The 144,179-nt window shown below is 41.8% G+C and overlaps 1 protein-coding gene, 1 long non-coding RNA gene and 1 other non-coding gene across 4 annotated transcripts; 1 reads left to right on the forward strand and 2 right to left on the reverse strand.

Annotated features, from left to right (window-relative positions):
- Nucleotides 1-8,650: 8,650 nt before the first annotated feature.
- On the reverse strand, nt 8,651-20,281 carry CFAP418 (cilia and flagella associated protein 418). Its single transcript, XM_048286930.1, has 6 exons — nt 20,143-20,281; nt 18,140-18,239; nt 15,679-15,749; nt 15,097-15,162; nt 14,202-14,297; nt 8,651-12,241 (listed from the first exon to the last, which is right to left on the reverse strand). The coding sequence occupies exons 1-6, from the start codon at nt 20,241-20,243 to the stop codon at nt 12,082-12,084; spliced, it is 594 nt and encodes a 197-aa protein (XP_048142887.1). The 5' UTR covers nt 20,244-20,281; the 3' UTR covers nt 8,651-12,081.
- Nucleotides 20,282-20,316: 35 nt separating this feature from the next.
- Nucleotides 20,317-100,478, forward strand: LOC125317292. 2 transcript variants are annotated; one of them, XR_007200006.1, is made up of 5 exons: nt 20,317-20,553; nt 65,422-65,504; nt 71,105-71,304; nt 79,352-79,597; nt 100,255-100,478. It is a non-coding gene; the product is annotated as an uncharacterized LOC125317292 (long non-coding RNA). The 2 variants fall into 2 exon arrangements; XR_007200005.1 differs by lacking the exons at nt 20,317-20,553; nt 65,422-65,504; nt 71,105-71,304 and having other exon boundaries at nt 75,899-79,597.
- On the reverse strand, nt 20,403-20,484 carry TRNAS-AGA. Its single transcript has one exon. It is a non-coding gene; the product is annotated as a tRNA-Ser (tRNA).
- Nucleotides 100,479-144,179: the final 43,701 nt, after the last annotated feature.

The raw sequence follows: 144,179 nt of genomic DNA on the forward strand, positions 1-144,179 counted from the left end.
GCCAGCAAGGCTGAGGGTTCTCTGTAAAGCCAAACTGCAGCCGTGTGGGGACATCCCTGTGTGCAGGAGCACGTCTGTTGACAGGGGACAGTGGGAAGGGCAGTGCCCTGGGTGCCTTGTGTGTGCTGGGGGTTGGTCACCCAGGTTTGCAGCTGGACAGCAATGCTCTGGGAATAACAGCAGACCTGAGCACCTGGGTTTGGCAGAGGTGATGTGGTGAGAGGCTGCGACTTTTATTTTTGAAGCACCTGGCATGGGGAAAGTAAGTGGTGGGATGGGATTCCACTTTGCAGCTACATCCCCGAGGGCCCTTCCATAGCACCTCTGCTCCGTGCTGCAGGGCAGCCAGTCAGGTCACTCCCAAGGCATCGTTGTCTGAGGGAGAGGTGAGTTCATCCCCAGGCTTTAGCTATATGCTCATTTAGCTGACTAGAGAAGACAGTAGTTTTTTTATCTTTTAAAATTTGTCATTTGCCCAGACACTTTCCAGTGCTTACCCAAGAGGAATTCAAACCTGTTGCCAAACTGCTTTACTCAGCTGTTTTCTGTGACGTGTATGAAGGTGGAGAAAGCACACACCAAAAACCACTGGAACAAGCAATGGTGGAGGCAGCTATGAATGACACTTGGTTAAAATGCAAGTGCACAGTGTTTTGCAAAAGCTTCAATTAGTTTAATTGTTTCTGTTGAATTAATGCAATCCTACATTTAGATAAACTCCCGAGATATGACTCTAGTTTTCTTAGGAGAGTATCAAACTCTGTCTGACTGACCTTATTTCTGGCTAACTCTAGACAGAGATGAAAGGGATGATGCAAAATCATCTCAGCTGATTTGATGTAACCACCACAGTCTAAACCAAGCAAAGGCACTATCACTTGTCCCCCAGCACATGTTAAACCAGTCTTAGTGAGAAGCTGTCCTAGAGCCAGCTTGCCTTGCCTAGTTATAGCATGTTTTAGTGCTCAGACACATGATCAGTTTAGGAGAGCATACCACCCAAACATCTTCACGTTGCCTTTAATCAGTAGCAAAGGAAGATTTTTCTGGTGTGCAGTTTGACTCAGATCTTATTCTACTGCAATTTTGGGAACTAGTTTTGAGAGAAGTCCCCAGAAGCAAGCACTGGTGAGGGCTGAGGGAATACGTGTGTGCCAACCCCGCTCATCCCATCAAGATGATGTAAGTGCGAAAATCACCAGAACAAAACCATGGAGCTGCATTAATGTCAGCAGCAGGGGAAAACTGGCAGTGCAGTAAAGGAAAAAGAGTGAGCCAACACTTGGGAGCCTCAAAATCCTCATCTAGTGGGCAAGACTTTTGACTGTCACCCCTCTCTTAACTTGAGAATATACCACCCACAGGGAGGAGTCTTCCCTTCACTGAAGGCTAATACTAGCCTGGTGGGCTTCCCCTGCAGAAAACCTATCTAGTGTGTTATCATGGAGATGGGAGGGTTAAGGCTGTCCTGTGTGCCATATATAAGGCAGCTCTGCAAGGGCAGAGTGTGTTACAGGCCCTATGCAGGCAGTAGCATCTTAAAATCCATTCTCAGGTTGTGAAGCACACAGAGAGGTTTGTTCCTTTGAGGTATCTCTCAAACTGAAACAAAACCAGTGGATTTAGTTCAAACAAATGGCATTTGTGAATGTGCTGTTGCCTAAATTCAGATTCAAGATCCCCAAGGAAAATCTGGAATAATCCAGTTGAAGGGCTCCGTATTTAAAGCGGAACCTCCCGTTGGTGTGTGGCCTTGCCTGTGCTCTCCCAGGACAGAAGCAATGCCTTCAGCAGGATGAGCCAGCTGTGGCAGGCATTGCCCGTGGCAGGCATGGCCTGATCCCAGCTGAAGATCAGGCTCTACGTGACTTGGGAGCACAGCACGTTTTTTTCCATGGCATGGCAGCAACTGCTGTATTTTGAAGGGCGAGTTGAAAGGATCGCTGTCAACAAGCAGCACTGCGTGGGGAGCATTCCCCTGCATGATGCAGAGGGATTTAGGTACATAACTCCTGATGCAGCTGCACAATAGACACAATAAACTGGTTTTGCATCAGTCCCTAATACTTTATCCATCTGCCTTCCCTGGAAAGCAATGCCTGGCTCTGTGGAGAGCCACTGCAACATGTGGGGTGAGCAGGGGCAGACTGGAGCTGTGCCCTCCAAGCACTGGGTGCAGATGTGGTGAAGAGTGGATGCTGAACCCCTTCTTGAATCCCTTCCTCCACAGCCATGGCTGCCCTGAGAGCCAGTTTGACCCTTTCAAGAAAACTGCTGCACTCCTCAGTGGGAATTTCCATATTTAAATGATGATCTTGCAATTTCTCTAATCCTTCTGTCAAGGCCTCAGCAGTGACAAGGGGTGTGCTTGATCCCTGCCCAGCCGCCCAGTCGTTTCATCCTTTAATTCAGGTTAATGCTCCAAGGAAGTACTGTACTTATCCCCATTACACAACCACAGTCTGGAGGCATTTCAGGGCTGGCATACATTATTTTAGCATCAACTCCTCTTAAAACTATTAAATTCCTGATGCTGTTGTTTGCATCACGATTTATTTTATGAATCAAAGGAAGATAATTTCTCAAGGCTGTAAGATGTAAAAATCTGTGTCATAAGGCTGTGGCTGTAGCTTATTCTCTTACCTTTATCTTTTTTTGCTTTCCTTGATAAGAGGTGTGACCTTAATTTTTTTTTTTTTTAATGACTAGCAGTTTATGGAGAGATTTTAAAAAGTAAGCAATGCATGTGAGTACTCATTGTCTGAACTCCCCAAACTTCTAAAAAAGTGCAGCCTGCCTGCTCCGTCTCATCTTCCCCTGCTCTCTAGCTGCTGACAAGCCTTCCTCAAGCACAGTGCACTTGTGGCTTGACAGACTCTTTCTTCTTTCATGGTAGAGCCTCAAATCCCTACTAGTGGTGTGGGATTTAGGAGAGGAGCAGGTGTGGAAGGGCCTTCATCTCACAGGCAGCATTCTCCATCTTCTTCCCCTTTCAAACTCACTGCTACTCTTCCTGCCAGCAACCACTGAGGAGCTCCCGCTGGGAGCCCCTTTCTTTGCATTTAAGGTGCCTGGAAGAAAAATGGAGCCCTGTAGTTGGCAGGGTGAGTTGGTGCCATAAATTAAAACTTCCTAGAGTATAATTAGCAGAGCAAGGGGAGCTCCTCAGGTATGCCTTTCCAGTGAGCAGGCTCCTCAGTGCTCACTCACACCTACCTGGATGGCAGCAACTTACGTGACGATGTTTGTACACAAATAAATATATTAATGGTCTATAGTTTACACACAAGTGCTGAATCAGAATATGCTACAGTGGAAAGATTTTACTGAAAACATCTTTGCATTTCAAGAAAAATTTGCCTCTGTATTTTGAAAAGCACAACAGCTGTGGCTGTCTCACTTGTGGCCGTACTCTCAGACCTTTCCTTCAATCTGCAAACCCACACTTTTTATTTTTTCCCCAGCAATACAGTTTCCAGCATACAAAATTTATGGCTGCTGACAACAGAACTGCTTTTCTTAGTTACCCTTCTTGGGCCTCTTAGATGAGGCCTGTGACCTTCTGGAGCCCAAGGCTATATCAGGACCCACAACTCTAGACTGCACGATCCAGAGAAGAGCTCAGTCTCCATCAAAAGTTTAGGAGGATGGCTGTCAAACACGGCAGTTGAATTGGCTAGATTCATTGAGAAACTAAATTTACTTCCTCAAAGTTTGCATTGCAAGCGTGCCCTGAGCTTTTCCCAGGCCATGCAGACAGAGATAAGGATTTTTCTGAAGGATGAATAAGCATAGTTCCAAGTCTGTAAAGAAAACAACAGCCAACAGGAACCAAAAAAAAGTGTGGGAAGCAATGTTTTATTTCAAAATGTTTGAAGTGTGAATGTGTTCAGTTAAAGTAAGACTGTCAAAACTACCACCAAGTGCCTAAATCCCACTGTGATGTTAGCGTATCGCAATTCTCCCGCGTTCTCCCACGTTCTCCCATGTATTTCTGGTTTTGGCTAAGACACAGCCCAACCCATCAGTCTGCAGGGAGAGAAGGGTGTTCCTTCCGTTCCTCCTGGGACTCACTGGGCAGCTGGCATGGAAACACGTGGTGTCACTTTCTTTGATATATACTATAGCCTGCTCCCCTGCAGATTGGAGGGGGATTTCTGGTGGCAACCTGCACCTGGGTTTAGCCTTAGCTTCCTGTAGGGGTAGTCCTGTCTCAAGGCAGAAGGTGATGCCTTCCAGCCCTATGTTACTGTCATTCATTTGAGCATGGCTGTAGAAAAAGGAAAATATTTAATTTCAGACAAGTTAATGAACTCTCATTTTCAGCGCTTAGTCCTTTAAATAGCAGGACAGGAAATATGAGTAACTTGCAACATCTGACAGAAAAGGAAAGTAGCTGCTTCATTCTTTTATGGCCTGTTACCCTGTTGAACAATGACATGAGAATGTGTTGGGACAAACCTGATGAGGTGCTCTCTGCCACGAGGTGCCCATTAGGCTGTTTGTTTTTCCCATATTTAAAGGTGTCATTTGCCTTATGATGGATCCTGAAAATACCCAAGGTAACCACATGCCCAGCACTGGCTGAGAACTCGGAGTAGAAAATTGTTATTGCAAGGTCAGCCAAATGATTTGACATCTGGAAATGATCCAGTTTACAAACATATACTTTATAAAGAAGTAATGTTCTCCAGGAAGAATTTGCAATATACCACGGGGAAAAACTCTTCTGCAAAACTGTAACAATTAAAGATTTTAGCTTACTCTAGCAATCCTGGTGTGGAGCACCTGGCTGGATAGTCTGGTGCTAAGAGTGCTGACAGCTGTGTCACCGTGTCCTCCTGTGCTCAGGAGACTGGTGATGTTGTGGTACCCAAGTTCAGCAAGCAGAACAGATGGACCCCAATATCTTCTTGACTTGAATTATTTTAGCAATTCATATCCAGAGTGTTATCTTTGCAACGACCCAGGACAGATTGCTTTATCGTTGTTCAGGACATGGGCAGACTCTTTTATACCACTCTCCTTTTTCACAGTTTGTTTCTAGCCTTCCTCACTGGGACTGAACTAAATATAAATCTAGCATGGAGGAAGGGGAAAGGGAAAGATGTTTCAGACATATGTGTGAAGATGCAGCTAAAAGACTGCTTTAAACTGCTTCCAGGTCTCAATCTTAGGCAAAATAATTTCTCAGTATACTTTGGGGAAGACATGAGAAATGAGACTCATCATTCATAGAAAAATCAGTGTGGAGGATCCTAGGATTTTGTGTCACTTCAGCCACTGAGGAGCACATATTGATGGAATGGTGCTTTGCCATGCTGTAGGCTCAGGGCAGATGGATTTCCCAAAATATACACACACATAAATCAAAAGGAAAATTGACATCATACGTTAACAAGCAACTGATTACACTGCAAATAATGTTTCGAAGCCACGTATCCGCCACTTGTAAACAAAACATCTCCCTGATCCAAAGCACTTAAGACAATGCAGCAACAGCTTTTATCTCCGAAGAGGTGGAACCAGAGCTGTGCCAGCACTGATATAAAATCTGTAATCTAAAAATGAAACCAGATACTGCAGTGCATACTCAGATTCAGGAAAGGCTTATATTGCTTTATGGCTAGTAAGACTAATAATATCTCTTACTGTGACAAAGTTTTTATTTTTAAAGACACACATCCTCCTACTTCAGCACGCAGATTAATCTTCCTGCAAGTGACAGTAACTCAGACTGAATGAGACTGTAATACATGAAGCACTATTTTGGATAAGTGGCCCCCAGGTATAATCTTTTCCTAAACCCCTCTGCATGTTTAAGATTGTACTCTGATTACATTGATGAGAATGGGCTCCCCAGGAAGGGCCAGGCAGTTATCACAGGCTGCTGTAGCAATTTATACACTTTTTCTTATCAGCATCCTGAGCAGCCCGCTCTGCCTAGATAAGGAGTTTGATGCTAAATTCAACCTTCCTGTCTCTGGTAGCTGCTTCCCCCTTCCTGTGAATGCTGTTTACATCAGGGCGGTCAGGACACGGAATTCTGAGCACACTCAGCTTGCTGCCTATCCCAAAGCTCCTAGCTGAAACACGTATGCTCACTATGACATCTACTGCAATGTCTTAGAGTAAGGCCATATGGCTTGCCTTTAAATAGAGACTGAAAAATTCTATGGATACTTTATAAATACCTTATCACCATTCAAGAGTGAACGTTTTTTTCCCCTCTGCAGGCAATCACATTTTCTAAGCAGAGGAATTTAAGGTACTAAGGAGCTAAAATATTATGTGCTGGTTTGACCGCTGTGAAAATGTCTTTCCTCCTCTCTGCCTCTCAGTTCTTTAGCAAAAAGTTCTGAAGCTGCAAGGGTTTCAGTTTCACTAAACTCTCTTGAACAACTTCAGAATCTTTTTGCTTCTATCTGAGTAGCAGTTATAAACAACTGTCTAAGAGGGTTTTACAAGCCCTGAATATCTTAGCTCTTATATCTAAATATAATATCTATGTTAGGTGTTACCTCTAAAACCTGTCAACAGGAGACAGGTTTCAAAATACTGCAGGAAATGCTGAAGCAGGGAATGGGCTGGATGGATTCACCCCCATCTTCTGGGCCAGCCTGTGGAACTGCAATCATAAAGATCCCTAGAAAGGACACCTCTCGTGAAGTTTTGTCCTTGCTTTTGGCAAATAGTGGACATTTGAACTTCTCCCTGCAGCATGCTATTTTTATTTCTTTCACTTAGTGTGTCTTTAGTTTAGAAGCAAACAAAAACCAATGGCTTAGTTCTTACCTGAAAAAATGTTTTAACAAAACTTTTCTATATGAAACCTTTCACAGTGTGCTACTCAGCCTTGCTTGTTCCTTTCTGCTCAATTAAACTTTTAATTCAATTGTTTCTCCTATTAGAAGAAATCAAATAAGCAAAGAATGAATTGTTACAGAGATCACTCACCTATGGTGTAACTAGGCTAAATTTAGATGATACTCCCTATTTTACCAGTAAAATAAGCAAACTTTAGTTTAATGGTTTAGATATGTTTGTGCTTCTAGTTAAAAGCACCTTGTCACTTCTGCAGAAACAGACACAACCTAACTGGTTATTGGAAATAATATTTACTTCTATCCACTTTAAATCTGCTTTGTACACTCAAACTTTCTGGATTCCCAAAGAACCAGAAGTGAGTTCAGAGAGTGAGACTGCACTAACCTCAGCCGTGGCTCATGGATGATGGACTGCAGGATGTAGGTCTTTGGATGATTCCCATGCTGTATCTCAGACTGCTCTGCAGCATTTCTGGTCTATGTTACTTTCCTACATAGACAGGAACAACTGGGTTTTTTTTGCATTTCTAAATTTTGGACTTTTACTATTTCCTTTTAAAGAGCTGTCACCTTGGGTGATGTGCTATATAAATATTGTATTGAACATTAGAAGATCCTAACATACGGAACCTCTACTTCCCAAAATTATTTAGCATTTTCAGGGAAAAATTAATTTGGGGAGGGTGAAAAAAATCATGAGGCAATTCAGGTTTTCTACTGATGTTATTAGAGGATAAACATACACAAATATACCTAGATATGTACACACAGAGTTTTTTATGCTTCTTTAGATGACAGTTAAAAAGTTAATCTACTTCAGTATTGGGCAAGGATCACTTGAAGACTGTTTGGATAAATTCACAGAAAAATCAAATCCAATTGCTACAGATCTGGCTACCACACTGATAATGACACTAGTAGGAGACAAATGCAAGAAGCCTCAGTCCGTTGAATGTAAACCATTATTACAGAAAAAAATAGAAGTATGAGCTTCTATTAGTGAAGCAGAAGCCTGAACTGCAACACTCAGCGGTGCTGCTCTGCCCTCTGCAGACTGGACTGTATAATCACATACTAACCCTGATCACGCACTTCTAAAGCACATCTAACTCCACAGAAAAAAGAAGTTATCAAACTGAATGAAACACACAGAAACACCACTGTGACACTTCAAGTCCTAAATAAGTCAGGAGTACTCCTGAGGCAGCACGTGGTTTCTGAGTACCTTCACCGTGTCCACACTGGCAATTAAGTTAGGGAAATAATTATTGCCTGAATAGCACCAATGCCTGGAATCCAAATTCACAATGAGGTACAGGAAGTATTTATGTTTGTTACTCTAATGTAAGCCACACAGCATTTCTTGATGGTGGAGAAACAAGTTCCAACTCCCATATACAGAGCAACTCCTCCCTGGTACTAGGAATGGTTTTCTACAGCAAGACCCAGGGCACGTGGACCACAGCAAATGTGTGACTGACACACCAGGCTACCAGCACCCCACTCTGCAAGTTGTTATATGCCACCCTGCACACCCTGCCTCCACCTTTTATCCTCGCTAAACATCCAAGAAATGTGGCAAATGCATCCACCTTTATGAGCTCTCTATAATTTCATGTGCTCTCGTCATGTTAGCTGGTAAAGAATGTTAAAGCTTATTAATTCTCCTCTATTTGCTGCATCCCCACTGATGTGAGAAAACACACACAACAGTACTTATTGCTTCTCATGAGCTGGACAATGCTTTTGTATGAAGGACATGTCATAACCCTCCTGACTTCTCTTGGATAGGAATAATACAATAGAATTCACACAACACACAATTCAGATTTGTTCCAACTTTTCATTTTATTAAGTGCTGACATTTGAAAAACTTTCTCAAAGCACACATGCCAAACCCTAGGCATCAGATGTGGCCCTCACAAATGAGCAGCACCTGACGTTCCTTTACTCCACCTGCCACCTGTCTGTGGTTATCGGGTGTCGCACCACAGACAGAACGTCGGCTCTTCTGAAAAAAGAGCCTGGCAGGAAGAAAAATTTGCGTATGCAGCTCCCAACATAGCACTTCTTGTATTGTGTGACTACCACGTGTGCTGGTTACATGACCCAAAGACTCACATGTCAGGAAACAAGAGAAGTGGCAGTCTTTCAGCAAGTGGCAGTATTTGCAGAATAACTTCAGCACAAAACTAAAATAAGTGTTTGGGGAAAAAAGGTCTTTATTTGATATTGCAAAGTTTGCAGTAAGTGATGTTATTATGCTTCTGTAAGTTAAATTTAATGGCGGGTCAAGATTCTTAATAATGACTCTTCTGAGCTATATTCACCCTCCATAGTTTGCAGGTAAAACAAGTGAAAGTTAGAGCAGCACATTAAAATTTGATGGAATCTCATTTTGCCATCCTTCATTGCTTTTATTTTTTTTGAGGGACCTGCTGCAGACTAATGGAACAGGCTAGAAAATTTCCAAGTGTATCAGTAAGCAAAATAAAAGTCTCAAATTTTCACCCTGCCCATTTCACAAATGGAAATTGTATAATTAATCCAAAGCAAAAAATTGGAGGAAAACAAGGGTCACATTTATACTTAGCAACACTGTTCTCCAGTGACTTCCATTTGACAACAGCTGAATTGCATTCTTAAACAGAATTCTTTACATATTCTTAAACAGAATTCTCTACATAATCCCTGCTATCTCAGATAACTGACACAGAAATATCACTTAGGGTCTGGGCTACATCGTGAAAACCTTGTACAATCGGACAGTACCTTCATCAAACGAACATTCAAGCCCTAGTTTTACCTTTCTTTACATTCTTTTCATCCAAGGACTTTGGAGTGGTTTGTAACATGTAACTGAAGAAAGCAAAAGAAAGGAAATCAGATCTTAATGCTGCTCCTCCTTCCAACAAAATAATTGTATCTAATGACATAGCAATTATTCTCAAATCTAGAAATATGCTAAATTCTGAAAACCCATACAAGAAGCACTATTTCTATACCTGTCTGCAACTTCTCTTGGACAAAAAGCTGTCATATCCCACCACTCTAACCAAGGCCAGAAGCAAGTTAACTACACTTGAATAAACCTGATTATTTCAGGGGAATGTTCAGCATACAGGAGAGACACGCTCCTTTTCCAAGTCGCATAAGACTTGGTCTCATGAACTGAGATGGGAATTAGGATTTTCCCCATTTCCTGCTCACAAGTTGCAAGCCCAGCTTGTTTCTATGCTGTGGCACAAGTTCCAGTACAACTCTAGCCAAAAGACACCCTGTGGAACTACTTGGTCATGAGTTCCAAATAGCCTTGGAACAGACGAGCCAAGGCAACTCAGCGTTTTTGAAATGCATTCTTTAAGAATGGAAAGCAGATTTCTTCTTCCCCAGAGCTTGTTGCCTTCCGTTGGGTTCTTCTCTTAGGCACTCTTCTCTTAAACACTGATGCTCTCTAGGCACGAAAGTCGCTTGGGCCCATCTGAAGAAAACCAGGGAACACTCACTGTGTACAGCCCAGACCAGGGCTACATCTTCACAAAGGACAGAAAGGCAAGCAGAGCTCTTCCAGGAGCTGACGGAGCATTAGCCAACTGGTCTCTGGTCCTGAACCTGCAGTTTTGGACTCCAGCAGTTGAAACTTCAGCCTGAAATACTAAATTCACTGAAAACAATACATGACCCTAAATATGTCTGTACCATCATGCCAAGCAGTACCTCTCCAAAGCCAACTCACCTCTGACTCTACAGCAAGGCTGCATGGGGCACTGGAAGGTGAAGTCTGGAGCACTGAAGAAGCACTGCCAGGCTTTCCAGGCACACTGCTGGGCCTCTGCAGGTTCTAAAACAAGCACTCATGGGAGAACAAGGTAAGCAGGGTGCAGAGTACGTGATGCCTCTGGTCACTACTGAGATCTGCTCTTTCAGAGGGCGACAGACACAGGAATCACCTCTACAAGACAGACCATGCAATTGTTTTGGAAAAGCTCAGAAAGAGAATAAATGGACAGATTAGAACCATGAGCAAAACTTCAGAGAAAGGGAAATGGCTCTGTACAGCTAGAATTGCCCAAAGTAAGTAATTCTGAATTTATCTGTACAGACACACGTGCTGCACAGCAAAAATACTGACAGATGTCCCATTTTGAGACACTTTTCAGTGTAGTAAATGACAGGACTGGTTATTCTTTACTCCCTCTCCCCCTGCATAAAACTCAAATCTATCTTCTGTGTTATTTATACATAAAGAAAAGAAAAAGCTCATAAACTATAGCAACATTGACTGTAAGCAAGACAATTCAAGGAACAGTGTTACTGAGGGAAGGGAGTGTGTTGAAACAGGACAGTTACACTTTCTGAATACACAGTATTTTAAAGAGAAGCTGAAGTGAAAGCTAAGTGAAACTGAAAAAAAATCTTAATTTGAACATCATTGAGGATATATATTTTCTCACTCTTAAAAGCCTGAGCCTTTTTCCCTTGAAAATATCAATAAAAGAGTAACATACCCTTCAGAATCTCTTTAAAATTGCATATTTAATAATTGCACAATAACTTGCTCATCTCTTGTGCAGTGAGGGCTGAAGAGAAGTTCAAGAACCTCACTGTGGTAGAAGTCCTTAGTCAGCAGCAAGTGCTCTGAAGAAAGCAGTAGGAACTGGAAGAAAATTTTCAGCACCTGCAGTTTTTGGGTACTGGTGGGTAAAAGGAAGTAAAGTTTTGGGGTGTCCTGAAACCTTTAAGATGAGAGCTGATTCCATAGTAATTTTTTAAGAGATGAACAACCACTTGCTCTCATTAACAGCTATGAGCAAAGCAGAAAAGCAGGATTCACTTCTGTGCAGGAATTCATACACTTCTGTGTCATGGTTGTTTCTCAGTCCACCAGTTTGAGTCCAAGATTCTGCAGACACGGGAAATAAGGCTCTCTGCTAGATGTGAGGAACCGTCTCAAGGTGCTTTGCCCACGCCCAAGTCTGTTACTTCCTCTTCTTTTCTTTAACACTACTGTATGAGCTTTCACCTCATTTAGCTTCCAGAAAGCCTCCAAGTTGGTTGTTTCTCCTAATAATTCAAATCCCCACACAGCTTGCCAGACAGTTAAATTAAATTAAAAAAAAAAAAGAGTTTTCAGGTTGAAATCTCGGTGTTACAATCTATTTCTAGATCTAAATATTGCAATTTTTCCATCTGTTCTCGGAAAACTGGGTAGGAAACAAATTGATTTTAAGACCCATTTCCACACAAGAAGACTTCATTCTCCATGTTTACCACAAACCCACCGAAGCTGCTGCTCTGTTTGGAGGTCAGTTAATTCATCAATGGATCTCCAGCTGCACTGACAAGCATATGCACGTGCTCCTTTCTTCTTTATCATCTTTGCTCTTAGTTTACTGAGCTCAGGCATGTTATTCCTGCCAAAGAAGTGAATTCAGCTTAGGATCATGCTTTTTTTTTTTTCCCCCCTAAGAAAAAATATTCATGAGGCCATTTCAAATCAGAAGACATCTTAAGGACAATTCAGAGTGCCACTGTCATGGATGAATTTAGGGATATATTTGAATTCTGTTTTGAATGCAATCCTTTCCTGAGAGCAGTCTCAGTGCTGTGCTCCCAGATTGACTGCAGATTGATGTTTTTGTAAACAACGTTATCTGTTGGGTTTAGAGACTTCCAGTCAGCCTCCAGAAAAAGAGTTGGGAAGAAAACCAGGCAGAGTTAATTCCTGTGTTAAAAAATGATCCAAAAATGTATTTATCTTATCAAACTTACTGTAAAATTGCTATGCATAATGGGTAAAATTACAGAGTTAAACTTTTCATTAGGAACTGCTACTCAGGATGATTGTTAAAGGGACTGAAATGAAATGGCCATAAGACTGTACATCAAACCAGAAATAATTCCTGTGCAGCTAATAACCACAACAAATGAAAAATCAGCATGGCTATGACAAAACCAAGTTGTTTCAAAAAAACCAAGTGAAAATGTAGCATTTTAGCTAACTTTGCTCTCATGACCTCTTGCCGGCCATCAATTACTGGACACTGAATTGCAAAAAAACATTAACAAGCCCAGCTAAATAAAGAAAACCCAAAACAAGTGTCAAAGGAAGAACTTTTAGAAAAAGAGATCAGGCACCTATTGATGGAAGGAAAATGTTTAATCTTAAAGTTTGCTTTCTAAAACTCAGGTTTGTCAAAATAAACAGCTAAGTATCTTGCTAAAGATTACGTATTTTAATCAATTTTACAAATATGTGATACTAATGCTGCTCATGTGGGTGGGGTTTTTTTTCAGTTTCATTTATTAATTTCAAGATCTGAGAAGCAAAATAATTTTGACTTAGGGTAAACAAAAGAATCCCACTTTTATTTTTTTTTATCCACCTTTCCCACTACCAAACTCATCTTAGGAGACCAGTGCAGCATGGTATTTTTAAAGCTGCTTTAAATAATACGAAAAATAATGGTATTCAGAAAGAGATAGAAATTTTGAGACAGGAAGTAAAATACAGGAATAACCGAAGATGTAATACAGGAAAAATAATGGAAAAGGAGCTGATGTCTCCATTATTGTTCTGCTCTGGCTGTCACACTCCTCACTGTCCAAGCACTATCTCTGAACACATCCACCTCTTCCATCAGTTAACGGGCACACACAGAGACTGTACTAAAATAAGAGAAATCCAAATTTGATGTCTGTATTAGGAACATGCCTACTAAACTACATTTCACTAAGTCTTGGCATTAACTTTAGAAAAACTGGGAATAAGAACTCCTTAATTTTAAGTCTTCAAAAACTATTTAAAGAATTAAAGACATCACAATATAAGCAGAAAAGAAAAATCCCACCTCTCCATTTAACCAAACCTTTCTTTCAAGAAAGAAATCTGTTAAGAAATGAAGCTATTTGATTTTCACTGAACATGACAGCATACTTGATAGAGGAAAAAAGAACATCTGACTTGAAACCATCACAGTCTGTATAACTGAAAGTGAGGTGCAAAGCACATGCTGAACAGTCTGCATTCATGTTGTCGACATTGTAGACACCCTGCACTGGTTGGCAGAGGCCAACCCATCGCATGGATTACCTGCTTATTTTAGCAACAAGCTGGCCTTTTGATCCATGAAACTTGAATTATTTTTAAAGCAGAGGGAGAGTCATGGGAGAAGAGACAGAAATGGATGGAAACAAATTTTGGGAGATGTTGCTTCCCCTCCCCACAGAGTTTCCCACCTGATCCCAAACAGGTAGCATGCATGCTTCTTTTTAGGTGACACAGCAGTGCTAAGGGCTTTTCATCTTTCCTGTTCATATCAAGCCCCAAAGCACAGAAACACAACACTAATACCAAACCCACCTCAGACCCACCTGAAAAAAAGATAATCACAGGACTGATCCCAGATGTAGTCATTGAAAAGTGACACTCGGAAGTCACAAGCAGTACAACGTAGCTGATCACACGTTCTGGACAAAGAAGAACAATCAATCAGAGAAGCTGACTGATACAATGTACACGGATCATACCTGGTGTGCAGTACAGCACACTCAGAAATACCAGAAGCAATGTCACCATATTTAATGCTTTTACATCTCTGTCATGTTCAGAATTATGGTATGTGATTTAATTATATGTTCATGTATTATTTTTACAGGTTCCTATCCTCACTGAACACATGAAATAAACTGATATTCACTTGATATATTCTCTTTAGTCTTCCTCACTGGTACAGGACATGGGTAGCATCCAAATATGTGTTTAGTACATTATTACTTACTACAAAAAATGCCACATGGAAATGCAGTAATGTTCTATAGAATGTTGTGGATAAATCTTCAAAGTACCTCTTCTGCTAAATTCACCTGCAATTGCAAAGCACTCTGACCATTTTCAGTTCAGGTTCTGGGATGAACCAGCCCACTGATTTAAGTCACATACTTGGCAACACATAGAAAAATGAAGAGAGGCAGGGAAAAATAACAATGCAGCAGCAATTTCCTTAACTACTTGTTACTGATTTTTGGTTTCATGTCTCATTTGCAAGCATCTTTGAATACCTCAAACAAACAAAAGGTCAAGTGGTCAACAACAGAGGACTGGAAGGGACCAGTTGATTTCAACTGCAGTTACAGGGAGCCACTTCTTTAGATGACTATAAGGCTGTTCTGCCCTGTTCAAATGCAGAATTTTGTACCACCACAGAAACACAGCTGTGAATAAAAATAATGATAAAGCAAGTAGCACATATTTTTTCAGGTTTCCTACCTTTTTGAAATATTTGTTCCTATCCCAGATGGTGAAAGGCTTCCACCCAGGTACACTGGACAGCATCTATATGGATTCATTAAAAAATATTAAATTATAGCAAAACAGGTTGGAGAAAGCAGTACAACATTTCTCCTAGTTTAACCACATGGTATTTCTAAAAAAAATATTTATTAAATATAGGCAAAACATCCAAATGCTTTTAAACTACAGAATATTAAAATTTCCATTACCAAAGTGTTCAAAGAAAAACTCTTATGAAAATCACTCTCTATGCCAAATACACAAAGGTCTATATATTGCAGCATTTGATAAATGTATATGTCCATAAGGCAAAGGAAGATGTTGTTCAATAGCTTAAATAATTAATAAATTTATAATAAATTATTTTGATCAAATGAAAACACATTAACAATTCTTTGAAATTACCTGTTTATCTTTGTTGTTCTTTACAAAGACTGTTTCTCTTCTCAGCGTCTTTCTTAAGAAATGTCAACACAGATTAAACAGCAGCACTATTATTAGACTGATAAGAAGTTATAATCAAGCAATGTCCAACAGGCCCGAATATTTTTCACCTACCTTTTCCTATATGCCGGTACAACAACTTTATTTCTTTCAGGTGTGAGACTTGCAGAATTAGACTTCAAATTCTGTTTAAAAACAATCCAAGAATAAAATGCAGCATTACAGCAAAGTCACAATGTTCTGTTTTACTTAATAACCAGGAGCCAGAAAATCTGAGTCACAGAAGACGGGGACTAAGACTCTAGGATATTTCTTGTTCAAGTTTATGAGGCTCTGAAGTAACAGGTCAGTGAGGAACAAGGCTTCTCTTCCCATACTGAATTTCCAGCTCTGGCTGAAGGAATTCCACACCACATGATCGCTTAGACTTTACAATCAAGACTTAGTATTTCATGCCCTCCTTTTAATAATTCTGCTTTTAAAACCAGTTATAATTTGGAATCTCTCCCTCGATGTCTTTTAGCTTTTGTTTCATTAAAACCCATCAAGAACTTAGATTATTCAAAAAGATAGTCTTTGAAAAGTTTCTTATTTGCTGTACACAGAAGAGTTTATTTGAATTCTAGAATATTAGAACTCTAGATCCTAAGTGGGAAGTTCTAGGGATATAAAATGATAAAATTATACAAATTTACTGACATAATTCTCTCTCCCTCAGATGTATACAAGTATTTTTGTTGGTTCAGATTTAGCCACTCTGTAAAAAACGAAAGACAAACAAAACAAAAACCATGTCACTCATGAAAATAAGAGAATCTGCAGGAGGTTACGAAGTATAAGTAACACCATTTACTACTGCTGATACCCAAATGAATATCTATTTTCAATGCCTTCTATCATTGTAACTGTCTTGAGAATGTAAATTTGTGGCTTCATCTCCATCTCCTGCTGTGAAATGAGGAGTCATTTGCAGAGGATACAAAACGGGGAGCAGTGGTTGGTGTGTCAGATGACTGCACTGCCATTAAGAGGGACCTCAAATGACTTACAGAAATGGGCTGAAAGCAATCTCTTCAAGTTCAGCTAAGGTGAAATGCAAACTCCTGCCCCAGGGGAGGAATAATCCTTATGCACAGAACACCACGTGGGCTGACCAGCCGGAAAGCGACTTTGCAGAGAAGGCTGTGGGAAATTTGGTCGATAACAAGTGGACCATGAGCCAGCAGTGTGCCCTTGCGGCACAGAAGGCCAACAGTATCCTGGGCTACATTAGGAGGGATGTTGCCATCACGTCCAGGGAGGTGACCCCTCCTCTCTACTCAGCACTGATGAGACAGAATCACAGAATCATTTCAGCTGGAAGGGACCTTCCCCAGCTCAAAGCAGGGTCAGTTTCAGCAGCTTGCCAGGGACTGTGTCCGGCTGCATTTTGAAAACCTCCAGAGACTGAGACTCCACAACCTCTCTGTGAAGTCTGTCCCTGTGTTTGACCACCGTTGCAGTTTAGAAAAAGTGTTTTCTTGTGTACAGATGGAATTTTGTGTGTTTCAGTGTATGCCCATTGTCTCTTGCCCTGTCACTGGGCACTACGGAGGAGAGTCTGGTCCCTTCTTTACTACAGCTATAGTTATTTACACACATTGATAAGATCCCCCTGGAGCCTTCTCTTCTCCAGACTGAACAGTCCCAGCTCTCTCAGCTGCTCCTCATATGACAGGCATTCCAGTCTCTTAACCATCTCCATGGGCCTTTGCTGGAGGTTCTCCAGTAGCTCCACCTCTCTCTTGTATTTGAGAGACCAGAACGGGACACGGTAGTCCAGATACAACCTCACAGACATGTTTGGAGCACTATGTCCAGTACAAAAGAGGCATGGACATAATGGAGTGGGCCCAGGAAAGGACCATGAAGGTCATTAAGGATTTAGACCATCTGACATCCAGGTATAAGCTAAGACAGTTGGAATGGTTTAGCCCAGAGAAAACAATGGTCAGGAGAACCTTACGAAGGTATGTCAGGGAAGAATAAAGAAGACGTAGCCAGACTCTTCTCAGTGGGGATCACTGACAGGAGAGGCAATGGATGCAAACTGAAGTACCACAATTTCCACTTAAACATATGAAAAATCTATATGACTTGTGAGGGTAGTCAAACACTGCAACAGGCTGCTTAGAGAGGCTGCAGTCTACATCCCCAGGGATAATCGAAAGCCATTTGGACATCGTCCTGGGTAACCGGCTCTAGGCAGTCCTGCTTAAGCAGGTGGTTGGACCAGATCGTCTCTAGAGGTCCCTTTTCCAACTGTGACCATTCTGTGATTCTGAGCATTGACGCTATGCTCTATTTTGAACTAGCATTTTGTTTAATTGCCTGTTACTGTGTAGGTAAGAACATCTCTTTGTATTTCTCCTGTTCCTCAATACAGGATTACTGCATTTTCCTTTCTGCTTTATTTTCCAAGTTTATTCTACAGCTTGTTTTCATTCATGTTTTGCTTTAGAAGTTTTAGCTTATGGTGCTTTTACTTCCATTGTTGAACCTGACTTGTTCTGAATTTCTCCAAACCCCTACTCACCAGAGGTGTTTTGGTAAAGCTGCTGTCATTACAGATTTCATCAATAATGTCATCTAGATCTTCTTTGCTGCTGCCAGCACTCATTAACACTTTAGCTGATCTGAAAAATAAATAAACCAGCCTTCATCTTTGTAGCAAGACGACAGCAATTCTAAGAACTGTGAATTAAAAAATATAAACAGTTACAGCCTTTTTGCTCTAATATTTTTGTAGTATCTCAGGTACACCATTCAAATAATGACTGAACAGATGTAAACTGCAGGATAACACCTTGCAGGATAACCTTGAGTTGTCGCATCATAGGTCTTATTTTTGCTTGCTTCTTTTATTTCCAACCACTTCCAACCCTGAATAAAATTGTGACAGTATAACCCATGCTACACTTACTGGGCAATTAACTGGACAACCCTGATTTTTCACATTTAGCTTCAGCAGCAGGAGCACAAAAAGGTCAGAGGAAGGTCTCTACTCAAGTTATACAACTGCAGGGGTTCTGAAGAGAATTCCTGCTGAACTGGATGCATTTAGAAAGATCACCTGCACTTTGCTTTCACTCAAGTAACACTCAAATCTTCTGTTTGCTAGCTCTTTGTCAAAGAAAGAGAGGCCTGTAGTACTGCTGTGTTAACCAATCACGAACAAATCTACTCCTGAGAAAGAAGAAAACTGTGATTTTTTTTTTCAAGATTGTCGTTAGATCGACTAAAATTAAGTGCTCATCTAACCATTATGCAAACAATGTGGAAGTCCAGTAATGTGGCCAAAGGTAGTGGTCTTGCTGGTCTTGCATTAGTCATTGGATTCTTCAAGATCCTTTCCTTGGACTCTGAACTGTGTGTAAGTGCTCAGCAGCCCACCTGTGGAGACATCTAGCCAAGCCTCTCTGGTCCACAGACCTTCCAAAGGGAGTCCAAGATGTCTGTGAGGGCTGGGATGTAAACCTGATAGTCAGGATGGAAACCCAAGGGCTGGCAAAGATGCCTGTCAGGGCCAGGCTGGAAACCTGAGGGCAAGCAAAGACACCAGTGAGGGCCAGGATGGAAACCTGATGTCTGGGACTGAAGCCTGAAGGCAGGAACAGATGTCAGAAACTGAACACTTGGCAGTACTGTCAGCAATGACCCTGTCGGGACCAAACTTGCTGGTATTCTTATCATTGTTTTGAAAATTGTGGAATTTGAGGCAGATACCTCAAAGTGTAGTGTGTAAGTTAAGTGCTTACTGTAGCAGATATGGTTAATAAAGCATGAACAGAAAAATTATGAACAGAAAAAACAGACCCGAAGGAACAGCATGAAGCTGTGTCAGGGGAGGTTTAGGTTGGATAGCAGGAAAAGGTTTTTCACCCAGAGGGTCACTGGGCACTGGAACAGCTCCCCAGGGAAGTGGTCACAGCACCAAGCCAGACAGAGCTCAAGAAGCATTTGGACAATGCTCTGAAGCACATGGAGTGACTCTTGGGGTGTCCTGGGCAGGGCACAGAGTTGGACTTGATGATCCTTGTGGGTCCCTTCCAACTGAGAATATTCTGTGATGTGTATGAAATGACTGAAGTATCAGGAGAATAAAAGCTTTGATAATGCTATTGCTAAAGTTCTTCCTGCTCTAAACCGCAAGATTTATAGATATTTGAGGTGAGTTAGATACAGAGAGCTCTCATGAGGTCAGTTACAGAGCAAAGTAATCCCACAACCCTAACTCAGAGGCAAATTAGTGCAGCTTTTAACGCCATATTTAATCCGAGGCTGCGGTACACGCAGGAGACAAAGACTCTCTGAAGTAACTAAACTCGCTGGCACACGATTTGGATCTTTAAACAACAAGGGCTGCAGGTGACACTCGCCGACCGTCAGCCCGGTTCCGGCTCCCGAACCCGCGTATTTTGGGTTCCTGAGACGTGTGGCCACACGGGCCAGGCGGGGACGGGCTGCGCGCCACCCAGGCGGCGCCTCGCTCGGCGGGGAGCGTTGTGAGGGCGCCGGGACCGCGGCGGGACCGCTAACCTGCGCTCCTCAGCCGCCGTGGGCTCCTCCTCGCCGCCGCCGCGCCGGTGGCACAGCCGCCTCTCCACCTCGTCCAGCAGCCGCTCCAGCTCATCCGCCATCTTGCCGCCCAGCGGTTGCCGAGGCAGCCCCGCGGCGCGGGCGGGGGCGGCTGCGGGGTCCTGCGGGGCTCGGCCGCGGCCTCGCCGCGCGGCTGCCGGGATTCGACGGAGAGCGACGCGGGGGGAGAAAAGGAAAATACAACGCCACCACACCGCGGCCGTAGTCGGCAGGATTCGAACCTGCGCGGGGAGACCCCAATGGATTTCTAGTCCATCGCCTTAACCACTCGGCCACGACTACGCATGGTGCAAAGGTCCTTCCCACCTTCCCATGAGCGGTTACGGAGAAGGAGCAGGGTTTGGCACTTAGGTACGTCTCCTCACGGGGCGCAGTGAAAGGTTTAAAATAGAGAGTAGGTTTAATGCATGTCATACAGTTCACTGCGCTGTGTATTGGTCTGTTTATAGCAAAACCAAACGGTTAGGCTTTGCTAAGTCCCACGGGAGAAGCCAGTGGTGTTTGGTTTTTGGTTTTTTTTTTTTTTTTTTATTTTCGTAGATTAGGAACAGTCGTGGATAGAGCGGCCTCAGTCCCCTTAAAACCAGGAACACTCCCCAGCTGACATCCCCCATAGCGCCCGGGAAGTCGGGGCAGGCATTTTTGAGGAAAGTCCCATAAAGGTGGCTCTCGCCTATCGCCCTGTTAATAAATCCAGACAAACGTCGGAGGTGTCAGTCACCAGCTTTCCAATGCCAGCTCCACCTCCCCTCTCGTCAGAGACACGCGGGAGGTCAGGTGTCCCGACGCGGGCGCACCGCTCGTAGTGTCAGTGAATGCTGTATATTATTATATTTATTTAGAAATGCAAGGAAGCAGTTTAAAGAGAGAGATCTTGTTAAGCTAAACAGAGCATTGCCATTTCCTTAGGTCAGCTGACACAGAAAGCACAGTGCTTGTACCCTCCCGTTGCCAAGATGGCTCAAAATTTGTCAGCCTGTGATGAAGTGGGGTCTGCAGTACGTAAGCGCTCCAAGCAAAGCCTCCTGGTAACAAGGCATTTTACAATTCTCTGGGTATTTCAATTAATGAGTTGCAAGCCCCGTCTGAATTCCCTCATACTTAAGCTTTTATTTCATCATTCCATTTTCCTCCCCACGTATCTCAGGTCTCTGTTAATACCCCAGCCCAATCCATGGCAGTGCTGCTGGAGGAGACGTGTTGGGTAGAAGAGTTGTGAGTCTTTGCTGGGTTGATGTGATGGAAGAAACTAAATAGTGTTGATGCTGCTCCAGCTCTTTTAAGTGGTCCCTTGGCCAGGACTCTGTGTCATGTAGGTAAATTCAATCCAGAAGAAGTGGATTTTTGGGTGGAATTTTTACATTCATCTCTTGCAGCTGTGGAGAGTTTAAACTAATCACAGTTCTCCCCAGTATGCTATCATCTCTGTAATTTGAAAAAGGATCAGGAGCCCACAGGCTTGGAAAATCTTGAAGAAACTCTTGTCTTGAAATACATCATCACATGTGGAAAAGACCACTTGCTGCATCATCTTAAAGGAGCTTAAGAATGCCGAAATCCAGTATCATTCTGGCATTCTTTCAAATGGCCTTAGAAATCTGAGTACATTCTCTTTTGACTGTAAAACAGCTTCTTTCCCTTTCCATCAATCCTGTGGCTGTCAGTGTGTCTGTTGCAAGGTGCCAAAAATGTATGGAGTGTCTATGGGATAACGGTGCCAAAGTCAGGGGTGCCTCGAGGCCTTCTCCCATGAACTCGCTGCAGCATTTGCTCAGTTGGAAAGCATTTGAAACCAAAAAAGAAGAAGAAAATGAAAAAGAAAAAAAGGAACAGACCTTTAAAAATTGTTAAACTGAAAAGATTGGCTTTGTGCAGATTGCTGCCTGCTGTTTGGATCCTTGTTGTTCAAAACTTCTGAAAGGCCTGATGCAATCAAAGAGACAGAGACTTACTGGGTCAAATTGATTCCAGACTAGTCTCTGGAATCACACTGAGGTGAATCTGACATACTGGGCCTTCAGCTAAGCTGTGGCCAGGAGAAAGGAGTTGAGGTCATGCCCTAAATTTTGTCCTCTCTTAGGAAATCAGTGAAGTGGCTTGTTCAAATCATGTCTCCCACTGACTGCTTGGGGCTTATATTGGTGCAAATGGAAAGGTTACTGGTTGCAGAGGGCTGGAAAAGACAGAGTGACCACTTTGATGATGATGGCGGCTTTTTTTTTTTTTTATATACGATCTCTTAGGAAGAGAGGACAGAAAGCTGAAAGTCCTGGGTGGAAGCCATAATGTTCTCTAGACCTCAAGCTACTGAAAGCTTTCTCAGTGGTGCTGATAAAACTGGATTTTGCCACAACAGTGATGAAGACAAAAAAAACTTCCTAGGACAGGATGTTAATTTCTCTCTTCTGTTTTCTCTGGGAACCAAAGTGAGCCTAAATTGAGGTTGCCCAGAACTCTTCTCAGCCTTCTTCTCTGAACAATGAAGTCTCCAGGGATCGGGTAATGATAGAGGTCAGCAGAGCCAGGTAATACCAGTCATTTCCGAATGCCACCCATTGCCAGACAAAGAGGGAAATGATTGCAGGGAGGCCCTCTTCTTTTTGATATAGTGATAGCATGTTGCAGGCCTGTCTGCCTTCCAATCTCTTGCCCCAGAAGTTGGGGTGGAGGTAATGCAGTGATTGCCTCTCCCCAAGGTGTTCTGCTGCCTCCAGCATATGTAGAAAAGTTCAACTCCTTGCTCCCAGTCACAGGATATTACTCTAATCTTGTTCCTTGTCACAATCCAGTATAACGTCATTTTAAGTGACACCACTTATTTCCTATTAGTAGTACAGTGCATCAACATGAGAAAATTCAGGGCTGAATCTAAATTTTTGGATATAATTTAAACCATTAGCAAGCATTCATGTGCATGAAATTATTCTACTAAAGATACCAGATTGGGAGACAACTTCTTGAAAGACCTCTTGGCAGCAAGACTAACAGTGTGTGCAAGATTCCTCATATAACACTGGTTTGTGGTGTTGAGAGACAGCCTTGGATCAAAGGACAGTTTAAGCTGGAGGCTGCCCCAGTCTTGGGCTTCACTGTCAATCTTTCCATCAAAGGTGCCAGCTCAGAGGGTGGATTTTTCACTTCAGTTTGCTGGCACAGCTGCCTTACCCATGAGGGGCATGAGGAGTGGAACAACTTCCAGTTACTTCCAACCTTCCTCTGAATTAATAATTTCAAGGTTAGAGTATGTGAGCACCCACCAATTTTTGCCTGGGGCTACACAGTTGTCTTGCAAGGGAAACTGTTCCTGAGAAGAACATGTAAGTGACCAGAATGACAAGCCCTCAGCCCTTGCTGTGAGGGGTACACATACTTTTGGATATTTGTAAACATACATGCTCATTTTCAAATAAGTGTGACATTGTGGTGCTTACTAAGGGAAGCAGATTTTTCAGGACTGTATACAAAACAAAAAAATACTTGTCTGGGGGCCTTTTAATGAACATGGCATAATCCTCAAGGCTTCTTATAACCATGACATTTTGATCTCCGTGGGGGCATAACAAACATTGGAAAGTCGTTTCTGGAAAAAAACTGTCAGCTTGTGAGGCTGTGTAACAAGGAGGTCACACTTCCAAATCAATGATAATTATGTGTAACTTCGAATAAAAATGGTGTTGCCAAGCACTGTGCAGCTTTACTGCACCTGCATTCTCTGGCACCAAGGGTGTCAGTCCCTGTAAAGTGGAGCAGAGGGAGCCACGTGGTGATAAAGCAGGTCAGTGCAGAGAACATATCACAAGGTAAAAATGTTTCCATTTAATAGACAGAAATAATAAGTAGTAGTAAATATAAGATAATTGGCCTGCCAGGAAGGACCCTAGGCTGTGAGAACATGAGTAGGGAGGAGAAAGCATCAAGCAGAGAGGACTGGGGACTACTGTGGAAAAAGTCCTTCCTGCTTGCTACCCATTGCACAGCTGTGGTGAGAGACAAACACCATATAAAACCAGCCTAGATGAGGGAGCTGAAACCAAAGCAGAGACAGTGTTCCATCACCCTTGCCAAGGCTGGAAAATATTTTTCAGGGGTGATTCTCCAGAGGAGTTGTGAGCTAGGAAAAACTATCCCGTAAGCCACAGGGGCATGGCGTGAGTGTGCATGTTGGGGGTGAGATGCTGTTTGTGGGAACTCCACACTAATATCCTGCTCCTCAGTGGGGCTGATTCAGATTTTTCTTCCTGAGGACCCAGATACTGCATCTCAGAGGGGACAGATGTGGTAGCTGACAGGGCTGGTGTTGTCACACATGAGGTTCCAGATACACTCATTTGTTTCACTGCATAGCAGTGTGCTTTGTTTCACTGCATTGCTTCTTTTTCTCAGTACAAGAATACTGGTCAGTGAAAATATATGTTAGGCAGAATCACACTTGTGTAACATTAGTACTATTTGCCTGTGTGATTTTGTACAGTTAAAAGACTTAAAAGAATGGCAAGAAGAACAAAATCTTTTACAGATGAAAGCTTCTTCATAAAGCCTCTCTCTAGAAGCTCGAATGCTAAAAAGAGAGCTTCATGTCTGTGAGTAATGAGGTTTTCATTTGGACTTGAAATAAACAGGGGTTTTTTCCAGTGCAGTTTTCAAAAGGGAGAATGTTTAAGGGCAAAGTGAAAATTAAAAGCTGGGACCTCAGTGATTTCAGCAGGGTCAGGATTTCATACAGAAGGTGAAAATCCAGTCCATCTCATTGCAAATATCTGTTCCTTGCTGGAGGACATGAACTGGTAGCTCTCCTTCCAGCTCCAAGCTGCATCTCCCAGCAGAGGGCATTGCAGAATGACATTATTGTTTTTCAGAAATCTGGCAGAAAGTAAACTGAACTTCAAGGGGTTGTTTGGCTGGTCTAAAATTTATTTTCATGACCTCCACTGGAAGAGTAGATCATCAGTCGTTTAAAACCAAAAGATGCTGCTAGCAAACTGTAGCTGGAAGATAAAAGGAATTTTCCCTTGTGCTCTAAAAATCCCCAATGCCTGAAACAGAAAGCAAATGCCAGAGAGCATTTGTTCTTCAGTTTCTCTACCACACCATTTATTTTCATGTTTTAGATGACACTGTAGGCTGAACTGCAAAGACTTGTTTCAGGCTCAGATCCTCTTGACATTCTGTAAAAAATAATAAACTGTTTCCTATAAAAAATAAATGCAGAATTAAAATGATAATGATAATGATGTGAGCAACAAGAAGAAGAGAGAACCTTTAACATTTGCAGTAGATGTGGATAAGAAGCGTAACATAAAATAGTGGAGATAAAAAAGGAGATTTTTCAAAAGACTGGGGCACGCTGTGAATCAAAACAAGAAGCTACAGGGTACCCTGAGCAGTTCATAGCCTTCAATGCAGGCTTCTCTCTTCCCTGCCATCTCCCCTGAGCCCTGCAGCCCCCCACACATTACCCATCAGGAACACATTCAGGGGACAGACAGGGCTGTACCTATCATGCAGACAGGTCTTCTGACCCTGTCCCCACATTCTGGCTGGTTCTGTCTCGTAACAGTTGCGCCAATCCACCTTCTGGAGGCAGTGTACATGGATTTCATGTACATGATCAGATGACTCATAATACAGGCCTTCTGTTAAATCTTTGTCTGCGGGCAGTGTTCAGTCCATCTTATTGTGTGGTCACCCAACAAACTGAGTGGGTACATACCTTGGTAGAGGAGAATGAGGGATTAAGGGCAGGAGAGGCTGAGAAGTGTGTGTAGCAACAGTACGTTCTCTTGTTTAGCATTTGTTCTTTGGCAGATCACAAGAGGATTCAGTGTGATTGAAAGTAGTCATTATAGTTTTACAGGTGGAGAAACGGAGTCACTCAGGGGTTTGTAGCCTGCCCAGACTCATTAGATAAAATCAGGATAGAAGTACTAAGAGCAGTCCCATCTCTTGTGTTGATAATCAGCTGTGATGATCAGTGTGATGATCTCAGCTTTATTGTACACTCACTGACCTGCACCATGTCTGTGTACTACAGTGAGAAATGCTTCCAAGTTAACAAGTGCAGGTGGGCAAGAGTTAAAGAGCAAATTCTGCCACCTTGATTCTTGATAATGTTCTCACTCAGGTTAGTTTACAGTGTTAAAACCAAAGGGACTTGAACAGAGCAAAGGTCCTGAATTTGAATTTCAATGAATGATATTAAGGGGGTGGTTGGGGTATTTTATGCATACCCTAAAAATGCCTAATAGGCATTCAGCTCTGGAGGACTTGAAAGGACTGTAACCTTCCCTACAGTTAAACAACACATTTCTCCATAAAACTAACTTGAGAGAAATTCCCTGCATTCCCACACTGAACACTTAGCAGTCTTTTCAAACTTATGATATAGCAGTAAATATAGCTTATAACCATAAAATTAAGGTTATGTGGACTTGTAACTTTTTATTTTATGCTAGCTCTGTGGGCCACTAGCAATTTCTACAGAGGTTACTGTCCTGAAGTCTGCAATGAATTACATGACTAAGAAGAAACACAACTCAGAAGAGTAAGAAGAAACAGAAAACAACCCTCATTCTTTAAACAGACACATTAGGTGTTTAAGGGGAGAAGGGCCAACAATAGGAACTTCTCATGCTTTAAAATGTCAATTTCTTTTAGGATAGTTCTTTGTGCTGTATAGGGAACTTGCTAGCATACATAGCTGTCATTGCACTCATGGGTGCACTCATGCATTCTCTTGGCTAGAGAATAACTCGAGAAAAGGTGATAGATCTCAAAAATAACAAGTGGTGTTTTCTTGGAGTGCTACCAATGAGATTCTAACAACCTGTGCCAAGTGAAGTTCTGATGATCAAAATGTAGATGATTTTTACTGTGGCGTACTAAAAAAATTTGTTTCCATCTAGCTGCATCCTTGTAATTTATGTTACAGATTGATTGTGAAGTTACAGAACTCCTGGTTTCTACAGGAAATGGGCTCTGCTTTTTTTATGTGTGTACTAGTTTGAAAACACACCAGTGGGAGGCACCAAGTCAGAATAACAATTTAATGGGGAAGTTAAAGAAAAGGAAAGAAAAAAACTAGAAGAAAACACTGGTTCAAACTGACAGAGTCAAGATACAACCTGAGTCCCTGTTAGGCAGGGTGGTGGTGGCTGCAGTCCTCTGAAGCGGTGATCCTGTAGAAAAAAAAGGTCTTCCTCAGAAGGTCCAGTGATGGCTGTGTAACTCCTGTCCTCTGGAAATCCAGTGGAAAGGCATTGTCTCTGGTGTTCAGCCTCAGCTTATATCCACGATGGGATGCTTGGTTCCTCCCTCTGGGTGGAGCATCTCACAATGGGGTAATGAGTCATGAGGCAAAGTGTTGATTAGGCTCATTAACAGAAGATAGTCCAGAGGGAGTTATCTCTGAGTCATGTGGCAGGACAATGATGGGCCATTAACAGAAAGATAGTCTGGGGGGAGGAGGCAAGGAAACACTGCCCCACCTGATTTCAACAGCTCATGAGGATGGTAATAGAATACACCGCAACCCAGGACAATGTGGTTTTACAGTGCCTAGAAAACCTTTGGCTTTCCAATAATGTAACTGTAAACTAAAATCTGATGAAGATAGATAGCTGTTTTTTTCCAGTAGTGACTGCAGACTGACTGTAGAGTCAAGGTACCTCAGCTTTTGAGTTCCTGAACAGAAACTCTTTAAAGTCTACTGCTTCAAAGAAAATAGGTCATCAGAATTTTGTGGAAATTAGCCTTCTCTAGGGTAGATTTGTTACCTCCCACTATTTCTGTTGTCTTGAAGATTTTGAAAGCCAAGAGCCACCTAATGAACAGCCTTGTTTTTCATGAAAGCTCAGTTTACTGTAAATCTGTGATTACAAGCATCTGGACAGCATGGAAATTGGATTCATCTTTAGTGGCTCAGGCCCCTAGCTAAAAGAAATACAGCCACAGCAGGAGGGGGCTAAGGAAAGGAGCAATTAATTTAGTTTTCCAATAGTATTGCAACAACATGGGCATCATAATTTAAAAGCCTTTGGAACAGTCTTCTTAATTTCCTCCTATCCCACTCCTTCAACTTCTTGTCTTGGTCTGGCTTTTGTTCACTTCATGCAGCCTGCCAGACCAACCTGAGCCTGCCTCAGCCCAACCGGTTGGTCCCTGACGTAATCCCGAATGGTGACCTGTGAGGCCGACCTCAAGATTTGCCAGGCGGGAAAGGACCCACTTGGTTTTAAAGTGCTGGCTCTGTTTTGTGAAGAGCTGGCAAAGTATGTTTTTCTTTTTACTTTTATAGCTTGTTCCAAAGTCCATGGAGGATACACAGCTGGCTGGCAATACCACAGCTAATTCCATGGCTGCAGAGTCTTAAAAAGCCTCTGGTGGTGATGCTCAAAAGCAAGGCCCAGGAGCAGTGTGCAGTATGTAATATGCATGCTGCCTACAGACCTTGTTGCTCTCCACAAATGCACAGCATTAGTGAGGTGTTTCATTAATCTGCAATGGAAGTAAAGCAGACGTTTCTCGAGATAGCAAGTTCTAAGTGCTCCTGATCTATGTCAATTCTGCTTTTACCCCCCTGCTTCTTGCTCTCTGTGTCTAATGCTACCAAAAATGAATGACAATTCCAAACCTGTTTTACAGTTTGGAAATTGCTTGTGTCTGGGAGAGAGAAAACTGTTCTTTTGAAACTCTTTAAATGAATATTCAGGTTCCAAATGAACTAATATTTTTCTCTTGTTTGGTTGTTTATTGATAATGGTTCTATTTTCTCTAGAGTGTCTATGTTTATGGCCTTCCTTTTTCCTTCTGGACATCTGTGGCTTTGCAAGTAGTCTGAAAAAGTCTGCAGGACAAAAAGAACACAAATTTACTGAAATTTCATCTAAATCATAACCCAGAAAAGCAGCAGGAAGAGAAATAAATAGTAATAACCCTTTTGGAACTAATCTCATCACTCTCTTCTAATTAAGGGTAATTGAAAACATAATACATGTCTCTGTAGTAGTAATCCCAAGGACAATTGTATGAAACATGGCAACTAGACAGGTCTCCCAAACACTTGCTGGTAGCTAGGATGAGGTAGTATGTATTTTCCTGTTGTTGAGTAAAGTCACCCACCCAGTCTTTACACAATGGCTGCCTGTGAACACTGACATGAATTTTCTTACTGTGAGCATTACATAGCTCATCACCTTCAGTCAGCTAAATGTCAGCGTGTCTTAATAACATAAACAAATCAGGATGTCTGCAGCAAAGGCTCACACTCTAGTTAGATTTATGTCTCCACATGTGAAAGATCTACTTCATGTTCTTAGAGGAACAGGACAGTCCCAGCTCTCAGGACAACATCTCTAAAACCTCAAAGGAATGCATCAAAGCATTGTTTCTTTCACAGGTTGTGCTTGTATCTTCTCTTTTGACCCCCCATTCCCAAAACCTAGAGATTAGTGCTCTTACTGAAGGTGTGAACAATCCATGCTCAGTTCCTGCCCCTGCTCAAAAAAAAAAAAAATCCAGAACTAACTATTTTCCCCACCCATTTTGGGTAAAGGATTTTTCTCTCTTTTTTGGAGAGGTGTTCTCAGTTCCTTTTGTGGTGCAGAAAAGAAACCAAGACTCAGTGGCTATCATTTAATGCTTTTTAGTTGTTACATGAATGACATTGCCTTTGGTGTGCTCTTGGGGACTTCTCCAGTGTGTCTCCAGAGTGTCTAGAGTGAATTTTTTTTCTTTCACATTGAAGAATTAATGGATAGGAAAACATCTCTCCGTAGGCCTCAGAACAGAGACTGAGTCCCGGTCAGAGCATGAGCCCCACATTTTCCAGGTGAGTCTCCCAGCAGGATACACATCCGTGTTTGCGTGATTTTCACCTGAGAGCCTGGAGTGGTGTCTTGTGGTTAGAGCAGGGAGCTTGAACCTCTCAGGTAGAGAAGCAAACTGCTCAAGTGCTCTATCCAGTAGGCTTCTGCATAAGACACTGATGATAGAATCGCTGCACTACAGCTTTTCAAACACTATCATGATCTGTAGTTCGTTTCTGAAATGGCTTCAGGACTTACTCTGGAGCTTGTGACCTCAAGCAGAAGTGTATTCTGCAGCACAAGGAAAGGAGCTTCAGCTGTGGGGTGAAAGGAGGCTGCTAACACCCTGTTGCTGCCCATGTTTCATGTTAGCTAGCTCTAGATACATGTCCCCTTGGTGCTGAGGGTATTGGGCCCCATTCCTGGGATTTCTGACTCAAACTGCACATGTGGGAAGCCTAGCACATGTGGGGAAGGGCTGGTTCCTATTTCACCACCAATAATTCAGGCACTGCGGCTTTTTCAGTCCTTCTTGTATTGTCAGAACCACGCAGTTGCCTGGTGTTGTGAATCTTGGTTGCTTGACACTAGAGTCCAGCTATGCAGCTGTTCATGTCTGTCTCAGGGGGTTGGGATTAATTAATCTCTTTTCTTTCTACCATTTATCTGGGAAATGTACCTGAGAGGAGATCCAGCTCCATAATATTTTTATTTGTAGGTAGTCCATAAGTGAGGTAAAGAATGGCGTTAGATTATTACCTCAATCAAGTATTTTTAGCTGCAGCTCCTCTGTGTGGATCACATCATGGGCAGTGGTCTTTCATTTGGTGCTTTGGCAAAAGGATGAGGGGCAGAGAAGAGGGAGGAACAGGGAAGGAATGAGAGTGGTGGAGGCCAACAAATACCTTGATGAGGGGGAACATTTTCACAGAGTAGTGGAGGAGGAGGGCAGGCTTGAGTGGTGCTTGCTGACTTCACCAAAGGCTATATTTATCCAAAAACCAAAGAGGGGGGGTAGGAGGGGAGTTTCCTCTAATAGGAAACCTGAGATGACTTGCTTTTTGTTGGAAACCAATGTGTGAGCAGTTGTCTATGCCTACCACCCAAGCACGAAGCTCCTGTATGATTATGAAGACAGGTTGTTAATCTACATTTACGTTTGGTTCTATTATTTACTTTTACAAATGTCCATGCTACATCCATCATGGAAAAACCAAGACTAGCCAATGAAAGCTGAGCTGCAAAAGCAAAGTTTCCCTATAAATATAAAATGGAGTTTTATAAAATCATGTATTTTATAATCATTATGAATTGTGACTGGTTTCCAGACCAAAAAAAAGTTATAATATCCACAAAACTGCACCTGCAGCAAGGCTGTATAGTGCTGATGAAAAATGTGAATCATGGATTATTACAGTTTTGGGTTTTTTTTTTTTGTTTTGGTTTTTTTTTTTTTTGTGTGTGTGTGTGTGTGTGTTTATTTTGTTTTTTAAGTCATGGGTTTTCCATTATTTATTACAATTCCTTTAGGACAGCACTGGAGTCTTGAGTGCTAAATGTGTTCATATGCTCTGGGGTACCTGCATGCAATTTAAATGGAAAAGAAGATAAGTGTTTGAGAAGATTGAGCTCTACAGCCACTGGAAATTGAAAGGAGATAAATTTTTACAGCTAGATGTCACAGTTAAATCTTAATCACAATCATACTGGTGTAAATCCAGTGTAACTCCACAGGGAACTTGTCCTGACCACACTGCTGCTGAATTAAACACAGCTTGTGCCTAGCATGTTGCAAGCCACCCTTTGGTGGATGTAAGCAGGTCCAGACAAGTTCACAGACAGTGTCCCAATTGTCTTTTATAGTACTATTTTCTGGTGCCCTGCTGGAGTTCCTGGTAACCAGAAAGCTTAATAAAAAGCTATAGTATAGTTCTAGAAAATGTAGATCTAAGAGAAAAATGTCACTAATGAAAATACTGAAGAAACATGATACTAAGATTAATAAATGTCATTAGTCAGGTTGTCAGCTCTGTCTAAGTAGTGTTGTAATGACCATTGGAAAAAAATTAATAGAATATTTCTGAAGACATTGCAGGAACTAGTAAATAGAACATTTAAGAGGTTATGTTTTCTCCTTTGTGTGCATACAGTCAGGGAAGAATATACCACATAGGAAAATTAGTTTGCCTAACACATTTCACATCATGGCTATCCCTGGCATACTTTCCATAGTTAGTTTAAAATTGTGTTCTGTGGACTTACAGGACTTTCTTTGATTTTATGCCAATATTTGCTTAAGCAAATTGAAGAGCTTGTACTATATTAGGGTAGAAAGAGCAATAAATTGCAAAAATACAGTGAATGTTAAAGCTACATTTTTAAGCAGAAATCTGAAGAAATTGCTCTTATGGCTGATAACTTTAACAGATTTTAAGGAAAACACATGATCACATAACACAGTAAGTGAAAGCTTGTGATAGAGGATACAGGTTCAAGTATTTGCCACACCTGAAGAGATTTCAAAGTATTTTTTACCTGGTTCCCTGAATCACAGTTCATTAGTGTTCAAAACAAAAGCTTTGATTCCTAGAAAAAGCTTACCAAATATTGTGTTCAAATATGAGAACTTAGATGCTAAAATCTCCCTTTAAAAAAGTGCCTGCATCTCCAGAGTTGACTTCAGGATAGAATTTGGTCCATTATAGTTCTTTTAGCCTATTTTCTTGTTAACAAATTTGTGTTGCTTTTGTTTATTTCTACATGCGTGGAGAAAGCCATTGCAGAAGCTCTGTTTTTAGAGCCATGAGGCACACAATACAGAGCAGAACTAAATCCTGACCTCTAGTTTTGCTGCACTGCAAATATGGGTTTAGATGAAAGTTTTACAGTTTCTGGGAATCTCTTGAAATGCAAAAAAGGAGATGCATGATCAATTATTATGGACAGGATATACTACTTTATAAAGTATAACAATCAAAATAATTTGAAATCGATTTAGTGGCATGTATTCTGTCTCTGATTTATACTTCCAGAAATATACTGTGTATTTATACTAGTTAATCTGAAGATATGTATGCTACTTAGATCACATTGAAGTCAGGTGAATATTGTAGAAAAATATTTAGAAATGCTAATTTAAACAAAAGAAGGAGCTCAGTGAGGTACAGAACTAATGAAGTCTCATATTCCATTGCCTTCTTACTTTTAGGTGGAACCTTGGATATTTGACTGAAGCTGTTGTCTCAATTAGATGGAATTCTCAGATCTTTTAATGATTTCCCTTAATATGGGGATACCCAATTACATTTATTGAAAGGCTATTAATGGAAAATAGGCCTCATCACAGATACTTATTATATAGTTGTACAAAATTTTGTAAGAAAATACGTGTTGGGAACAGACAACAGTAGGAAAAGAGGACATAATGAAATCTCTTCAATTTTGCTCCTCTCAATAAACTTTCCAGTGACGTGAGAATTAGGTAATATTGTCACCAGGTGGGGTAAAACCAAATACAGCCCTTGAAGAGTAAATAGCATATAACAAATAGCAAAAGAAAGAACTGAAGTGAATCATTTGAGAACATCTAAACAGCTGAAATATGTTCACTGACACTGTTATTTGAACAATTGTGAATAACGACCAGATGAATTGAAGTCAAAGTTTCTCCATAATAATTCAGAAAGAGAACAAAAGGCTTAAACTACTAAATAAAACATTTGCTATGAAAATCCTGTCCAGCTCTAGTTCATATATTGTAAAAGGATGTTAGCTTAAGATATGCTTTATTACCAAACTCAGATAAGAATACAGGGAAATGCTGCCTGAGGACTGCATTGAAGGGGCTGTGGACTAAGAGATCTAAGAGTGGTCAATAGGTGAAATGAAGGTATTTTTACAACTTTACGACTCTAATAAGCAAAGGATGTAACCACTGGAACTTGGGGGAGGAGGCAGACAGAAAAATCAACATAAGACAGAGTGCAAAAAGATAAAACATCTTTTGGCAAGCTTATTTTGACTTTTTAAACTGGAACAATGGACTACTATAGACAGTCCCTCCTTTCCACCACTATGAAATGACTTCCACCCCATTTTCCATTGGTAGCCCTCTGTGTCAGAAGACACAGATCAGCTCTGGGTTTTAACTGGCCCTGGCACATTATGAGATCCCACCTGATTCAGGTCTGTGAGTTTCCTCAGAGCAAACCCCTGCTTCTGCAGAGTGCTGTGCTATTCCTCCTGTCACAGACATATGCATGTGGCTTTACTGTGATTACTTCCTCAAGGTTATGTTGACCTTAACTAGTGAGTCAAGTGGATAATATCCTTGTGGGAGGGGAGGACTAAGTGAGGCTGGATAACATAAGTCCTCTCTCAGGTTCCCTGTGAGACCACAAAGAAGAATGCTCTCCCACGCACAAAAATAAGAATGTGCATTTGGAGGGAGTGTTCATTTCTGATGGAAGACTTGCAGGGCATTAGAGTCACTGTAGCTTGCATCCAAGCCCAAGTCAATGAATTACAGTGCATTCTCTGCTAAGCAGGACTTCATGCCTTCCAGTTATTTCACATGCAGCAATTGTACAAACTACAGGATGTAACTGGGAAGGGATTGTAGGATTGTGCTGAAAGTTGCAGTCCTTTGAAAAGGAAGCTTTATTAATTTTTAGTCATATAGATGTCATACACCTTTGCAAATCTTAGACAAGTTCTGTGGAGCAGTCTGTGGACAGTGCTAGGAGTCCCATATGCTTAGGTAGGTTGCTAATCTTACTTAAGGAAAGACAGTTGTTCACATGTAACAGCTGGCAGAAATCACTATCAGCAATGAGACAGGTACATCTTTATTGGATGGGAGCCCTGAGAAGAAGAAGGAGAAGGGTCTCCACTAAACAAGAATCTTTGAGGATTTATTTTATAAATTCCTCCCCAGTTCTCCTCTACTTTCTTGTTTAATTCAGGGGTTCCTGGGTTCCCTTTAATGCTGGATGGTGACTTCAACACACAGGGTTTAATGCAGAGCAGGATAGTTAGTGGAGAAGATTTTTTTGCTCAAAGGGAGATTTGTATCTTTATTTTCACTTGATTTTTGTGGATAACTTGAGCATTAGCTTCTCCAGTTCCTCTTCATACTGTCCAGATTATCCATGCTTACTTATTGTACTTTTGCAGCTACTGGTTACTTTCAGCCACTGAAGGCTGAAAAAGACACAGATGAGCACAGATGCACAGAATGATGTATTCTGTTTGCTTTCAGATTCCAGATTACATCTTCTCTCTGACCCAGCATCTACGGCTCTTACAGAAATTGACTTCAGGGTACTGAGGACCAGGCAAATTTGAGGAGGCAACAGGTTGGTTAAATGAAAGAAAAAGCCTGCAAAACATGCTAAACCTCAAAACAGTCCTCCCAAAAATCCAAAGCAAAGCACAAATTCAGTAACACTGGAACTGCACTGTGACCTTTCACAGGTGGGAGTTGAGGAATTAAGGAAACCTTAGAAAACTGAGGTCATGTCTGCTCAGCCTAGACATTAAAGATCCCATGGTGCTTTACATACTAGGGGAGCATTTACCCTCATGTCCTGACCAAAACATAACCTTTTCCCCAGAGCAAAGGAGCATCCACACTCTGATTAGAGTCTCTTCTTCATCCTGGAAGTGTCTGCATTTTGATGATGCAGTTTGTGCCTTTGTGTAAACACACACACACAAGTGTATACAGCAGGACTTGGGTATTGAAGGGGGCTTTGCACACAGAAGCAAATTACCCATGTTTGTACAGAGTGTGAAAGGCTTATGGCCGAACCTTGGGAAAGCATGTTCCCTTGGAAAGGAAAGTATTTTGGGATCCTTTAAAAGATCATTTTCATTATTAATTATTAGTTTAGAGGGATGGCCAGCAGTGCAAGCAACAACATGTAACAGCTGTTGGGCTTGATTGGGCAAACATTCTTCTTTTACACGTGGGGACAGTCTTTTTGACCTCATCAGAACTGTTAGGAGTATTGGTATTTACCAATATTAAATTCAATTTGGGAAAATCACTTAGGTGAGAAAAATAAATTGCAAGTATACAGTTAAACGTGCAAGATTATTTGCAGAGCATAGCTTTGATTTATAATTAGTGTTTGCCAAGTTCTGTGCTAATGGGTCAGAATTTGTCTCTCCTATTTCTTAATTTGAAAAAAATCCCAATGAAATTTTATTTCATCTTTTAAAGCACTTTGACTCTAGGGATCAAAATAACTCGGACTTCTGCGCTAAGTTATACCAGAGAATAATTCTTGTTGTACTGTAGCATAGACTTTGAATAGTTGCTGTTTCAATACAAAAATAAAAACCATTCGCTTAATGTGTAATTAATAGTTTGGCATTTCCCTAAGGCTTTGCCCAGGACCCTTTCTGTTTCTGTTTTGTATTACTGAACTCCCCTGCTAAATATTTCCAGATCATATAGATTTAGATAAGACATGTTCCAGAACTTATAACATTTTTTATTTTGACTTTTACAGTCTTTATTAGTGTAATGAAAATAATACTTTGACAAGTCCCCAAATAAATGGTAATATTCACCCCTGGATAGCTGAGTGAAACGTTCAGTGCCATGGGTTATTTGACTGTGTTTACATTGCAGACATAAAAAATATGATAAAAATTTTAGTGCAGATCCGTTAAAAGCTTGTGACCCTCTCCTTTCACCAAGGTGTTGATCCTGTAGTTTGAGGAACACTGGAGGACATTGGCTGACATGAGAAATGCCACAGAGCTCTCCTGGGAGTACAAGGAGACTACAGGATTGGGACCTAACCTTGTAAGTGCTTTGTGGCATTCACTGGGACCGCTCTTACCTGCTTCTATGCATAATACAAAGGTGTATGAAGAATAATTTGGTGAAAAATACATGACTCAGAAATGGAATAGCTGTGAAAATATCAGAAATTGACAGATGTCAAAAACCCAATTATGATAAATTGATATGAACTTCTGCACTCCTAGAGATAAAGAATTTTACCTGTGTTCACCAATATGTATGAAGTTATTGAAGCCACTTTTATAGTTAGTATGGTATGAGTGAGAACTACTTCTGACAAGCATAAAAAACCCCATTTATGTGTAACAGATTGTGTGCTTAAGGCGTGTAAAACCTTAAAGGTGACATTTGTCTTCTTTGTAAAACTTTTAACACACTTTTGACACTATTCAAAAATTAAGGAGCCCTTGGAATCTAGGCTGGATTTTAGGATGTGTGTGCATACAAAAAGAAGAGCTTTGTAGAGCTTTTTGGCCAAAATGAGTGCTTTTTCTCCTTTACATGGCAACTTATGGTTCCCTAGCTGTATCTTCATACCACAGTTCTTTTCTTGGTGGATGTGAGTCAGGTGGACTTTACCTCCACACCATTTTGTGACCCACACAGATTTTCAAGTTGATTTTTAGAAAGAGAAACATCAGTTCAAAACCAAGAGCTGATGGGTCTCTGTTAGAGAATATTAAAAATGATGTTTCAACATCTCCCAAAACAAGTATTCCTCTTGCTAAATTAAAAGTTTAAACATAAAAAATAGTTTTTCCATTTTTTAATCCCAGCCATAAAATGTTTCCAAACATGAGTAAAACTCCTAAGTTTATGCCTCTTACCAAGTTCAGTTGTTCAATACATTTATTGCTTGTCTAAAAATTGTCTGAGTGGCACCAAGTTTGCTACATGAGCAAGGCTGAGAGGCATAAGGGTGTTTTCCTGACAGAAACACTTGAAATATCTTAAGTAACTTAAAATTCTTTTTCTCCTCTTGGTCCTTCCAGAATAGACCATTCCATTCAAATTTTCATTTCCTTGGAGCATGCTCACTTTTTCATTAACACATCCACAGAGTTGGCTGTGATTTTTTAATGCGAAGCTTCATAATCAGAAGAAATTCCTTCTTGCCAATCTTTTCCCAATATATGCTTTCATGTGTCCAAAAAGGTATTTATCTGACTGCACAAACACATGGAGAAATTTGAGATTAATTTGATATTAATTCTGTGTACACTTTATTGTTTTTTCAACATAGGGAAGAGTGATCAGTTTTTTGTTTCGTGTCATTGCATAGATATTGTCTGACACCCTCTGGGCATCTATGACTGGAAATGCCATGTTTTTACTCTTTCCTATATGAGTGTGAAATGTCATGTGCTGGTCCACACATTACCTCAACCGTTTGAAAATAGATTATTTTTATAACAGCTCTACAGAGCTCTGTCTCTTTGCAAAAGCCATGAACCTTTCTAATTAATTGGACCTGAATGTAATGAATCTGAAAAGAAATTATCTAACTCTCAACTCTACTGTTCACCAGTGTGTATGCAGAACACACAAAATTTATTATCTCTTTCTTTTTCACCACAGCTACCGTTATGTGATGAATCAGTGGTGACACATGAAAAATGTTTCTTCATGATTAAGGAGCTAAGTGTTAGTAGTATTTATGTGTATGAAAAAAATAGCAATATTTTAAATTGCTGAATGTCCCCTTTGAAATGAAAAGAAGATTAAATCTCTCTGATTTAGTGCGATTAAAATAATAAATGTAAAATGAAAGTATGATTAAAAACCTAATGCATGGCCCACTGGTAGAGTTAATACATAACCAAGTCTCCTCCCAAACACAGTTTCAACATTCTTATTGGCATGTTGAAAACCACTATTGGCATCATTGTGCAAATTATGCTTTCCTTGTTTATTCTGGTATCTGAGTTCCTCTAGGGATTATAATGGGAATTTGGGACTCTGCTGTGGCTAAGTGCAACAGGAATAGGGGACTGGCAAGGGGGTAGAAAAGTAAAAGAAGGGCAGAGTAAGAGCAGTAAGACAGAGCTGGGAGGGAAAAAATGGCAGATATTGAATCCCTATTGAGCAAGTAAGGGAATTTCTTTCCAAGCAATCAAGCTACCATTCTATGTTGTTTTCCAAAACTCTTATTCTAACTGCTGTTACCTCTACCTTGTTGAAATGCATATATCTCATTACTTCAGTGAGAACATGATAAGCACTAAATAGAGATGGAAATCCCACTTTTTGCATGTTTTGAAGGCTGTGTATTCAATTTACACTGGTCATGGGCACAAAGTTGTAGCACAATCTTTTTATCTTAAAAAAAGGAGAAAAACTCTCAAAACATCAATGCAATTCTTTATCTCTGAGATAGTTTTGAATTTTCAAGACCCTTGTCCCAGTTTCTAGGTCCTGCATAGTTTTGTGTCCTGGTTGGAAATACTTGTATCTGAACTGTGAGATGCTGCAGGTTCTGCTTCCCTAAGGTTTTATGACTTCAGGGTAAGCAGCATTTAAGTGTGTGGGCAACCTACCCCAGCTGTGCTGATGACAAGCAGGTTCTGCCTGCTTAGGTTTATCTATGTAGAAACCTCCAGATGCAGCATGCTGCTGATGCAAGGAGGACTTGGAAATTGTTCATAACTTGCCAGAGTTACACTGAAAGAAGGTCTTGATTGTTCATTTTGGTGAGGAGCAGGAAGACCGCAGATGGCCAAAAAAAAGTCTTCTTATCTGTAAAACAAGTAAGTCATTCAGTCAAGTTCTGTGAGTAGGACAAAGGGAAAGGCAAGATGGAACAAGCCCACACTTCCTTGGATCTGATAACAGCACAACCTGAGGTAACTGCTGTTAAAGGCTAACAGAGGAAATATGACCTAGGGTTTGTCCAACTGCAGGTTTCCTTGGGGTCTAGACTTCTGTTTTCAACAGCCTTTTCACCAGTCTTGTCCTAAGCCCACTGACTCTTCCTCTGAAGAATAGCTGAGAATAGGGGAGCATAGAGCCATGTTAGAAGTCAAGAAATCAGAATCCTTTCTGTTTAGAATCATAGAACCATTTAGGTTGGAAAAGACCTCTAAGATCATTGAGTCCAACCATTAATCCACCACTGCCATGTTCACCATTAAACCATGTCCCCAAGTGTTTCTGCCTTTTGCATTTATTCATGTTGCAGGTGTGTTCAAGGGAATGGCAACACTTTGTTGCCACTACACTACACTGCGGATGAGTTGGAAAGGGTCTTTTCAAAGAGGGGACCCATGCGATGTTCAAACAACAGCCAACTGGACATGCTCTATAGGAATATTTCAGCAGAGAGATTAAAACACACCTGGAGGCAGCTATAACTTAAGAACATGTGTAGAATAATACAGATGAGCTAGTGGTCATCATGTTTACCTTTCTTATAGGCACTCCAGGCTTGCTTAAGGTATGCTGGCACTGCTAGGGCTTTTGAGAAGCCATCACATGTGGAAGTGGGCTTGAGGAAGAACACATCACAATAAAATCTGAAAACAATCGAACAACCAGATGTATGGTTTACCCTGACATCCTAAAAGTTGACTGAAATCTCTGAGTGAAAAAATAAAGTGAAGTCTGAGCATGGAAAATACCAGCAATCTGTCAGAGAATCATGTGAAAACCTTGAGGGGGAAAAAATAGAACCTTTGCTGAATGCTTAACTACTGTTTACCAAGCAAAAATACAATGGCTTCTCTGCTGATCACAATTATGCTGTTATAAATCTACTGATTTCTTCTGCTACCTTGGATTTACAACATTGTAACCAGCCTTACAATCTTGTCGGGTCTGCTGCTGCCAAAGAATTGTATTTTATCACTCAGGCACACCCAGGAGATTTCTCTTTATGTTGACGCAGCAAGTGGTCTATCTTCCGAAAGAAAAGCATGGAGATTCTGCATGTCCAGTTCCTGTTTCTTTTAGTGATTATTCTGTATTTAGTCAGGGTTAGGAACAAAAATTTAGTTCTAACTGGCTAATCTGATTGTGATCTGATTTGCAACCTTCTATTTTGATTTTGAAGTTTTGATTTGACTGAGAAACCCATTGGATTCAATGTGCGGCTGATCTGTATCAAAGCTCAGTCACAAAGCTGTAGGAGTGGAAGGGGTCACAAAATGTCCCACCACCCATATTACACCAGGATTCCATGATATGACTGGTTTGTTCTTAACGATCTGCACTGTCTTCCCCAATAGATTTGAGCTTTGGTCCACTGCTCACTCTGACCTCCTAGACTGAAGTTCTCTCCCTCCTTTCCTACATTTCTCTGAAATCTTCTTTACTGTAAATTAATTTTTCATCCTTTTCTCCATGGCCACAGAGAACAGTTCATCGTATCTGTCTCCAACAGCCTTTTTTGTACTGGAAAACTGTTATCATGTGCCCCTTCAATCTCCTCTTTTCTAGATTAAATGGACGCAGTTCCTTCAGCTTTTTCCTCATAGGTCATGTTTCCTAAACCTCTTAACATTCTTAGTTGTTTCTTTTGTTCTTTTTCTTTCCATGTAAAAGAGAAGACAGTGATTCTGGGAAAATTATTTCCCCAGCATCTGGCCATAGTGGGTCCCTGCTGTGAGACAGTTTCTTACTTGCTGGAGAGTGTGTTATCCACCTTTGATAATGCTAGCCTGAAGGTCCCAGGCTAACATTATCTTGTTAGCTATTGTCAGTCTCTGTAGTCACTGTGTGGTGTGGAAAATGAAAGTAGGATGGTGAGGAAGTATTACTGAGTAGGGGTAATGTGTGCTAATTTGAACTAAGAATTGATGTTTGCATTGCTAGAGGGAAAGTTTTCTCTGCAGTGGAGAAGAAATGTATTTTTTACCTCTGACTTTTTTTCCCTTGCCCCTCATGACAATGGTATTTCTGGAGGGAGAACTGGTCAGGCTTGTCTCAAGAGTCCAGACTGCCTCTTTTCTAGCCTAAACATACAGGAGTTTTATGTTCTACTGATTTTTGTACCTGAAGCTTGAACTACTCTTTCTTCTGTTGCTCATTTTAATGAAATGCACCAGAAAAATGCAAAGATGATGAAAAGCCTCTCAGAGTCCAGGATCAGCCCTGGGATCCCTTAGCCCATGACTAGTCAAAATAATGTGTGATGTTATACTAGAATTTTCACATTTCCTTTTTTTGGGGGTGGAAGACTGAAAAATGTCGTCAAATATCTCCAAATCCATTTTCATGTTTATTAAGCATCATCATCACTTATTGCCCTTAATTTGACACATAAAATTTGCCATCATTTCTGAGGCTGGCACTGCTGAGGAGCTATTCAGTCTCGTCTGCAGTATTTCTGTGACAAACACGCAGCAATTACTCTGATGAGTAATATTTGCCTCAGTATTAAATGCTGATGGGAATACATATCCCAATGTATTCATCCTACAAATTTAGAGTTGCCTCTAAATTAGCCCAACTAACTTCTGCTGAAGTTAAACTCTGCTTACACTGGCCATGACAAAGAACTTCACCTCTGCTAGAGGACAGGGTTAAGCCTACTTCCAGCTGAAATGGCTTATGAAATGTTTTCACAAACGTGTGTGGATAGCACCAGACTGTTTCAGAAGCACATTTACAAACTGCACTCTCCTTCAGGAGCTGGAGATCCTGTTCAGAGAAAGCTGAAAGAGCCACCTGTGCCGTAGTTTACACTGTCAAAGCACAAAGCAAGCACTAGCCAGCAGGGTGCAGCTACAAACCAGCCAAAGTTTGTTTCATGCTGTGTTAGCTGGGAATAAGGAAAGCAGAAGCACTGCCCTGCTGTGAGCCCCAGTGGTACGATTTGCCAAGAGAAGGCTGTGGGACTGTCCAGGAGGAGCTGTGAAGGGACCAGTAAAGAAATACAGACATTTTTGCAAAAGGTAGTCCAGTAATAGATGTCCTTGACCTTGATGGCATGATGCATCTCATTGCCTTCCATATACTAATGCAGGAGGGAATTCACTCAAGGTTCTGCAGATATTACAGAAAGCTACCCAAGAGAAGACCTTATGAGTCCTTCTTCAATCCAGTACCTTTTAGACACATCTGCAGACTGACTGCCTGGGTCTCCATATTGATCCTGAATTGTTGTTTCTCCCTTTTATAGCCCAGAAGAAAGTCACAGGATTTCAAGATTTTTATTCCTTCATGACTAATTTGTATCTTCTGTTTTCTGTGTTTGAATGATAAATGAGGTCATGCCCATGTGATATTATTGGCAACAGGGTTTCCTAAAGACTGCAAAGATGCTTCTAACCTTCTGCCATTATGAGATTATTTTTGCCAACTTCCTAGACATTCAGAGGATATTTACTTTCCCATTTTATATTTTTGCAGAGTGGAGATACGCATCATCAGACAGTAGTCAAACATGTCTAATTAAATAACCCCATCCATATTCACATACAAGAGTGGCCAATTCGGGAGCTGCTAGCAGTTGTGCCACAAGCTGAAAGCCCATGCCATTAATTTCAATACATGAAAGTGCAGCTTGCTAAAAAATACTTTTCTTTCCTTCACTGGTAGAATTAGAACTTTCCTGGTGCCTAGTTTGGCAACAGAAAGGATGGCTTTATGAATGAATGTGTAAAGTAAAAGAAATAGTTGCTGATGATCAGAAGGCAATTCAGCTTTCTGCCATGAAGAACAACTTCCAGAATCAAGAAAAATGTGAAGTCTGTGTTCTGTGTTCTTTACTGTTCAGCAGTGCAGGATGCTATGGTCGATCAGTTGTTAGCACAGACCTTCAACAAATCACGTAACTCTTTCAACCTTTCTACTTTTCTGTGCAAATGAAAAAAGTAACTGTAAATCTTGCTGACAATTACTTGTATATCTATTGGCAGGCAGTCAACTTTGGCCTGAACAACATGGGAACAATATGTGCTGCACAGCCAATGCCCATTAATTGTCTCTTTAGTTTCTCCTGCAACTTGTAGAACACATTTCTCCCAGGTGATCTGCTTCTTTAAACATTAGTACAAGCTTGTCTGGCACAGAATGCCAGTAATTTATGAGTCAGATTCTGCTTTTCAGTAATATTTACAGTGTGCTCTGTTGTAGAGCACATTAGATACTCTAACTACAGATGAAAATATAGGAAAAGTGATTTTTTTTTTTGGTTACCTTCAAGATACAATTAAAATTATTCTAATTTTTCTATTGACTGTTTCATCAGCTGACACAGACCCAAAGCCTGTTTTTTCACTCAGTCTACATATGTATGCTCATTAGTGAATGGCACAAGGATACAGTAAAAGGAGCTTCCAAATACTTTCCTCTCTGTGCACAGGACTGATCTCTGGATTGCCATGTCATCTTGACTCCTTGATGTACTGCTGTACTGATTAATCACTGTTGTTTTTGTTACTGTAACTTCTCCAAGACTTCTCCCTGGTTTCTGAGAAGGGTGCTGTGACAGTAGGCAATAATAACTGCTTGGCTGTGATGGAGACTTTTCTAGTGGGAACTGCTGACCTTTGACTTCCTACTTCTGAACTAGTCTGTCAGTGCTGAATGCTTTATAACACTTATTTAATGAGCAATCTCTTCTCACCTCTTCCAAAGACTTAATAGCAGAAGCTGTAGTGAGATCTCCTATCATCATCTCTTTTTGTTCGAGGCATTACTGAACATGCACCAATGTTTTATGTAATGTTGTTACAGTTAAATCCAAGTAGCACACAAAAGCAAATGAGGAGGAACAACTACTGCCTTGAGTTCTACCTCTTTAACACTTTTCATTCAATTTTATTGTACAATTTAGTCACTGGAAATCCACTGAGGATTGGAATATGTTAGACTATTCTAGTTAAATTTTAAATGAAGGTTCAAGCTATAGTTTAGGCATACTAAACAATATATACCTTACAATTTTAAGGATCACCTGCTGTCTCAGGCTTACGGGTCTGGAGTTTGGAACCAGACATGCTTTCTGGCAATTTTCTAGTCTTAATGTCTGGATAATGCTGCGCCAGTTACTGTATTTGGCCTATAGCTACTTCAAGTGACTAAAAGTTTTCTTCTTACCTTCAAACTTGGGTCCAGCTCAAGTCTGTTTGAAGACCTGTGAACACTGGAAAGGATGGATGACTTGCTGTTGTGGTATGTAACCTATTCAGCTGTAACAGGAGACCCCTGGCAGCTTTTGTGGGATCAGTTAGTGCTCACACTGTCTGGGAGAGTGAAGCAGGCTCCTGCTGGTAACCTAGCATTAGGCTTACTCCTCTGTGTGTGTGTGGTGGATTTATCTCCCACTAGACTGTGCCCCTTTTTCACTAGACCTGAGAGATGGTGTAATAGGAAATCCAGCACTACAGTGTGTTGGAGAGCCTGCTGACCCACACTGCCCTGTCTGTCCCCTCAGTGCTGGACAAACCAGGAGGGCTTTTCAGGTGCACAAGGAGCTGTGAAGACCTCAGAAATGTTAGCTAGTGTGCTGGAGATGTGTCTGCAGCAGCCAGCCTGCCTAAAGGCGCTGCATGGGAGTGGTGCTTGGGGCTGTATACAGCTTCAGGCTGGCTCTGCAGGGAAGTTCTGCCTGAAGCATGGCTCTGGGCCTGGGCAGTGCTTGTTATGCCAGTGGCAACCAGTTCTTCACCTGGACCAGTAAATAAGAGCGAATGGGCGCAACATTTACCCTCTGGGGAACAGCATTTTTGCTAGTGAAATATTTAGCCCAGAATGTGATGGTGCTTCTCAGTCTTGAATATGAGGCTGGACAGAGAAGATACAACTGGATTACAAGGACACTCACAGACCTGGGAGGATTCTCCTTTCACCTTGGCAGGTTTAGTTGAGCAGATACAATTTTGTTGCAATGCCCAGGCTTGGAGTGCTGTTCTGGAGAGCAGCACTGACACAGCTGGGCTCCTCTGCCCCTCTCTGAGGATGGCTGGAGTCCTCCACAGAGGTTTCTGGGCATGTTCATTAATACAGTCTGTCTGAACTAAGGTATCGTAATGAGAAAAGAAAAACACTTATCATTTGTCTGTGGACAAATGTCAGGATTCCCAAATGCTTTTATTTTGTATTTTTATTCAGCAACACTCAAGACACCAGTGTCTATTCCTGCAGAAAAATCTTTCCTGCAATATCTGAAAGACTCACTTATAAGAAGTCCCACCTTGTCAGGTCTGGCAGAACTTTTCCAGCCCTCCTCCTTGTCCTGCCTGGGCCAAAGGTGTTGTTGGACAACCTGCATTTTTCCTCCTGGAGAATGGTGGGAGCATGCTGTCTCTGCTCTGCATCCCATGAAGCAAAGGCAGGGGGAAACTTGTCCATGGTCACAATAAAAAATTTCAGTATGAAGCTGTCCTGCTCAAATTGGCACATAAAAATATGTGGCTTTTCCAAAGGTGCCTAATTTTTTAGAGCTCCACAGACTCTCTTGGGGAATTCTTTGTGCTGAACATCTTTGGGTGTCAAAAATGAAACATGAGTGATCTGAGTGAATCTCTCAATGGCTGCTTACTCCTGATAGTCACATGTCTGTAACTGAGTTTATTCCTGGTGGTGGTGATGGGGATTAACCCCATTCCCATCTCCAAAATGGGGAAATACACTGTAAAAACAAATTTTCAGTGCTGATATTGGCTTAGAGGAAGACCAGAGCCAGTAAAAACAGTTTTTGCAGGCTTCAGATGAAATCTCTGATATGCAGTAGCTTTCCCAGATGTACAGGCACAAGGAGGATAGCTGGGCTCACATATTTTCTCACACATATCTGCTAATGGAGAAATCCCATGTCCCACTGTAAATGTAAATACCCAGAAATGTTATATAAAGTTATGGCTTTCTCTAGAGAATTTTTGCTGCATAAATTTTTGGCAGCTCAGGATGGATGTAATCCTGCTCCTATGTGTTAAGTGGAAACAGGGCCTATTGCTGTCAGATCGCTACACTGAAGCCTTGAGCAATAAGGGATATCTTATTAATGGACCCAGAAATACAGTTGCCATGAATTTTGAGACTTAGAATTTAAAATGTGCGTGAGTATCACCTTTGAATAAGGTACTGCCTCCTGCCTGTATTTTATAACACAAGACAGGATTATTGCTTCACCAGAATACATGAGAGGAGTTGCTGCAGCAGTGGCATGTGAGGTTTGGATATCACAGAATTGTTTTGGCCTTAGGTAGCTCATTTAAGTGATGCTGCATGACACCTTTTTCCAGTGATCTGAAACATAACAAAGGTATATTCTCTCTTGCTGTCTCTGGCCTGGCTGGGTTTATTTATTTGCCACTGCACATAAAAGCTTTGACGGATTTAGTGTTGGTGATATATTTAGTATTTTTGTGCTGTTGGAAATTTTCTCATTTAATCCTCTGGGCACTGATTTTCCTTATCTTTTGTTAAATTACTTTCCTAAACAAATATTTTACATGACCTTGATGTGATTTTAGGCAATATTTTATATAGCTCCATTCTAAAGTCTGACTCATGAATCCTTTGTATCTGTCTTCAGACATCTGTTGTCTGAAAGATGGCATTCTCAAGTTGTGTAAGGACCCCTGGATATATGCCTGTAAGTCTCACTTCCTAGGTTGGAGTTGGCACCTGTTTTTCGGACATCTCGGTACCCTTTCCCAGGGGGATGTCCAAGTCTGGGATCTTTCCAAATGGGAAAACTCATCACAAGCTAGATCAGCAGCTAAGATCCATGGAGCTGGCATGGAGGAACTGGATGTAGTTACTAGGTTGATTCCAGGTATAGGATCTTTAGAAACCCGTGTGAGCTATTTGCATGTGAGTGTCTGTTGGCAGTAGGATTTTGTCTATAAGTTTGAATTCCCTGGTTATCCAGAGAAGATTTTATTCAGCATGCTCTGCACTGACCCTGTGATGTCTGTGTACATCCCATGAACACAAAGCAAGTCAGTTTGTTGGATGGAACAAGACTGGGGTTGGAGTGTCAGGGGCAGAGCGATCCTTCAGTGCCTCTATCAGACATATCTAACAAGGATTGCTCTCACTAGTAAAAATACCCCTTAGAGATGACAAAGAGCACATGTGCACTTCGAAGGTTAAAAATATGTGTCTGTAATTGTGTCACTCCATGGTGCTCATAAACATTTTGGAGAACATAGCTAAAATTTATGATACGTGAAACACAGTGTTAAGGCATCATTGAGCCACCACTGTTTTAAAAATCTGGCATCCCCTTTACTTGTAAGACTAAACTGTTTTAAATTTATTTACACCCCATCATTTCCTTAGGGACCTGTTTTCCATAAACTAATGAGGCACTGGTGCAAGAGCTCTGCTGTTATTCCTGGCAAAGACCATTTTGACTCAGAGGCATACCTCACTGGATTTTTTTTCTTCAGTAGCTCACTGCAAATAATAAATAGGAGAAAATACATCATGTTTTTGAGTATCAGAGACAAGTCGCAGGACTTGTGAAAGATTAAACAAAGCAATTACAAGTTGAAATCCATCTTATTGCACTTGTCCCCACAATTTTGCATGCCTTACTCTTCTCATCTATTTCAAAATTGTACATATGCTTTGTTGAAGACTAGGTCAATCCACCAGCAACCACAGAGCGTGCGATCTTGCAAAAGGGAAATAACTAGATTGATATTTCTCATTGTGTCCAAAGGAGTGATATCTCCTTTCTTTTCCCTTGGCTAACATGTCAGAAAATTGATCTTTTACTTAACATTTGAGATACCAAAAGACTGCTGCTGAGACATACAGGAGTTTCTAAGCAAGTGGTAAGCTTAAGGTCAATTTTTAGAAGTAAAAAGCCCAGAGCTTCAATGGATTTTCTAAGTGCTGATTCTCAATGCTGAGTGAAAGTTCTGTAAAGGGACTGGGCACAGTAATGTATACACCCAAGTACAAAACTGTGTTAAAGGTGAACTATAGAAATCAAACCCTTTTCTTACATACCGCTTCCAAGATGCACTGCAGTTATTCACACCTTTGCACTAAGGCCCAAAAGATTGTAAAATTGATTTATTGATGAGGGGAAAAATGGTTATTATTGGTGTGATTACAATTGATTGCTAGAATATTAGCTTATTTACATGAAAAATGTCAAAATAAGTGTCTGTGATTAACCTCAAGGTAAAAACCTCTTCCCAATTACATATGAAAACATGTTATTCTACCTGTGGACATGCCTCAGTCTCTGCAGCAGCATGGCAGTATGAAAAACAGAAAAGGCCTTGATGCTGTGCAAGCCCTGCTCAGCAATAAGGAAAACATCCCAGAATTATCAACACTCTTCTCAGCACAAATCCAAAACATAGTCCCATACTAGCCACCATGAAGAAAATTAACTCTACCCCAGCCAAAAGCAGCACAGAAGTAATTTCCCCAAAGCCAAAAAACCAAAGCTGAAGCCAAAAGCTGATTGTCCTGATTTGCTGGTCATGTACATTAACTAAAAGACCACCTCTTCCCGCAGAGAAGAAGAAGTAATTATTAGACATGGGAGACAAAATGTGCAGAAATAGTGATGAACTAGAGCTATAAAATAGGATTTGCTTGTTTGGTTCCTCCCCCCTCCCCCATTCATCTAGTTTCTTTAAGCAATGAGTGGAATACAGTCCTTTATCTGTGAGCCCTCATGAATGTAGAGCAACCAAATAGGATAGAAGTGAAGTCTTCAAGCAGGGAATATCCCTGTATATTTCATAAGCTCAGGTGACCACAAGGAAGAAATCCACGAGGCCAAATTGTCAATGGATACAGAAATAATTTTTTCCCTGACCTTTCTTTTGCTCACTGTGTCACTAAACTGATTACTGTTACATGAGGGTGTACTGTTAATAGATGCACATTTAAAAATTTTAACTTAATAAAATCCACCTTGAAGATGAGATGAGAATTATGGCAAATACTAAAAATTCTAAATAATTGACTTCAAAAATAATTGATGATGCTTGAGGTCGAAAGTACTAATAAGGATGGGTAGAAGTGGATTGTGCATCACATTTTGAATTGTGTAATTTCTGTGCTGTATCTCTGGAACACGAATCTTACAGTAAACCAGGCGAAGTCTGTTCACAATGAGAATAACCATTGCAAACTGCTTCTGAATTACACTAGAAAAAGTATTGTGATAAGTATAACTCTGTTGAATTACAGCATATTATACAAAGAGTACTGTCAAAAAAAAGAGTTCAGTTTTCTGATATGTTTTAGAACTTCTAATCCATCCTGGTAGTCCAAGTTTAAATTTTCCATGTGAGCTTTTTCTTTCTTAAATCTTAGAAGGTGATGAGGTCCCATGCTTGTAGAGTATTTCAGACTTTCCATTTCTTTATTATGTGTGTATGATGTAAAGTGCTTTTATGTACAAAGTAAATAATGGCTTTTAGATATAAGCAGACAGATTTGTAAATTTAAATATTATTATATATTTATAACTGCAGCCAGATTATTTGATAATGCTCATGTCTGCCTACTCTCACAGAATGCGTGAATGTTTTCGTTTCATTTTATGATGCTATATTGCATGTATGCGTGTAAGCACTTGAAAATATTCTCACAGATGTAAAGGCATGAGGAAGCCCATGTTCAGCCCTTAGGGTGGGTAATAGACCCTTGACTTGAACATACTCCTGGCAAAATTAATTGCTGATTAGGGGCAGAAATTAGTTTTTACACTAAACATGCTCAACGTGTCAGGTAATGCATTTGGCCAAGGGTGCCTACAATCAAAGCCATCTATCCTGGCAGCCAGGCACCAAGATGCTCAGCATGGTGCTTCAGAGATGCTGTGAGCTCCTGCAGCCTGGCAGAGGTCAGGCAGGTGCTGCAGGCAAGAACATGGGTGGGTAGAAGAAATGGTAGAAGTCACAGCACGCCCCATTCCCACCATCATTGGGTGCGCACTGCCTCTGGTAAGCACAGCACATGGGTTTCTCTCATCTCTCTGGTTCAGGTTTGGTCTGGAGAGGGGAAAAGGAGAGAGAGCTTCTGCCTCGTGTTTTTACCCTAACTGAAGCCAGAGAAAATACAAGATTTGGTCAGTTTTGGACACAGCCTCTGTCCCAGGCTGCCTGTTCTTGAAGCTTTGCTTACCCTAGGTTGAGACAATGGCACTCATCTTCTGAAAGCATGCACTTGTACATTCATGCACACACGCACACCACGGGTGCCCTTCTTGCAGCCAGGTTTTTCATTGCAGACACCTCAGTGAGATGAGGATGGGGCAGGAAGGGAGAGCAGGGCCATCACTTTAGTCAGCAGCCTCCACGACAGAAACAGTAAATGCCCACTAAAGCAGATGAATACATCAGCAGGGTGCATGAGAAAATTATGGGGTTATTCAGGAAAAAAATGTGTTTCCCAGACTTGCCCAGGTTTTGCCCCAGCTTGTCAGTCACTGTGACCTTGGTATACTTATTTTTGTTTTGTTAACCATCATCCATTCTGACTGCTAGCAGCATGGCCAGTAAACAAGGGTCTGGTTTTCTTGCACACCCTTCCTGCAGCCTCAGCCCCATCCTGCTCAGCGTGGAGTGGGGTGACCAGCGAAGTGGGACTGCCATGAGTAGGGGATTAATGGTGTCTGAATGCACTCCAGCACTAAAAGCCACCTTGGTGGGACACGGAGGCTGTGCTGCACTGAGGGGCAGAGAGCACCTTTGGGAGATTTATTCCTCTATTTAGACCTTCATAATTTTTTTTCCTTACCTTTGCAGAAAAGGAATTCAATAAATCACCAAGAAATGCCTTATACGCTCACAAGGAAAAACCATTACCTGCACGTTTTCTGCATGCATACAGCATCATATCTACACTACAAATGTCACAAACATGTCTTAGAATCAGTCTGCTTCACTTTTTCCAGATGGCATAAAACCAGCTTTCTACAGCTGTTCCTTAAAACATATTTTTACTTAAGTAATGGTGTTTTGCTGAACAATGGTACTCATAAACAAGTAATAATGCTCAGACCCATTTTGCACTGTTTTAACTGACTCCCCAAGACACAGAGGAGTGCTGAATTTTGCTTACAGGCTCAGTTTTTTTCTTTTCTTCATGGTGTAATTGATGCACACAAAAATTATGTAGAACAGGTTGTCAGATGTGGCAGCATTTTTTTCCACCCTGAGAAAAGGCTTTGAATTTAATTTGGCTAAATGTTTAAATACGATAGCATTGAGCTGGAGAACAGAATTTTGAACATCAAAGCATTTTATTTTTATAATTTCAAAACTTTATAAAATGCTCTTAAAAATAAGGTCTTTCAATACAGATTTTCCTGTATAATGCTTTACTTCTGGCAAATCAGAATTTTCTGGGAAAAAATACTGTCATTACATGTCTCAATTAACTCCATTTGATATGAGAAAGGTCATTTGAACCTCTTGAAAGTATTGTGTATGTCTTTGCAAAAATTCTGAGATTTAATCAGGGGATTTATGAGGATGCAAGTCAGATGCAAGTAAAGAGAATCATAGGCCTGCCTTTAGCAATTAGGGGATCTTTGTATTTTTGGAGGAAATAAGTCCTCAAATCTTTCACCACCATCTTCCATCTTCCATCCTTCCATCTTCCAGCTCCCTGAAATCATGACTATAGAAATCATTACTACATGAGTGTCAAGCTGATAAAACAATCCCTTGTGAAAAACAAGCAAAACAAATGTTTAATAAATTTCCTTCTGAGCCTGTCTTTTTGTACTGGGACAGATAACTTATTTTTTTCTTTTTTGTGCTCCATTTCCTTGTGTGTAAAATGGAGTATGTGATCCTGGTGCTTGAAGGAAACAGTTTAGTCTCTCCTATTGCAAGTTCAACTTTTCTTGCACAAAAAATGGGCCAGATGGTCAGTAAGTGCAACATGGAGCAGGTCAAACAACAAGGTTGGGTTTTGCATGGAAATACCAATTTTCTGAAATCCAGATTTCTGACTGGCTGCTCAAACTTTTTTCAACCAAAATGAAATTGCTGGTTAAAAGCAGCAAGATCAAGCATCCACCTGCTGTGGAGAATTTTATTACAGAGACAAACACACTGCAGAAAATTTGGAGGAAATTAAACTTTGTGCAGCATTTGCATCAAGTAAGGCACCTTTAGGAAACCTCTTTCTCAGGAATCTTTGCTGAAAGGTAAATTTATTTTAAAAGATAACTCTACTTTGTTGTTGCAAGGCATAACCTCCTGTTAGAAACGACTAGAAGTGCTGTATATGCTCAGTCTGGCCTCAGTAATGGCTTGTGCCAAAGGAACATAAGCCAGTTGAAGGTGGCTCAGAGATGGGGGTACAGAGATGTAGCATTGCCATGAAGAACGTGAAAGGCACATTTGGCACTAATTTACCCTGTTTTCAATCCCAAAACCCCAGCATTTGCCTTGACAATCCTACACTGCATGTTCACAGAGCACTACAGCTATCTGGAATATGTTAAGAAAACACAAGACATGTGTCTCATGCTGACTAATATTAAATTTACAATGTTTTGAAGGAAAAATCTGCAGGACACTGTGATTGCTTCCTCCCCTTTCTGACTTTGTTGGTCATCTGGGAAGTTGTCCCTGTGCTGTATTTTTCTGAGACCTGTTCACATCCTTCCGTAGCTGGATGGGAGATGTTGGAAGACAGCAGTACACCCAAGGAATGAGTTTTGGATCAGCCTGGAAAGGTAATGCTGAGGCATCCATGCTCCTGCTGCCTGTTTATGCAGCACTTCCTCCTCTCCAGGTTTCCCCTGCAACACCTATACTCACAGTCATTTTTGTAGACAGTGCAAAGTCTAATTTGGGGCTTTAATACAGCGTGGATTTACTCTATTCGCTACACTCTCAAGAGGATGCTCCAGGTTTTTACTGCAGCACTGTTCACAGCAGACACTCAGGCTTGACTTTCTGGAAAGAGTTCTCCAGTTTTTGACAGCTTCATCAAAAATACTGCCATGCTCCCAAGATTACTGACACTCTATTTTTGAAGTAATTAGCTCTTTGTTCACCTAAATCTAGGTCAAGTGAGGTCTCATTTGGATGTTTTCAAGACACTCATCTGAAAAGATATTAACAAATTGCATTGCTGAAGTTGAATTTTCTTACTTGGTTTGCAATCTATCAGAGACTGCAAAGCACAGATTTCCTTCACTCCAGAGAATGTCATAACAAGTTACCAGGTCTTTTTATTAGCACATGAGAACTTCCAAGTCATTAAAAAACATTACTGTTTGTGTGGCATGATTAGTTTCTGGAGGAGTAATGGAGATTTTGCTAAGGCAAAGTGGCTGCTGAGGATCCAGACAGTGGATGATCCAATAGCAAGTTGTGAAAGGGAATCCTGTATCCTGAGCACGTGTTCGAATATTGGTGCATGCTTTGGTTACACCAAAGGTCTCTTGGTCCTCTTTTGTTGGTTATTAGAAGTTCTAGAATGCTTTTCCCCTGTCCTATATCTGCATTACACACACAAACTTGCAGTATGGCACAGCAGAGGTAATCCAGGTGCCTAACAGGTGGGAAAAGTATCAGTGACATTTATGGCAGAATTATACTAATGCAGATTTTTAGATACTTAAAAAATTCACTTCTACAATTTTGTTGGGTGCAATTCTGACCTTAAGGTAAGGCCTCAAGACCAGACAGAACTTATGTGATCAGGTAAATGCAGAAGACATAGGATACTTGTTTTTCAGCCAACAATCAGGTTTGCTCATGCACTGCTGCATTTGCAGCCCCAAGCAATTCCCATTAGCTTTAGCAAAGCTAAATGGTTGAGTGCCACAGAGTTAGGCCACATTAATCTCACCTTTTCCCATGTGGGCTTTAAAAAATGGAAATGAAAACAGTTGAGAGAAAATACTGGTCTTCTGGGAGAAGAACAGGTTCTGCCTGCTGGCCCCAGAGGGAATATATAACACCAGGATTAGAGTTACTAAGGAGTGGCTTAATGGAGCTGGCTGGCTTAAAGCTTGTCGTGGTTGTACTCATGGGAATAGCATCTGCATACCAATAGAGCAAGGCAGTCCATGGTCTTTAACTAAGAACCAATCAAATAAAATCAAAGCAGTGTCTTCATACATAAAAAATTTACCATTTTTAAAATTTGGACTTAAGCACAGATTTATTGATCTTATATACAGATGTAGGGAATAAAGCATGATAGTTTAAGTCCATTAGAAGGGGAATCAGATTGATGTTGTTTGCTGATCTCCTGAGCCAGCAGAAACTGGCCTGTAAGAAAAGGATGTCTCTGCAAAGCAGTTGGCTGTCAGCTTATATGGCAAAGGTGCTTCAGGTGGTCTTGCTCAGGTACACCACTGCACATATCCTTGCATTTAGATGGGGCCATTCCTGGACCTGCAGGCCCAGGTAATGCAGCAGCTCTTCCATTCTCAGTCACATTAGAAAATCACCTTCTCAAACTGAATCAGCTTCATTTTAAAGCAGTTTGCACTCTCTAGAAGTGCATGCCAGAGCCTCACTACCATCTGACAGCTAAAGCCATTTAATTGCCCTCATCCATGTATTTGAGGCTAATTTTCAATAAATTAATTATTTTATTAGTTTTATCTTTTCATCATCTTATGTACCCCACAGCATTTACTATCTCTAAAGATAAAGTAATATTGACATCTCTTTTATCTGCCTTCATCCCCCATTTTTCTGCATATCAGTCCCTTGCCCCCTTGCCTTGCTTGGGTGCGCAGTGCCCTTTTCTGTGCCTGGTGGCTCTCTGTACCCAAGGAAATGGCACTGCCCTGCAAAAGTGCTCAGTGCTTACCTATGCTGTTACCTGCTTTCATGCACACTTTTGACCATTATCCCAGACAGATCCTGGACTTGGTCAGAAGGTGTCATGAGCCAGGGAGTGCTATTCCAGTCGGTACCAACAGTGTAGGTATCTAAGCCTAGGTGTGCTTAAGTTGCTGGTATAGCTATATTCTCACAGTGACCTCCTGCACTCCTCACACCAGTATTTCTCAGGTCTGCATTACTGCCGTCGATAGAGGTGAGGTCTGCACCTCTGTGGTGGGAGTTACTGCTGTAATGCTGGAAATTTTGTGGATAGCATCATTTGCTGGATAGAAAGGGAGTGAGACGGAGGGAAATAGGAAATCTGAAAGAGGAATAAATTAGTGAAGGTTGGTATAAATTATCAGCTGTCAAGAGGCAAAAAAAAAAAAAAAGGGTTGTAGCACCTCCATCTATTTACATTCAATTTTTTTCCTGCCCTAATCCTGAAGTTTGCTGTTACTTAGGCTGGCATATGTGCTGATACCCTCAGGCAAAAGTACAGTCTGCAGTTTATCTACCTGGCAAATCCTTCAAGTGCCTATTGACAGAAGAAAGTTTGGTTCTGAGCTACAGTGAATCGTTCTGCTCTCTCAATAAGCCAAGTGGTGCAGTGAGGAAATACCACAACACAGAAAAATGCTGTTTACATGGAAAGGAGAACACATTGGACCTGCTGTATCTGTTCTGGTAACACAGTATCAGTTAAGATTTATTATAGGAGATGCCTATCCTTTTTCTGAGACAAAATCAGAGTGGTTATTCCTGAAATGACCATTTCTTTTTCTTGTATAGTTGAAAACAAACAAACAAACAAACAAACAAAAGATTTTATGATTCATGAAAAGTACCAGATTGATAGGGATGGAGACAGAAATCTGCTGTTCAAAGGACAGATGAAAAATTATTTCACTGCCAGTTATGTCTAAGATTTACTACAGAAAGGTCACCTACAGAAGTAAAATGACAGTTGAATTCCTCAGTTTCATTGATCTAATTTTTTTCTAATGTTTTTCTCTCACACATGTTAACTTGGAAAACAATGTCATTAGCATTTCTTGACTGTCTCATTAATATTGTACTCAGATATGTACATTTTGGAAAACAACCAAGCAATCCCACTTTGTCTAGCTAGAAAATTACAGCATACTGCCTTCTCACCTGTGGCCAAAGGATGCTTAGTTTTAATTCCTCAAAAGCTTCCCAAGCCCCCTAAGGCAGCATCAGTTCCTACATGCCAACACTGGAGTATATTGAAAAAAATATAGCAGTACCCATGACCAGAGGCTCCTGCTGGCAGAAGCCAGAGCAGTAGGTGGAAGTCCCTGGATCTCCACAAAAAATACCTTCAAGTGTGGGTGAATTCCCACATAATAAGATAAGGAGAGGATGGTTTGGAGAAGATGTGCCTGGTTTTGGAGACTGTAAATACAACAATATTTCAAATTCTAAGACCATTTGTTAATTTTTGGGAAGGCCCAAATTGAAAAAGGAAAAAAAAAGTACACAACTACTAGAATCGATTTCTTCTCATCCAAACAGTGGCAAATTTACCCTTTAAAGAATCAAATCACAGTTTGACATGATCTCAAATGCCTGTTATTTCAACATACAGGTTGCTTGCTCGTAAAAAGCCAACAAAGCTTAGTTTTCTCCAAAATTATGTCTTTCACAGAATCACAGAATTTTTAGGGTTGGAAGGGAGCTCTGGAGATCATCCAGTCCAAGTCTCCCACCCAGGCAGGGTCACTTAGATCAGATTACAGAGGAACATGTTCATGTGGGTTTTGAATGTCTCCCAGGAGGGAGACTCCACAACCTCCCTGGGCAGCCTGTGCCAGTGCTCTGCCACTCTCCGCGTAAAGAAGTTCTTCCTCATGTTGAGGTTGAACTTCTTGTATTTTAGTTTATGGTCATTGCCCCTTGTCCTGTCACTGGGCACCACTGAAAAGAGCTGGTGAAAAGGCACCATCTTCTCGGCACCTGCCTTTGAGGTATTTATAGGTGTTGATGAGATCCCCTCTCAGTCTTCTCCTCTCAGGCCCAGCTCCCCCAGTCTCTTTTTGTAACAGATGCTACAGACCCCTCATCATTTTTGTGCCCCTCTGCTGCCCCTCTCCAGTAGCTCCTTGTTTTTCTTGTATTGAGGAGCCCAGAACTGGACACAGCTCTCCAGATGGTGCTTCACTAGGGCTGAATAGAGGGGCAGGATCTCCTCCCTCAATCTGCTGGCCATGCTCTTCCCAATGCACCCCAGGACACCATTGGCCCTCCTGGCTGCAAGGACACTGCTGGCTCATGGTCAGCTTGTCATCCACCAAAACTCCCAGATCTTTCTCTGCAGAGCTGCTCTCTTGTGGGTCAGCCCCCAGCCTGTACTGGTACTTCTCTCTCTGTTCATGTGTCCACATAGCCCAGTACACCTGAATAAAGAAGACTTAAAATTCTGGACAATCCCTCCACCCAGAGTTACTGAGTAGCAGCTCAGTAGTCTATGTTCTACATAGTATTGACAGATTATAGTCAGTCAATGTGCTTGCAGCATTTGTGTGCTTGGAAATACTCCTCAACTCCCTTCTTCAGTCCTTTATCCAACTCCTCCCCCTAACCTACGTCTCTTCCCTAATGTGGAGGGAAGTATTATGGAAGATCTAAAGGACTTTCATTCACCGCCCCAAAACATCATCATTGTCTGACAATCCCCCACTCATCTCATCTCAGCCTGTTTGAGCCTGTCTTGGTTCAGAGAAGCCATCCCTACAAACCAGGGATCCTAGCTTCTGCTCCAGCCATCCCACTCTATACTCAGTGAAAGCTAACTGAAGTTAAGCAGAGTGGGCATGTTTATATATCTTTAATAAATTTAAGTCAAGACCATTTACATGAATAAAAGTAAGTCCCTTGAGGTTTTTAAACCCTCCAAAAATAGCCCTCAAAATTCAGCCAAAATTAATGCAGCCACAATTTCCATGGAAAGCACCATCAGATGGAGGAGGCTATGCCAGCCAGCATGCATACAGTGGCTGTTCAGTCCCCTCCACTCTTCTCACCTTGACAGATTTTGTAGGGAGACAGGGAAAAGGTAATAGTTGAACTCTAACATGATGTCACACCCTCCACTCAGGAGAAGATCACTAAAGCTTTCAAAAAGTCTCTTACAAAATCCCTCAAAAGAGGCTGTTGAAGAAACTATGCAATCACAGAACAAGAAGAAAGTGCTGTCAATGATTAGAAACAGACCAAGACAAAACATAAGAGAAAGGAAGAATGACTAGGTTTAGAAAGAAAACAAGTTGAATGACAGGCTGAAAGAAAAACAGGTGCAATCCATGCTGTAGAATATCATCACTGGGGATCCTGCAGAAAGAGGTGAACAGTGAAGGGAGTTCTTGGATGTGAGCAGGGTTACACTGCTCACTGGGTGGCATGCATGGCAACTCTTGGGAAGGGTACATGAACCACTTACAGGAATTACGGTGCATTTAAAATGAACTTTAATAATTAATAAATGAGCCCAGCAGAAAGATCTGTAAAGTCCTTTGGTAAACTAGCAGTGTCCAAACCCAACCAACCTAAAAATCCTCCAGTTTCAAGAGCAAATGCTTTGATACCACAGGAATGATGGGCACAATAAGGAGAGGAAAACATCTTCATTTGAAATTATGCATCTCATGTGAAATCAGTGAGCAATGCTCTCTTAGATAATGAGTGAGGAGCTGACCTTGATTATTGACATAAATACTGAAAGTGGAAAGCAGGAATAATAAGGACATAAGCCAACAGCTAAAAAGGTGGCATCTTAGAAACAGATCATTCCATAATTTGATTACCACTGGGATTTTCATGAATTTCCTTTGAAACATCTTGGCAAGTCTTAAAAGCAAGATATTAGACTAAGCAGGTTGTGACTTGATGGAGTATAGCAATTCTTAACATAAGTGGGAGGTCTTCAATAAAGTCTGACGTGATACAGGCTATTGCTAAAACTAGAACATACAGTATGAATAAATAAAAAATATGTCCATTGTTTTTAAAAAGAAAATAAATCCCCCCACTCCAAGCTGTAGGGTATCCACTCCTCTCCACTTGGTAAGGTATAGCTGAAAGATCAGGTTAATGGAAAGATCTACCATTTTTCCTGATATTTTTCCGTTTGTGCATGTTTCTGTATGACCACGCGCACATGTGAGCATACTCAGTACTCTTTGCAAAGATGAATGGATCTAGTGGCACATATTCAGCATCTACACATTTCCCAAATCACCACATCTGCAGGAAAAAAAGCGTTGAGTCCCTCTATCCGTCACCGGTGTCAGGCTTGTACAAAGCTGTGTTTTACACAGCTCAGATCGTTCAGATACATCACTTAAGCCAGTCATGAGTAGGATGAAGTGTGGGGGACACTGAGAGGGAATGTTTTACAGAATGAAGGGCTTCAGGGAAAGGATTGGAAATGGAAAAACATCCATGATGGACTGTGCTTCTCTAGCTGTCAGATGCAGCTTGGAAGTCAACCAGGATGTCTAGAAAAAGCAGTTTTTTCATATCCTGATGACTAAGTTCTTCTTTCATTTTTTTCCCCCTCCAATGTTTTTTAAAGTCTTTTACATTTCACTTATACAAAAATGGAGTGTTATGGGGAAACCCCCTTTTTTTATATACAAGGTTTTGTCCTCTACCAACCAGGGCAAATTTAGAATTGGTGCTGACACTGAGGGAGCTGCACACACAGAGAAAGTAAAAAACTGACCAAAGCATCTCTGGAAATCCATTTGTGTTTAAAATTCTGGTTTCTAAGATTATGATGATTATTTTCTGTTATTACAGGCCCTAGGCAACAGTGAAATAGTTCTGGGCATGGGACTCCAAATGGCAATTCCATGCATAGACTAAATAGGCGAGGCGGCTGAATAGGAAAAAGATTGCAACACGCAAGGAAGAGAGGGGTGATGCTGAGAGCTGAACACATCTCTTGGATCCCACAGCATTAACCACAACCTCAGTTTCTCTCACCTACATCTTGCACACCTAAAAGTATCACCAGTCCCATCACTGCAGGTTGCAGCCACCCACGGGTCCAAGGCACCTGCTGTTTCCTGCTGCCAGGAATGTGATTCCTGGCACATTGCCCCACTGAACACCAGGCCCGTGTCTAGATGACAGCACTGATGGTGAATGTGTCTGTCTGGTCTCCTGGCTTGAAAAATTTCTGTTGTTAAAAGAAAATAAACTTGGTTTAGTTGCCTTTTTTTTTTTTTTTTTAATTTCTTCTGTCTGGAACTTGATTTTCACTTGATTAGTGACAAAGACATACATGGTTCCCCCTGCTCTAGCAACTCCTGGATTGCTGTACCTGTTGTGGCACATTCTCAGGAAGTCCCTGCTCTTGTAGGCACAGATATAAAGATTGGAGCCATCTCAACATCATTCTGGCTTCTTCGCACCAGCACTGAGAGTTCAGGTCTTCAGAGACCTCTTGCAGTTCACTGTATATTGCCTTTCTTATCAAGCTGTTACATAAACACTCAGTACTGTGTGTAAGATACGGTATCTTGATAGCTTTATCTCTCCCATTGTTTCTGACCTGGCTGGGGTTTGCCACCGAGGATGTTTATTTGCCACTGGACATAAAAGCATCAAAGAGAGAATAACACCTTTGTTATGTTTCAGATCACTGGAAAAAGGTGTAGTGCAGGATCACTTAAATGAGCTACCTAAGACCAAAACAAATCTGTAATATGCAAACTTGGTTCTACAGGCAGTTTAGGAATTTGGTTCTTCAGATGGCTCTAGACATTGCAGATAAAATGATTGGGATGGTTTAGACACTGTAGATAATGGTCCAACTTCTTTTCTGTAGCCTGTGACTGCCCTCCTGATACAAGAGAAGCATCCACAGTGCTGTGTACCACACCACATCATGTGTTTCCTGCTGCATCTATGCTTATTCAAAACACTTCCCTTGCATCAGTAAGTTTTGATACCTGCTGTGGAGGCAGAGGCTTCTGCTGAAATTTAGTCATGTGCCCCTTTCTTCTGTAGTGGTTCACACTGAGCTTTCTTCATTGGAGCAGCCAATTTGCAGTGTGCCATGTGGATTTATGAGGGCTACATCTTTTCCTCTGCTAGTTAGTAATTCACAGAGCTTATGGATGTGTGCTAGTGTTAGTGTAAGTACCCATTAATCATTATTACACACAAAGCTGTTGCTGACTTATTGTACTCCGGGTTATCATTTGCATGCTTATTATGTCCAACTTAGTCTCATCAGTGATGGTTAAAACTTCTGCCAGGTCTGGATCAGGTGAGAATGCACTCAAATCCTTTCCATTTGCCATGCTCTGAGTGACATGTAACAAGTAGCACAGTTTTTGCTGACTCACCTGGCTACTTTCCGTGCTGCTGAAATTTATACTGTTCATCTACCACATCTATTTTTTGTCCAAAAAAAGTCTTTAAAACTAAGAATGTGCTATTGCGTTTGTCTCTGGTGAGGGGGAATGCCTTAGGATGCAGATGTACCTGGAAATCCAGTGTGGTGTTTACACACTTGCTCTCCTGTCACTCATCCCTCCCAGACCACTCCCTCTTCAGCCACTCCCACAGATTTACTGACTGATTTCATTTTGTATTCTTTTGTCTTTCCAGTATATAACTTACTGCACAGTATCTTACTGCCCACCTCAGTTCTGTTGCTCAGTACAGCTGCAGCAGTTTTTCTACACTGACCGACGTGTTTTCCTGTGCTGTACCTGTGTGGATGTAACCACGCTGGACAGCAGCCATGTGAGACTCCTTGGGAGCAGAAAGTCCAGCAGTGCAAGCTCTGGCTTGCTGGTCCCTGTGCCAGCAAATATATATATTTTAAGAGAAACACAAACAGAGCTTGTCCTGGTTATAGGGCAGCCAGGGAGATGCAGCTGAACTTGTAAGACAGTGGGCCTTCTTGGTAGATGCCTGGGTAGCAGTCAGGCAACTCAGGTTTAATTTACAGCTAAGCCATCTAAGTTTATTTCTCAGAAAATAAGTATTTTAAAAATTCTGAAATTAAAACATGGTTAAAACTCTCTACAATAAACAGAAGTCTTCAGAGGAAAGAATGGCTGCCGGCTTTGCTTTTTGTTCAAGCTGTAACAAATTTGAAGTTTATTTTATAGTCAAGGCTTAAAAAGATGCTTGAGACAGTTCTTCAAAAGGAGCTGCACATCTGTGAAAGCCCTTGCTGAATACTTCAGATAATGCTCAATCTGGGTTGGATGCCCCAGAGATCAAGTCAAAGAGAGAAGTGATTGTTTTGCTTGTGATATCTACACCCAACCCCCTTAAAATGGGTGACATTTCAGCTGCAGGCACATTATCAGTAGCCTGAGATCAGAATAGCTGTCAAGTACTTTCAACTTGGAATAAGAATCAAACAAGCAAGAGAGGTAATGAGTTAAAGATTTAGGACATGCTGTTAAACTTCTCAAACCTTGTTCTCCCACAGAAAGGAAGCTGTAATAGTTCTCCATATAACTTATATGGTGAAGGGAGGTGGTGAAGGAAGCCCTAACAGACCAACCAGTATTCCTGAGAATGCTTCTGCTGTGTAATTATTTGAAAAATGAAACTCTGTAGGATTGGGAGATTAACAGGACAGATTGACTTTTGTCAGGGTTCTCATATCTATGTCTTCAGCAGAGGCTGTGTGAAACTGGTCTGTCCCCAGCCTCACAAAAAGGGAACAAAATCACTTCATGCCGACTCTGTTGAGTCTCCTGCGTCATGCAGTCTGGCACATACTGATGCAGAGGGGCAAACTGCATTTTGCAGTTCAGGGGTTTAGTTTTTCTTTCCAAAACTCCAGAATTCTTACATGACAAGGTGAAACAAATCTACTGAATTTTGTCTTAATGATAATTTCCTCTCAAAGACATTTTTGTTATGAATGACAGATGATTTTGTTGGTGTTTAAAGGAGAGGAAGCCCCTCCACCACACTTTAGCTGAATGAAGAGTCCATGACATCTGCTTGTCTTAATTACCCTGTATTGCTCTGTAGATGAGTGCTGAGGATTTATGTCTTCCAAAGCATGCCTGGTATCTTCAACACTACCTTCTGACCTAACAAATATCAGTCCCCCACTGTAAGCTCCTTTCTTTTGAAGGCCCTGGAAGACCCCAGGTGTTCATATCCCATCCTGCTGCCTTCTAAGGACTCAGAATAATTTATTCTTGTAGGGGTTTTTTTGTTTGGTTGGTTTTTTGTTGTTTGGTTGGGTTTTTTTTTCTTGGTTGTTTGCTTTTATGTTGGGTTTTTTGTTTTTGTTTTTGTTTTGTGTTTTGGTGTTTTTAGTTGGTTGGTTTATTTTTGTTTGTTTGTTTTGCTTTGTAACTACCAGTTAGGAACTCACTGTTAGAATCAAGGGAAGTAGTAACCTATTCCAAGCAGCCCTTGCTTGTGCTATCTTCCGTGTGGGAAATCCCTTCCCTGTCTTTCAGTGAACAAACTTCACCCTGTCAAGAAGGATTTCAGGTTTATCTTTTGTGTAATTCCCTGTTCTGGCAGCCAGGCAACCTTAGCAGATCTTCATGAAAATCACTTCTTTCTGTTCACAAGCTATCAGTGAAGATACTTCTCAAGCCCTCTGTCGATTTTCACAAGCTTTGCATGTTTCTATCACAGTGTTTGAAGGTGTATCAGACAAGTGACACCAGGTACCACTAGCAGTGTGATGGCTTCCGATAGCCTGCCAAAAATGCGCCCATTGTCCAAATGTTCCAAACACATATACCACAATGCAGGTAGACTCCAGTGAGTTTCCTGATGCTTCGAGGTCCTGAAGGGAGCTGAAGTCTAGTCAGCACGCTCTACCCTGCTGCAGAGCCTAGAAGAGCTTTGGTGATCTGAAGTGCTGTTACTGAGGTCAGTGAGCTCAGTTTCCAGAGTTCACTGCATATTCTTTCCATATTCTTCCTCTGGCTTGCAGGAAAAGTGGAGGGATAGTTTGTTTTCTCTTAAAGCCCTTTATTCCACCAGTCCTCTATGCATATGCAATAACTTACAGAAGCTGGTCTGAGGAGACCTGGCAGCCAAGGGTAGGTAAACAGTAGCAGTCTCCTGTCTGGGACGGAGAGTGTGTAGGGAGCTCCCTCTATTGATCTTCCAGGTCTTAGGAGAAGGGTTGGGTTCTCCATGTCCTTTACTGGGGAGAATAAAAAAGCTTTCTGTGAAATCCCTCATAGAAATATTCTCTCAGTGTAATGGCTTCTTAGGCTCCAGAATGCACTCATACCACCTATTGATTGACATCTTGAAGTCAGGTGTTGAATCTAGTTGCTTGGCCTCAGTGAAGAGAAATGGCTGTTCCCAGGTTGATTCATTCAAGATATCATGGGCATTTGTTTTAGGACAAGTTGTCCTTAGAGGGTGACCATCACTGTGTTGGTTGTAGGGTTGGATGTTGAGTTTTTAGACACACAGAGAAGTTGGAACCCAGAGCATATAATTTTTTCTAACCTCTTAGGAAAAAATATTTCTTCATATTTTGTTCTCTTTCTCTGTCATGAAAGGAAATCTGCTTGCAGTAACACGCTATGATACTTTAAGGACTGTGCAGCCAAGCTGTTTAAAGCTTTATTTAGAAACTGTGGCCTGAAAACTATAAACTGAGCAGCACTTTAGGTACTGGCATTGCTCTTTAAACCCCATATATTTAATTTCTCTTAAATTTCCTGTATTTTTGCTAGAAACTATTTAGGAGGTTTAGAATTTTGCTTATCACCTGTGTTTGCAGGGTCTGTCATTCATCTGGAAATGTAAAATCTGTACTGTTGGCCCACAACTTCAGGTATCATCTCTGAGTCATATGCTTTTCTTCTGGATACAGGAAGAAAGAGATTCATTGCATTGCAAGATTGAAAAAAGAGAAGGTGAAAAGAGTGCTCAGAAACTATGGGAATTGGGAACCAGGTAAGGGTTTGCAGGGATGAAGAAATAAAAGAACTTTTGCTATGACAAGAGAGCAACTGGTGCTGTACTGTAATAACAAAACAAGTAATTAATATTGTATTAAAAGATGAACTGTTATTGCTGAAGGACATACCATAAAAAAAAAAAAAAAAGCAGCCTTGCTGCAGAAAATTAAGTTGTGCTTGATACTGTGATGAATAACATCTCATAGGCAACAGGAAATGCACCCCATAGTAGGAAATATTAGGAATTAGAGAGAAAGCACCACCTTGCATGGAGTTGGAGGCCACATCTCAGTGGGGACAAGTGGGAAGAGATGGAAGATTCCTTGATTTTGAAGTCTGCTTTCCTCTCCTGCACACCACAGTGCTGGTAAAGGATGCCATCCTGCTTTCCTGGCAGGTGCTGTCCAAAGCCTTCCCTACTTGTCAGGGATGTTGAGGACACAGGCTTTGTCTGATTTCCCAGTGGGCAGCCCTGTATTTAAGGTGGGAATCTTGGCTCATAGGGAATGCAGGCAGCCACCTGTGGAAGTCACTGCGGTTTTCAGCGGCATTCTTCCACATTAACTAATCACGGCTTTAAAACAGCAGCAGCTGCTCCGAGGACGCATAGGCAGGTTCCAGCGGGGCTCTCGTGCTCTGCGGGCTCGCACAGCCGAGCCGAGCCGAGCCGTGCCGTGCCGAGCCGAGCCGAGGCGAGCCGAGCCGAGGCGAGCCGTGCCGTGCCGTGCCGTGCCGCAGTGCCGTGCCGAGGCGAGCCGTGCCGTGCCGAGCCGTGCCGTGCCGAGGCGAGCCGAGCCGAGGCGAGCCGTGCCGCAGTGCCGTGCCGCAGTGCCGTGCCGAGGCGAGCCGTGCCGTGCCGCAGTGCCGTGCCGTGCCGAGGCGAGCCGTGCCGAGGCGAGCCGTGCCGCGCCGAGCCGTGCCGCGCCGTAGTGCCGTGCCGCAGTGCCGTGCCGTAGTGCCGTGCCGCAGTGCCGAGCCGAGCCGAGCCGAGCCTTGGCCGGGCTGGCAGCAGCCCCAGGCCCCGCTAGGTGTCCCCCGCCGTGTGCGCGGCGTGAGCGCAGCCGGAGCCGACGCGGCTGCCGCAGCATCTCGGCCCGGGCGGCGCTGGGGGCCTGGGTCACCCACCGGGAAATTTCCGCTCCCTTTGTTTCCAGCCCTGAGCCAAACTCGAGAGCCATTTCTCTAGCCTTGGGCTGTTAATGCAAAATAATGCTCGGATCCAAACTGCCCCGATTTTACTGCCCTCAAGCCTGTGGTGTGGCTGGAGCTTGTGGTGAAGCAGGAAATTCACTGGACTTTTGATTATTGCAATTTTTTTAAGCTGTGGAAGTGGTTTTCCAAGATGATGCTCAGAACAGAGTGGAGAACTGTTTGCCTTTTAAATGCTGCAAATAACTGATTATGTGTAAAAATGTCAGACCTGATTAAGAACTGGAAGTTAGACTTTTGGAAGAATGCTTCAGATTGGGATTTGCCACCATTTTTCATGTGTGTGGTCACAGATCCAATTCCCCGTTACCAAGCTTTGCCCATGGTTCAGGTGTGCAATTTGTCCTTCAACTGCCTTTATAGTGAATACAGTGCACGTTTGAGTACTGATCTGGCTATGATGGTCAATACATGTTACTCTTCTGCAGCTGAGGAAAAGCCAGTTAATGGAGATAGATCATATCTGTTCAGTCCGAACAGATGCTGAATAGAATGTTCAGATGCAGTTGCTAAACACGGCACATTTTTGGAAACAAAGCATATGATCTTAAAACTAAAGCTATGGGCAGCTTGCAAACCAGGGTTTCAAAAAAGCAGTCTAGTGCAATAGCTAATGTTTCTCTACTCTGAAATATTAGATGATGGTCAAGAAGACTGAAAAAAGTACCCTAATACTATTGTGCCATCATTCAAAAGAAGCAGAAGATAATGTCTTGTTAAATGTGGCTAATAAAGACTAGACAGCTTCACATGTGTTTTGGGCAGATGCTAGAACTGCGGAAACAAGAGTGAGTCAATGACTGCTAAAGAAGGGCAGCCTCATTCAATGGCAATACTTCTATAACTTGATTTTCTCTGTCTTAATTTTTTGCTAATGAAATTAGGGCAATGTAAAATTTAGTTATGTAGTTTTGTTCTTTTAGTTCAGATCTAAGTACTTAGCCTTATTAGGCAGATCATGGAGACAAATGTGGAAAGCAGTCATTCTCCTATTAAGATGGGTCTGTAGAGGAGGTGGGATGGGTTGAACTTTGGAGACACTGGTCCTCCACTAGGATGACTGTAGAGACATTCTGGGCTAGAAGTCCAGCTCCTAGATGGATACAGCCAAATGAGCTGAATCCTTCCTCAAGCATATGCACATAAAATTACAAGTACTACAGAGGTATGATGACTGAAATAGTAAGAAAAACAGCCAAATATTTAAAAGCAAAAGTAAACATTCTTGAACTTTAGTAGTGAGGATAATTTTCTACTGAAAGAAATTTCTCAAAGGTGTTGATGGAACCTCCACCCTTGAAAATCCTGATAACGTTTTTGTTAAGACTGGATGTTCTTCTAAAAGCCAACTCAAAAGTTCAAGAGCTCAAGAGTTCAACTCAATATGAAAAAGGAATTAATTCCTGAAAATTTTATGCTAGGAAAGAAGTCAGATGGCAAACTCTTCTGCTCCTAGAGTCCAGATACAAGCAAGAAAGATGATATAGCAAGAAAAATACTAAGACTGGACTGGAATGATAGCTTGAACAGAAATGAGTGAAAAATTATATGTCTTTTGCTGAGGTTGTCATTAAAAAACATAGTAAGTGTTCTCCACATACTAATACCATGCTCTTTACCATCCAAAAAAGGACACAGGTGTACTCAACCACAGGCATTTAACACAGAAACACAGCTCTTGAATACCAGATGTGCATTTAGAAACACCATGCAAGAGAATTAGGATGTCCATTGGGAATTACTGTGGCTTTTCTTCCTGCTAAACGAATATCTGTGAAGCTTTAAACCTGAAGAGACATTCCTGTCCCTGTGTTTTATACAGCAGGAGTTCACTGGTGTAGCATGGGCCGGGGAAATTTGCACACAGTCAGAAGCTGAGATATTTTTCTGGTTTTCCAGCTTGTCAGAGCTCAATACACTACAGCAAAATTTGTAAAAGTCTTCTTTGGACAGCAAATGGGGACATATAACCATCTTTGTTCAGCTTTGCTGAACATCCTAGGTAAGGCATGAGGCAGCTGCTTTTCCCTGGCCAGGGGTTGTTCCTGTGAGTGAATGTGTTGCTCACTGACTGCATTTGTAGAAGTCACCTGGCAGAATATTCATCAGATTAGTCTGGTGGGAACAAAGTGATGTGTCTCTATTGCTACATTGCACCATGTATTGTGTCACTCTCATGTTATCTCATATCATTCTGGTACCTGGTGGCCTCACTGAGAAGGAAAATGTCACTGTGCCCGGCATGTACCTTCCTTGAAAAGCAGAGGAGGAAAGGTGGTATTGTCAGGGAAGCAGGGAAAGCAAATTCAAATGTCCCCATGGGACGTTAAACCAGTAGGAATAAGTAACTGGAGTGAAGATTTCTCACAGGAAGAGACTGTCTTACAGAGATACTGAAAGTGCTAGGACACAGCTGACCTCAGAGATATTCCTAACTGCACCCCTTTCTGAGTCTTCCAGGGATCAGGAGGTTCATTGCTATCTTAAAAATGAGAAAACCAGAAAGTGTAAGCAGAGGGATTCAAAACAGAACCCCTGTTCATTCCAAACAAGGAGTTTTCTATGCTGAGCACTTGGGGTTTGAATGGCTCTGTTGCTCTGCCTGCGAAGAGAAGAGCAAGTGAATGAAGCTGCTAATGGAGAGCCTTGTTTTGGCTGGGCTGCAAAACCCATTAAAACAGCAGAGCCAAGACAGTGACAATATTTTGGCATGCTTTTGCAGTGTTCAAAGTGACCCTATATATCATTTTATGTGTTTATTTTTCTATATGTGTAGAGTCACCTCAATGACTTGGCATGCTTTCTAGTTATGCCAGCCAAACCAGACCTTTTCTATTTGGCTCCACCTTCAAACTTTCTGGCATGTTGACTTCTACAAGGAAAGATGGCTGGCAGAGGAGTCTTTGGCCTCAGCCAGGATGTAGTGACTTTTTTTGCTGCAGCCATAGGTCACAGAAAGAAAAAATCTGTGTTTATTTCTACATAGAAGATAAAGACAGTAAAGACAAGAGGAAAAAGGGCTAAGCAGGAAACAGTAGAGTAGGCATTACTTTTTAAACCAAATAATGTGTGAAGTTTTTAAACATAACAGCACAAAACTGCATATAGCTTAAAGCTGTCTAATGAAACCAGTTAGTAGAACAGTCTCACCTGAAAGGAAGTGTAAGAACCCTCAGAGATTCACCTTCAGCTTCATGATCAACTAATACTACATTATGGGTGTAATATTTAATGCTTATGGCTTGCTTGTGTACTCACTTTCCAGGGGCTCAGCAGTCACAAGCTGTACAGTGTTTTAGTGAAGCATCGTCTCAGACCCTGCATAAAAAACAGAAACAGAGATGGTGTAGAGATATCCAAAATGAGACAATGCTTTTGAGGACTGGAAAGTCTAATTGTCAGAAGAGCTTAGTAGCTCCTATCTCATTGACAAAGATACCTTTCATGGCCATGAGAGCGTGTTTGAAAGAACTACACCATGAGGAAAGAGAGTGGAAAATGTTATGCTGGGAACTCATGCTTCATCTGTAATCACATTTTACTCTGACATGGGGATGATCTTGTCAGGCTGATCCGAGAAAAATGTCTTCCAGGACCTTGTGAAACAGGGAACTTGATTTCCTGAAGCACAAAGCAGTGAGATGATATGATGATTGGTTGGATAAAAAAAAAATTAAAGTATGCATCTCCTTCTCAGCAGCAGGCTGGGATACTGAACATCTTACTTACAGATCTATGCAGTATCTTTCTGAATCTGCTGCTTGCAGACAAGCTCCCATGGACAGTTCTTGTAGGAATAATGATTTGAGTGAGCTGCCCATTATTCTCAATGGAATAAGTTGCCATATTATTAAGCACACTAGAATGAACTGAATGCAGCAAGGACTACTGTCCTGTGGTGGAGGGCTATTCTTGCATACTTCATGGTCTGAAAAAGACAACACTTTAAAACCCGCTTTCATATAGAACAACAACAATAAAAAAAAAGAGGCAATAAGGATTACAGTGCTAGAAATTCACAGGTTTAAGGCATTTTAAAATGAAGGCTGATAGAGATAGGGGCATCTGTTATTGAAGCTCAAAACATTTGATTTGGGAAGAATAGGATGATGTGTATCACTCCACTGAATCTTCTTGTGAATCAATATTTTTAAAATATTTATAATGGCATTTTAATATGATTCATTTAATATTTGTGGTATCAAAGATAGCCTTCAGATAGCTCTGAAAAGTTGTAATACATTGCTAGAAATGGCCATGTGTTTGCACTGACTTTAAGAAAATATTTTGTCAATTTATAAGCAACTATAAGCAATTAAACAACAACGTAAAGGAATTAATCAGAAGACACACAAGGGTTATCTGTTGTTCATTTCTGAATTACAGAACTGTTTTCTGGAAGGGACTGCTGGCAGTCATCTGGGTCAACTTTGCTGTGAAGGTGAACTATTGTTTACACCAGGTCAGAATGGAGAGAGCTGCCTTCCACTGTGGACTGAAAAAACCAAATACTGATAGGATATTCTGGTGGAATCCAGTTCTACAACGGCAGATTACTAGTTTAACACTAATTTTGTGAGGTGAAGGTATGTGGTTATTACATATGATCTAAATTAAAATGTAAGTCTGATTGCACTACAGGAAAGATAATTGCTTTGCTCCCCCTCTGGACTATGAATAAAAAACATGTCCTGACATATTCTAACCACTTTTCAGCTGTTGTGAATTGTTTGGCTTTCCACAAAAACATTGCTAATAATTTTTTACCATCATTCCCTAATTGTACCTAAAAGTATGCAAATAGAATACATTGATACAAAATCTCTCAAATACCTGCTTTGCCAACACAAAATGTACCCTGTTATGGTTTAGTGTGGCATAAGATGTGGACACCACCCTGGTAAGGAGCAGAGATAATGCCACTTGGCTGAGCTGTGCTCGGCACAGCTGTGCTGTGCCTGCTTACAGTCTGGGCAAACAGAAGAGAAAAATGTCAGCTTAAACTTCAGCAGGTATTTTAGGTCAGCAGATGCTAAAATTTCTTATCCCTTTAAAGACGTGGGCTGATAAAGCTGGCAATTGTGATGAGATACTCATCTAGTAAACCTTGGCATTGTGTTTATTGTGTAGAAGCTGAAAAGTCAATAGCAGGCTGTGAGGACAATTTTGTAACTGCTTTAATACTGGCCTTAGCTGCAACATCTGTCCTGCCACCAGCATTTTAGTGAGGAGAGAAACAGAGCAGAACATGGTTCTGTGCCACCCATCCCATCCCCTACACAGCAGCTCTTGGTTCCACTGCTTTTCTTGTCCCCTTTGCTGCTGGGTCCTTCTCACACCATGTCAACACTTTGAGAACTGGCATGGCATGAGCCTCATTGATGGGTCTGGCTTGTGCACATACAAGTGCTACAGATGTGTTTGAGTTTGTATTTACTAGCAAGATGGCCATAAGGCAGATGTTTGAGAGGAGTGCCTGCCAGCAGGTTACAGAAAAAGAGAGCAAGTGTGTTCATTTGGATCATGGATGCAATTTACATTCTCGATCCTTCAGTGTGTTCTGCTGTCCATCACAAGGATCCAACTGAAGCCAAAATATTTCCTTTCACCTCTCTGTTGCTTGATTTGCAGTAAGTACTGGAGCTCTTTCTTTCCTCCATACATGCCTGGAGGATTAGATAGGGAGCAATGATGCAGGCAGCAGATGTCCAAGCACCTGCAGCAAGGTCTTGACTGTCAGCATGGCACTACAAGAACTAATTGTTTGTAAATGTGATAATGTTTGTAAATGTGTACTCAGAGGACACCACCCAGTGCTGTCTTCTCTTCCTGGGCTGTAACAGCATATCTGAGTTACTCTGGCTGCTGGGCAGGGGTGAGATGATGAGCACTGGACTCAGCCTCAGAATGACAAACAGAAAAGGAGCTGTAGCATCTTTGAGTGACCTTCACTGCATGCAAACCTGAGGGCTTTGCAGCATGGTTAAGCAAGGAATATGGCCGGTCTGGTGTTTTAATGGAGACAAATAAATTAACTAGTTATGTAACCCACTACTACAGTATGCGTTTGACAGAATAAAATGAACTGCATCAGTTTAATCCACCTGTGGATCTAGGCAATAGTTTTCAGGATCACAGCAAACCACTCTGAAGATGGTTCAGATATAGTGTCAAACAGAATTTGGCCCAGTGACTGTAACCAAAGTCAGAATGTTTATTACCAGTTAATTTGTACACATGCCTGTGGCTCTTATTCTTGGAAACAACCTCCCTGAGTGACTGTGAAATGCTGCTATTTCTGCTGCAAAAGTACATTTTTCCTGTGGTAGACCAACTCATCTTGGAAGCTGCTCAGCTGGTGTAGCTGTTTGTTAAATGTTCTTTATTCGTGTGTAGGAACTTCTGGAATAATGTGATAGACAGTGTAGTCATATGGCACCTGCATCCACTTTATTGTAGCTGTAGGACTGGGGATCAAGTTCAGTTTGGGTTCAAGCAAATTCTGCTGCTAGAAGGAAAGGTCCTTGTCGTATACAGGTCTTGTTCTTATCCCACAGAATGAAGACAGGGAACTGAATTTGTGATACTATTTTAAACCATCAGGAAGAAGCAAATAACTGGTCTGCAATTTCCGGACACATTCTACTGGGAGCTTTTTAAGGCTATTTGAGCATTTTGAACTACATTGTTTCCCCCTGAGCCGAAAAATTCTTCCCTGCCATTCTGCACCTTCTATTGATCATGGTTCAAAGATCAAAGTAAAGTGCATTTTCTGAGAAGCAAAGGTTAAAGTAATTCACAAAGTTATTTGACTATTGCGAGTACAGGGGCAAGCATTTGGGCAGCAAACACAGTCTAGAGTCCTTGTGTCCTACTGCCTATCCATCCCCTGGCATCTGCTCCAAAAATCTGTTTGCTTTTGCAAGAACTGCATCGTGCATTAAAGAACCAGCACAGGGGCTCAAAAACACTGAAAAAATTCACTAGGTGTGAATTCCATAGACCTCTTTATAAGTATGGCATTTTTCCTGCATTCACAAATAGGGCAGTTATCCCTCTTCCCTGCTTGTTAGTGGAGGGAGGATTTTGTCCCTCGAGTTTAATTAAGCACCAAAAGTCATGGCTTTATTTATTGATAAGCCTTTCCAGGGTGCCCGTCTCTGTAATATCTGAGGCCACTCAAGCCGTGACCCTGCTGCATTCCTTGGGAGGCAGGGAAAAGTCTCAGGGGTTTATTGCTGCTGCCTGGGAGCTCACCCATCACTAACTGTAATAGTGCTAAGTGTGCAACCTGCTGGTACCAGAGTCACCACTGGCAGTGGAGTGATTATAACAGTATTGGACTTGGTATGATATGAGACACTATACTTAGAAAACAGTCAGAGGGAAATTCGATGGAAGAGACAGTAAGGCAGAAGCTGTTAATCCCTTTAGCTGTGTATGGTAATTGGTATAGAAGCTTATATACCTACCTGAATGTACTTGAGAGAGAATCACAGATTCACAAATTCACAGACTCACAGAATCACAGAATGAGTCAGGTTGGAGCAGACCACAGTGGGTCATCTAGTCCAACCTCCCTGTTCAAGCAGGGTCATCCCAGAGCACATGGCACAGAGTTGTGTCCAGACTGTTCTTGAATATTTCCAGTGAGGGAGAGTCCACAATCTCTCTGGGAAACCTGTTCCAGTGCTCCACCTGCACAAGTAAGTAAGTTTTTCCTCATGTTCAGGTGGAGCTTCCTGTGCATCAGTTTCTGCCCATTGCCTCTTGTCCTATTGCTTGGCCCTGAGAAGAGCCTCCTCCATCCTCTTGACACCCTCCCTTCAGAGACTGATAGACATTGATGAGGTCCCCTCTCAGTCATCTCTGAACAGGCCCAGCTCCCTCAGTCTTTCGTCATAGAGATGCTGCAGTCCCCTCATCATCTTTGTAGCCCTTCTCTGGACCCACTCCAGGAACTCCATGTCCTGAGGAGCCCCGAACTGGACACAGCTCTCCAGACGTGGCCTCACTAGGACTGAGTAGGGGGGCAGGATCACCTCCTGCCAATGGTCTTCCAAATGTACTACAGGATACCTTTGGCATTCTTTGTTATCGTCCAGGACCCCCAGGTCCTTCTCTCCAGAGCTGCTTCCAGCAGGTTGGCCCCCCAGCCTGTGCTGGTGCCTGGGGTTATTCCTCCCCAGGTGCAGGACCCTGCAGTTGCCTTTGTTGAATTTCAGGCAGTTCTTCTCTGCCCATCTCTCCAGCCTGTTGAGGTCCTTCTGAAGGGCTGCACAGCACTCTGGGGTATCAGCCACTCCTCCCAGCTCTGTGTTGTTGGGGAACTTGCTGAGGAGGCCTCTGCCCCTTCATCCAAGTCACTGATGAAATATTCAACAATACTGGGCCCAGTACTGAACCTTAGGGGACACCACCAGTGACAGGCCTCCAACTAGACCCTGTGCCACTGATTACAACCCTCTGGGATCTGCTGTTCATCCAGTTCTCAAACCACCTCTCTGTCCACTCACCCAGTCCACACTTCCTGAGTGTGCCTGTGAGGAGGTTGTGACAGTGTCAAAAGCCTTGCTGAAGTTGAGGTAGACAGTATCCCCTGCTCTTCCCTCATCCATCCAGGCAGTTGTTTCATCACAGAAGGCAATCAGGCTGGTCAAGCATGACTTACCTTTAGTGAATCCATGCTGACTACTTCTGATCACCTTCTTGTCATCCATGTGGATAGTGATGGCCTCCAGAATGAGGTGCTCCATCACCTTTCCAGGGATTGAGGTGAGGCTGACTGGCCAGTAGTTCCCTGTGTCTTCCTTCTTGCCCTTTTGGAAGGCTGGGGCCACATTTGCTTCCTTCCAGTCCTCAGGCACCTCTCCTGATCTCCACAACCTTTCAAGGATGACCATGAATGGTCGCGCTGTGGTGTCCACCAGCTCTCTCAGCATTTGTGGATGCATCCCCTCAGGGCCCATGGACTTGTGGGTGTCAGGTTTGCCTAGGTCTTCTCTAAGCCAACCCTCCTTGACCAAGGAAAGGTCTTCCTTCCAGCATCCCTTTAGCCAGGTCCCTGGGTGAGAGATCCCTGAGGGTTGGTCTTGTCAGTGAAGAGCGATGCAAAGAAGGCATTTGGCAACTCTGCCTTCTCTGTGTCCTCTGTCCCCCCTCCATTTAATAACGGTCCCACATTATCCTTTGTTTTCCTTTTGTTATTGATGTATTTGAAGAAGCCATTCTTGGTGTCCTTGACATCCTTGACCAGATTTAATTCCAGATGGGTCTCGGCCTTCCAGTGCCATTTTTTTTTTGCAAGACCACTATCAGTATTTAAAAAAAAGCTAATTAAAAGCAAGAGCCTAGACTAAAACTAATCCAAACCTGCATATTTTCTGGGTTTTCCCATTTCTGTCAACAGCAAAAAATTTGCAGCTTAGAATAACTCCCAGGAGAGGAAATATTATTTATAGCTCAGCCTTTTTTTCTTCATAAAGAACTGTGTGGTAAGCATATATTTAGAAATTAATTGAAAAATAATAATAACAAAAAATTATGAGAACTTTTCACCTCTGTGAGTACCTTTTTCTTTTCCCTTAGCAGTCCTGAATATGGAACAGGGAAACAGGTGTCATAAATCCACAAAATAATTATTCCCCATTTGCTATATTACATTTTATTTATATTCCCTGGCTGTTATTTTATGTTAAATCTGCAAGTTCTCTTGTTAGATTTTAGTTTTCACCCCAGCAAATGAGGACATAGCACATAACCACTGTTGCTGCAGAGATTTCTTTTCCAAAGCTTAATTACTCTCTGGTTATGTTCATAAGAGTTTTAAATATTTGTGAGAGTTTTTTGTAACTGTGAATTTTTGTGACAGACTTCCATTTTGATTGGAAATAACTGATCTATCAGGAACCAAATCTTCAGATGTTTTTCCATTAAAGATTAAATTTGTTTTCGTGTAAAACCTAGTAAGGCTTTGGCTTTTAAGGTTCAGGTAACCTGCCCCTCTCTGTTATGTCCTTGAGCAAAAAGAACTTCAGACTTCCATGATGTTTGCCTCAGACTGGGGAGTTGGAAATAAATGAAATTTTGATCTTGACAGAAGCTTTTGCTTTCAGTAGTGAAGACATGTTTTCACCAGTGTCCTGTGTATCCACTGGACATAAAGGGGGAGATGTTCACTGCCATAAGGAGCATGTAGTCAAGAGGTGATGGAGGAGATCGGAGAGAATAAAAGGAGCTAGAGCAGATGTACAGATCTGTAGGCAGCCTCATCAAGTGTGTCTCAAGATATAATTCAGCAGAATAGAGCAGAGCCTTGCAGACAAGCTCAGAGCAGCCCAGCCATGGATTTCTCTTTTCTCTCCTCCGTTTTAGATGTCAGAATGTCAGATTCCCTTGGTTATGTTTTAACACCATCAGACCTGGTACTGATTCCTTCCAACAAGCTCCCTCAGCCAGGGTGAGAGGCTGCAGACTGTAATGGCATGCTGGCTGTCCAGCCATGCTGAGCAAAGGAGTAGAGGCACCCAAGTTATTGCTCATCTACACAGGTATTTGCAATCATCTTAAGTGTGGGCCTGAAAATAATATTGCTGTGTTAGCCTGCCTCCAAGCCTCTGCCAAAGAAGATTACCTCGGGTCATGCTATACTGTTTCCATTTCTGAACTAACATTTTTCCCATTTGCTTGAGGTCTCTGAGCCCTGCTTTACTGAAGTAGGAGTAAAATTCCCTTCAATTCAAAGAGAACCACTTTGCAGAACAGCAGTGCAGAGGAAAGCAAGTTTACATAGCCTCCAGGACAGCTGACTGTGGAGAATGAATAATCTGAGTTTTAACTGGGAGGAACTGCTGTTCTTTGTCCCATCATGAGCGGAGTCAGCATCTGTAAGACCTTTTCTCCAGTAAACCCTGGCTTTCAGTCTCAGAATTCTTTCTTCATAGTCAAAATTGCTTTGTTTCTAGTTTTTTGCAATTATCTTCATATATAGATTGAAGCAGATGGGTAAAATTCATCCTCTGTTGATTCCAAAGACTTTGGTTGAGCAGTAATATGAGACAGGCCTGTACTTAAAAAGCTGATATGGTTAAAATTTGAGGAGGTAAATGATGGTTCAAGATATGCACTGTGTAATAGGAGAGCTGGAGGGAAAGCACAAGTTACACTCACAGTGGAAGCACAGTATTCAGCACAGAGTGGAGTCATATTCCAGCAGGTAATTCAAAAGCATCTACCCTGCCTTGGACTGCTGCCCCAGCTCTTATTGTGTCCAAATGACAGGCAGACCAGGCCATTTCTCCACCAGAGGTGACCGAGACCTGCCCAGCACAGATGCAGGGTTGACCAGGTTAGCAAGATGGGGAGCAGCACCAGGCTGGGTTGGAGACACACTGATTCACAGTTTCCAGCAGGTAATTTTTGTCAGTGCTGCTCCTCAGGCCCTTGTTAGAAGTGAAAACAGCTTTGCCCATGGGCACATTCTCTAAGGAGAGCAGCTGTTTTCATAGAAACAGTTAAATCTGTATCAAGGAGACATTTTATCAGAGTTCTGGCCAGAACCAACCCCCTCCCCGTTCATCTACTTTGCAGGTGTTTCAAGAGGGAAAGCTGAGAAAAGGAAAAAAAGCAAGCCTTAGCCAAAAGTAAGCATGACTAACAAATTACTCATAATTGAGGTTTGTTAATTGCATAGAACCCAATTAAACCTTTCCACATCTGAAATGGAATAACTTATGCTCACAGCAGAGCTGTTTAGCTATGAGACATTTCTGGTGACACTTGTCTGTTGATTTGCCGTTAGATAACTTCTTGGCTTGAGGCGAGCGGGACTGAGCTAAGAGACTTTCTGTACATGTGTTTGCAGCACATTTTCACAAAGGGTTGCCAGAGTTGGGCCCACGATGACTAGTCAGTGGATTTATTACATTATTATTTTAGATTGTTATGTTGTTATTATGCATGACTGACATAGTGAAATTCTTATGTTGCAGAACTATGTAGAGTTCATATAAACCAGTAAGCCAGAGAGGCATTTTTCATAAAATTCCAACCTGAAGTGCAAATTTTATGTAACTGAAAAGTCATAATTTTATGTAGCATCTGCTAGAATACCTCCTCAAATATGTTGCCTCAAAGTCGACTTTGAAAAAACCTTTCCTGTGATTCCAAAAAAATGCAGATGACCAAAACCCCACCATTTCCAAGTGTGTGTGCCTCTTCCCTTCTTAGTTCCAGCTGGGGCCACAAGTGGAAATACCAAAATACCACAGAAATGTAGTTCTTGTGGTTCTTCCAGCCCCAGCAGAAGCAGGAAGTATTAGAAATCTTCCAATAAATAATGTTTTCATGAGGTTTCTAGCCCATCCTTGCAAGCTCAAAAAGTTTGATAAATAAACCCATCTCTGCTTGTCCACCTTGCCATCAGATTTACCTTTATATTCAAGGACTGTTCTGTCTGAGATACAGCTGATGTTCCTTCTAAGCTGTAATATATGTTCAGTTTCACATTAAATTCAGCAATAAATTGGATTAAGTCTTGTTATGAAAGACAGGTTTAACTTTGGCCTTCCATTTCTGATAGATGCAGGACAGTTTTTGTTTGTTTGTTTGTTTGCTTGTTTGTTTGTTTTCCAGGACAAAGGTAGCTACAAGGCTGAACAGTTTGAATGCCCATGGCAGAAGAGCTGCAGCCAGCAATTTGGGCTCACAGCTGTGTGTGGACAGGTAAGAAACAGTGTCATAAGATGGAGAATAAAAAAGTGCACACAGCCTGACCTGCACCTGAACTGGCAGAAGAGAGAGGACTTCCAGGATGAACTGATGAGTAAATGAAGACCCATAAGAAAAGCTGTCTCTCTGGTGCACCCTGACCTTCCTCTGGTAAGCAGCTCTTCCTTGTTGCACAGAACTCACTAAGCCCAGCACTAGCTTCTCTTCTTACAAGGCTCAACCTGTAAGGCGCTGGGTTTGGTGGTTGGCTGAGCAGATGAGGAGGGCTCACCAGATCAGCTTAGGTAGGTCTATATGGTGGGGGCACTCTCAGGTATATTTTTCTGTCCTTTCAGAATGGGGCTTTGCTGAAACCTCTGTAAGAAATGAGGTCAGTGTGATCACACTGAAGAGACTTTCATTGTTACTGGTTGAAATTTCACCACTGACAGATCGTAAGATTTTCATGACCTTGTGATTTCTTTTGTGAGTGGTGGTTGTGCAACAGATCCCCTCATAAGATAAGACAACATGAGGGTTTACACAAAGTAGGAAAGTTTACAAGAGCTACGGCTTGCTGCTCTCCTCTTTTAAAGAGATAACAATTACATTTCAGGCTCAGAAAAAAAAAAAAAAAAGCAAAAAACAGTGAAGATTTTTATCCTCTTCTGAGATTGAGTGTGATGCCAGATCTGCAGTTTTCAACTTTTAAGTCCTCTCTCTGTGCTAGGAAGATGACTGGTTGAAAGCAGCAATTATTGGCAAACACTTCTTTCCTCCCCAGCAGCTGGGGCTGAGTATTCCTGAGGGTATATTCATGGTGACCACTTTTATGGCAACAGCTTCCTTCCATGTTCCCTTCATGCTGCTATTGAACAAGTCTGAGATGGCTGTGAGAGCTACCTTTGCATAGCCAACCTCCCAGGTTACTGGTAAAAGAGGGAAAAAAGGAAAGCAGAGCTCAATTTCGCAGTATTTTGACTAGGAATTTTGAGTAAACATTTCAGTGTCTGTGTTGGAGGATGTGGCTGGACATATCCTTTCACCTCCTCATATGTGATATTGCTGGGCAGATGTCATCTCTACTTTCTGCAGACTGCACTTCTAGCATTTCCCAACCCTCTAACGCCTGCAGACCCAGGCTGTTATTTTGTTCAGTGCAGACTGTCACAGAGGGAAACACGTGCTCAAGCAGAAACATTACTTTTGTTCTTGTGCTTTTGTTCCTCTCATTTAAAATGTGAACATATCTGCTTGCTTTTTTGTATGGAAACCACTCCTGTTTCCTGAGTTAGAAGTCTGAAGAGACAGAGACCTTTGAAACATTTTCTTGGTGTGTGGGAAAAAACTAGCAATAACTTTGTTATAAGGTATATGACCAATTCTTGCTGGTACTCAGATTGCAAACTGTTTTGGCTGCTTGCAGTCATAAATGCTTTGTCCATTTCTTCTTTCTTTTGCATCTAGCATAAGATCTTGTGAGCATTTATATTCACTTAAAAATAAAACACAAAGCTCTTTTGCTGACCATGTGAAATTCTTCAAGAGCAGACACATGCATACATACACACGGGTGCACACACTCTCAGACAAACATATATAGCTTAGGAAAGAAATACTTTCTTTAATAGCATGGCTTGTATGGACAATAAAACGCCCACTAAATATAGTTAATATTATAAGTTCCCGTAATACATCTTAGGTTTCAGAAATTTAGAACCTGGCTATAAAAAGTGACTTTTGATACCCCCGAGAGTATAATTTTTCCTTAAAAAAGAAGAGTATTTGTTGAACTGGCCACTGATTTTCTCTCCAACAGGAAGCCTTTCCATAAATGTTGGGTACAATTACGTGTTTATTAGTTTTGATTCACTACTCCCTCTCTTTCTTTTGAGCGCAGAGATGTGTTCTGGGATGCGTTGCACATTCCTCCTCTTAAAAATTACATCAGAAAACAACAGACTTGGCAAGAAAATAGGGGAAAGAGGATGCTTGTTTGGAAATGATTTGGGGTTAGCCTCCTGTTCTGAAGTCTTGTGATGGGAAAAATGTTGAGCCCTTTATGAAGCATGCCCTTCCTAAATAGACTGAAGGAATATTTACATGCTTCAGAGCTGAACAGGATGGCTAAGGTAAGGAAAGCCTGACAGTATGTGCTGTGATGGTGAGAGCTGCAGCTGGCCACGCCCAGAGCAGGGATGTGAGGCCTGATGCACAGCTAAAGTCTGAATCATCTAGGATGAAGAGATGAACCAATAGTGACAGACAATGGTTACTATCCAGCAAGGCCTAGATGGCCCATGGTTTAATAGCTGACAGTTCCTCCCTAGCAAGCAGTGTGTCCGTAAAATCATCTGAAAAGTGTTCAGGGGTTGCTTGTCATTGCTGGAATTACTTAATAACCATCTTGGAGCTGCCTTGGGGCATGGCAATGAACTGCACTCATAGGTGCAGGTGGGATCATTTCCCAGGCATGGGAAGGTTGTACTGCTCCCACAACTTTGTACCGCTTTTTTAAGTAGGCAGAAAAAGGATGACTGTAAGTTTGGCTTCTTTAGTTCTTCATGAGCTGACTGATTAGATCTGAGATTTCTGGGGAACAAAAGGATAATTTCAAAGCAAAATGGGGAAGTTCCTGGCCTCTGGATGCTTCTGGGCTTTTTCAAGGTGTTTTGCAGAATAAATTGATCTGGACCTATATTGCAGTCTTTTCTTCTTACTTGTATGGGCAAGATGGGAAAGGTTTTACTGGAATCACTCATCTGCTTTCAAGAAGGTTACTCGAGGTTAAGGGGAATGCTGAAGTTCAGTACTGTTCCCAGGCTGGCAGCCTACTCTTTTGAAAAATTTTTGCTTAAGGCTGTTCAGCTGGATGTCTGCCTGTTCCCCTTTAGAGACACTTGGGGAAATACTCTAAAAGGTGTGTGAGAAATTTATGTTGTGCCCCTTTAAAGATACTTATGACATTTTATGCTCTTGGATCTTGAACTCTCATCTGATGCTATATTAGTCATCGTGCAGAAATATGATCACAAAACCATGGAGAAAATTTTTGGAACTGTCCAAGTTTCTGTGATAAATGTGAGAGGTCAGTTTCAAAAGAGGTTCTCTATTTTTCTGTAAGAGGTGAAAGGCAGCTGTATCATCTATTGCTTAAGAGTTGGTGTCTCTAAAGGTGTGGGGTAGATTGTGAAAAATCTCTTGGTGTTACCCGTGATGATGGGAGAGCAGGAAAACTTCAGAAGGAAAGTTCAGGAAATGAGTTCTGATCACATGAATCTCAGCAGAAAGCTAAGCAGGCTAATTATCTGAGCCAGAGCAGTTTAGAGAGTTATACAGGGGAAGATAAAAAGTCAGAAGAGAGGGGATTATCAGGAAAAAGGCACATGTTTACAAGTGGGTGAGGTGACCACAAGAGAAGGTGTAGGGGATGACCTTCTTTAGCACTCATGACTGAGTGGTGAGGAGCTGGGTTTGCCAAGACAGACATGGATGGATTGGCTAGTTGGGTAGGGGAAGAACTAGAAGAAGGCATAGTCATGAAACCAGTGGGAGAAGAACAGGCCGTGGTGGACTGGATCATGGAAGATAAGAACAGAACAGTCTTGAGAAGAGGAAATAAAGAACAATTACCAACTCTGCAGGTAAAGTCAGCTGAAACAGGTCTGTTTGAAAGTATACCCACAGTGGTGACAGAGTTCCTGCTGCTTTGAGGAACGTGTTCTCTCAAAAGGAAATTGAAGCACACAAACACATTTTTATGCTCTTCCAACAACACCAACATAGTGCAGAGAATTCAGTCCATGTCTTCAGTGATGCTTCTAGAAACTGACTTCTGCCAATTAAGTCCACATGTAATTCCACCTAAATGCTGCTGTAACTGGCATGGTAGAAGTGCTGAGTCAGGTGGAGATGGGCCCTGTGCAATGAGAGGTAAGATTTGGTATGTCACCTTACAGATTTGGTATGTTACTTACAAGCAAATGTCTCAATTGTGTGCTTTAGGTCCTGTGGTCTGCCTGCTGCTCTTGGGAATGTTACAATTGCTTTCAGTGTAAAAAGGAACAAATATGTCCAGACTTGTAGCTGCATAATAAGCCCTCACAGAGTCTTTCAGCCAGTATTTTGATGGTGTATTTAGAAAGTCTTTCAAATATGACCTTTCAACTACTGATGCCATCCTGTAACTTTCACAGAAATGACTGTGTCAACTGCATCACATGGCTGAAGCTAGACTGATTTTCAGCCATGTGATGCTATTTTATCACCCTCAGGACAAAGGTTAAGTCCTTTCTTTCTTTTCTCTGTTAGGCACCACTTTCTTTGGTCCTCTTACTTTGATAACTGCTGAAATTCCTGCGGACCACAGAGTTAAGAGTTTCTATAATCCACTGTGCGCTTCTCTGGTGAAGAACCCTGCTGGTGTGCTGCATGTAACAGAAATACCTTCACACAATGAAGCAATCATTCTTCCCTGTCAGGTCTGAATGTCTTGATTCTCATCCTGCAGCAGGCTTGGCAGGCAACAAATCCCCTGGTTTGCACAGGGCAGTGGCCAGCACAATCTTTCTGCATTTTAAAACATTCTTTAATGCTAGTCTCTCTGCATTCAAATGGTAACTTTAGCTGACATAGGCTTTTGTAGAATATTTGAATTGTAGCCTATTGAAACTCTACCACACTGAATTTATGAATAACTTTATTGCAGTATAAATGTGTTATTTTTCCCTTTATTTATAATCGTATGAGCATGTTTTTATACCTGTTCTGTGACTTATTTGGAGGCTATTGTTTCCTTTTTCTTTAGATGGGGGCATGTGCATTTTTGAAAGCTTGAATACAAAGTGGGTATCATTGAGATAAAGACTCATAGTTTTTACATCAACCTAATCAAGCCTGTGGACTGAATGGACAGAAGAAAATAAATTTAATACTATATTGCATATTATATGATGGTGTAATTAAGTAAATGGACAAGTGTTGGATGCACAGCTGGACTAAAGTAAATTTACTGAAGCTGAGGATATTTCCTGTGTGTTTTTTCACTCTAGATTTCAAGATTGCATATGCAAAAATTCAATCTCTTCCTAAGTGAAAACCAATGTAAAATTAATCACACTTTGTAAGAGAAAAGGTATGAAGTAGGTCGGGTTTAAAATCTGAGTTTTAAATATTCTCTTTTCTGCCAGTTCTGGAAAACAAACAAGAAAAGCCAGGAGCAAAACCCAACACTAACAGCAACTATCCAAAACTTGGACAGATACTGTGTAAAACTCTAATACTAAAAAAGGAATTATGGCAACCCAACTTGATATTTGCAGCATACATAAGCCATGCTGGATGCCCACCTGGGCATGAGGGGTGTGATGCCTGGCTGAGCAGTGGTGTGTCCCCACTACCAGTGGTGATGCTGCTCTGCTGACACTGGTGGAGACTGACTTGAGGGGACCTGTTGAGCCTGCCAGAGCACAGGGTGATCTCTAGGCAGCAGGCTGGGGCTTGGCAAGAGGAAAGGCAGCTATGATTCTCCCTGTGCCACTTGTCACCTTGTTCCCCTACCACTTAAGATCCTCAGTGCCACCCAGCCCATACCCACTTGCAATGGGGATGGTCCTTCCTGGCCTTGTGCCCAAGCACTGGATATTTGGGTTTTAGTGACAGCGAGGCAGGTGTTGGGGCAGAGAGGGGAATGTGGGTGAGGGTGGACAATAAGAATTGGCATCGGAGGAGACCTGAGGGCTGGATCTGTCTCAGGATGTGGCTTAATGGCTTCTTCCAATTCACAGCTCCATAACTTGTGCTGGAGTCAGGTTTATAATATCTCAGGCATGTGATTCACGTAAGTGTAAAGGCCACTGGATACAATTACACATTTATTTTTACCTACCACTAAGGGAATTTCCATTCAGTACGATGTGAGCTGGTTGCCCTTGCTCTGTACTGTTTCACTAGTATTTTTCCTGACAATTCATGTCTAAGAAACACAAGACAGAGAGAGACTTAATGTTATGTGAAAGGGTTTTCCTAGGGTAACTGTATTCAGTCTTTGCTCAAACTGAACGAATAACTTTGATCTGTCAACTGTGAAAAGTAAACTGGGTGCGACCTTCCGTCATCGGCTAATCGTCTCACTTAATGACATCTGTTAACTTTGTTCTGATATTAGATCATGGTCTTTCTTTGTACTGTCAAGATTTTTCATTCAAGGTCTAATTATTTCACTTTATGTGTATACAGATATCTTGGGAGTCAGTTGCACCTAGTACGAAGAGCATTTTTTCTATTTTGAATTTCAAAAACTGATCACAGTGGTCAGATCGACGTGGCCTTTTAATGGATAAAATATGCCAGCTTAAAGCCCAGCATTGTATCTCAGTCCCTCTCTTCCCCTCAGTTTCTTTTAGGTACTGTATTTACTTTTATTCTTAAGTGAGAGAGAAGGAGGAAAAGGGAGAATTGTTTCTGTTCCAGATATTTCAATACTTGAAAATTTGATTGAATTGATTTGTTACATACATCCAAACTGGCCCACAGGAAGGAAGAAGAAAATACTGGTTTTCAGACTGTCCCTTTCCCTTTCAAAGTTCTTTTTTAACCTTTTAATAGTGACAAAGGCATGGGTAGGCGGCATTTTGGGGGATTAATGGTCATTTGGGGTTAATGCCCTAAGGCCCTCTGTCCCTCAGCTCTTTGCAAACAGTGATTAATCTCCAGGGGAATGTATGTGCCCTGATCGGTACTCCTGATAATGCTCATCCTTATAGTATAGATCAAAACGTGTAGACTTATTGTGGTAATGGCCATGTTCTCACCTCCCAGGCTTTGTTCAGTTCAGTCAGCCACAGCTTAAGCTCCTGGTATCTGGTCACATTCAGTTCAACAGGCGTTTCATCCCTTGGGTCCAATCCTGCAATATGCCCAGTGCTACTCACCAGTGTTTTTGTGCACACTGTCTTCTCCTCTAGGAACTCTAGGGAAATTTCCCTTAGAATGTTGGGGCACTCAGTTCCCTCTCCCTCTACTGTGCAGTAGCACTGGAGGGTGTGGGACCACTGAAAAGGCAAGGAGTGGAAACTGGCTTTTGGGGTGAGGGGACAGTGGTAGGTGGCCAGATTGGTGGCAGGAGAGGCATTGCACAACCATGAACTCTTGCACCTGTTTCCTTTTTCTGTCCCCAGCCAGCTCTTCATTTGTTACTATGCTGTACTCTCTTCTTTGCCAGGTTCAGGTGAAAGTAAAATGGTCAGTTAAGTGAATTGCACCATCTGTAGAAGAGCAGTGCCTGTCAGTAAGTCAGCCCATACTGACCAGGTGAGTAGGTCTAATATTTTTCAGATGCTTTCCCAGGTATAGCAAGGGATTACAAGCTGCAGAATACCACATCAGCTCTTACAGATAGGCCAGGTGCTGTCTCTGTATTAGGGGATTGTTTTCTTGTTTACATTTCGTAGTACATTGTCTGGTCTACTTTTCCATTTCTGAAGCAGTTTATACTACATCACCTCCTCTGGGAAATTATTCCATAGTCTAGTAGTCCTCACTGGGATCCAGTCTCATTCCAATTAACATTTCATGCATTTGGAGTAGGAGTGTCTAGTTCAATATCTGGTTATAAAGTAACACCCCCAGGTAAGGAAAAATGTATGGAAGGTATCAAGACTGCTACATGTAAAGGCTTTAAATTCTGAGAATCTGAAATAATTGTTTCAGTACATTCCTGACTCTTTAAAAACATACTACCTGCTGAGAAGTAATGGAATAAAAAAATTAAAACCTCAGTGGCCATATTTCCTTCTCCTGTCCCATGTTTAAGTCAATGTAATATTTTTATGTGGTATCTAATCTCTCTGTGAGCAGCACCCTGAGCTGTCCTCTGGGTTTTCAGCATGCATTCTTTCCACATTAGGAAAAGGATTCTGTCTTATAAACTCTTATATGTAAACGTTGTCACTGTTAGATCTTTATGGTCAATTAAAAGCATGTGAATGGGTACAAGTATTTGATTTTAGTTTAATAGAGTAGGAAGTTTTCTTTTAGTTTATAGCTATCAAAAATGCTATCTTTTTAGTTTATTTTTGGTCTTGATAGGACTTTTAAATACAACAGTTACTTAGTAAGTGATATTATGTTACATTTTCACGACAGTTTATTATACATACATACAATTTTTCACAGCTTCCAAGCAGTTGTTTTCCTTTTTCACTCTTTCAGTGATTGCGATGGGCTACTATAGAACTAGCAAAGCGTATAATCACTGGTCCCTTCTGAGTATATTCCCAAACCTAGTTTGAAAGCATGGAGGCTATTCCTGTAATTCTTAATGAACTCCAGCCACTCTTGATGACAATAAAAGAAAATGCAAAGCCATTAGCAACTTGCCAGAACAGTGGAGTAATAGCTAGTCAGAGCTATTGGGAGCTGTGGGGCTATTTGGAAACAAATGATTATTTCACCAGCAGCAGAGTAAAACAAGCTGCACAGGTCTACTCTACTTTTTTTTCCCCTTAAACTCTTCCTCCTCTTTTTTCTCTCCCTCTTTCATGCTGACCATATTTGTCAAAAAAAGCCTAGAAATCAAGCATGTGGAGATTTCATTCACACACATCAAAGTGGGAGACTTTCATCATGGCATTAATAGCTAAGCCTTCTCTCTTATCGCATTTCCAAGTGCACCTTTGCTTGCTCAATTTATAGAAACATTCACTATTCTTGGAGAAAAAATATCCAGTCTTTATTAAGAATTCTAAATTAGCATGACTACTGACTTTCCTAGGGGAATACATTTAAAAAGGAAATGTAACTTCCGGCCTTATTTTGCTTTTAAGTATTTTACCTGCTTATTGCATGTTGATTTTAACCATCTCATGTATTGTGTAATAATCTGAGGTGTTTCATTGTTCTGTATTTGCCAGTTGAACATTCAGGTTCCATTTTGTTCTGTTCTATTCTTTATTTTAAAAAAACTCCAAACCACCATGAACTTGATCTTGCCCAACCTGAGAAGCCCATAAGACACACCACGGACATTTAGGGGTCTGCTAACAACTTCTCCCCAAAAGGGCCAGTATCAAAGAGCCAGACAGACTGCATCTTTGATGCAAACCACAGGAATTAATAAAGGAAATAAACACAACTGGAAAGTTTGAATCCAGTTGATGGGATCCCTGTCAGTGACTGAAAGCCATTTCAGGGCTGTCCTTTTTCTTCAAGTGTCCTGTTTAAAATTATGAGAACACCACTGAAAGGGATGTTGGTGGGAACAGCCGGGTGAAAACAGGACTGTTGCCACCACTAGATCTGGTCAGACATAGCTTGTCTAGAATAATTTAAAAACCCTTCAATTCCAGCACATTGCTGGTTACCTGTTATCGTGCTGCATCTCTCTCTTGCAGTGAATAAAATGTCACTGCATCTTTTTAAGTTCTTGTTCTAGTGAATCCTGTTGGCTTGTACACATCCAGGCCAGTGAGAGTCAAGGCAGAAACCACACACAGGCACAGGCTGTAAACATTGGAAAGCTGCCATGTCCACTCCCAGAATATTTGGTATAAGGAGGCAGGAATATAAGAGCAGTTAAGCTGGGCTGGGCCACAGGGAGAATACCCAGTAATGACTGCAGTGAATGCTTTGGGGAGAGTATAAAAAGGGAGTGACATATAGTGACTGGGGTTAGACAAGGAGTTCAGATGTTTCCCTTTCTACAAGACAGGAAGAAAATCATCACCAGTATCATAAACAGAAACACTTAAGACTGCCCTCTGCACTGTATGCATGTGTGCATGTGGCAAATGAAATCCCATGAAGGAAAGTTTTGGAAAAGAAAAAAGGCAAGGAGAGGAAAGCTACCATAGCTCTCAATATTATTATCAGAAAAAAAAATCCCACAACACAACCCTCCAGAGCACTCATTTATCTTTGCAAAGCCTATACAATGAGTTATTCAGCTCTAAGAGATATCCTCCGAGTGAAGTGACTCATCCTGGATCTTTCAGCTGTGTACACACACAGGTGAGAAGATTCCCACAGGATACCTTGCTTACCTGACGTATTCTGGAAGTTAGCTAGTAGGAAAAGGCAATGCTTGCTACCCAGGAACAGAGACGCTGCCTTGGATATCTGCAATTTAAGGGGAAAAACCTTTAAGTTTTATTTTAGATACTTCCCTGATAGCAAAGTGGGTAAGGCTTGATGCAGGGCAGGGGAGTGGGACAAAGCACAATCTTGTCTTGGCAGAAAGTGCTAGAAGAGGGGACAGCCATGAAGGTCCAAAACTGCTTGGATATCCTGTGAGAGGTGATGACCATATGGAACTCAAAGATGGAGAAGAGGTTAGGTACTTCATGAGGGAGAGGGAAGATCCAAATCCTTGAAGAAGGTCTCTTTGCAGTAGGATGAGGTAATAATGAACAAATCTTCAGTGAGAAGACACTATTCAGAAATAGCAATCATGAGCACCTTAGGGAAACTGAGAATCTTGATGTGTTTTTGCTTCAGAATGCAGGGAAAGGTGGGCATGAGAGTCACAACATTGGTCACATGCCAAAAGGTGAACCTGGCCTGACAGGTGTGATGACTTGAGTTCTGGCTGTTAAACAGTATGCTCTGGACCAGGGCAAGGAAAGGTTTACTTCAGTTCCAAGATGTACCAAACGTGCAAATCATGAGATTCAGGATGATGATGCTCACATGGAGTAATTGACTTAAACTAGACTGAGTCTTCTCTTCCAGAAGCTCAGTGCATATGGGCTATTCTCTACACTATCATTCCTGTTGAATCTTTACAGACCTTTGCTTTTCTGATGGGTCTTCTGCTTCTTTTTCTCTTATTCTCCCCATGCTGCTGTCTCTACTTCCTTTAAATTCTTTCTCTTTGTTGTTGCATTTCTCTACAAACACCTTGGAAATTTTGTCTGAGCTATCCTTCCTTTCTGGGGAGTTGGCCTGATTTATTGAGTTTATTCATTAAGACTTGTTCTTCTCCCCCATCTTACCCCTCTCCCTTGGTGTAATACGGTCTTTTTCTGCTGTTTAATGTTATTGATTCCTGATGTAATCTATGTGGATTGTTTTTTGGCCACATCTTCTTTTCTGTCTTCTGGCTTTTGTCTCTTCTTTCTGTTGAATTCAGTGAGATCATGTGCTTCAAGTAAACAGAATAGGCCAAATTCTTGTCTGTATTTGTTGCGGTGGTTTAGTTTCCTGCATTGGTTTAGCAAGCCCCAACCATCCCAGAGAGTGCAGCGGGGCTGCTTCGGGGAGAGCGGCTGCTCCGCTCTCTTGCAGCCCTTTCAGGCGGCCCCGTGCTCCGGCTAGCTGGGCTCTGCAACACGGTGACAATAAATGAGGCAGAAGGGTCCCTGCATGGCGACCTCAGAGGAACTTTCATTTTACACGATGACAAGCCAGCTCCCAGAGGCAGAGAGACCCCATGGTCAGGGAGCTTGGGATTTTCTCAGGGCGCAGGAGCGGTACATGGGAGTTAGGGTACTGGAACCAATAGGGAGAACCCGAGGGTGTGGCTGGGACTAGGGGCTGGGAAGGGGGGACAATGTGGAAAAGGCAGACAGTTTAATAAGAAAAGGAGTGGGAAGATACAGCGCTACGTGTATTTTCTGCTTCTAGTGCCTGGTCTCAAAAGACTCTTTTATCAGCAAGAATACTTCAAGTTACAGGTATCTGAACAGGTGCCTTTATCTGCCTCATTTGTAACTGAATGGTTAGGACATTTTTAATTACTCACCAATATTAACCAATATTAGAGCTGAACAACCTCAGTCAACAAACCAATTTTTTTCTTTTAATGAGTTCAATTCATTGAAATACAACTCATAAAATGTCATCCTTGCAAAAAGACTGGTTCTAAAACTTTGGTTTTATGGTATTGAATGTCACATTACTTCCGAACCTGTATAGGATGGTTCACAATTCTTTCAGGTACTCAACCACCCTTCGCATTGCTGGATTTCAGAAGAGTGGTGGGTTTCTAGCTCTTTGACTACGTAAGTGTAGAGTCTTTATACAGATTATCTAAATTACAGGTATGAGGTCAGATGAGAGATTTTAGCATTCACATTTCCCTTTGATTTCAAAGTAGCTGCCCAGAGCCTTAGAGGAGTGAGTTCTTATGCTGTATTTCTGGTACATCCTGGTTGGAAGTTAATTGCTCTCACAGGGATAAGTTGGGCTGTAACTGCTCTCACCCCAGAGGCTGTCTGTGTGTGAGTCAAAGTCCCAGCTCACTTGTTCTCTCTGACTTTTCCTGCAATGGATGATGGGTATCATTTAGCAATTAGCAATAAAAAAATGATCATGTGGAAATAATACTATGAAGCAGAAAAGAGGGTTTCTAAATAGTCAGTTCTACTGTGCCATCAGGTTGTTTTTCTCTGCCAAACATGTCTTCATTTGAATGGGGTAAAGCACGGATAGGTAAATAGTGGCTATGCTCTGAGACAGACTTGGCTGAAACCATTGATTTCCGTCTCAGTATCACAATGGTAACCTTGGCCTAATGCTTGGCTTGAAAAAGTGCCCCATGTAATGGAGCAGAATATGGGCAAATACCTCATGATTGGTCTTGTGTGAGTTGCAAGAGGACTGATCTCCTGTCCAGAGGAGAGCTAGCTGAGAGGTTACAGTCTCTTTTATGCTAAGCTGGTGTTGAAAAATATCCATTACCTCCTGAACAAGAGTAGGGAGTTTTGCTATGCTCTGAGAAGGTGCACCAAGCCTTGAGCAGGTGATCCTGATCCTTTCATGCCACCTGAGCGGTTCAGAAACTAGGTACTTTGTCTGCAGATGTCCATCAGGTAAAGACTTCCCCACTGAGTGGGAATTATCAACTAGCAGAGAAATCATGGAGGTGCCTCCAGCCTCACACAGGCAGGACACACGATGGAGCCTGCCTGGCCATCCCAGCCCTCCTAGGCTGCCATGACTTTCCTCTGCAACTGTCATTTGAAATCTTGTGCACTGGAGGGCACGTCCAGGAGTGCCAGGAATATATGTCCAGGTGAGACAAGGTGTGATGATTAACACTCTGGAAAAAATGACACAAAGGTCCTCTGGGTTAGTGCTCCTCTGAGTACCATCACAGCCACTTGAAGTGGATGAATTATCTTGGCATAATCTGCAGCTCCTGGAGACTTCATACTGCCTGGAGCCTTATGCTGCTCTCACTAGGGGCTTGCATTCAAACAGCACATAAATGAAATGTGAAGTCTCACCCCAAGAAATCCCTCTTTCTCCTTGGGCAGAAATCCCTCTTTCTCCTTTCTCCACCCCCAATCCCACCCCACTGTACAGCACACAGAGATCCCTGCAAGCACAGGCTGTGCACCAAGTCCAGGCAATAAGAGATTTGGTGGAAGACACAACATTTACAGGCTCTCAGAAGGCTTATTGGAAAAATCTGTGAATTAATTAATGCATAATAAGACAGCACAGTATCTTCAAGGACTTCTTGTAGCCTTCCCCTAAAGCTTGGGTTTAATATTTCTCTTTACAGCAGTCATCTCCATATATCTTCTGTAATGTGCTGGAATCAGTGCCTTGGAGAATTTTTTTGAATTCTAGTTGTCAGACAGCTATAGACCAATTAATCTAGAAGTATGCACATTTGGGGATGATATTCTCCAGTGACTCAGCAATGTAACAGATGGCAAAATATTTCATATTTATTTCCATTCCATTTCTATATTGGAAATGAACCCAGACATTTTATTTTTTTTGACAGTCAGACAACATCTGTTGAGAGCACTGTCAGCTGAATTACAACCTCGCTGGCAGGTAGTTGGGTAGACAGCATGAATTACTTTCAGCTATTCTGTATGTGGTTAAATCTCTTTTTCTACTACATTATTTTCATTATAACTGCTGGATTGATGGATGTTGACTAGCTTTACATTGTATCGCTGAGAGTTTAAGTTTAGTCACATAAAGATTTGGTGCATTAAGATGCTGAGCATTAAGTTGTGATATCAATGGATTTATTTGTACTCATTCCTTAGCCAAGACCAATTAAAGAAGGGATATTTTGGAGGGAACAGGCCAGGGGTTTGGAGGAGATGCACTTCACTGCCATGGAAGGAACTCAAGTGTGGGAGTGACTTGGAGGATTTAGTCCCAGGAGCTGGTGTAGTCCAGACATATCACAGTCTGAGATATCTGAGCTGAGCGAGAGGCTGCCAAGTGCTCTCTCTCCTGGTGCAAGCAGCATACTAGATTTCTGGCAGTTCCCAAACAAAGTTTTTCCTGGGGAAGCAGGTGTGGAAGTTGAGGCCTTTCATGGTGAGAGGATGAGGAGCCTGAGCACTGGAGGAAGCCTGATCTGAGGGAAGGGATTTGGTATTTTTGTGCAAAGATCTAAACTCCCTGAGCAGTAGAATTAGCAGTTTCATTTAGGCTTGTTGTCCTGTGTCTTGTATGCCTTATCTCAATGCAGTAAACTCTGTTCCTGCCCTCCTGAGCACTATCCACACTGCCAGTCTACTCTGCAGCAGCACAGTCAATTCTGCCTCTGTCTGGGTGCTCTTCCCCCTCCACAGTACTCTAAGCTCTCTTACCTTTTTTCTGCTGTTGAGCACTACACTGTGTGTGATGATCAGAGACACACACATGTTAATTTTCTAGAGAACATATGGCTGTGGACTGGCCAGCTGCTGCCAAACAGATTGAACAACAGCTGAGTTCTTCTCCCGTTTCCATCAGACATTTCAGATTTTCAGCAAATATGTGTGAGTGTCCTCTAAGATGTTTACTGTCTGCCAAATGCTATTAGGGTAAACTGATGGACAGATAGGACAGACAGGGTAAGCACAGTTCTGGAAAACTAGGTTAAGAATCATAGTAAACAAGTGAGTAATGAGGGAAATATTTGCAAAACATTAGTTTAATTCCTTGGATTCTATGCTATCCCTTAACTGACTTTATTCAGCTTCTTCTTTGGGATAGGAATTAGATGTTCTTCTCTGTTTATTTGGTACTTAACATAATTTGCTCACAGCATACATATGAAGTCAGACTGGTTACATCCACTCAACCATATGCATGTGTGTGTATTTATACATGTGTACAAAGGTATCCGAACCCAAGGGTGATCACTGCTGTTAGTTACTAAAAACTTAGATGTTACTCTAATTGAGCCCTGGTTACAGTTCTTCACAGATACTTCTTTTTGCTGTTCTTTTATTAGGTTATGAAGGTTTTAAGACAAAAGGTGGTGGTCCTTTTAACCAAGAAACACAGCACTGTTTAAATTTTGCAAAACAAGCTCAATGAAGTTCAGAAGTCTTCATGGCCACTGACCACCTGCTGAAATGATCTGTGGGTGAATCACTTGCTGATCCAAAATCACCTGAGGCAAAATTTTCCTTTAAAGCTAACCCACATATCTTAGGATGCAAAACCCCTTCAGGTCTTTAATAAATTCTCAGTTTCTTGTCCAAAACTTTGGAGCATGGTGAACTACCCCCAAGACAATAAAAGTGCAAAAAATAACCTTCATGACACCTTTGTCAACCCCGTTATGGTAGGCATAAGGTCCCAGACCTGGTATAGGGACTGTGAGGTGGCTGCTAGATGGACTCAGTTCCATGTACGCTGTGTCTACAGGTGAATAATTGTAACAGGAATATTACATTTTCCATCTATAATAAAAAGATAGGAAATAATTTAATATAAAAAGCCAGTTTAAAGGGTGTTCCACCTCCTCTGGAAACAGAGAGGGGAAAACTTGTAGCAGTCAGGAGTATTTAGTAGCTGGAAAGGATGCAGATGCCATTAATGAGACAAGCCTACAAGGCTGAAAGAGAAAAACGTGCATGAAAAAGCTGCAGAGTATGAAATCCAAACTTTATCAGTCATGCAGCCTGTTTAAACCAATGTCTTGTCTTCCACAGGAAATCAGTAGAGGTGGAGGACTTAGCACTACCTAGATAGTGTCAACAAAAGTAGCAATGAAAAATAGTGTGGATCAAGGGGTGACATGTACAGATCTTGTAGCTAGGGTGGGGGGAGTTGCTGCAGACAAGTACGTCCTTTTAATTACCCTTCTCACATCCCTTAGATAAAAACAATGCAAAGGAGTAATCTCAAGAGGAATATAGTTCTCTCTAAATGTGAAAGATATTAAGCAAACATTCTTCTGCCCATAGAGACTGTAAAAGCTCTTCTCACTGTAAAGTTTGCGTGCCATCTCCTGTTTCTGCACTTATATGAAGAAAGCAAAGGGTAACAGAAGTTTAGGAATCACATGAGAAAGAGCTTCTTTTGTCTGTGGATCTTTCAGACCATGGGAAGCCTTCTGGGACAGGAGGAATATGAAATATTCCCTTGGTTAGGCTTGACCTTCATTATTCATTTCCCAGACCACTTGTTGACATCAATTTTGTCGTATCAGAACATGGCTGGAATATGGTCATTCTACCAGAATGTAACCAAAATAAAAACCCTGTGAGGATGATGTGTCTGTGCTCTTGTCAATAGTTATCCTTTATTTTTCTGTCTTATCTTTCCTATATTGCTATGGAGAGAGATAAGTTCAGTCTGTGAGGGAGGGTCCTGCATACAAGTTGGGTGTGAGGCAATGCAAGGCAAAGGCTTGATGAAGTCTGTAGCAAAGAACAGCAGGCATCACTGATGTGGGATTTTGCAGGTAAGAAGCCAAAATGTAAACAGAAACCAGTTTCACTTACATTCTTCCAAAAGCAATTAAATGCAGTAAATTCTGTGTAGTGTAAATTAGTAATGTTGTGATTTGGAGGAGCAAAACTGCAGTAAGAAGAGTGGCTGAGCACGGGTAGACAGCATGAGGTGGGAGCTGATGAAGCACTGAGGAAGTTAAACGAGTTTCTCGTCTTGTTGCTGGCAATCTGGGGAGTGAGGTTATCAATGTGACATTTCTCACCTGTACTTCAGGTTTGTTAATTTGTTATTCTGTTTTATTTGTTATTTATTCTTTATTCTGTTTATTTGTTGTTTATTCTTACAACAAATTAATGCATCCCGTTCAGTGGGAGAGTCTGGAGTTTTGCCTGTCACTGCCTGACCAGCTCAAATTGCCACTGACCTTCCTCGTACTCCTGTAAGCAATTACAGCAGTACAAAGCAGATGCAAAGCTCTGAATCTCCACACCTTCCTGCATGACAGTGAGGTGAAGTCAAGCTGTAAGAAAAAGATCCCCTCCATAGACTTCAGCTGGCTTTGCTGATGATAGGTTGGAGGAAGAAATTGGATATGTGCTGCCTGACTGACAGCGTGGAAATAACCCTGACCTTGGCAACACTTGTACCTGAGCCAGCCTGTCTGCATGTGAACTGTCCTCTAGAAACTGCTGAAATACTTCATTTGTTCAGAGCTAATATGTGTTTGAAGGACTGAACCAAAATGGCAACTTCAGGTGTTAGTCACATAGTCAGTCAACTCCCCTCAAAAATTTAAGAGACAAGGCTGTGGTTCTGCTTTCTTGCTTCAACAGGAAGAGCCAGGCAGGCATGTGAACAGGCGGTAGCTGATCCAGAAGATCCTCTGAAAGCTGTCTGATGCTGACTGTTCTCCCATGGCACTGGTAACACCACCGTGCTCAACATGCACAACGTGGCTGGTGTGGGTCTGTAAGAGCCAAGGTCTGTCGGGGCCATGGTCTCTGAGGTGCCCCGTTCACTCCAGCATGATGATACCTCTGTAACACAGGCAGACAGAACTGAAGTGTGCAGACTCAAATGTCTGAGCTAACAACCTCTACAAATTTAGCTCCTTGCATTAAGCAAAGAAGCTTTAAATTGCACAGAACTCACATTGTTGTCTGCTTCAAATTTCGAAGATACACCTATAGAAGTGGTTTTGATACTTTATGTATTGAACAATCACCATGTGTCCTTCAAAGTCCTGTTTCTGTGCCTGAGCTGTTTCTGGGCTATTTGGGATTGAGGCTGCTGTGCTGTGTTTAAAAGTCAGTATGTGTAGATTAGAATGAGGAATACGTGAAATGTGGAGGTGTTTAGAATTTCTATTTCATTTCCACCTTAAATGTTCAGGTATTGTTTAATTAAAATTAATTCACCTCAAGTATTGCACCTAACCACAGAGAATCAGATTGGAGACAAACTTAAATTTTTTTTTTTTCAAGACTGTATTTGCCTTTTTTTTTCTTTCACTACAGCTTGAGATATCCTTCTGTTAGAATGTGGTGCAGGATGCCCTTTATGACATTCTGGTGCATTGTTGTGAAAGGAATTATCATGTTGCAAATTCAATAACCTGCCTTCAGGATCAGTTAGCAAGAAATCATAGGCCATAAAGGAACAAAACCTTGTTAAACTTAACATCCTCAGTAACAAAGCAGGAAGGGTAAGAGGAGTTCTAAAAATTTCAGAGGTTTTGGTTTTAATCAGCTTTGAAAATTTTGATCTAATTTGAAACGTGAGTTTCAGATGATTATCCTGCTTTCTGTACCACAGAAAGTTTGTTCATAAGGTGAAAATCCACTGTGTGCCAAGACTCAGTTTAGAGAATGTTTTTATGGCTATCTAATAAACTTTGAAAATACGAGTTTATAATGGAAATGCTGACTGACTCCTTATTCTAACAAGACTGGTGGATGCTGCTGTAATGTATTGTGTAATTTATAGGAGTCACCTGTTAAGCCATCTGGGACAGAAAGTTTCCCAACTTCTAAAATGTTTAACTTGATTAGCCTTATGAACTTCATTTTACAATGATACCAAATTCAGGCTGTGCCAGCCCATTGTATTCTTGGGCTGTCTTCTCATATTTATCCAAAAAATTAAAAAGAGCTTTTTTAATTACCCCAATATGAGTGGTAGTGCAGGTTAGAAGGGTGATGCTGGTGCTTTGATTTATTGTTTATAGGTGTCATATGGAATGAGTCCTGGGGTAAAATAAAAGTTTCTGTTGTTACTCTTCAGCTAGGGAAAGTGTTGGTTTTTTTTAAAAGGGACTTGGGGCTTTTAAAAAGTGGCTAAACTATATTAGTCCATTGGGCCTTTCACAGGCTGGAGGACTGAACAGAAAGAGAGGTTAATGGAGAAAGAAAGATGATGAAAGATGGGGCATCATTAATGGGGGATCATTAATAGGCGTCAGCTAGAAAAGGCCTGTCTGTGAGTTTATGGGAATAGCAATGTCTCTTGTAGTAGTAAACACTTTAATTTGCCTTGGAAGCCAGTGATCAATGAGAAGCAACTTTAGTTTGTCACTGGTTTATTATTTTGTTCACCAACTGTTTTTTTCTCATCTATAATAATTTTCCTGTGTTCTTTATTTAGTTTCATAGTACTCTGATTAAGAGGTGTTTGTCATCAGGACTTTCACCTCAGCATTTGGGATTCTTCATGTGATTTAGCACGGAGAATTGCTGTTACTTTGCTAAAAGAAACATCCATTTTTGCAGATGATGTGATGAAGTTAAAGCACTGAACTTCAGGTGATCATTACAGATATTTTGCATGGGAATTAGAGCAGTATTAGCCTTTCCCCCACATTGCAACTGTAGTACTTAACATTTTGCACTCCTGTTGAAGTGTCTATGAATGTAACTTGGCATTTTCACCCCAGCTGTTGCAAGGTGTTGCTCAATACTCTTAAACAGATGCTAACATCCAGTGAACATCCAGCTAGCAGTAGTCTTTAGACAGCCTGACAGACAAGCCCTGGCCTTGTAGGAGAGCCAGATGTTTCTGGGCAGCCTGTCGGAGATCGTGGAGCCGACTCCTATGGGAATAATGAGCATCCCAAGCCTCAGTGCTTTCCACACCATATGTAAGAGGCATGTCGCCCAGCTTTGTCCTCCCTGAATACATGTAGGGCAGATGAAACATTTATGAAAAATAACTCTGAATGAGAATTCCAGCAAAAGGAAAACCCCGTAGTCCACAGGCAGTTCTCCACCCTCAGGAAGCAGGTGAAGAACTGACTGAAACATCCAAACCAGATAGCAATCCCATTGCTTAATGTGCTACTGGCAGCTTCTCAAAAATTATGGTGATGGGGTGCAATGAGATTATACATATATTGGCACAGACTCATATTCCCTGGTGCCTTCTCTTCATTTTAATTTTTAGGTTTTTATGTATATTTCAGAAGTCTAGACACTATATCAAGGTAATTGAAGCATTAGTTTGTCTGCTACTTGGAAATACGTGAGGATTTGGGAGTCAGAGTGGACACAGCTGAGGATTCAGTGCAATGCTATGAAAAAGGAAGGTGGTGCATATCAAGTCAGTATAGGGAGATTATCTGCCCTCTCCACTTACTATTTATAGGGCTGAAAAACTGCACTCTTGTACTGGAATACAAGAGTGGAAAGATGGGCCATTAACACCTGAAGATGTAAAAAGCATGACCTAAATACTTGTCTGACTATTTTCTAAGAACTTTCATTCAGTGGAAATACATAGCAGTTAAGGATTCTAACCTCAACAACAAAGGCAGAACAAAACGCTGGATACAGTTTAGCACCAAACAGATACAGCAGAGAAATGAGACAAATATTTAAGCAATGCTAAAAAAATGACTGAGCTACCAAGGGAAAAACTGAGTCCTACATCTCCTGAAAACTTCACACCGAGACTTGCTGGAGAATGCATATAAGCCAAAAAATTTCTGGGGCTTAATAAAAATGTAGGTGAATGGAATTATATGGTCAGTGTCATACTTTTGGTCTTTAGGAGTAGAAGTAGAAAGGAAGATGATTTTAAAGGGAGGTAACAGCCTGCTGCAGGCAGGCTTAAAAGAAGACAGAGCACAGACAGCAATTGATGGTGATCACAACTATTTTTCTTTTCTATTTTTATCTCTGTCTTTTCAGTGACTGCATTCAAGGATGGCAAGAGACCACGTACCATTACGTAACCATTTGAGTGAAAAGAATTTTCCTCAAAAGTACTTGGGACACTAAGCAGATGGCAGCAACTTAATCCAATCCAAAGAAGGAATAAATGAAATCACTTAGTCAGTTACATTCACTGGGGAAACTCTCTGATTCTCTCAGATCTAATGGAAAAAGAAAATAAAACATTACTGAAAGTGCCACGTATATGTATTTTTATTACAGCAGAGTAATCAGTTGTCTTTTGTTTTCTTAAATGGATATTATTGACAAAATTAGTTTGGTTTTTTTTTTTAATTACCTTTTAAATCTTCCTTAACAGTTTCTTACCGTAGTTCATATTAGTTGAACTGATGCTGACACAGAAATGCTGTAGTTAGTAGCTATGTGAGATCAGATTAATTGCAAACTCTGTCTGCTTGCTTTGCTGTTGTGTTTTTCCATGGGAGTCAGCAGAAACCATGGTTGAACGCTTGCATCTGCCCACAAAGCCAGACTAGGAAATGAACTTCACCAAAGCTTTCTCAACATAACATCATGGAAAACAGTTGGAAGGAGGAAAGCAGTGGGGCAGAGCTAATTCAGTCCATAACTAGGTGAAAATCGGGTGCTTCATGCTCTTCTGGTGGGGTTTGGACCTGCAGCAAGTCTATGATTGTAGGTGACCACCTTTGAAAAATATCTTTCCCTCTCCTTCCTTCCGAAGTATGACCTTTCACCTACTGTCTCAGGAGATGCATTTTTCATCTCTAGCCAAAGGGGCTTCCACAATACCTCTAAAAGTTTTAGATGCACCCAAAATGCCAACCTTTAAGCTCCTAGGGAAACTACAGACAAATATGAGTTTGCTGAGCTGTATTACACGTCCTTATTGCTGTTGCAGCAAAACGTGCTCCTGCTGATGAGATATCTGGATGCAAAGCAGAATATGCAGAAAGAATATGGTTACTGCTAATAGTTTGCTCTCTGAAACTAATTTCCCCTTAAAATTAATACTGTTTTAATTTTCACCATTCAGTTAATGGTAAGGCACAATTTTAAATTCAATTAACCTTCCAGGGCACAAGTAGTTACTGTCAGTGCACAGGTATGGCAAGGCAGATTGTCACAGCCAGGGCCCATCCTGACACCCCAGCCACTAGCAGGGCAGCCAGGGACAGCCCCAGGCACTGGGAAAAGGAACATGTGAGATTAACAGGAGAAGTTATTATGACACTCAGGGTCCTGGAATTTATTGCACATCCACAAAGGGTTTCTGTGCATGGATTCTTGCCTGTGTGTAGAGGTGCACTGGCCACATTCCACCTCCCACTTCATCCTGATGTGCAGCTCCATCGCCTCCTCCTAGCTCACCACCCACCCAGCTTCATGCTACCAATGGATGTCCCTGCAGGTCACAAGCCCATACCAACCTGTTTCAAAAAAGAGTGGGTTTAAGCAAGGTAATCCTTGAAAGGAATCTCTGATTTGGAATCATTGTGAATTTGGAGTTGTCTTCCAAATCTTAGTCCTCCAGGTCCTGAATGTGTCAGTTTCCAAATCCTGCTGCCAGGTCTTCCTTGTTTTCTGTGTATCTGGTAACAAAATGAGATGAAAAATATTTTTTGTGGAAGAAATTGGAAAATGCAAGACAGTGACTACTATTTTCAGCTTTGAATGAGCAGAAAATAGAGGATTGAATTTTGCCTGCAAAGAAATTGGGTAATAATAATGTAGATGGAAGCAACCTTCTTTCTGAGCCCCTAAACATGGGAGCAATAGAAACACAGTTGTGTTTGTAGCCTTATTTCAGTAATGTAGTATACAAACTGAGCACATGTAAGTAGAAAGCAGAGAATTTTATCTTGAAATTTTCATACTACCACAGAGAAAACAAACTTTAAAAAATATGCAGAATATCACTTCAAGAATGTTTCACTTAGAACTTAGTGTTCTTTTTATTTTGTAAATTAATTAAAAGCAAAGGAGGTACAGCTAGTAACAATTACTGAAAAGTTTTTGCAAAAAATATGCTTTTCAGAGTGCAGTAATTTTCTTCCTGTTCCTCACTGAGGAGAACTAAGATTTATTTATTGTGCTGGATAAAAATATTGAACTAATAGTAGGCAATTTTTTATGACTTCATATTATCATAAATGAATTCATTTTCAAATCAGATTCAATCAAACCTCAATTTATAATAATAAAATCCAGATTTGCCTGCCACTAAAGATATGTTTTACCAAAAATAACAAGACTTCGGGAGGTCATTAAAGTATATTCTGTATACAATATATGATTTAAAATTTCCCTTCTGTATCATATAAGCAATGCCCAGAGAAGGTGTGGGGTTTGGGTGGAACTGGTTGAATAAAAGAAGTACTACACTGACTACATTGTTGGTTTTGGCTCAGCCCTGCAGTAAGGCTGTTGTATAAACTACACTGCATCCCAGGAGTAATCTTCGGAACATGGCACTCAAAGTATCTCAGAAAAATGTGACTTAGTGTACTTCTGTGCTTCACAGCTGGTTGATTGTCACCTGCTGTGACCTCTCTCACATGTGCCAGGGCACAAGTGCACACTGTGGTCTTTCCTGTACCTAGTCTGCAAACATGTTTGCAGGGACATATTCTGTGGTCCTTGGTGTTAAACACTTTTAATCGGTTCCCAACCTAGCAAATGGTGTGTCCTTGCCTTGCTGTGCCCTGGTCTCCACTTCCTCTTGGTATCTTGGGCACAGTCAGCCACCTGTACCTTTAAATCCACTTTTGCTGTTGTTTGCCTTTGGGAAACAGGGTATGCCTTACATTTTATTCCCCCTAGAAACTCGGGGAGATGCCACAGTGGTTTGGCCTTGGAGATGCCAAGAGGTGTCCAGTGGCCAAGAGGCAGGCAAGGGCCAGGTAGTGATGAGAGGGATGGGAACAGGCTGCATCCCAGCAGCGAGGGGAGGGGTGGAACTGCCCGTGAGAGGGCTGCCTTTGGGTGGTTTCTTCATTTCAGCTCCATTTAGCCTTGGTTCTCTAACTTGATATATCTAGAAGATGTTTAGTTCCCTGCTAAAATACATGTCTAACGTCAGTGAGACAATTTCCATCTGAGGATGGTCTCCTCCTGCCACTCCAAGGCCAGACAAGGAGCTGGGACCAAGCAACCAACTCACTGACATAAAATCAGAGGAGGTGGAGTCCCAGTTGCTGAAACTAATGAAGAGCTTCAGGCAGGGCAGCATGCCCAGGTGCAGAGGTATCCTTGCAGTTAAACACCTGTGGTTCCCCAATTTTCATCTTTTGGCTTACATGCATTAAGTTGTTGCCAAATAAAAGTCTTGAAGAATTTTTTTTTCTGGATGGGATCTGCAGTGCTGCCAAGTCTGAACTTCTTGAATATCCTCATCCTCCAAGTGCTCTGAAGGGTTTCCTGAGGGGCTTTTCCTGCAATGCCCATGGGATGGCCCAGGGCAACCCAACCCATCCTTGATCCCCTTCTGATCACTGAAGATCTCTCAGAAGAGAGGACCCCTTGGCAAAAGGAACTGGTGCCTTGAGACATACCTGCACAGAGACATACCTGCCCAAGCCCAGAAGATGTCCTCTGGCAGCTTAAGATAACCTTGTGCTCATCTTCTGCCATTTCTTCATTACTTTAAAGTAGGACTGTCTTCAGATGTTTCAGCCAATGTGTAAATTGCCAGTTAATTCTGTCCTAGTATGGGGAATTATAAGGTAGAATTGGGTTGTGAGCTGTAAACCTGCCTGCAGAGGCACATGGCAGAACAGAGGAGCACATGGTGGCACACAGAGGCTTGTCTCCACCGGGGCCTAGGGGGAGGAGGTGTCACAGGGCAGAGCCCTACAGAGAGGAGCCCGCGGGGAGCTGACAGATGAGTGAACAGCGAGTGATCACCCCACAGAGGGACATTGAGAAGGTGTGTTGTGATGCAGCAACACGGGATAGGTCACGCCATAGAAGGAAATGCTGTGCTGTAGAAAGGTGTACAAACCCAATGCACTCCTTTGAATAAACGATTCAGATTCCCTGCCAGTCTGGGTCTGGGATTCAATCGCCGACACTTAGAGATAAGAAAATGCTTCCAGCAACCGGGCTTTCATGTCAGTCTACATGCCATCTACATATTACCACGATAAAATACCATTTTCAACAATTGTTTTTCTCTATTTTGGAAGAGTTTATCAAACTTTTCAGCATTTTCTGTGTCTCTTTTTCAGTTTTTTGTTTTTTTTTTTTAATTAAAAATAAAGAATCCACAGGAAAAGATGTAGAATTTCCTGTTAAGAAAATTTGAATAAAATATTTATTTTCAGGCCTCATTAATCACTACAGTTTCAGTGCATCTGGGGATCTGTGGTTTCATCCTCCCCAGCAGTCCACACTCTCAAACCCACTGTATCTTCTGTAAAGAGCAAAGGTCAGCCTGTGTCTTGGCAGTGTTATTCTGCACTCTACTATTACCACAAATGCTGCTTGCTGATTTTCTGTTGACACCCTGAAGTTGTCCTGTCAATTTTCTTTGCTTTGTAATGAGCATTTTAACAAATTAAATGCTCATTGCAAGCAACTTATTTATTTTCTATTTGTTGCCTTCCCCACCCTTCCTAATCAGCCTACTGTTTTTCATGGTTGAATAAGTATAAATAATTAGCACATCAAAAAAATCGGATCTCTTCTATTGAAAATTATTGAGACTGAAAAGGAGGCTGCATCAATCAAATTCGTTTCTGCAATTGTTTCCTCAGTTCTACTGTGTGAAACTTTCTAACAGACTTGGGAAATATGGATAAAGCTAGCCACAGCTTTTTTGGAAAAAGAAATATCTCTCCAGCTCCCTCAGATTTTTCCCTGAGGGTCTATTTATTTAGTGCTGAGCTTTGCCAGACCACTTGATACTTCTTTTCTAACACACAAAAGCGGTTACAGTATATAAATAATTCAGAGATACATTTTGAAGTAATTAAATGCAGAGCAGTGATGCAGAAAATTAGTCAAAATTGGTGTAAAATTATGATAACCACTATGCTGAATATTGAGTGCAGTGGAAGCTGCAATGGTAGTGGAAAAAAGAGGAAGGATTATGGTTTAAATCACAGTCTTGGAAGTCAAAAGACCAATGTTCAGTCCTAGTGTGACCTCGAGCAACTCACCTAACTTCTGTTCCTCATCTTGCAAAGGGGGATAATTGCAAAGAAGGACATTTACCAATTTTTATAAATTACTTCTAGATGCTGTCATATAAAATGCACTGACACCACAGTCAGCAGGTTTTTCCTTCCTAGAAATCTCTAGGAAAAAGGAGACTATTTATGTAGCTTATTTACTTTGGAAAGTATTCTCAGAGATGTTTTCAATGGTAAAGTCAGATGCTCCTTAACTTTTTGGCAGAACTTCATCATCCTTGACTCTACCCATTTCTAGCCATATCCTGAGCAATTCTGCTTATTCTGTGTTTCATATGAAGAACTGTTGCTCCTTTCTCCTCTCCATATCCCTTCCTGGGCTCAGGGTGTAAGGCTGAGCAGGATGGAGGACAAAACTTTTTGTTGTGAACCAGGGCATAAGGTGCAGCCTTGGCTGAAGGTGCTGGTGGAGCAGGACTTGAGAGAAAATGCCCTTTGTGAATTATCCTCTTGGATGTGTCCCATAACCTGCTTGCTCCCTCTCTACACCACCAGCCTGGAACATGCCTCGGTGAAGTGGATGGGGTTTGGGAGAGCTGCTTTCAGGGGTTGAACAGAGAAAAGGGATTGAAACTTTTTTGTGTCAAAATTGTTTTTGGTGTGAATGTGGGTGTGCATCCAGTGCAGGCACATGCTCAGGATCAGAAGTCTGAATACAGTCAAGAGTCATCTCTGGTCTGGTCTTCAGAGGGGCCCCAGGAGAGCAGTATAGATATCTGTATATACAGATCTCCACTATCTCTGTGAAACACAACTCTACTATGACCAGGTTGCTCTTGTGCTGCAGCCATTGCCTGCAAGGCTGGGCATCTCTGCTTCCCTGGGCTTTTCCTGTTCTCTGCCGTCTCTTACCTGGTGAATTTCCTTGAGCTCCTTGGAGGAAGGAATGCAGTTTAATTCTGTGTCTGTGCAAGGCCTCCTGCACTGAGGTCCTGGCCCTTGCTGGTTTTTAGAACATTATTTTAATGTGGGTAAAAAATACATTCGTCACTTCATGCTTGTTTCCATCAAAGCTGTTGAGCCCTCAGGTTACTCCTAGAGGTTTTATATATGTGTAATTCCTAGAGCAGGAGGCTCTCAGTGGTACAGGTTTAGAGACAACATTTATGCCTGATGGAAAAGACAGGCTAGATTGTACTTTGTTTGCAGTTGTTTCCAAGTATAAATGTTTCAATAATTTTGATTAACATTTTTTTAAGTTCATGAATAAAAAAACCAAATTTGTGAGTATTAGTGAAAAAATGGTTTTGTTGGATGTGTCTGGGGTGAAAGGCAAATTCTAGTCTTGTATGTTCAGGTCAGGCTCTGGACACAGCAGAGAGAGGACAGCAAACAAGTCTGATAATAAAGCTAATGCTGTAGATGATATTCCAACAAAATTTTGGGGAGTCCTTGTTTCTTTCAGGCCTGAGAAGCAGATTCTTCTAAGACGTGGTAGAAGCCAACAACAACAGAAACAATCTGAAAGCCTGGTTTGGCTGTAGGAGTTGCAGAGGAGCCAGGTTAGGTGTTTGCTGCAGTGCCTTCAGGGTGTATCAGCCACTGGAGCATGAGGCCCACTGGAAAAGCAGGGAAAAGCAGGAAAAGCTGTGGTGAGAAGAACAACATGTTGGTGATGACTCATTTGCTAAGGACCAATTTTTGTATGATCCAGGCCAAACTAAGCTGATTCCTACTTTGAGCAAGGTATTTTAAGAATGTGGTGGTGAGTTGATGGAGGAATCCCTATTGAGATGGGGGTCATCTTGATTTGTTCTTTTACCACCAGCAATCTTTTCTGTTCCAGTCTAATGAGAAATGTTTGGGAAGTGCATGAGGTAACCAGGAACCTGTTGATTTTGTTTTGTTCCCTGGAGAAAAAGAATGACTAAGTTGTGTAGTCACTGTCGTTGTGGGGGACCTCAACCTCACCAAGGCCACCTGGCCATGGGAATGTTTTGGACCTCTGTGTCCAATGAGTCCCTCCTCTTCCATAGAGCCCTCCATGTGCAGGGCCTCATGGGTGGCTCCATACTGGCACCCATGGCACTGTTTGGGCATTAAGGAAAAGCAGAGTGAGAGGGAGGGCAAGCAAGAAGGCAAAGAAAGAGCCAGAGAAAGAGAAATGCAATGGGCTGGAAGGACAATGATGATGGGAGTGGTAGAAGAGACTGTAAGTGCTCAGAAAGATGCAGAGTTATAATAAATACTTTAAATAGCTTGAAGCTCTTCTGACAAAAACAGGAAGAAGAACTTAGAAGAAGTAAATAAAGGAAGGTTAGAAAGAAAGATCCCAAGATAGAGGAGAGCAAAAGAAAGGCCAGTTAGATTAAAGAGAGACCGTGAGGAAAGCAGGCATGGTGGGTGTGAGAAGGAAGAAACTCTTGGCTGGCAGTGGGTCAAGAAGGAGCAGCACACACAGAAAGCTCACGAGTGACCAGGGCAGGGCTGCTGATGGGGAGGATGAGAAGGTACAGCTGTGGGGGCTCTGCACCAGGGTTGTCTTCTGCGGGCCGCTTCCACTGGCAAGTTTCAATGGGAGCCTGATTTCACTGGTCAGCGAGGGGTCTTGGGATTTAGCTCTCTAAGTCATAACATGCTGATGTAACACAGCTGCCAAATTATGTAATTTACATTTATATAACCCCTGTTATTCCAATCTGGACTAAGAAAAGATTGCACCCTGCCAAAACCTTTCCTGCTTGAAACATGATGAAATATTACCTCAGTAACACTGCATGTACTAATTAAAGTACACTAATTAGTTATTTGAGAGCCCAAAGGTTAGGCACACATGGATTACCCACTATAATTTGGGGAGGGGAGGGGGAGCACACATACAAAATAGTCTCTCTAGGATTCCCAATGGGAACATTTCCTCCTCCCTGCCCCAAGGTGCTCTTGGCCACTTCTTTGAAGCTGCATTAAGATATGTCTACCCAATTACAAATGTAACAACACCACCACTTATGCTCTGCAAAACCCTGTCTAGAAATTGCCACATTATTTTTGCTTGAACCTTTTTTATTTGGGACTGATTCCTGACCTGTTTCCTAAGTGAAGGCACATGGAAGACACTGCAGCAGGACCTTGCAAACTGACGTGGTGCAGGGGCAGCTGCAGCTCTGGGCAGCCTTCAACTCCCTGCAGCTTTGGGTCTACAGAATTCTCAGTGCAGGAAGACACCAGAGCTCAACGATGCACAATGTCAAGTGATGTGGCCATGGCTGCACAGCCCTTTTCAGGGCCTTGTCTACCTTACAGTTACTGGCATGCAATTTTATGTTTATATTAGGCCAGTGTATATAGACCCCATTAAAGAATCTGGGGATTTGTGTTGTTGCATGCTGTACCAACTTAAAGAGAAAATACAGTATCTAAGGTATCTGCCCCAGAAGGCTTGCAATCTGCATGATTTATTTGGCAGAGGAGTAATTTATTTATTCCTCTCTGGTTCTTTGCTATTCACTTGTAAAATGTTTATGTGAGCTCCTCTCTGATGGCTAGTACTTCTTTAGCTGAATTATTTGAACTCAGAAAACAAATTCTTTCTTTCACTAGTGGATTTCCAGTAGTGTTTCTCACATGTTTCTCTTTAGCTATTTCTCTCTGTAAAAGGGTCTGAGCCATTCCCACTGGGAAATCTTTATGAGTCTGTTGGCTGACAAGGTTCTGGCCCATTTTCACCTAAAATCACCATGGTTTGAATACGGGGGCTTGAGGGCCTGGAAGTTTTAAGCCACAATAGTCACTTCTCAGCTAATCCTCCCAGTAACAACCCAGTCTGAGACCCAGGGGAAAGAAAGCTGGGGCATAAGTTCCTCTCAGTTAGTTGAGGTAGTTGAACCATGGTAATTGCCACATACTTGGTAGGACTTAGTCTGCCAAGTGCCAAATAGAAGAGAGGAGGCTGCTTCTAATACCTTTATACAAGCCTTTTGTGAGTGATTCACCATGGGTTGCCTATACCCTTATTCACAAACATTATCTGTAGGTGCTGAGTGCTTCTGTCTCTCCCTCATGTACAGAATGCAAACATGCAGCTACTAATGTCATGTATTAATGGGGTCATCAGCACAAGCAGGACCAAGTCCCTTCATTTCACTGTGTTTTTTCATACCTGAAAGGCTCTTTCTCCCCCTACAAAATATATGTAAATGCCCTGAGCAGAATATTAGTCCAGGGTGTTTCTCTTAGCTCTAGTTTGCATATTTCCACCTCTGTGAGCATGAAGTCAGACAGGTCCCAAAGGTCAAAGCCAATATCTCAAGCGCCCCCTGGAAAGTGCTGAAGTTACCTGCTCTTTAAAAGAGGATGACTCCATCATTGTATACTGCCATGTTCCCCATCAAACCCCAGCTCAATGCCATGATACTTCCCTAAAGGCTGATGTCTCACCCCAAGGCAGGTCATGTACAGATAGAAGTACACGAAGAAGGACTTGTGAAGAAACAGCTTTTTAAATGGGATGGAGAAACTCATGTGGATGGAAATGGACTTTGATCTTCTCTAATAAGGAGTCCAGCACAGTGGAGGTCACTTCATGTGTGATTAATTTTGTTCCCTTATATTATAAGGAAGTATGCTTTCTTTGCTCCATTTCTTTTGGTCTGTTTGATTTCCCATTAATTTTGAAGTCCCCTTTGTGAGCTTAAACTTTTTAACTTGCCCTTCAGTGTTTGCTGAATTGGGGTTACTCAGCAACTTTCAGGTCTGAGCCTTAGCATGGAGCTGAAACAGATGCTGAATGGTAAAATGCAGACATTTCCTCAGTCTTTCTGAGTTTTGCATTATTGCAGTGTCTGTCTCTAAAGATATTATCATGGTGTATATCTCTAAAACAGCCATATGCAAAGGGATGAATTTGTTGCTGTATTTATTCTCCCCTTCTCAATGTAGGAAATTGTTTCTCAGAATAAAGCTTCCCACAGAAGACTGCATTTGTTAGATTTACTCCAGAAATTTGGCCAAGATAAATTTTGAAAGTGAAGTTATAATTTACATATGACGTCTCATATACAAGATCTTTTTTTCAAGCTTCTTCGCTGTTTAAAAGTTAAGTAAAGGTTTGTGCTTGTTTAATTTAGCTTTGATGATTGACTTTTGGGTTGAACACTGAGCAAAAAAAGAGAGAATGTCTTACTGTGATGTTTATGTTTATTTAAAAAAAACCCCAAACAACACACACACACACACACACACACACACACAATTTAGGGCTAAACCCAAAACCAACAACAAGACATGTGAGATAAACTTGGAGGAAGATTTTTGTCCCATCCTCCTGTTGGAGTGCATCATTCCATGTATGGGATAAGCTGGTTGAATAGTCTGCAAGTCCTGCAGGTGTCCTGAAAAATCAAGGAAAAATATACAGAGAGCAATTTGCTGGTCGGAGGATTAGCACTAGAGAGCTCTTAGTATCAGACCTTTTCTTGTGAGAGAAGCTCCATACAGAGGGGGATAAAATTCTGGTGCAGCAGTGTGTGGGGTTTGCTTGGATTCCCTTGGTACAGCTCCCTGCTGTCCTCCAGAACCCTTCAACAAGGCAGAGACATGAGGAGGTTGCTGGAAGACAAGTGATGGTGCATCTTTTGATGTCCAGCTCTCACGCTACCAGCTCACCTCAAAAGCAAAGCATCAAGAGCAGCGTTGCCTCTGCATTACCACCAGCTCTCCCCCATTCCCTGCTCAGCACACTGGCTACTGTCAACCCCTTTCCAAGGGACTTAACTCCTTTATAATATTTTTGGTGTCTGTAGACACTCAGGTTAAACTCAAAACGGATGGAAGAGTTGCAGCACCTAGAAAGATACAATCCTCAACCAATTTAGGTGTCTAACTATGCTTCCTTTCTGCTATTGTGCTTTGACCTCTTTCTCGGCTAAAGCATATATTTCAACAATAAATGTCTCTGTAGGTAGTTGACACATAACACTCCTGATGGATGGCTCTGTATTGTCTCCTGAATTATTACAGAAAATATGGCTGTGTCCACTAGAAGAACTTCTTTAGTGAGCGTCTGTTAAGATGGAGAGATGAGCTGTATGCTTGACTCTTGATTTCCTTATGCTTCTTCTGATGAGCCTGTGTGTTGGAAAATGCTGTGCTAGATGTGCTTGGACTCACCTTGCCCTGGGGATGGCCTGCTGTCCCCACCAGTCCACCCTCTTGCTCCTTAGGGCAAGGAACAAGCAAAGTGCGTGTTGTCTGATTTCACCTCCCCTCTTCCACCTATTTGAGCTAATCTTTGAAAGTGTTTCATTTTCCTGATGTCACACCTTCTGAATACTGACTGGCTAAACAGAAAAATGGCAGGGGAATATGGTCCACGTAATTTATGGGAAAGTAATACAGAAGTAACAAAAGCCACTTTTTTCCTGTGGTTTTTTTACTGTAAAATGGGACTGGATGGGAATCCTGGGTACACTTTAATAATTCCCAGATACTAATAAGAAATGATCCAGCAGCTTGTGGTACTTAAGATTTCAGGAAAAGCAACAAATGACTGTGACTTCTTCTGATCCACATCAACAAGACCACAAACCACTGATATCCAAAGAAATGGTGCATCCAGAAAACCTACTAGATGGTTTTATGAAGGAGTCATTGTTTTTCAAAACAAAATGAATGTGGAAAAGACAATTTTTGGCAAATAATTACATCTGTAATGGAAAACATATTGTCTCATTAAACTACACTCTTAATCTTCCTCATTTATTTATTGTCTTTTGATGGAGTAGAGTCTGGGATTTATATCCTGTCCAATGTCCCATAGAACTTTTGTCCAGTAAAAAAGGTCATCTATAAATTTCACATAGGCAAGTGTAACATTTTCCTACCATAACATCATCTTTAAAAAAGGGGGGAAAAAAAGACATGGCATTAAAAGTTAAAAGCTGCTGTAAACCTAAGAAAATACATTTGTTCAGCTGAGCCCACATTAAGCTTGATTTGCTTCATTTGGAAACAGCTGAAACTGGGTAATCTTGAGCTTGTAGTGAGAAATATCAATTTAACATATAGTTGGTGTACTAAGGGCTGCCCTGTTCCAATTAAAAATCCACTATGTTTTTATGGCGGTATTCTGGAGGGTGTCTTGATTTGCTGATGAATGCTGACAGGACTATTAAAGCTGTGAAACAACATCACTTGAACATGGCACAAAATGAAAGAAAGGCACTGCCATGCTGCTCTTGGGTGTTATTATCCTGATTAAACACTGGAGCCAAAGTGAAAATCATCCCTGGGCAATGCATTTATTTATTTATTTATTTATCCCTTCAAAATGACTTCATGGTATTGGTAGCTGTGTTTCCTGACAGGACCCCTTAAGGCACTGTGACTAAGTGAAGGAGCATTTCTTATTAGCCCCTCTTTCTTGTGCCTAGAAGCACAGATGAAGAATGACTGAGTGTGCTGTGTGACAGTATGAATATGCAATGCTGAGAGTTGGACAGGCCCCTGACTGTTAGCGTTTCCTGACACTCTCAGTTATTAAAAACCCTTCTCTCAGCACAGTTTTGAGAGTCATGTCAGCAGGCCTTTGAAATTCAATGGGGAAAGAGTCACCTGCATAGAACATAGCCTTTAATTTGTCCCTTTAAATTGCCCATGACGAGCTGAAAATACCTGTTTTCCCTTTTTTTTTGCCATGTATTCAAAAACCTAGGAGTCATTCAGAGGATGACTTGACCCACAAGCTAAGCAACCACACAAGAGCCTCACCAGCTTGAGGTTTTGGTGCCAAATCAAACATTTCTCAGTCCTTTCTGTGTGAGATGTGGGAACATGCAGGTTAGAAATAAAGTAGACTTCTTTCTGTAAGTTCCAAACAACATTTATTTTCTATGCATGATTATAGGGTGATTGTAACTAACTTTTTTCCTGTCCTCAGCCAGCACATGAGCAGAGTACCTGGCAGAGTTGAGCATGGGCAGAGAACTGGGCATGGCTGGGGAGCTGGGGTCAAAGAGAGATGCTGGCTGGAGATGAGTCTGGCACCAGGAGTGGATGGTGCCTTCAGCCCTGAGGGGAGGGAGCCTCCTCTCAGCCTTGTAAGTAAGGGGACAACTAGATCTGCCTGACAGCCAATGTAAAAGTGGGAACAAATAAGCCCTCATTTTCCATCCAATCAAGATATTGATAAACTTAACTGAGGCACAAAGGATGTGAGGAAAAAGAGTATTTAATTGTCTGTACACCAGTGCCCCATACCTGGTAATAAATTTGTCTGCATTGCTGTCACTGGATGCTGCCCATAGAACTCACATGCCTGGAATGCAAAAGCCCGTGAACATAACCTATTTAGGAAGAGTCAAGAGAGGAAGGCGAATGGCAAGCCACATAAAACGAGCTGTTATCTCCTTCTGAGTCATTGGGCATCCTCTCCCCTTGCCTCTTCTCCTCCCCTACTCCACACCCCCACAGTCTGCACTCTGGTTTCAGGGGACTTGTAGTTGGAGAATGTGGTGCAAGGAGAAAACATCTGCTTTTGTCCCAGCATCTGACAGGTTTCCCTGGAGAGTGCATGCCTGTGGCAGCACAGCATGAAATGCCCTTCACTCAGGTACTGGCACCAGAGAGAAAGTTGTCCCAGCAGACAGGAGGTGCTGGCTGGTACAGCTGCTTGTGGCTGGGCTTAGTGTTTCTGCACGGTGGAGGAGGGATGGATGGGCAGTGGCTTTATCCTTAGTGTCTCTCTAGCCTTGAGAAAAAAAAATCTGTGTGCATTTCTTGTTACTGCAGATTCCTGTGTAGAAGAGTGTAGAAGATGGGGACACAGCATCCAGCATGGATGCTCATCTCTTTAAAGGAGCTGCTGAAGCCTAGCAATTACATAGAAAAAATCCAGTCAAACCATTTGAGTGTTATAAGGAAATGTCAATTAGCTACAAAAATTAAAATTTGGCCCCACAAGGTATTATGTGAAGTGGCTGCGCACGGGAAAGCGTCTGGTTACGTCTCTTGCAGTTCTTTGTTCCTGGCAGGGTTCACATGAGGTAATGAAAATTATGCTGAATGCTTTTCTATGAAAAAACAGGAGATGCTTTTAATTAGCATTCAACAGAATTCACAAAATCACTGTAATAGAATTCACAAAATCACTGTAATAGGGTTTTTTAATGCCTCCCTACACTGTGAGCTGGAATGAAAAAAACCATAAGATGCTGGAAGTTTCAATTTGAATGATATGCTGGATCTCCCATTCTGTCAACACTAAAATATTGTAGATTTTTCAAGACATACTGATTTTTAAACAATTTAGTACAACTGATGAGTATAATAGATTTTACCCTAGTGGATAGAAAAGAAATAATCACAGAGCTATGTGCCATGTTGTCATGAAGGATTACACACTCCTTAGGAGGGACAAACCAGGAAGGTGTGGTGGTAGAGTTGCCCTCTATGTGAGGCAACACTTGGAGTGTATTGAGTTCTGTCTTGGAGTGGATGACGAATAAGTAGGGAGCTTACGGGTTAGAACTAAAGGGCAGAGCAGTCAGGGTGACATTGTGGGTGTTTTCTACAGGTCGCCAGATCAGGAGGAGGAAATGGATGAGGTCCTCTAGAGGCATCTTGAAGTACCCTCAAAGTCACAAGAAGAGGTTTTTGTGGGGGGCTTTAACTACCCTGACATCTGTGGAGAAGCCATACAGCAAAGCACAAATAGTCCAGAAAGTTCCTGGAAAACCTTGATCACACCTTCCTGTTGCAGGTAGTGGAGGTTTCCATAAGGAATGGTGTGCTCGACCTCATACTAACAAACAGGGAAGGCCTTGTTGGAGACATGAAGGTTGGGGGCAGCCTTGGCTGTAGTGACCATGATATTGTGGAGTTCAGTGTTGGGTGAGGGGGAAGCAGGACAGAAAGTAAGCTTACAGCCATGGACTTCAGGAGACCTAACTTTAGCTTCTTTACGGATGTTCTTGGAATAATCCCATGGGAACAGGCCCTGCAGGAAAGAGTGGTCCAAGAGAGTTGGTTGAGCATCAGTTCCTCCAGGCTTAAGAATGATATATCCCAATGAGCAAGAAATTGGTTAAAGGTGGCAAGAGACCTGTGTGGATGAATAAAGAACTGTCATTAGTCAAGCAGGAAATACACAAGAGATGAATGTAGGGTCAGGCCACTTAGAACAGATATAGAGGTGGTCAGAGTTACTAGAAGTAAGACAAGGAAGGTCAAGGCCCATCTGTAATTAAATCTGGTCAAGGATGTCAAGGACACCAAGAATGGCTTCTTCAAATACATCAATAACAAAAGGAAAACAAAGGATAATGTGGGACCATTATTAAATGGAGGGGGGACAGAGGACACAGAGAAGGCAGAGTTGCCAAATGCCTTCTTTGCATCGCTCTTCACTGACAAGACCAACCCTCAGGGATCTCTCACCCAGGGACCTGGCTAAAGGGATGTTGGAAGGAAGACCTTTCCTTGGTCAAGGAGGGTTGGCTTAGAGAAGACCTAGGCAAACCTGACACCCACAAGTCCATGGGCCCTGAGGGGACGCATCCACAAATGCTGAGAGAGTTGGTGGACACCACAGCGTGACCATTCATGGTCATCCTTGAAAGGTTGTGGAGATCAGGAGAGGTGCCTGAGGACTGGAAGGAAGCAAATGTGGCCCCAGCCTTCCAAAAGGGCAAGAAGGAAGACACAGGGAACTACTGGCCAGTCAGCCTCACCTCAATCCCTGGAAAGGTGATGGAGCACCTCATTCTGGAGGCCATCACTATCCACATGGATGACAAGAAGGTGATCAGAAGTAGTCAGCATGGATTCACTAAAAGTAAGTCATGCTTGACCAGCCTGATTGCCTTCTGTGATGAAACAACTGCCTGGATGGATGAGGGAAGAGCAGGGGATACTGTCTACCTCAACTTCAGCAAGGCTTTTGACACTGTCACAACCTCCTCACAGGCACACTCAGGAAGTGTGGACTGGGTGAGTGGACAGAGAGGTGGTTTGAGAACTGGATGAACAGCAGATCCCAGAGGGTTGTAATCAGTGGCACAGGGTCTAGTTGGAGGCCTGCCACTAGTGGTGTCCCCTAAGGTTCAGTATTGGGCCCAGTATTGTTGAATATTTCATCAGTGACTTGGATGAAGGGGCAGAGGCCTCCTCAGCAAGTTCCCCAACAACACAGAGCTGGGAGGAGCGGCTGATACCCCAGAGTGCTGTGCAGCCCTTCAGAAGGACCTCGACAGGCTGGAGAGATGGGCAGAGGAGAACTGCCTGAAATTCAACAAAGGCAACTGCAGGGTCCTGCACCTGGGGCACACCAGGCACCAGCACAGGCTGGGGGATGACCTGCTGGAGACCATGGGATCCTGGTGGACAACAAACTGTCCATGAGCCAGCACTGTGTCCTTATGGTCAAGAAAGACAAAGGTATCCTGGGGTGCATTAGGAAAAGCACTGCCAGCAGGTTGAGTGTCATATATGAAAGGCAGTGTTGGCCTTTGCATATTAAGTGTTTCAACTTTTAATTGTTGTTTAATTATTGCTTATTCAAATTACCCATCAAGCCAGTTGAGAATTATTAAGTTCCAAAGTTATTCCCCTGATTAGTTGATTAAAGAGTGCTTTACATAATTCCTCGTTAAAAATCCCTTGTTAATAAAGTTCCACAAGTTTGTTCCCCTCTTTAGTCCCTAAAAAGTGTAAAAACCCACAATGTCTTAATTCCTGTATGTATCCAAGTTAATTACCCTGTTTTTAAGAGTTCTCTAAAATACTTATAACCCAGTTTTAGACCTTTTACCAAGTGTTCTTAACCTTTGTAAGTTTTAAGTGAGTTTTGACCTTTGCCAAAAATCAGACCTTCTAACTGACAGGCAGCTATTTTTAGAACCTGGACATTGGCCTGCAACTCCGCACCATGGCAACCTGGAATTTTAATAAGGACTTTTCCTGACTTTGGAGCCATGTCATTTTTCCCTTGGACAACAGCGAGCCATTGGCGGACTGAGATTACCTCACCTGAAGACACCACCAATCATCCAGGACCATGGAGGCTGGACAGTGGGCGGTCATGGGCGGGACCCAGACTCTATAAAACCGCTGGACACCAAGTCAGGGGGCCATTCACCTCAGATTAGCTGCTGGTGAGGTCTGATGCTGGGAGCACAGGCCTCTACCTCTTTCAAGAGGCAATTTAACCATTCTGACTTTGGGCTAGCTAGAAGTCACCCCAGCATTGTAAGGTCTCTGCCTTGGGATTTTTGAGCCGGTTCGGCCAACAAGGTTTCTAATTACTGCAGATCCGGTTTTTTGGCTTTATAATTCTTTTGTACTTGCAATTTTTTTTTTTTTTTTTGCTGATTGTTCTTTTAATAAGTTGTTCTTAATTATTTTAAGAACCAAGAGTTGTCTCATTCCTCACATTGAGGGAGGTGATCCTATCCCTCTGCTCAGCCCTAGTGAGGCATCATCTGGAGTGCTGTGTCCAGTTCTGGGCTCCTCAGTACAAGAGAGACATGGAGCTACTGGAGTGGGTCCAGAGGAGGGCTGCAAAGATGATGGGGGGACTGCAGCATTCTCTTATGAGGAAATGCTGAGGGTGCTGGGCCTGTTCAGCCTCAAGAAGAGACAACTGGGAGGGGACCTCATCAATGTCTATCAGTCTCTGAAGGGAGGGTGTCAAGAGGATGGAGGCTCTTCTCAGTGGTGCCAAGCAATAGGACAAGAGGCAATGGGCAGAAACTGATGCACAGGAAGTTCCACCTGAACATGAGGAAAAACTTACTTACTGTGCAGGTGCACCTGAACAGGCTGCCCAGAGGGGTGGTGGAGTCTCCCTCACTGGAAATACTCAAGAACCATCTGGACACAATCCTGTGCCATGTGCTCTGGGATGACCCTGCTTGAGCAGGGAGGTTGGACCAGATGACCCATTGTGGTCCCTTCCAATCTTGTCCATTCTGTGACTCTGTGAAACACTTCAGTTATGTTTTTGGAGGAAAGCCATGGGAATTAGTCATATTACATGCTGATCCTGATACTGAAACACTTTCCAGTCCAATATTTCTCAGAGGATGTTAAACAGCAGCTGCTAAAGCTAGACATTTTAAAATCAGGATGTCTAGATAATTTGCATCTGAAAGTTTTATAAGAGCTTGCTGAGGACACAGCAAAAATTGAAGATACACTGTAACATAGGGGTACAATTGCAGCCTAGGTAATTTTAAGTCTTTTACCTTTATACTGCTCATATAAAAAAATCCCAGAATTGCTGATGAAATTGTAGATAAATAAAGAATGGAGGAAGTTAATACAATGAATTTCAAACCCATAGTTTTAATGGAAAACCTCTGAAACTAATTTGTCATTTGGTGGGGCTTTTTTTTTTTTTGTAATATACATAAAATTTGGTTGAAAAGCAAGTAATGTAAAATGTTGATAATATACTGTGTAGCATTTTAATCAAGAAGAATATAATTTACTCCCTGCAGTGAACTAAATGGATTAGATGCTATAATATTATAATAAATGATTACCACCTCTGAACACATCTATTTTTAGTTGCATTTTGGCATTCTAGGTGCTGTCTTCTTCAATCTTTTGAACTGAAGATCTGAAAGGAAATCATTACAGAGAAGGTTTCTGACCAGTGTGGAGATTGGGAGGGGTAAGTGAGAGAGACAGACACCTAATAAAAAAAGAGATGGGTCTTCTGAATCAAGCACACCGTAAAGGTAATGCCACACCTCTGGGGAAAATAGAAAATGAGTCTTTCTTGTGAGATAGCAGCTCCAATTTGTCAGAAATAACTCTGCAAAGGATTCTGTCAGGCAAGGTAATTTCCTGAAAATGCTGATCAGATCCTTCATTGTACAAAGAGGACAGGTAGGACAGGTAGGACATGTAGGGAGATTTGAAGTGGTAAAAGGTTAGACCTTCTGGTGAAAGACTCATGGGGTTCAATCTGATTATTTAAATAAAAAGGGAAGTTAGAATTTAAGGTAAAGACTTGAGTTACTTGAGGTACTTGAGGTACTCTCACTACATAGAATTGTTGTTTATGTTGTGTGAAGGCTCCAGGTAAGCAATGCTAGGAGTTAGAGCTCTGGTACAGTATGAGACAAAACAACCTAAGCTGCAGGCTGACAGTTTTGGAGTAGTAATAAGATTAAAATATTTTTAGAGAGTAGTTTTTAACCTTTTGAGCTATATTACACTAGTGTGTCTCTTTTTCTTCAGGGGACACATTAAAATCAATTTCTAGAAGAAGTTATGGTCTCATTCAAAAAATTATTATACAGAAATTTTATGTGTTTTCTTTATAATGGAGATCAGAGAAGAAGAGCATACCAAGCCACACTGATGTAATAAGTATATTAATCTACTGGATGAATAGCTGAGTTTGTAATGTGGTCTGGAAGGCTGGAACTAGTAGGGGAGAATGTGGAGGAAGGAATGAAATACTAGGGAATCTGGAGAGGCAAAGAGAATGTATCTGTTCTGAGCTGGAGACCAGATGAAAAGTTTTGGGTCAAGTGAGGTTATGCTGCATGTCAGTGACCACCAGAGTATGCTGTGAAGCTTTGAATGGACACGTGCTTCCCACATATTGCTAGTGTTCCTTGTCCACAGAAAATCCGCAAAGCGTTCTAGCCCTTTGGATGTCTGATCCTGTCGCGGTCCAGTCCTGGTGGAACAGATACGTCTCATTCTTGCTCTGGAGCCTTCCTCCCTCGGGCAGACCACTGACTTCAAAGCCTTCATTTCCACAAACCCTAGCCAATGGGACTACTAATAGCATGGTACTTATCTTTTTTTCTCTCTCTTAAAAATCCAAGCTAGCAAAGAGTCAAACAGCCTTTCCCCAACCCTAATCACTCACATAATTTTAGTGAAAGAATTGAATCTGAAGCTAAAAAAGCAATTGCTCGGAAACTTGGAGCTACTGAGAATGATTTGTCTCCCTTGAATTTGTGTGAAATGAGGAAACCTATAGTCATCCTTCCCCATGAAGCATTCAGGGTACAGTATACTCATGCCATCGTGAGGTGGATTGGATTTTCTTCAGGGAAGGGGGCTCTTGTCTGTAGGGCACTTGATTCTCTGGCTGCAGAAATTAGTAAACTGGACTAAATGCTAGAGAAGTGTGTAGGATGAGAAAGAATAGTCCTGTGATTAGGGCAGCTGCTCTGAAGAGCTGCTTTCTACCTTTGCCTTTGCTGCAGGAAACATCCTAACTTTTTCAATCCTCACGTGACTTCAGCAGGCCCACTGATCTGGTTTGTAATCTACACTGGCATACAGCAAGAGGAAATCATGATTTTCAGTTAAGCATCAGGCGAATGCCTATGAAACAAGTTAAGCTACATGGTTGCATCTGTAGGGACACAGTTGAAGACTGTCATTTGGTTGAAGATCATCACTTGAGACTTCTGTGGCAGCCAAATGGCTAGTGCTGAAAAAGCTTTGTTGTAGGAGCATCCTGTGTGTAAACAAGACAGAGCAGGTGAATTACTAGCTCCTTCTCTGTGCTGTGTTGATTTTTAAACTTTGTTTTCTTTTCAGTGACATGAAGGGGCTCTCCTCAAGTGTAGATGGGCATATGCTCATATGTGAAGAGGATTGCTTTAATAGAGAAGAATGTAATAGTTCCCAGTTGGAAGGGACCTACAATGATCATCTTTTCCAACTGCCTGACCACTTCAGGGCTGAACAAAAGTTAAACCATGTTGTTAAGGGCTTTTTCAAATGCCTTTTGCGCACTGACAGACTTGAGGCATCCACCACCTCTAGGGAAGCCTGTTCCAGTGTTTGACCACCCTCTTAGTAAGAAGATGCATCCTAGTGTCCGGTCTAGGCCTCCCATGGTACAGCTCTGAACCGTTCCCACATGTCCTATCCCTGCATAACCAGGGGGAAGAGCTCAGCATCTCCCTCTCCTTGTCCCCTCCTCAGGAAGATGTAGAGAGCTTGAGGTCACCTACTTCATTCCGAACTGGACAAGCTCGATGTCCTCAGCTGCTCTTCACAGGATATTCCTTCAAGCCCTGTCACCACCTTTGCTGTCCTCCTCTGGACACATTCACATCCTTTACCCTCATTCTTCAGCTGAGGGGCCCAGAGCAGCACCCAGAGCTCAAGGTGAGGCCGCACCAAGGCTGTACAGAGGGACAGTCACCTCTGTGACCGGCTAGTGATGCTGAGTTTGATGCACCCCAGGAAGGGGTTTGTCCTCTGGGCTGTCAGGGCACACTGCTGACTCCTACTGAGCCTGCTGCTGACCAGCACACCCAGATCCCTTCCTGCAGGGCTGCTCTCCAGCCACTCCATCCCAGGTCCAGAATCCAGCATTCAGACTTGCTGAATTTCGTCCCATTAATCACTGCCCAATGCTATAAGCTGTCTAGAGCCCTCAGCAAGGCATCTCATCCCTCAAGGCCCCTGGAACTGAGTCCTGAGGAACATTGCTGGGACAGGTTTCCAGGCAGATGTCCCCCCTTTCACTACAACCCTTTGAGCTCTGCCTTTCAGATAGTTCATTGCGCAGCTCACCATGAACCCACTCATCCCAAAGGTGGACAATTTTTCCTGAAGGATACTTGAGAGACAGTATCAAAAGCCTTGCTAAAATTCAGAAAAACTGTATCCACGGTCTTCCCTTCATCCATTGGGTGTGTGGCCATATTATAGAAGGATAATCAAATTGATTAAACAGATCTATCCCTTTGTGACCCCCTGTTGACTGTGCCTGGTGATATTGAGTTATTCTTAAAACACATTTCAAGGACTACTTCCAGTTTACCCTGATGGATCTCTTGCTGTCCATGGGAAATCATCTGTGCTACCTGCAACACTTTGAACATGCAGTTGTGGTGGTTTCAGCTGGGATAGAGTTAATTTTCTTCACAGTAGCTAGTATGGGGCTATGTTTTAGATTTGTGCTGAAAACGGTGTTGATAATTCTGGGATGTTTTTGTTATTGCTGAGCAGGGCTTACACAGATCCAAGGCTTTTTCTACTTCTCATACTACCCCCAAATGAGTAGGATGAGGTACACAAGCAGTTGGAAGGGGGCACAGCCGGAACAGCTAACCCTAACTGACCAGAGGGATATTCCAGACCACATGGTGTCATGCTCAGTATATAAAACTGGGAGAAGAAGGAAAGGGGGGATGTTTGGAGTGATGGTGTTTGTCTTCCCAAGTTACTGTTACACATGTTGGAGCCCTGCTGTCCTGAGGGTGTCTGAACACCTGCCTGCCCATGGGAAGCAGTGAATTAATTCCTTGTTTTGCTTTGCTTACATGCACAGCTTTTGCTTTACCCATTAAACTGTCTTTATCCCTGCCCAAGAGTTTTCTCACTTTTACTCTTCTGATTCTCTTCTCTATCCCATTGTGGGGAAGTGAGAGAACAGCTGCATGGGGTTGAGCTGCTGGCTGGGATTAAACCATGACAATAGCTCATGAGAAAATTGGAAATAAACTGATAGGGACATATATTTAGATATTTATTAATGAGAAAAAGAGAAGCCTCAGGCTCTCTGTGAGAATCAAGGTGCCTTTATACTCCCAGCTGGCCTACAGGATGACTTTTCACTAAGATGCCTGAGGTTTCAACAAAATGATAATCTAATCCCATAAATAAAAGATTTATTATGTCTCTTTTCTTCTTCTGTGATGTAGTATCCAAATTATTAACCAAACAATTCTAAATATATTGATTAAGTATTTCTATGTCTTAGCTGTTTTGTGAACAATAATTTTAGAATATTTTGGTTTTCTCCGATTAAGAGTTGTGTTTTCCTTCCCTATTATCTTTCACAGATACTGTCAATGGATCCTGTTCCCAGTGAGGATATGGCAGTGTATCCTAGGAGTCTTTCTGAAACCCCAGGAGATGAGGTCTTGCCAAGAAACGCAGCCATGGATGAAAGTGGAGACAGGAAATTATTTGCCCACAGCTCCCATAAGACTCTGTTATAGCAACTCAAAGTGGTTTTATATATATATATTTTGTATTTTATATGCTTATTAATTTTTTTGTTTTGGTGGAGCGTCTACTTGCCCAACCTCTTTTTTTAATTCGTTTTATGTTTAAAGTGCCCCTTTTCTGTAAACATTAATTGAGTCACAACTCTGGGATGTTCCACTGAAATTAGTTTCCTATTGGTGAAAGGGAAGGTAACACTGAAGGCACTGGACTGTAGAACCTGCTCTGTGTTACAAAACTACAAGCGCAGGATAGTAATTTCAAAATGTTTTCCCTGAAATCTTCAGGCAAAGCAACCACTTCTTCGGAACTGGGAAATGCTCTCAGGATCCACAAGGCTGAGGTGCTGAAGTTTCATGCCAGGGGATAAAGAGGTGCTGGGACAATACAGCAGGAGGTTCTATATACATGCAGCTATATCAACATCAATCAGCAAAGTGAAACTGCCTTTGGAGATTATTTAGACAGGTCTGTGCTGTGCCCTGTGCTGCTGAGTTTATAGAAAGGCCCAGCCAGAAAAGCACTCTACACCCAGATATCATAACAAAAGTGACATCCAGGGTAGTAAAATAAATATTTAATTTCTTCATCTTCCCATATCCATCTCAGACATCCAGCTAACTCTAATAATACTTTACACTATAATACTTTGGAAATACAGCTATTCTAAATTAATATAATTGTTTTGATAGATACTTGTGAGTTCATTTTGCACTCTCTGTCCACTGATGCCTTTCCAGCTATGGGACAGTATTAAGCCTTTTTTTTGCATGCTGTAAATGTATCAAACCTAAAAGCCAAAGTAGATTTTGAAACACTAACAATATCACTCAGTGCTTATATTACCCTTTACATCTTCAGAGTCTTTTAGGAGCAGCCATGAATGAAGTATAGTAATAGCTTTATTGTATTGCAAACCTGCTTTGCCATTCCTCCAGCTGCTTCAGTAGGTCTCATCCTGCTGCCTGTGACAACACCACATCAGAGCTTCAGATGACTAACCACTGAAGCTGGGCTTTGTAAAGCTATGGTTTTCCCTGTATCTCCCCCAAAGGCAGATTAGACACTACATACCAAAATTTTGGAATGCAGATGTGCGCTCAGCATGGTCGGGTGCCACATACTCAAGGGGGTCCACCTCCCTCTGCTGTCACCTGTCCTCGGACTGCAAGTTCTTTGGGTGCCAGACAGCATCTTTCAGCTTGGCAGAGTGTCCAGTGTGGCCCTGGTGCACAGTTTGGAGCTTGTAGGAGCGTAAACACAAGTTACTATAAATTGTCATCAAGGATAACTTTTCTAGATGCTAATAGTGGGAAAAATTGTAGTGCCTTACACAGAGGGGTTTGGACCCCACACTGGGGCTCAGCTGTTCACCATCATCCCTGCCCTGGGTCTACAGCAGTGTGCCCCATTGCTATCATCCAAACCACGGAGGGGGAGTCAAAGGACAGCTGGAGCAGGGGCAAAGCAAACAGTGTGGGAAATGCCCAGCAACCCTTCAGTCCTCCAAAGGCTCCCTTGTGAAAGGAGAGGCTGAGATAGCTGAGGTCCCTGGGCTGTGTCCTCCTTCCATCTGCAGACTTGTCTTCTCACAAGGGATGGGAACTGATCTTGGCTGCTTCCTCCTCCTCAGGTCAATAGGTGCTTCCAGGATGTGTCCTAGCTGGCATTGCTCCTCCATGACCAAGTTTGTCACACGGGTTCTGGGGCCACAGTGCCACTGGCCCAGCAGGGGCTGTGCTCCATCGTGAGCATGATGGCGAGGCCACCGTATTCACTGCTGAAAGTAAACTGGATGTCAAGCACTTTTCCCATCTGGCATCTATTAAAATAATGTGTGTGAGCGTGTGTGCGTGTGTGTGTGTTTGCGCGTTTGTTATGTGTGTGTACAAAATGTGGACACAGTCTCTGATTTCAAATATAGAACAAAATGCATGTTTCAAATTATGTTTTAATTTTGGCTTTTTTGTTAACTGGAAAGATCCTTTATTTTAGAGTTTGTGCAAACTATTTTACTTAACATATTATCTGTAACAGATTGCATAAGCATGACTGTTATCTGCGTTAGTCATCACTTTAGACCATGGAATATAACTCATGGCAGTCTGGATTTAATGAATGTTTGAATTAACCTATACCTAATTTCTTGTGTTTTAAAACCTAAATCTCATTGAAAGCTGAGCTTTGTTTACTTCCCAAAATTGATCTGAGGGCCATTTGGAACACTTAGTGTATTCTAAAATGTGATCGTATCAACAATACACGCTCAAGTTTGTTTTAAAGTGAGTTTTTCTTTCCTAGTTTACATAAATCATTTAAAAAAATCGTTCACTTTTTTGGATCATAATGTACTCACTTGGCTTTTAGACCTACATAGCTCACAGACCAATTTTTCAAACAGGATTCTAAAGCTATTTGTGGATTACTTTCTGTTTGCTACTTGTAATCTGCATTCCTGAGGCAAGCATGCTAAAACGACTGAGGATTTTCATCAAGCTAAGTGATTATACTAAATAGGGCAATTTTGGGTGCTCTTAGCTTCTGTGTTTAAAAGTACAATACAGAAGAAACCAACACCACATTTTCTGTTAAACCACAGAGGGCACTGTTTGTTCTTAATATGAAATGACCCTGCTACATAGACTCTAGTCAGTCTTCATTGAGCAATTAATGTTAAGAGCTTTAATTTAACCTTTTTCCCCCCTTTTTTTCTTTCTTTGATTTAAAAGTTAGCCAGGTGTATTACATTTATGCACACTGTCTTGTACTTTCAGTGTTTGGTACCAAATACTGCCCTGGTCCATCCCTCCTCTCCTTACTGCTTCATCACACTACTGGAGTCAGAGTTTCCTTTCCAGCGGTGGGTCTGGAGATGTAGTGCAGAAAACTGCCTCGTGATTGTTTAATGGTTAATTAGCACTCTGCATTTTTACTTGGTCTTTACTTTTAAAGTATTGGAGAAAGGGAGGCAAGGCAGCACTGGCAACAACTGAAGTGCTAACTCCTAATATTTCTTCTCTGGTGCTTTCAACCAGGATGCAGTAGAGGAAATAGTGAGGTTGAAAGTCAATTGGCTATGCCAATTTTGCAAATTATTGTTTATTTATCTATTATTTGAAATATTCTGAACAAAATATGATGACATTTTCAGTTTTCTCAAAATAAAAAACCTTCCAAAATATCCAACACAGAAAAACCAACAGCAAAATTTACAGGTTTTGCTAAAAATAAAGTGTTGGTTTTTTTTAAATTCTATGTATTTGTTCATTTTTTAGTTTCTGTAAAACATGCTGGGAAAAAAAATCAGAATTTCATGTGAAACAAATTTGGGACTTGTTTTGTCTTGGAGTTTTGTTGATACAAAGTGGCCTTAGATCCTCGTACAGAACATCACACACAGACAAGATAAACTGTTTATAATATGAAAATCCTCATAGATTAAAGGAAAGAAATAAAAAGTAGGAATTGCGAAAACTGTCAACATCAGATTAGTGGAAAAGTTGTTGCTCAGTAGTGGTCCTGTTAACTATTGTGCAAGTTTGGGACATCTCAGAAGCTGTAAAGTATTACTTCATTTGCTATTGGTTCAATTAAAGGTGTATTTTAGCAGTTTCTCTCTCTCTGGCACAGTGACCCTTATGAACTTTGCTGGTTAATTTAATTTGTTTGTTAGAGGTCTGGATAACTTATGTGATATTTTTTTTTCCATTTCACTTCCCCAGCCTGAGTGTAAAGCTGGTGCTGAGACCCACAAGGTGCTTTGCAGCTCTTGATGACACACTGCATTGGTCTTAGCCAGACATAGCAGGTTTTGCTTTGTCTTTTTTGTGCCTTGGCAAAGACAAAGGACACAAATGGCTGTTCATGTTGCAAGCACTTGAAAAGGACTGCCAAAATTATGGATGTCTCTGGAAAATAGGGCTGCCCAGGATCCCCTGATGGGCTTTAGGCAACTTGTGATTTCGTCACTGGGCAACCCATTACAGTGCTAAATTACCTGCTGCTCGATTTTTTTTTTTTTTTTTTTTAATATTCAGGTTGAATCCCTCTTGTCCCAGTTTATATCTGGTGTCTCTAATCTTCCTGACATGTCCCAGCATAGACCCTTGAGGAACTCCTCACCAGGCACTACATAGGGTACTCGTCAGTAGCAACTACCCTTTGAAATGGACAATTCAAACAGGTTTTTCTCCATCTTGTAGTCCAGCCATCAGGATTGTAAAGACTTAGCTTGGATATAAGGATGCTGCAGGAGGCCGTGTTGAAAGTGTTGCTAAAGGAAGCCTTTGCTCCCTTGGGAAATGACTCATGAGAAGGGTGCTGTTCGTGGGGCTACATTTAAAGGGACAATTTGTAAGAGAGCTAATGGAGGCTGTCCAGAGAAATGGAATTTTCTCTGCTGGTTTCTAGTTATTTTTCTTTTAAAATATGAGATGATACTGGGAAATTCCCTTCTGAGAGTAGTTCAATCAACTCATCCCTTGTTACAAGGCCAAGGATGATAAATTTTTGCAGGTTTCTTTTAAAGCATTCAGGAATAAAGGTCTAAACTTTTTAAAGTCATGTGAATAGGAGATTGTCCACACCATCAAACAGGCAAACTCAGCTGCACAGCTGGAGTGTTATTTTCCTTGAAGGCACTGGTAGGGGCAAGGACATTATCTTGCTGGTGAGGTTACATGCTTTGTATGTGTTTTAGGATTGGGTCTGCATTACCATGGGATAGTTATAAAAACATGCGGATAGTTCTGCAGAAGAATTTGATTTTTCAAAATGTTCTTCCTTGCCTGTCTGATTTTCAAAAACTGGAAACATAATCTGGGAAATAGGACTGCAAAGTCATTACAAAAGCCCTGCACAGCACAACTCTTGCTGTTTTTGGCTTTTCTATTTCCTCCATATGCCAATTCCTTCCTTGCTATGCTTATCAAGGGATCATAAGCATTTTCCATCTCATTTGATTTTTGAACCTGGAATTCAGTATTCTGCAACATAGAATATTGGAACTGCTTTAATTTGCTAAGTTTAGGCATATCCTGAATATCTAAATATTATTAAACGTAAGGTTCCTTTGATTTTTCCTTTTAAGTGACATAGAATGAATTTGTAGAAGAGAAAGCAGTACTTCAGTTATCCATAATGCATCTGTTTATGTTTCCAACTGGTGCACTTTATCACCAAGTCATTGGTTTATATTACAAAATGATGGCTGTGTAATAAGTAGTTAGCAGAAACCACAGGCACGTCTTTGAAATAACACTAATGGCCATTTTTGATGAAATATATGAGGCTTTGTGAAAATGATTTGATGAAGAAATGTATTTTCTTTACTTCCTGTTAACAGTGAGCATGTTGAAGCCCTTTAATCTCTGCTGCACAACTAAACATTTTTTTTTTTCTTATTTGGGATTAGTTTGAACTAGCAAGCACCATTTAATAATTAAGAAGCTTTAAAGCAAGTGAATTTGATCAGGGAAGAACTAATTAACAATAGCTGGTAACATTGGGAATTAGTCATTCTACCTCTTTCTATACTTATCTAGTTTATGGTACCAAGGATTCTCTTCTGCTAGCAGAGTTTTCCTATGTAGGAATCAATAAGTAATAGTAAATTATAAAGCATGCTGGAAGGCCCAAGTGTGATGACATTTTTAAGACTAAGATTTGCTCTGAAGGGATTAAATCTCTAGATTTTTATGAAAAGTGCAGCCAGTCCTTAGCAATTTACCATACTTCACATTGGATAAGTTTTCTGGCATTTCACAAGTAAATCTTCCAACCAGTTTCTAAGCTAAAATTAGATGTAAATTGGATCTGTAGTTAAAGATGTGATCCTTGGACAAGTTTAACGTTTATGTCTGTTTTATACTCTAGCTTAAAAAAGTTCAGCTGCAATGCATTGTGCAAAATGATATTTTGCACAGGATACATTTGAAGAAATAGTTTATGATTGAATTTTTATGCAGTGTTGTTTTTAACTCCTATTACATGCAGTTTTGCTGATGCTACATATTTTCAATCTTGTTCTCAGAAAATTTTGCTAAACTTTGGCTACTTTTTAATGCTTTTTTTTTTCACCCAAGTGAAGATTACTTGCATCCTGCAGGGGAAATGTTGTTTTGGGAAAGTTCTTATCCAACTTTTTCAGCTTTAAGAAATCAGTTTATTAAATATCTACTTCTTCATATTTTTGACATTTTGGAAAAAAACATCCTTCATTCAGAGTCCCACTAGGCTCTGGTATCAGGATTGTAAATATGGCCTTTGTTTCAAGACTGTATTCTTTGTTATCTTCATGACGTAAAATTTAATATCTTCAAGGAAGAAAAGAGTCTTCCAAAGAAGGGAAGAGTCTTCCTTTCATAATTTGTATCAATTTCTAAAACATTTGCTCTGTGACTTGAAAGGGATAGGGATCCTGCACTTAAATACCCATATCTAATAAACACAGTAAAATGCTAATTAAATGTTAGTTATGCAGGCAAAATGAATGTCAATGTTTCCCAAGTGTTGAATGCTTTTCTACTTTCTTAGCAAAGTTAACCAGATTTAGGAGAAATAGCAGCTTCCAACAAGTTACCAGAAGGCATTTCACTGAGATGAATGACTCGGATCAATGCAACTGTTTTGCAAGAAAGTCTAGAAGACCTGGGCTGCCCAAACAGCACATGCAACCTGCCCAGATCACCAGCCCCTGCTATTTCTTGCTTTCTGGGCTGTCTCTCAGAGATAGGCTGAGATTGTGGGGAGGAACAGTGAATAGGTGACAAAAGGACACGAGGCTGTAGAAAACCAGGCTCATTGGTTCTGTTGCCACTGGAGCAGTGTGTATGTAAGGATAAGTTAAGCTACGAAATCCTCTTGGTCTTACAGGTGACTCTGCCACTGACAGCCTACAGATAATGTGTATATAGTGCTTATGAGAGGGACAGTGCCTGATGCTTCTCTTGCTTGGCCCATATGATCCCACTGTGTTCAGAGAAATGATGCAAGAACACAGTCAGAAGCTCAGACACTGATTCAGGACTCTCCATCCAATCACACACTCCACAGACAACTATAAAAGTCAAAAATAGCAGCAAGTTCCAGACACTTTGGGCTCTTCAAGTGTGACCAATCTAATTCAAAGGCACATCAACGACTTGGCCAGGTCTGGCAGTTTTGTGTAACTTTAATGCAATAGTAAACCTGTTTGTAAGAGAGAAATTAAGCAAAAAAGTTTTAGAGTGAGAACTTTTGCAGTTAAGCAGAACATTAACTATATCTTTAGGAGCATCAGCAGGTGAAAAATGCATAAAGTATCTTTAAAAATAACTTGAATCTTATCTGGAGCCAGTGCAATAAAATCATTCCATCGCAACTGCATAATTATTTTGTCACGTTATTACACCTTGTTATGTAGAGTGCTTAAGGGTCTTGTCCATGAATTTCTTACTGAATGAATTTGACTTTTTTTTCTAAATATATTCTTAACCAGGTTTTCTTTTTAGTTTTCTACCTATGAAATTCATTGTTGATATTTTAATTTTTCTCCAGAAAATGACTGTTTTATCTGAGAATCCAGCCTAATCTCTCTGCTTTCAAGGGATATGATGGGAGGAGCATTAGGCTTATCAAAATGCTTTCTAGGAAAGCTGAAATTCAGGATTTCTTGGATCAGGGTGTTATGGACCAGGAAATAATAGGAATAATACCGAGGTGGGTATTATATTTTTAAATAGGGATGCACTGACAGTATTTCCATGTGTAGCATTTGTACAATGTGATCTGCTCAGCATGGCCTAATGGCAACAGGAGTTTTGCTATTCGTCTTCCATGTGTCCAGGGATTTTGCCTGGATGCATTTTTTATCCATAACTACTTCATTAGTGCGAAGATTCACATGGAGGTGCTTTAGAGACCTCCCTTCAGAAAGCTACCATTGATGAGGTGGATGTTGAATATCCTCAGAGGAAAAAGATTCACACTGAGAGAATCTCATCCGTGAGAATGTGATGTGAGCACTCCCTGGGGTCTCTACGCTTGCATGAATAAGAAGGATTAAAGGTTCAGGCTTATAGCCCATTTGTCATGAAATCCTCTAATGATGACAGAAACTGTAGACTTGCCTCATATAGATTATCTATAAAGAGCAGAGTGAAAAGGATATAGTGAGGCAATGGTGCATGACCCTAATTTTAGAAGTATTGAAAGTGGGAGAATTCAAGGAGTTTACGACAGTAACAGAATATTGGGGTTTGGTTTCCCTTCCTCCCACCAGTGCAAAACCCAAGCTCTAAAGACTGTGTCTTGAAAAGTCCATACGAGCATCTGGATATTCTTCTCACTCTCCCTCTGTCTCCCCAGCACCTTCTAGGAAATACAAAAACATTAGTGTAAAAAACTAAGATAACTCAAAAGCCACAATATGTAATGGGAAAAAAGCAAGAAGGCACTGAATGGCCAGCAGCAGCTGGGATGCAGCTGGTAGGAGAACTGTGATGCTCCTGCCTGTCTGTCTTTGGAGGGATGGGGTAGCAGTGCCAGGGGTTATGGAGGCACCTGCCAAGGGTGCCTATCTGTTGGTAACCTGGGACCTACTTGAGCCCCTGGCTTGACCCTGATCCCGAGCCATGCCAAGGCTCAGATGGTCCAGGATTGATGCAGTCAGCTGCTCTGTTTCATTATAGATGGAAAAAATGTCAGAAATTCTAAATATGCATTTTTTATTTCAGCTGGAATTCAATATCCTACAAAATGGAATTTCCCTCTCTTTGTCTAGCTGCAGCGTGGAAGAAGGGTCCTTTGAGGAGAGGCACAAGAGAGGCGTAGCCTGATCTTCAGATGAGAAAATGGGTTTCAGACTCTGGTGCTGCAACTCTTCTGTAGAAATAGAGGTGTATTCCCTAATTTGAACATTTTGTGATTTAGCCAATGAAAGTAAGTTTGCATCTTTTTGCTGAACACCTGGAATTTTTCAAAGAGATATCTATACCTGCCAGGTGTTGCAGTGGGGATCCTGCAACACGCATATATCAAACCAGGAGTCCCGTGGAAAGGAAATATATATGGACAGACAGATTCTTGATAGCTGTTTCAGAGAGATGTTTATTTCTCCAGCCGCATGGCCGGAGCTCTGCCGAGGAACTGTTCCAGTCACGGGACCAAGGGTCCTTCTGCCCGCGCAGGGAACACAAACCAACCAATGGGAACGAGGCTGAGCAGGGGCAGGGAAGCCCCGTGCCTGTGCCCTCAGGGCCCCTCTCCCAGGGCTACACGGCAGGGGAGGGACCCCAACACCTCACCCGTTTTATTTTAATAAAAGGAGAATGAAAACAACTGGATAAACATAACAAGAACAGTTTCAAAACAAAACAAGCCACCCTCCTGAGTCTTTAAATGTCCAAACAGATTCTCTGGAACATCTTAGGGCTGACAGAAGGGAGACAGAACTCTGAGCATGCTTTGTGGGGAAACTGAGGCAGGAGAGGGTTTAACTTCTTCCCTCTCCCTTTTCATCCCCCACTCGGCATTGGAAAGGGATTTTTGGGGAAACAATTGGCAAAAGCATGGTTTTGTGAGGGAAACCATGGGTGAAAAAACGGATTGGGAATACACTGGGGGTAATAGGACATAGGGTAAAAGGGAAAGGTGGGATTAGGAAAGGGAAACTGTAGGGGGGGCTTACAATGGAGATACTGTCTAACATGACTACGATTTTTTGCATATATACTGCCTTTTACAGAAACACCATCAGGCCCAGTGACCTGCGATGCTTGTAACCCTTTTCTCCCTAGTACAATATTAAATTCCACCACCTCTCCATCTCCCAAGCTTGGGATGCATTTTTCAGGGTTATTCTTTTTAATAGCAGTTCTATGCACGAATATGTCTTGCTGGTTGTCACACCTTGTTATAAAACCATAATTTTGCTTAACATTATACCATTTTACTATCCCTAAGGTCTTAGTTGCTATGATCTTTTCCTTTTTCCGAGTGGCTGCTGTTTTCTGTCTCGCTGCGTCTTTGCTCTCTCCTTCGGTCGCTCCCGTGTTGGAATTCTCGGGGCTGCTGGTGCCTGCGCGCTCTTCCCGGGGTCGCGTTCGGGGCTGCGCGGGCCGGGCCGGGCCACGCCGCTCAGTTCTCCGTGCGTCGCCTCCTCTGGTCGCAGCTTCGCTGCCGATGTCGGGCGCTGCACCCACGTCTCGGCCGGGCCCCCGAGCGATGACTCCCCCGCGCTCCGCTCCAGCGCGCGTCTCGGCTGGGCGCGGCTCCGTTCCACCGCCATCGCCGCCAGCCGCTGCCCGCGCGCTGCCCCTCTCGGTCGGGCGTTCCCGGGGCTCGCTCCACCACGCGCTGCGCAGGACCGGGCAGGCACCGCCGGGTCCCGCCGCGCCTCGCTCCGCCACCGACACTGCGGCTCGCGTGGCTCCGCCCGCGCGCGGGAACTGCCTCGCTGCTGCTCGCAGAGCGCTCGGTGCACGTGGCCTGGGCCGCACGGTCCCTGCGCCACGCTTCCCTTCACCAGGACACAGCTGACATTGCTCAACAGTCTCGGTAACTAAATAATATTCACGAAAATATTCTTCCATCGGCATATATTTTGACTCCAGTATTAACTGTGTCCAAACGGTTTTCCAAAAGCCCTTGGTAAGAATTAAATCCCAAGAAACATAGAAAAAGTTCTTAAACAACCATGCCAGGAAGTGTTTCAGTTCTTTTTGAGCTTGAATCAAGCTAAAATTTACAAATCGTTGTTCAAGAATCATTTTAAGTTTAAGATAAATGTCCATATGCGGCTCTGAGAGCCAAGAGTCTTCCCACGGTTCCTCCATAGTTTAGATATGGAATAGCAAAGCAAAACCAAGAAGAGGAATCCAAAGTTTCCAGGGTTTACTCACACAAATCAGTCGCTTAGGGATCGGGGATCGTTCTGCTCACAAATCTCCACCATTTGTTGCAGTGGGGATCCTGCAACACGCATATATCAAACCAGGAGTCCCGTGGAAAGGAAATATATACGGACAGACAGATTCTTGATAGCTGTTTCAGAGATGTTTATTTCTCCAGCCGCATGGCCGGGGCTCTGCTGAGGAACTGTTCCAGTCACGGGACCAAGGGTCCTTCTGCCCGCGCAGGGAACACAAACCAACCAATGGGAACGAGGCTGAGCAGGGACAGGGAAGCCCCGTGCCTGTGCCCTCAGGGCCCCTCTCCCAGGGCTACACGGCAGGGGAGGGACCCCAACAGCCAGGTTTAGTTAGAGGCTTGGAAAACACCAGTGGCAGGCTGGAATGAGGGAGGGAAAGCAAGGTGTTTCTGGACACAAAGCAGCCCTCCTCTGCCAGGTTGCCTGTTTAAAGTACAAGCTCATAGGAGCAAGGATAATCTTTTTTCTGTATGGAGTGTGGTGTCCAGTGAGCTGTTACAAATCTGTAATAATCTGTTTTGCCAGGCATATCTTCTTTACACTAAATTTTTCCTTGTGAATTCGTAGCACGGTGTTACACATCTGTATCCTGGCACTGCAGCAGTGTCACTTGCTGCCTGTGAGGGAGAAGGGTTACATGGTGGGGACATTGTCTGCATGCAACTGCTGTGTAAGCAAATGTGAACTGTGCCTCTGTGAGAACTAGTCTGGTAGGGAAAGAAAGAAACCCCACAAATTTGCTGAGAGGATTAAGCACAACAGTTGAGTTTGAGGGACTCATGGGTATTTGTCAGGCCATTTACCATGACAGGAGGCATACCTTACTTCATGTGCTCTCAGATGACTCATGTGCTCTCAAAAATATTACCCTGCAGGTATGGAAATTTTTAAGTTCCTTGTTTAAAAATGCATTGAAAGTTCCTCAATAGAAAGTGTAAAATATTTGTTCAGTGGGCTACCTGGTAAGGTTTTCACTTCTGTAATTTTTCCTGCTTACCCTAACAGCTGTCTTCTTTTTTTCAAACTCTCGGAATAGGAAATGCCTTCATTAATTTAATTTAGATAGTTTGATTGCAGTGGTACCCACTGCATTTCACATTTTATAGTTTGCAGTTAGGAAGCAACATCTGGACTTATCCCAGTAAAAATGTGATTTCCTGCTCTTAATACCTTTATTGTATTTTCTTATATAAATATTGTTTAATTATAGAAAGGAATCATATCATTAATCTTCACTATGTTGATGACTTGAGGTACCTAAGCCCAGAGCTTGCTATTTAGTGGCATGAAAGCATTGCATTTGAGTGGGTTATGGCCATTAATATGCTCATGAGTCCTCAGGAGAAATGGAGCTTAGAGCACAGTCTATCTACTCACCTCATATTTGACATCACTGGGAATCTAAGTCCTTCTGGCTCACCATTGAAATATGGTGCTGGTGGGTTTGGTGACTTGAACCATTTAGTGAGACAAACACACCAGAAATCAGATTGCTACTTGAGTGATCACTTGCTAGTCATGTTTTCTTAAGCAGATGGTCCATGCTGTCCATGAGCAAGCAGCTTTTTAAGCAGCTATCCTGCTTGGTTTTATGGGACTGGATTTGATGCATTTGTAAGGTTTGCTGTGTTATGTAACCCAGTCCTCCAAAGTTTTTTACTTTTTTATAGTCACAGTTGATTAAAGCTGACCTGGCAAGAGACCAGAAAGCCTTTGAGAGGATTAGTGGTTATTAGTGTCATTGCCTCTTCTACTGTAAAAGTGGCCCTGCTACGAGCGGCTGAGCAGCATCGCCCCGGCACAGCTCACCCCTCGGAGCACCGTGGGGAGAGGGGAACTGCGACCTGCCATCGGCAGAGCGTCGTGCCAGCGCTGGCCTCTGCTCCGGTGTGCGAAAGAGCCCCGTTTGATGTCAGCAAACACCGAGGAGCCCCTTGGCGGGCGGTGCTGGGGCCGGGGGCCCGGCTGCCACCCCCTCCCTGTGCACCGCCTCACCTGGGTGGCGGCGGAGGCCGGGCAATCACTCAACACCCGCCTCTGTAGCGCTTTGTCTCCCTTTCTTCTCTCGCTGCTTTGTACGCTGCAGCGGAGAGGTGGCTGGCGCTGAACTTTTTACCTTCAAGGCTAAGTATTTTGTGTGCTGGGGAAAATGGCCATTAAAATGATTTGTGAAATAAATACTATCACTGAAGCAGGTGTTGGACCAGTAAACAGTTAATTGCCAGAGCTCTGCAGACGTCGACTATTTCTTTTGAGACATCTGCCAGCTAATATTATCTGATAGCAGCTCATTGAGTTGATGAATCTGTCATTTTGCAATTTAGCTACCAGAATGTGTGCTGGGTCGATCAGCTTGCAAACCTGTGTTTAGAAGAGCTTCACAATCTGCAGTCATCTGGAGACATTCAAGGTATAATGCAATTAATAATTTACCATCATCCTGACATGAAAGTAACTTACAGTAGAAAAGTCAAAACACATCGGTTTTCTGCGCCTTTGAGACTCATGTGAACGTTGCTTTTAAACAATGGTAAGAGTAATAAAAGCCTGGCCCAACCTAAGGGTCAACGCACAGCAGAAGATGGGGCACATTGTTAGGAGGAGATTTAGCCAAAGCTTATTTGTAGAAACTTGGTGAAATAGTATATGTGTTCAACATCTGCGTTCAGCATTTTTCAGCTGGTTCGTGCCTTGATAATTATTGCAGAACTTTGCTTCAGCTAAACCAATCATGTTCTAAAAGACATACATGATACTCCAAAATTGATCCATAAGTAACCATGGGAAGAAAGAGGGAACTGTGTTTGAAACACACAGGATTCATATCTACTTTTGTATTGGACTGCATTTTAAACTGTTCAAATCAAAGCAGTTTTCTAAGTGAGAAGCATAACAATACTTGTGAGCTGGTCCACGGAATATCATTTTTCTGTTGATCACATGCAGGTAGCCCTTAACAACCTCCATAACAATTTCAGCTGTGTTTAGTAATTTTGCTTTTTGGTTGAACAAAAGATGATTTGTACCTGAGGAGAGTACATTCACTCAAGAAGCCTAGAAAGAAACCACGGAATTTGAATGGGATTTTATATAAAGCAAAAAAAAAAAGAGAAATGAGCTGTTTTAAAAAAGCACTAACATCAAGGAGTCTTTGGTGGAATTGCAATTGAGTCGTAATCTCTTAAAAAAGCCCCCACTAAGGCAGATAACTAATTTGCTCTGTAGTCAGGCTGCTCAGGTTACCCCCTTGATGTTTTGGGCTGTGGGGACCCTCCTTCAGGACTTTGTTGCTCTTGGTGGCCACAGCCGTGGGGCCAGGGATGAATAGGATGGAGTGGCAGGAGGGTAAATGTGAGAGCTTTGTGTTTTCAGACAGTTCTTTTGCTTCTAGGAAAGTTAATTAGGAAGTGAAACCTTAAGCAGTTGACAGTGTGCATTGTTGGCTGCTAGTGCTCTGTGACAAATACCACTGAAAGGTACTTCACTTTCTTTTGTAAACAGAAAGGTAAGGAATTTGCACAAAAATGTATTGGTGAAGATCTGCTTTTCATCATGGCCTAACCACATAGTAAACAACAGAAATAACTTGTTTTAATAAAGTATGGTGTTGAAACATTTATCAGCAAGCTCTTTCTCTCCATTTCAAAGGTATGTTTAGGTAAGAGGAACTGTTGCCTTAAAGAAACCCAATCTGAAATTTTGTTATAACATTTTTTTCAGGTCAAGGTCAGGAAACTTAAGGAAAAGTTTGACTTTTGGGCCATCATACAATTATGCCTGAGTTGATTAATACAGTGTGCTGAAACAGCCATCTAAGAATTTTGTAGTATTTTAAATGTATCCCAAATAGTAGTTACTCACATAAAATTATTCTAGTAGTCACATTATAAAAAGCATGACTTCATTTTTATTGTCATTTTTTGCATGTAGCATGCACAGTTATGAGGCAAGTGTAATAATCCATGTATTTTAATTTCTCTGTATAACAATAAAAAAATTAACATACCTTTCTCCTATAGGCTATGTTCCCTTGAGTGGCATCATTACAAGCCTCTGGGGAAATAATAAAATAGGCTTGGGGACTTTAGAGTTTAAGCCTGTTAAAACAGTTCTGCACAGTACTTCATTTGAATTAGACTTTAGTGGTGTACTTGTGAAACCAAAAGGAGAGTGGTGTAGAGGTGGCTTAAACACTACAGACGTCCATTTCAGAATAAAGGTAGCTGCCTTTTGTCCTGCATTTCCAGCCTCTGCAGGTGGAGCAGCTCTGCACACAGGCTTTCACAACGTCAGCAATACAGAGAAGCACAGCAGAGTATTAATTATGTGAAGACTGTACAAGGGTATGGCATTTGTGGAAGTAACGTTTGGAGCTCAAAAAGCCATCACCACAGATGACTGCTCCGAGGGGCTGGTAAATAGGGAGGAGGGAATGGCATTGCATGTCTACAATACATTCATGCAGGCCAGTGCTTAGTCTCATAGAGGAAATGCTGCAAAGGATATTTTCTAAGCAAAATCCAGTCTTTTTGCAGCATCTGTCTCCCCTGGAGCAGCTATGGCTGCGGAGACATCTCCCATCTCTGCAGCTCACTGCTTATCCATGTTGTCCCCTTGCTTGTGACCATTAGTCTCAGTCCTCGTGGTAACACCAGTTTCCTCAGCCATGCAGATATTTCGCAACAGCTTTCCCTTTTGCCAGTGTTCCCTACAGAAAGGGAGAAATTAGTTTTCTGTTTATACATTCCCGTGAGGTGATGCTCTATCTGTTTTTATAAGGCTGTGTAATGCCATTTAGATTTAGTCCACCGAGTGAGCTGTTTTTAAAGGTTTTCAGAGGGGCATTGTAAATATTAAATTATTCAGATACTTTCACATTTTTCCATAAGAAACCCCCCAAATATTATTAGACTTAGCTTCCTTTTGGGTTGCTTTGAAAAATGGAGTAGGAAGATTTTCAGGAGTCCTTAGTACTGGTCTGAATTTCTTACTATTCCCTCCTAATGTTCTTAAGGATGCAAATCCAAAGCACCATAAAATTTACAGTGATTTAATAGTAATTATAATAAATATTGTATAGTATAACTATGAGATAACAGTGCTTGAGTAAGGTGGGCTGAGTAAGTGCTTGAATAAGGTTATTATGCATCAGAACTGCTTTTCAGGCACTTTAAATAATGCCAGGGCCAGGTGATACAGGTCTGAGTATTTGAAGTTAGCTTTCTGATGGCTCTTCCTGCTGTATGACTGGAGGTGAACATAGGGAGAGATAGAAGAAGGCTGAAGGGCTTCAGGGGTATGGGTCTGTCCCTACCTCTGGTTTGGGTTGGGGAGGAGGATTCCACCCTTATCAACCCCATTGTGAGCTCATTCCTCATTTCTTGAGCGGAGAGGAATGTTTATTCAGCTGACACAGTTTCTGGGAAAGAGGCTGGAACAAGAAACTGCTGCGTGACAGTCTTCCTCCTTATCATCTGAAGTGGTGATGTATCTGTGCAACATGTGCAGTGTGGGAAGAAATGGGGAAGGATGGCCAGCTAGACAAGGGACAGACCTAGGAAAATGAAGTATTTGAATGCACAGGGGATTATTACCCCATTTCTCTGCATCTACAACAATATTCATCTGAACTCAGCCTACCAAACCCTAATCAAAATAACCTTTTTCACTTGAGCCGTTGATTAACCCCCAAAGGCTCCATCTTTCAGTGAGTTTACTCAAATTCAGAGAGTATGTGTGGAGTATGCAGTGCTGATTTGCACCAGAGTATTTATTAATAGCAGCGTCAGTGCAGGAACAGGGAAGGGCTGGGAACAAACCATATGGGTATCTGCCCTGCATGGACAAGGAACAGCTGAAAGCATGAGGCTGCCTCCCTGCTCCCATATGACTTTGTGTGGGAGAAGATTTGGAAGGGTGTGATTAACCCACAGGAGAGGCATGCAAGGCAAACTGGAGAACAGCCCATCATCTGATTTCTTCTGGGGACTGCTCTTCCCTTCACAATATCAGCCCTCCTTGCTATCCCCTCTATTACAGCACGGCGGGTGTCTCCGGGACCAGATTGGTGGCCTTCGGCTGCATCTCCTTATGGAAATTGCTCTGACCTTTATTTTCATTTGTTGGCCCAACTGCTATCCTCTCCCTGAAGCGGAGTGTGGTTACACCTTTCTGCTTAAGCTGGCATGTTTGGTTTAAAACCAGAAGGAATAAGAACTTCTCAGCTTTCTAGAAATAACTTTTCTTCTCTTTTTATCACCTACAGAATGCCTGGAGAGTTTCAAACTAATAACAAGATTATGTAAGAGAACAGGAAATAAAAACATACATATTTTTTATTTCTCCAGAAGCAGCCCTATTGCATTTAGTCTTCCAACACAGTAAATGAGCCCTCTATATACTTTGGCACTACAAAGCATTTCAAAGATACTTCTGGTAAACACCAATACCATATCTATCCCTTTAAACCTCATTTTTCAGAAATGTATACACTGTAGAAGTGGAACAAAAGTCAGCTTCAACATTTTAAGCAATCAGTTTGATTCTGGTCACAGCAATTACTCTTTCTGTCAGCAGAAGGAAAATTTACAATCAGGAAATCAAAGAGTCAAACTTATTCCTGTATTGTGCAGCATAAGATGCATGTAAATGGGATCACCCCTCTGGAAAACCTGCTTCCTCTCATTTGCCTGAGCAGAGCTGGGTGGCCGCACAGAAGCGCAGGGCGTGCTGGGCCCAGCTCCGGGCAGGTGGAAGGAGCAGGGTCGTGGTCAGGGCTGTGCTGCTGTGCCAAGGCAGCGTCCCGCTGTGCTCCCATCCCTGTCCCTGTCCCCCCTGTGCACTGCTGCTGGAGCTGGCCATCCCACCACCCCACCTGACCCGTTTCTGCCGTCCCAGAGCAACACATCTGTTCCAGGTGCATTGCACCCCTTTTCTGTCATCCCCTCTTCAAGGAACATCCAGCTGTCTTCATGCCTCCATGTCTGTCTTTTTTTCTTTTCAGGAGTGAGGCATTGACAGCTTTCTCTTTTCCTTTCTCCCCTTTTTCCCCATGGGTTCTTTGGAAATGGCTGAGGAAAACAGTGATCAGCCAATTTATGTGACACTCTCCCAGATAACAAGTGAGAAAATGGGACTTTTGAGGCTTGTCTGGACAGTGTAATTAAAATGATCCTTGTGTGGCAGGTGTAAATTGACCCTTGGCAAACAACCTGGCTGGTCAGATCAGGTTTTGGAAAGAGCCTCATCATTTCTTAACATGGATTCCGCATTTTAGTAATTCTATAATGTTGGGGTTTTTTCTCTTTGGAGAATTCTAATGGATTTATTTATAAAATAGCATAGATTTTGAGACACCTACTTCATCTCCTTTCACTGAATCACCTACTTCTACAAATAGCTCAGGTTCACAATTCCTTTCACGGGGAGTTAAGAAAAAGAAAAAAAAGAAGGGGGGAAAAAAAGGAAAATAGATCTCATTTCACTCATTTCAGTTGACAAGAATCAGTAAACTGGTTCCCAGATCTGGAGACCTTTCCTTTTGGTAATACATAATCCTCTCTGACTACATTCATTTAATTCTGCAAGCCCACTCTGCACTTCAGTGTGTTCTCAGGTTTCTAGCTCTTCATAGTACATTTTTAACACATAGAAATAATGTCTGAAAGCTAATTACAGTGAACAACTTCAAGGTAATTTCAAACATACTAAGGCTTATAGAAGAATTTATGCCTAACTTTAAAAATAATTTATGTTAACAATTATACAAAGAAATCATAAATACTTCTGCTCTGTTGAGCAGGATTTTGCCCTTAGAAAAATAATGTTACCATTACCTGTTTTTATCATAGCAACAAAAAAAGAACCAGGTGAGGTTAAATTCTGTTGTGCACAGTCTCCCTACTCACAGTCATCCATTAGAGTCTGACCTTCTTCTCAAAATATTTATAACCCAAGTGGATGCTAGGGATAAAGATGAGAGGAATTCAGCAGTTTTGCAGTAGTTGCTGGGAAAGGGGGCATATTGTATTCCTTCCCTTCCCTTCCCTTCCCTTCCCTTCCCTTCCCTTCCCTTCCCTTCCCTTCCCTTCCCTTCCCTTCCCTTCCCTTCCCTTCCCTTCCCTTCCCTTCCCTTCCCTTCCCTTCCCTTCCCTTCCCTTCCCTTCCCTTCCCTTCCTTTTCATTTGTGGCATTCAATATCTACCAGTGAGAATGAAACTTATTTTCAAACTTAGAGGCCTGGCTGTACATCTTGTCTGAGGAAAGGGACTTTGATATGATAAATGCACCTGACAAAGCTTAATTTGTTCATATATTTCTTGAAATTAATCATTGATGTAGTAGTTAAAAACACAACTTGAGATCATGAAGAAATGTGTGGGAAGCATATCTGGACTTACTTAAAACCTTGGAAGAATGTGAGAATTCACATTTATTAAGCCAAAATATAATAAATTCACCATGTAAAATACAACTCCAACTAGGCCAGATGATAAACGTTTTAATGCAATGCATGCAGCTGCTCCACTCTCTTGTTTCCAGTCCTTTTCTGTCTGGTCTATTTACCTCCCCTTAATAGCTGCACGACGTATTTATTGGGACCTAAATTTTCCCTAGTTGTTTGCAGCACAACATTCTGGTCCAAGGAAAGGCTCATTTCTTTGAACTGTTTTTCCAATAAGAGTAGAAAACAGCAAATAGTGAATTAAAAACTACATAAGCACATTGCAAAGCAATTTCACTGGGTTTCTGCTTTCTGGGGAGCCAAAGAGGGGAGAAGGTAAAGAACTCTGTGTGATGTGTGCACGCTGCCTGCCTAAAATGGCTGTGCACCTCTGCAAGGCTTGTAGTGACCTCCTGGGAAGCTGAGGGGTGACAACCCCAACTGACAGACAAATTTGTGTCAGAGGCAAAATGAAACAGTGCAGGGCAATGCAGGAATGTGGAAGGTAAAGTAAGGTGGTGGCTGAACCGGGTTTGGCTTCAGCAGTGGTTGTTCCTGTCCTGTATAGGGTGATCGGGCCCCAGGTTACAGATGTTTCAGAAAACAAAGCCAGTCATTGAGGGAGTGTATGTTCTATATTAAAAGTTGTTCTGGAGCCTCTCTCACCCAGGCATATGAAGACAATTTCTGTATATGAGGCAGCAGGTGAACAACCCTGCTTATTCAGAAACACAGAAATAAGACCAATGTGACAGAATTAGTGAGACCTTCATAGACACTTTTTCTAAGTAAAATAAGAAGATTTTGTCCTGGAAAAAAAGTATAGATTTTTTGGTTGTTCTGTATGCCAGCTGCAAAACCTGTGATAAATGGGCATTATGACAACTTCTTTTGTAGCAGCAAAGCAAAGGTGTGTGTTGTGGGAGCCTCTGGCCAGCTCTAAGATGGTTGGTCACCATGCCATGCTGGGAAAGCGCACTGTATGTTAATTTGGGCAGTAAGGACAACACTGCCACTCTGCCTTTTGCATAGTATGCTGTGCTTTGTTTTAATAACACTAGGCAACTCTCATACCAGGAAAAACATCCTCTTTGCCAAACCAGGGGACCCAAATATTGACCAGTAAAAATAAAATGCTCTCCATGAAGTGCAGAATGTAAGGGAATTAGCCTAAAAACACTGGCCTCAGTGGAGGATGGAGAGAGAATATGATAAGACACTGGACTTACGTAGGGGGCAGGGCACAGGTATGCAGAGCTTTGAACATGAAGATGGAAAGCGCCAAAGTAACATGATATCCCTCAGGTGAGAATATCTGCAGCTCAGCAGAAATTTCAGCTGTCTGTGGCCACTGTGCCCCTGTCACAGACTCAGAGCCCCTGAGTGAACTGATGAACTTGAGGGAGCAGTCCCAGCTACTGCCTGTATAAAGCTGTGT

Source organism: Corvus hawaiiensis, chromosome 26 (genome assembly GCF_020740725.1).
Source record: "Corvus hawaiiensis isolate bCorHaw1 chromosome 26, bCorHaw1.pri.cur, whole genome shotgun sequence".
Classification (NCBI taxonomy): domain Eukaryota; kingdom Metazoa; phylum Chordata; class Aves; order Passeriformes; family Corvidae; genus Corvus; species Corvus hawaiiensis.

What these genes read in the sequence shown, in the direction of transcription:
- CFAP418 (XM_048286930.1), bottom strand. Translation starts at nt 20,243, where the DNA reads ATGGCGGATGAGCTGGAGCGGCTGCTGGACGAGGTGGAGAGGCGGCTG. An exon ending in GGAACAAATATTTCAAAAAG is followed by an intron (nt 14,298 to 15,096) that starts GTAGGAAACCTG and finishes TTCTTTGTCCAG; the next exon opens with AACGTGTGATCAGCTACGTT. An exon ending in TGTGATTATCTTTTTTTCAG is followed by an intron (nt 12,242 to 14,201) that starts GTGGGTCTGAGG and finishes CTTCTTTGGCAG; the next exon opens with GAATAACATGCCTGAGCTCA.